Source organism: Oreochromis aureus, linkage group 22, assembly GCF_013358895.1.
Source record: "Oreochromis aureus strain Israel breed Guangdong linkage group 22, ZZ_aureus, whole genome shotgun sequence".
In the NCBI taxonomy this organism is placed as follows: Eukaryota; Metazoa; Chordata; class Actinopteri; order Cichliformes; family Cichlidae; genus Oreochromis; species Oreochromis aureus.
Window position 1 is genome coordinate 36,265,844 of NC_052962.1, and position 124,936 is coordinate 36,390,779.

The 124,936-nt window shown below is 41.5% G+C and overlaps 1 long non-coding RNA gene and 5 gene segments (V, D, J or C); 3 read left to right on the top strand and 3 right to left on the bottom strand.

Annotated features, from left to right (window-relative positions):
• Positions 1 to 9,843: 9,843 nt before the first annotated feature.
• LOC116324369 lies at positions 9,844 to 105,828 on the top strand. The segment is given in 3 exon segments: positions 9,844 to 9,874; positions 30,256 to 30,363; positions 105,367 to 105,828. Coding segments are annotated over 3 exon segments (459 nt in total).
• Positions 32,892 to 33,467, bottom strand: LOC116328643. The segment is given in 2 exon segments: positions 32,892 to 33,304; positions 33,412 to 33,467. Coding segments are annotated over 2 exon segments (375 nt in total).
• On the top strand, positions 59,608 to 60,791 carry LOC116328646. The segment is given in 2 exon segments: positions 59,608 to 59,689; positions 60,359 to 60,791. A coding segment is annotated over 1 exon segment (312 nt).
• On the bottom strand, positions 68,282 to 68,763 carry LOC120435474. The segment is given in 2 exon segments: positions 68,282 to 68,604; positions 68,712 to 68,763. Coding segments are annotated over 2 exon segments (375 nt in total).
• LOC120435483 lies at positions 75,699 to 82,585 on the top strand. The gene is made up of 5 exons (XR_005609762.1): positions 75,699 to 75,955; positions 76,542 to 76,666; positions 78,383 to 78,448; positions 80,117 to 80,204; positions 81,841 to 82,585. It is a non-coding gene; the product is annotated as an uncharacterized LOC120435483 (long non-coding RNA).
• On the bottom strand, positions 99,133 to 99,636 carry LOC120435472. The segment is given in 2 exon segments: positions 99,133 to 99,477; positions 99,585 to 99,636. Coding segments are annotated over 2 exon segments (384 nt in total).
• Positions 105,829 to 124,936: the final 19,108 nt, after the last annotated feature.

Genomic DNA, 124,936 nt, shown 5'->3' on the forward strand with positions numbered 1-124,936 from the left:
CATGCACATTCTTTCTCTCACACTAAGTAGCGGCCTTGGCTCCCGTTTTATCTCCTCCTGATGAGATGGGGCAGAAAACCTCTCCGGTATATTCTGCTCTCTTCTAATCAGCCAAATAAGGTCATAACTCCCTGAAAACAGTATTTCTTATAACTCAGCCGTATAATGCATCATAAAACAATATCATCCATTCACAATAAATCAGCCGCCCAATGTGATACAAATCAGTTTAACAAATGTAATAGTTATCACCTTCATCTAATTCAGGAGAATAATGCAAACTAAACCTACATAATAGTTTCACAATCTCTAATTAGGGGTATAACATGGCATAAAACGATATAATAATCTTACAATTCCCCCTTTGATCTCTTTTTTAAAAAAAGAGATCACCTACACCCGAGAATCCAGGTGTGCGAGGTCCATTTCTTCCTCTTAGTCCTAAGGCCCTCTGTCCCCCTTTAACGAGTGGACCCCATGTATAATGACTTCTATGTTAGCACATATCAGATGCAACACAAACTAAATTTACAACAACAACACAGTTTTTGAGAAATTTTATGTTTGGTGTCAAATTATAAGAATTCAATTCAAATCCATGGTTTTATCACCCCCATCGGGGCTTACCTTTCTCACCTTTCATAATATTTCTCCCTCAAATATTCACAATTTCCCTCCTTTGGTGGCGAAAAGCTGTTGGTGTGGTCAAGTGGGCGCTATAGGAAACAAAAGCTCAGGACAGAACAGTCACCAGTCATGTACTCCATACAGAATTTGCATATATTTTGATTTCATATTGATCCTCTGAGTGTAATGGTACATTTTAATTCGAATTTATCAAAACTAAACACAATAGTTTTCTCTTTCTCTAGCTTGCTCTTGTTCTTATGCAGCACCACATCCTATCACATGCCCCCGCCGGTTATATTCTACATTTTAAAATTCTGACTATTTCATGGGTGAACCTAAATCACATGGACCAGTGTTTGTTATTTCATATCTCCATTCTGAATGTGAAGTTTTCCATTTCCCTGTTATTCATACATATTATTAAAGTTTGGGCTTTTTCTCTATAAAAATTAATTGACTTTTTCAGTGGCCTGCTATGGTTAATAATAACATGTTCAGTCATTAGTAAAATCAAACCTTTTCTTCACTTTAGCATTTGACATTCCCAACCATATAATGTGATACTTTACTCGAAACACAGCTAATAAAACACAATTTTCTTAATGCAAACATCAGTAACTCAAAATTAGCCACCAAAGGGTTAAGTCTGCAGTTCCACACTCTCATGTGAAGCTACATTCTCCCCCTCTGCTCTCTCTTATCCTCCTGCTCCTGCAAAAACAAACCAAAATAAAGTATCCACCCATCTGTTGCAGGCTGGGTGAATTGTTGCTCCACATTTACTAATCCTAAAGTCTGTGTCGTTTTGTCTCAGTATCGAGTCAGTCAAAACTTTTGTCGTCAGTCTATCACAGTCCAGTCACGTGCATACCTTCACACACATTCATACCAGATGTTGCTGATAAGGGAGTCTCACGCGCAACCTATTCGAGCATCCATCACCAGCAAGATGACGTCATCATTTAAAGGAAAACAATTCTTTGTTTTTTGGACTGAATTGACTCGCGCAATCCTTTTAGACTCAGGACTTACCACGTGATCAGCGTCCCACATAAGTGAATTTCTCCCAAGCCCATTATAATCATGGAGAAAAACACCTAGCAACTGTTTCCAGTAAAAATATTTCATAGCGCTTTAAATTTCAATCTGTTAGGCCTGGTTTAAAGAGCTGATTGTTAAATCATGAACTCACAAAATATCAAAATATCACCACCGGTGGATCACACCTCCCCGATTGTCTTATCTCAGTGCACTGTAACAAAAGCAAAAACAAACATAACCAACAAAATACTAATAAAACAACACATACTAGGGCCCATTGCAGACATGTTCAAGCAAAAAACCATCTTTCTCTCTCTTAGAGAAAGAAAACAAGCCAAAGCTCACTGATAAAATCAAGCCAGCGCTAAGCAAAACCCAAAAATCAACCAGAAATTCACAGGAAAGTTTTGCTTCCTGCCGGGACAATATTGTGAAGGAATGAGTACCTCAGGTACCATAGCACCTTTGTTCCTCCTTGAATTAAATCTCAATCACAGAAAATGCGGCGCTCCAAAATAAAACTCACCCCATTAGTTCATCATTTTCACTCTGTCCCACTGCTCCTGCTCAGGCTGTGTCAAGCACAGTAAATAATTCAGTCGAGGCCTTGAGCAGCCGTACACAGACATCACGCACAAACATTGTTTTTATAACCAAACTGTTTTAGACCTTGTCCCTTAACCTCCTAAGACCCGAACTCTTCCACAACATGCATTTTTTTCTCTTTGATATTTGGGCATATTGGGGCCCAATGAATGTAAAAACAAAGAATTACCAGATTTTTTTTTTTTTTTTTTTTTTTTTTTTTACCTTATTTTCGTTTCTAAGGAAAATAAGAGCCACATATGAGGATATTCGTTTAAAATTTTGATGGAACAGTAGCAGTATAATGTCCTCATAAGTGGATATCAGGCCCTTGTAGAGCAAAATTGAGTATTTTGGTCTAAATAACCCAAAATGTGATGTCCACATATGTGGATGCCAGGTCCTAGGAGGTTAAATCTACCTAAATGACCTCTGGGTGACAAAAAAAAAAAAAACACATTTAACCAATAATAAAACACATTTTAAGTAATCATTGGCTTCTTATAACAAATTCTGTATTTGGATGTTTGTGTGCAGCATTTTGCGTATCAGCATAAGCATTTGTTAGCAAAGCATTCTTCATTGCATCAGCGTGTGTGTGTGTGTGCATCACTTCTTCATTGCACAAGTGTGTGCATGTGTACGTGTGTGGATCACTTCTCAGTTAATTGAATCCGCATTTTGATTTGTGTGTGTCATTTCTCACTCAATCAACGAGCGCACATGTGTTCATGTGTGTGTCCCTCTTCATTCTGAATCAGTGTATGTAGATGTATGTGTTTGTGTGTGTGTGTTCATCACTTTCCTGTTCTGGCGTTTTGGGTAAACCACGGCCTGAAGCGTGCCCTGGGGTCCTGCCCTCCTCCTTTTCAGTCCGTTTTCGACCATTGCTGCTGCTGATCAAAGTTCAGTCCGTCCTGGTTCTGGCCCCGATTGGGGCAGTCCTTTTCTCCAGTGTCCATGCTCACTGCAGGTGAAACCTGCATCTTCCTCTGTGTTTTTGTCGATTCTGAGGTGCCTTTTGACCTCAGTTACTCCTCCTGTCTCTGTCGCGCCCTTTTTGCTGCCCGATCATCCGTGTTGGTCCATCACTGCCCTGCACAGTGTTAATGCAGAGTTATCAAAGTCAGCATTATGTTGCTCAGCCTTACTTTTCCTCCGGGCTTATTGGGCGTCTTGTCACAGCTCCATCAGCTGAAGCTGTCTGGAAATTTCCCCCGTGTAGTGAAACGGGCCTTGGGTTTAACGCTCTCTGTCTTCGCTGCATGAGATCCTCTTCCTGCAGCACTGTTGACATTTTCAGATTGTTGTTATGGGTCCAACTGTTGCAGCATTTGGTCAGGGTCACGTCGAAGATGGTAGAGGGGAGAGCAGGAGTCCAGGTCAGCCTCGGCTTTCCGGGCTGGCAAAGCAGCCTGTAATTAAACATAAAGAGAAAAAACAAAAACAAAACAAAACGTATACGAACAGGAAAATGATGCTGTGTTGGCTGTGTGATTCAGAGAGGGGAGAAACACCGGGCCAGGCCCTGTGTCAGCGTTCTCTCCCCCTTTTCTTTGTTTTTTCTTACCATATAATCAACTCATAACACACCAAATTGACAGGACAACACAGGTACATATTAAAATTCTTAAGATCATGTTTAAAAGCCCAAAAAGCAATTTCCTTCCTTCAGTAATCACTTCTATTATTCAATCAGCAGAAAACATCTCACAATTTGACTCTTAACCACTAAATTTGTTGTTTCATCGCTGGTTGGTCATACCAGTCTCTTTCTTTTGAAGTTAAGTTGTTGTCCTGCAACCCAGAGAGTTTATTTGTTAGTAATGGATAAACTTCATCATTAAAACAACAGGTGTATGTTAAGTTTCGCTGCTTTAACCTTGCTGGAAAATCTTCACATGTACATGAGTGTAAGCTGTTTTTTCATTGCGTGTGTGTGCATTTGTAGGCGGTTTATTTTTTACTTCTTTCTCAAACAAGGCATTACCTTAAAAGGAGCCTTTCTCTCACACTTCTCTGCTTGTGTGTGTTTTTGTTTCACCTTTTGTTGTGATGCTCCGGACGCCTTCCCAACCTCCACAAGTCCGTTGGCCCCAATTTTATGTGTTACAGCTTCCCTTAATTTCTCCTCTAATTTTCTCCTCACTGCTGTCCGTTCCACAGCTGCTGATTCTTGCTGAGTGTGGTTCCCATTACTATAATTTTGTTCTGGGCGCTGTGCTTGTGGTGGGCGGTTGGTCCAGGTCCGTAGCCACCTGTATTAACACACTAAAACATACAATTAGTATTTCCTTTCTTACGACGTCCATCCGCTCCATCTGCCTAGATTTCACTCTCTCTCTCGCTGGGTTCACACTTCCCACAGTCAGGCAGTTGCCTTTTATGGGCATGCAGAGTTCCGGTCATAGACACACAGCTACTCACACCCAGCGGCTGCAAAGCAGTCTTCACATTATCTATGCACATACTCAGCCTCCATCATCCGCTCCTCAATATAAATGTATAAAACCAGTAGTCATTATCCCTAGAAACACACACATCCTCAAGAAAATTCATTGTATTTAATCATATGAGAAATATGCCCTCTTATTTTATATTACAAAGACGTCTTTTATTTACAGCTGCAGAGATTATCAGGCCTTTTCCTGCCTACACAATTTCGACAAATTTAAAATTAACGGTCCAACCGATAAACTCCCCGAGTTTTTTGCGACCAATTTTAGCCAGTATCCGCCCCCGACGGTGGCCCGATTGCTAGTGCCCTAACTGAATTTAAAAGCGTTAACCAACCCAAACTTTGCCTGAAGCTCTATTTTTGGCATTTCACAGCCAAGGCTTTCTCGAAGTATTAAGTTAAAGCTTCATGCCCGAAACCGGGTTTCTGTCGACCAAAAAAGCGCAAAGAAAGAGCCTCAGACTCTTAGCTTGTTCCAGGCTGCCCTGTAATCTGCAGTCAAGCCAACTGTGTTATCCCTATTCGCTGATAGGTCGATGGTCCGCGTCCGAACCAAAGAGGGAGCACAACCTCCGGGCTTTGCGCTTCTTAGCAGCCCCGCTGCCGTTCTTAAGCAATTTATAATACTTTGAAGCAACAGTCAACACCTAAAACAAGTGTATGACTGACACAGGTCCGACCTTATGCCCGATGGGGCATCTAACCCACTAAATATTTTTAAACAACAATCAACACCTCAGAACAAGTGTATGACTGACGCAGGTCCGACCTTATGACCGATGGGGCCTCTAACCCACAAAATAACCAATTCCCTAACTTCTACGTGAGACTCTAACTCACTTTCACTGTTTTCCTTTTCCTTATTCACTTTACTCAATACTTGGGACTCTAACCCACTTTAAAACTTCCATTATTCTTATTTCAACTTCAACTTCTCATGAGATTTTCACCAAAATCAAAACAGACATTCACCAGTACTTTCAGTGAGCAGACTTTTAATTTTGTCAATGTCCAATTTGGCACACTTTGGAATAATTCAACAGGTAGTGCCTCACCTTTTAGATGTGCCGGCTTGCCCACTCACTTCAGACCACTGGCTCGCGCCTGTCCGTTCGACCACCTCGGACCGTCCAAGCCTCCAGATTCAATTTCCACCCCAATACCACAGGACGAGCCCCCAAAACTGTCACGAGTTCAAAATATTGGGGATGGATACATGGAGGAAAACCAAAATAACAACACTGGTCCGGCCGGGTCAAGTCAAACGATGATTTTAATGCACACGTGTGGGAGATGGGACACTGCGCGCAGGCAGCACCATGTCTCTCCCCGAAAACCACACAACAATAGTTTTTATGAAAATCAGGGTATTGGAACGCCCCCTCATGCGTAAAGTAGGTACAATACAATCAATGTTGACAACTTTTAACACATTAAAAGAACATCTTCTTCTTCCTGAGGCCAGATCCTTCCCAGTAATCTTCTAACTCTGCTTATCCCCTGGAACAAACAGTCTCTCCTACAAGCATAATCAAACAGCTACAAGGCCTTGCAAACTATTATTTAAATATTTGAACTCTCCCCTACACATGAGTTTAACTACTGCTTGTGTGTGTGCGTGTGTGCCTCGACCTCAGCCTTCACTCTGTCTATAAAGACAGAGGCCAACTCTGCATGTGTGCAGTAACCTAACTGAAACCATACATGTAATATGTTGAATAAATGTTCTAATCAAATGCCACTACTCAAAGCTTAATAAAAAGAATATAAATGAATAAAGGATAATGATGAATAATATGATATATATGTGTTTTGTAAGCATGTTCTTTCTATAGCTCAAGATCCTTAACACAATAGATTGTTCAGTCCTCGCGCTGAACAAAGTTTCCGACCCTCCACTAGTTGACCGAGCCCCCCTCTTTAGCAAGCACAAAAATACAATGCATGTATATACAAAAGAATTATCACTGCACCTGTAATAGAAAATGTTAATATGGAATCCTGACAATACCTGTAATACAAGTTGTAACCTAAGGCCGACAGCCTAAAGAAATTCTCTCATGAAGTAACACTTAATGATGATGATGATACATAAATGAACTAATGAGTAATTATTGCCAATACACACTACTTAAAGGTTGACAAAAGATATATCTAAATAAAGGATCATAAAATAACATGATGTAAGTGTCTTGTAAGCATGTGCGGCCCTCTACGCTCTACGTCACTTCCCTCAATAGATCAGCCAGACATCCCGCTGACTGTAGCTTTTAACCCTTACTGACGTGAGCACAACTCCATAATAAGCACCAAGCGGCAATATGTATAAAGATGATCATGGTTACACCTGCAATGAAAAGATTATATGATTATACCAACACCTGTAAATAGAAGATTAACATGAGGTTATAACAATCACTGTAATACAAACGTTAATGTAATGTCAATAGCTTCAATAAATGCTTTAATGCAATGCTTATTATATGATTCTGACGTAATGATAAAATAACAGTAAAATATCCCTTCTCACTGGTCAGCACAGCAGCGCAGCAGACGGCCGGTGATGCCGTCTGGCCCCGCCGCTTTCCTTGTGTTCACTCTCCTCAATGCCGCTCGGACGTCATGCTCCGCGATGCTGATCACCGGTCTCTCGCTGATGACGTCATTGTCCTCGGTAGTCAGGCGGTAGATAGCATTAGCCGCCTGGCTAACCTCGAAACGGGCGTAGAACTGGTTCAGCTCATTGGTGAATGCAGAGTCGGCGTTGATCGGCGCAGTGTCCCTGGCTTTGTAGTCTGTAATGGTGCATAGTCCGTGCCACATACTCCATGTGTCGCCCTGGTGGAAGCGGGACTCCACACGCTCCCAGTACCGGCGTTTGGCATCTCTCACCGCGCGCCGCACGCCGTATGAGGCCGCTTTGTAGGCGCTCATATCGCCAGTGGCAAGACCCGCGTTGTAGGTGGCGGTCCTGGCGTTCACTGCAGCGCGGATCGATCTGTCCACCCACGGTATCTGGTTTGGGAATGTGGTGACTCTCCCAGTGGGGATAATCTCCTCCGCTAGCATATTGACGAAGCATACTGCTACTTCCGTAAACTCGTTGATGTCGACAGCGCATGCTCTGAACATGTTCCAGTCGACGTTGTTAAGTGCGTCCTGTAGCGTAGCTTCTGATTGGGCAGACCACCGTTTCACCTCCCTCGTGGTTACTTCTTCCCTCCGTATGTTTTTTTTATACTGGGGAATGAGGAAGATGGCGTTGTGGTCAGACTTCCCAAAAGCCGGGTGTGAGACAGCTTTGTAGCCCTGCTTGTATGGCGTGTAGCAGTGATCCAAAATTCGATCCCCCCTCGTTGGACACGAGACATGCTGGTAAAAGTTTGGCATGACTTGTCTGAGGTTCGCTTTATTAAAATCTCCTGCTACAATGAGGGCTGCGCCCGGGTCCCTGTTTTGAAGCGAACTCAGCACATCATGTAATTCGGACAAAGCCATACCTGTGTCCGCTTGGGGTGGGATGTAGACTACCGTGGCGATGACCGAGGTGAACTCACGGGGCAGATAGAAAGGGCGGCACTTAATGCTCAGGAATTCCAGATGTGGCGAGCAGCTGCTGGAAAGAGTAGAAATGCTCCTGGCATCACACCACTTTCTGTTTACCATGAAACACACTCCTCCACCTTTGGTTTTGTTCGACTCTGCCGTTCTGTCCGCGCGAGCACAAAGAATGAATCCGACGGAGTTGCGGCCTGGTCCGCACGGTGGGGGTCAGCCATGTCTCCGTGAAGCACAGAATGTTGCAGTCCCTCATGTCACGTTGGAAGGTGACTCTTGCTCTTAGGTCATCGAGCTTGTTCTCCATGGATTGTACGTTGGCTAGTAGGATACTGGGCAGTGGGGTGATGCGCCTGCTGTCTCAGTCTGTTCCTAATGCCAGCGCGTTTCCCCCGGCGCTTCTTTGTTCTACGCCTCGGATGAGCGGCCCGTCCTTTGTTGTTCTCCGCGCGCACAGTAGAATCTCTGGCAGCCAGGATGGGTCAGGTTTAAAAGTGTCCAAGATTAGATGTGCAACCTTGTCACCGATGTTTACAAGTGATATGCTGTCGTATACTATAAGACTAGAGGATTTTGGAATGTAAACCAGAGCAAAAAATAAGTAAAAAACAAGAAAAGTGGATAGTCGGAGTGGAGCGGTCAGGAAGGCGTCTGGATGTGGCCGCGCCATCTTAGAATTAGTCAGAGGTCCCATCCTGTAGCAACAGTGATGCCTTGAATATGTCCTGCGGGGTAGAGTAACCAGATGCTATCATCTTGGAATCCACCATAACCTCAACAAGAGCAGAGCAATCGTCAGGTGATATGGTAGTGCAGGAAGATGCATCTCATCAAGATGAGGAAAAGTCACTTCTAGGGGAAAAACCAGGTAGTGACAGGAATTAAGTTAGGAACATACCAGACAAATGGCAAAAATTACATAAATTTTATTTCTTTTGATTTATGTGATCCATACAAATGGGTACCTTTCAGAGTGGAAATGTGAACAAGATGCAACCAGAGCAGCCTGGCTCTACAAGTCCAAGTTACTTTCAAAGTATGAGACCAAAAAGGCAGTAGTCCTGCAAATGGACTTGCGGGAAAGTATTATGGATCAACAGAGATCACTTATCTCCCTCTACAAAGCCCCAAAGGTAGAGTAGGCGGGCCCTGTCAGCTGGAAACTGGAAGGTATTGTTTCTGTATTGGGAAAACAATAGAAATCCAGTGACTGACTAATCTGAAACTTCATATGTTTTTTTTCTTCTTCCTTTAGGGGATGTTGCTGTTGGAGAAGGGGTGAAGAGATTCTTCTTCTCAAAGGCAGTTTCTCTAGTACAGTCTGGTTTGCATTTGAATTTTGGTAGGTATGTCATAGTTAGACTGGCCACATGTATAGTGGATTAAATAAGAGAATATTTCATCATGTAAAGAAAATGTGTTTGTTATGTAAATGAGTTAATTGTGTTAAAATTACTGCCTGGATTTCTCATATGCAACATAACCTAGCTGTACTCTTTTCAGGGAACACAGATCGTACAAGACTGTTTGACGGTGAGCCAGAACACTTGACTCCATCCACTTCTCAGACCTTGCTTGAGAGTGACATGTTTTTGGTGGCAGGTAAGAAAGTTATGTACAGAAATAAGAGGAAGAGTAATTTAAAATAATACATGTGCAGCAATAAAGTTAACAGCATTACTTGTGTTACATTATCCTAACTGTAACCATAAAGATGAAAAATAGATTGAATACAGTTACAAAACTGTTTGTTTATACCCCCGTACAATGTTAGGCTAAGTGCATTTACTATGTTTGATCTTAGGAAGAATAATGGGACATTCATTCATTCATGGGGGACCGTGTGTGTCTGGTATAAGTCCTGCAATCGTCCATGTCCTTTTTGGTGGATCACCTGAAACAGCTACAGTTCAGATTGAGGATTGCCCTGATATCCCATCTCGACCTGTAAAGCTGCTGTTGGAGTTGTTTTAAATGCACCTGTGCAAAGTCTTAATGCCTGATACTGAATATGGTCTAACTTTACCAGAGTTGTGTCTGCTGCTGAGTTATATGCTACACATCCATAATCCAATATCTGACCAACCCAGTGTATATGGCCCTCAAAGACGTCCTATCTACTCCCCAACTCCCTCTCAACTAAACACCTCATTATATTCAATACTTTTTTACATTTGTCCACCACTTTCTGAATGTGTGCAGCCCATGTTACCCTTTCATCAAACCGCAATCCAAGAAACTTAAATTTACTCACCCTTTCTAATTCTTGACCGTACCACTTAGCTTGACATCCTTACCAACTCTTTTCCTTGTAAAGAACATTATCTTGGTCTTATCAACTGAAAATTTAAAACCCCACTTATATGACCACTCTTCAACTCTTCCAGTTGTTCCCTGCAGTTTCTTTACAATATGCTCTATATTTTTCCCTCTCTTCCATATTGCTCCATCATCAGCAAAAAGCAAACATCCCACCCCTCCCTCTATATCATTAAACACAACATTTATCATCAAAGAAAATAACAAAGGGCTCACTATGCTCCCTTGAGGTGTACCGTTTTCTACTGAGAGCTTCTCAGAGTAAACCTTCCTGATCCTCATGTGTATTTGTCTTCCATTTAAGAAATCCATTATCCACCTGTACATCCGGCCCCTGATGCCCAATGTACTGATTTTAATTAGTAGGCCTTCTCTCCACATCATATCGTAAGCTTTTTCCATGTCAAAAAACACTGCAACTACACTCTCTTTATTTATTTGTGCTTTCCTGAGTTCATGTTCCAAATACAATACTGGATCCATTGTATTTCTCCCTCTTCTGAACCCACTTTGATGTTTAGATATATAACCTTTACTTTCTACATAGTATATTAACCTCCTGAGACCTGAACTCTTCCACGGCATGTATTTTTAATTTCTCTTTGATATTTGGGCATATTGGGGCAAAATAAGAGCCACATATGAGGATATTCGTTTAAAATTTTGATAGAACAGTAGCAGTATAATGTCCTCGTAAGTGGATGTCAGGCCCATGTAGAGCAAAATGGAGTATTTTGGTCTAAATAACCCAAAATGTGATGTCCACATATGTGGACGCCAGGTCCTAGGAGGTTAATCTTTTATTTATCATTCGTTCCATTACTTTGCAGACATTCGATGTTAAAGCTATAGGCCTATAATTTCCTGGGTTTGTGTCATCCCTCCCTGGTTTACGTATGGGCACCACCACAGCCTCCTCCCAGCTTTGCGGCAGTTTCCCACCCTCCCAAACTCTGTTATACATCTCTAACAAAAGATCTTTAGCTGACTCACTCAGCTGGTTTAACATGATATAGTATACCTGATCTTTTCCTGGTATTGATAATTTAGATTTCCGGAGTACTCCATGTAGTTCTGTCTTTGTAAAAGGAATATTTAATGAATCATCTGTATCCTCTACCAGTTCCAATAAGTCTCTATTCTCTGTAATTGTCATTTCTCTTCCTCGTCGCCCTTCCTCACTAACATTGCCTGAACTGTGGATTTTAACAAAAGTTTTTGTCAGCACATTTGCCTTTTCCTCTTCTTTTACTGCTGTTACCTCTCCATCCCTCAAGATTGGATAACAATACTCACTTTTCATACCATTCATCCTTCTAATCATTGACCAGATGTTCTGTATTTTTGTCTCCCTCCCCACTGAATTACAAAAACCCCTCCAGAAGTCCCTCTTTGCATTTTTAATGGTTCTTTTTACCTGAGCTTGCAATCTTTTATATTCAATGAAATTCTAAAAAAACTGTGATTCTTCTTTAATGTCTTAAAAGCCTTTTTTCGATGTTTAATCACTTTATCACACTCCTTCATCCACCAAGGTACAATCTTCGTTTCCCCTCTACCTTCTTTCCTCTTTATCACCCTGATTGCTGCCTCTAAAACTGCCTTACAAATAGAATAATTTAACTCATCCACCCCCACATTCATATCAATCCTTTGCATTTCTTGATCACTAACTATTCTAAATGTATCCCAATCAGCATCACTAAAACACCACATCTTCACCCCCCTTATTTCCTCTTTCTCTATACTCAACTCAATCTCTGTCATTATAGGATAATGGTCACTGCCTGCAGTTGTCTCTTTCAGTACCTGCCATGAACAATATATTTAAATGTGTTCCTAAAGTTACAACTCTATATTGGATCCCTTGTTTCACAAATGTTGCACATTCTCCTCCATTACCCTCCTTTCTATCTCTGCGGACACTAATATAACCTTTAATAACAAAATCTGAAGTAGGTTTGAGCCAGGTCTCCTGAATACAGATGATATCTGGTTTCTTTTTGCATTTTTTGATGAATCCTTTAAATTTTTGTCCATTTGCAATCAAACTTCTGGTGTTCCACTGTAAAATAATCAGATTATACTCTCCCCTGGTCCTCCTGCTTTCCCCTCCCCTCCATATTTTTTTTATTGATATGTTCCCAAAATATATCTTTAATGCCAAAGAACCTGCTCCTTTCACTTCTTCCTTACTTCACACCCCCCATAACTCACCATGTGCTGCCCCCCACAGCTGCATTTATCTTGTACACTATCCCCACATTCGTCATATCGGTGTTCCCCTCCACACTTGGGGCATGTTACGGGTTCGAAATTGAGGATGAGAGTAAAACAATGATGGTCCAGAAGAGGTGGTTCAAACAATTGATTTTAATGAATGCACGCAGCGTGGAGAGGTGCAAACTGCAAAACAGTTGTACATCTCTGCCCAAAATACACTCTAGATTGCTTTTATAACATCAGGGTATTGTAACGCCCCTTCTTGCGTTTACAAGCACATAATTTGCATGTACAGAACATTCATGTATTTTAAGAATTAAATGCAAACACAGAGGTTCCTCCTTGTGGCATACTCTTCCGAATATAGTGATGACCTAAGGCCTTTGAGGTCACCATGGACTGGACATCCTTCCGTCACCTGTAACTAAGCAAACTCAAATACCACAAAAAGCTGAATACATTCAGGCCTTTGCTCAGCTACTATTTTACTGTAACCATATACTCAGCATATGAGTTATGATACATATATATTTAACTCAATCATTTTAAAGTAGTTATAACTGCACCTGTAATAAACATGTTAATATTTGATTAGGATAACCCCTATAATATCAATTATAACATAATGCCAGCAACTTCAATAAATGCTTGGATGAAATGATAATTAATGCAATGACAAAGATGATGGTTATATAAAATAATCCCTGTAATTCCACAATTCCCCCTTTTGACGTCTCTTCCAGAGACGTCACTACACCATTCCCAGGTCCACTACCTTTGCTCTGACCCTCTCTAGCCGCCCCCTGACTCAGCAAATCCGACAACAACCTCATGTCCTCTAGGTGGTCCAGCAATAAAACACCAGCTCCCACTTGAAAACACTTCATGCTTAAGTGGTCTCTGCTCCTTTTCTGGGTCCCTCTCTAGTGGAAATCTTCTCCTGTAAGGGATAGAAAACAAACAACCTTTCTCTGCTACACCTTACTAACTTACTGTGTTCATCTCAGGTTCCTGTCATTATTCAAAGTTGGTTCACAATATCATATCAGGCCAAATCACAAACCCTACTGCCACGTCTACTTTGTTAAGCTCTTCAGCTAGACTCTGTACCGGTTTGCCAATCTGTGTGTACATGTCTCTACACTTTTAATGTCTAAATGCACATCTGGATGTATGTGCACTTGTATGTCTATCTGCATCTATGAGTCAATGATTTGTCAGATATAAGGCGTTAATGTGAGAAATGTTTCCTGACTATTAACTCCTGATACTCAAGGAACTTTCCTGTTTGCCGAACTTCCTAGGTTTGGCCTTTTACACTTTTACTAAAGAAATTTTAACAAAGCCCAAAAGATTTTTTATTTTACTCCTGTGCTTGACAGGTTAAGCGAAGTTGTTTTTGTTTTGTTTTGAAATTTTTCCCTTCTGTGTGTGTGTGTGTGTACATAAGTAAGAATATGATAATCAACATAAGATCCCTGGTTTGCAAATGATTTTCTGCCCCCGCTGCAGGGCAACATCATTTGTGGTGAGTCTATGTTGGCTAGTTTAATACAGATATATAACAGTTGCTTGATTGCATTGCCCACTCAGAGTTGCACAGTTTTTATGTATGTGGAGAGTGTTTTCACAGTTTAAACATAGGTTACTCACATTTCTAGCCTGATTGTTTCCCAATAAAAGTGAAATCAAACATTACATTTGATTTTACTTATGTATTATCCTGTTCTGGGCTCTATCCATTATATTAACTTTATTTAATTTCAATACTCTTTATGTGTGTGAGCAACGCTTTTAGTCTTATTAAACACAACCCAAGTAAAATGCACACCATCCCCATGTCAGCCTAAATCTCCGCTAAAAAGCACACTTCAAAGTTTTCTATCTGGATTTACGCCTCTTTTGGCCTCAAGCATATACATAACATGCAAGGTTACTGTTAATGCCCGTTAGACAAGTTTCCATTATCTACAACATTTTGTTTCACCCGGCTCACCCTTACACATTTCCTGTTCACTTATTGCATATTTATCTTTAACACCTTTTACCTCAGTAGTTGCTAAGCAGAAACAAAGCAACCTGTGGTCCACCTTTACCCTGTAAAATAAACCCCTATCATGTTTGTGTCTGTAAGCATGTTTTGCATTCATTCATTACACTCCCCGCCATTCCTGCAAGTTAGGAGCTGTAAAGTTGAAAGCTGCATCAAGTCCAGGCCTTTGGCCTGGCCTATATATAAATCATGTGTATTTGTAAGCGTGCATGCAATTCACCTGCTATGTTCTCATCATCCCTCAACATGTATCACCTGGACACTCTCACCAGTGAAGCTTAAAACCTGTTTGGACGGAACATCAACTCTAAACAAGCACAGTTATGCATTGTGTATAAAATTAACTCAACCTCATGGTAACCTACCTAAGTACCTGTCTTAAGAGAGACCTCTGCACAGCTCAGACGCCAATTGCAAGAGCTCTCTAACATTAGAATCATCAACTGTGACTTATATAGTGTTATTTCGGTACTTTACACTTCACACATTTTTGAACGTTGTTTATATGGGGAGTTCCTCTTTTGTGTCTATATTTATTAATATGCCTTGTGCACTAAAGCTTCCTGTTTTTCAGTCTGGCTGAGCACTTGTTTGTGAGTATAAACTGGCCTCTACAAGCCTTCATTAGCAGATACACATTACAAATACTTCATATATACAGAGAAAAACCCAATAATCCACATTTCACTATTTTGTTCTTTGGTTCAGATTTGGATTCTGTATTGTTCTTTATTTATTATTATTTATATTCAGATTGTTTTTGCTAGTCTTGGTTTGTTGTTGTCTGTTTGGGAGCTGACATAGTCTCTATAAATGAACTTCTTTTGGTGGAGTAGCATCAGGAGAGAAGCTCCAGAGAGGCATCTTCCATGTTAAACACTAAAATATAACAAAAGAGATCTTCTCAACGTGTTGTATATTTTTAATATTTCCTTATTATTTTGTCATAAAATAAATCAACCAAATAACTTAAGCTGTGTGACAGCACCTTATGCTTACGCCAGGCTGTGAACTGCCCTAAATCTACTTGCTACACCCCCTTTTCACCTAGTTTAATTTTTTTTTCAATCCTAATTTAAACTATTCCTGACTTCCCTCAATGCACACTGTAAAGTGTAAAAAATACAGTTAGCTTTCTCCTGGTAAAAGGTCCTACATTATTTTCTCTACCTTTGGAAACATCCTCTATCGAGTTAACCCATTTCATTTTTCAAACTTAGGCCTGATTTCTTCGCCCCCTTTAACGGGTAGCGCATATCCGGTCTGAACACTGTGTTTGGGCAATTTACGAATTGTTGCAGGATTTCTATGTTATGTAAAGCTCCTCTCATCCCTTTTATGCTTCCATTATAACCTGTGTCTAACAAGCTTTTGATCTTCTTTGTAATATAAACAACTCGGTGTATTTGTGCTCTGTTCTTCTCCTTTCTCTCGTCTGATCATCTCAATTACTTAAAATGCATCAGTGTAAATTAAGACTTTGTTGATTTCCTAAATATAGAAAAATCAGATATATTTGTGTTTGATCCTCTGATAAACTGGCTGATCCACTCCATACAAAGATGCATATATATTGACAAAGGACATAAACATACAATGGTATTGAGCCACCGCTGAACAGCAAGACTAAGGCTACGTTCACACTGCAGGCGAAAGCGCATCAAATCCAACTTTTTTGACCCTATGCGACCCATATCCGATCATGGTATGACAGTTTGAACGGCACAAATCTGATATTCTGATATCCGAATATTCATACATTCTGATATCTGATATCTGATATCCGACCTAGTTCACTTTCGCATGTGGTACTGAATCCGATACATATCTGATGTTTGAGAAAGCGACTGCTCGCGACTGCTCGCATTAAATCCATCTTTTACGTCATTGACACAAGACAGAAGCCAATTATCAGCGCAGTAGACAAACGAGAAAGCATGGTGGGGGAAACTGGAGACGAAGGGTGCTTTACTGAGCTTCAGGTCCTGGAAGAATAAATGCCCTTTCACGTGCCAACCCAGCATTTTGGCAGGAGGAACGAGGAAGGACGGCGGGAAATTTGACGGAAGACACACCATACGGTTTAAGTGAGTTGGGTTTTTTTTACTTTGGCTACGGATTTGGATCACGAACTTTGGCGGTTGGCATAAACTGGTATGTGACTGGCTGGAATGGCGTCTCAGTTGGATGAGGATGATGATATGGATTTTGGTGAATGGACCCCGGTTGCTGGCGGGGGAAGATCAGCAAGAGGGAGAAGCAGGAGAGAGGAGGCAAGTTTGTTTGGGACACAGACAAGTAAACGGAGCTTGGAGGAGAACAGTTCGGAAGAGGGGTCCAGGGTTGTCTGGAGGAAAACGGTGAGGGAGGAATTCAAAATAATTCTAAAGTTCAGGAAGGAAGGTGAGGATGTGCAGCTAAGCCCGATAGCGTTGTCTAGAGAACTGAAAAGAAGTTTGGAGAAGTTCAGCTGGCTAAAATTCTCAGAGATGGAAACTTACTAATAGTGGTTAAGACAGAAGAACAAAAAAATAAAGTGTTGAATGCTGAAAGCATTTGTAAGAAGACTGTAGGATGCAAAAAGTTCTTAGGAGAAAATAAAGTGACACAGGGAGTGATTACAGGTATCCCTGTAGAAGAGGACCTGGAGAAGCTCAAGCAATGTATTAATGGTGGTGAGGTCAGCAAAGTAAAAAGACTGTTAAAAAAAAAAATAGGGGGGAGAGGGAGAATAGTTTGTCAGTATTATTGGAATTTCAGGAGGCAGTCCTGCCACAGAGAGTTAAAATAGGTTGCATGAGCTTTCCTGTTAGACGATACGTGCCACCGCCCCTCAGGTGCTATAAATGCCAAAGATACGGACACATTGCTGCAGTTTGCAAAGGGAAACAGAGGTGCCTGTGGAATTACAGGGATTATTTTATATAACCATCATCTTTGTCATTGCATTAATTATCATTTCATCCAAGCATTTATTGAAGTTGCTGGCATTATGTTATAATTGATATTATAGGGGTTATCCTAATCAAATATTAACATGTTTATTACAGGTGCAGTTATAACTACTTTAAAATGATTGAGTTAAATATATATGTATCATAACTCATATGCTGAGTATATGGTTACAGTAAAATAGTAGCTGAGCAAAGGCCTGAATGTATTCAGCTTTTTGTGGTATTTCAGTTTGCTTAGTTACAGGTGACGGAAGGATGTCCAGTCCATGGTGACCTCAAAGGCCTTAGGTCATCACTATATTCGGAAGAGTATGCCACAAGGAGGAACCTCTGTGTTTGCATTTAATTCTTAAAATACATGAATGTTCTGTACATGCAAATTATGTGCTTGTAAACGCAAGAAGGGGCGTTACAATACCCTGATGTTATAAAAGCAATCTAGAGTGTATTTTGGGCAGAGATGTACAACTGTTTTGCAGTTTGCACCTCTCCACGCTGCGTGAATTCATTAAAATCAATTGTTTGAACCACCTCTTCTGGACCATCATTGTTTTACTCTCATCCTCAATTTCGAACCCGTAACATTTGGTGCATTGGCCGAGGGTTGAGGGAGAAAAGGTGGAGGTTGAGACTGAGAGGGTCCAAGGTGCTCAAACAGGCAGACACGAGTCAGTGGTCGAAGTGAGTGGACATAAGCCGGCTTATTCAAAGGTAAGGCACTACCTGTTGAATTATTTCCAAACAGTGCTGAATTGGTTCTGACAAAATTGAAAGTCTACTCACTGAAAATTACTGGTAAAGGTCTGTTTTGGTTTTGGTGAAAATCTCATGAGAAGTTGAAGTTGAAGTAATGATAAGAAAAAGAGTAAAAGTGAGTTAGAGTCTCACTAAAGGTACCGGGTTAAAGTCCCAAAGGAATAAGAATAAAGAGAATTTAGAATAATAGGTAATTGGTGAAGTTTGTGACATTAAAGTCTCAATTGAATATAAAGCCGGGCTTGGACACCGATATGGTGGGTTTGTGATTTTCGGGTGTCTTCAAAATAATTAAATTGTATAGAACGGGACTCTGGGAGTCTAACAAGTGCATTGTTCGGAGGTGACGCTCCCAATTTTCTGGGGACGCTCAGGATTTTCCGTTGGACGGGATAGTTCGATTGGCAATCGTGGACAACTGAGGACGGTCCAAAATAGCTACTGACTGGGTCAGTTTACCGTCCGGGACGGTGGTTTGCACTTTTTGGTCAGTAGAAACCGGTTTCGGGCGTCTAATTTTAACTTAAAACTTCGGGAAGCCTGGGATGTGAAATGTCCCCAAAACAGAGCTTTTCGGCAGGGGTTGAGTTGGTTGACGCTTTTAAATTGTGTAGGGTCTTAGATATTTGACCACGGTCCGGGGCGAGACTGGTTAAATTGATCACAAAAACTCAGGGAGTTTGTCCCTTGGAGGTTAATGCAAATTTGTCTAAATTAGGTAGGTTGTGCAATTTAAGGCCTTGTAAATACTATTTAATTTATCAGACGTCTCTATGTTATAATTTCTTTGTTTGTGTATAGGCTTTGCCTGTCACAGGCACTGCAGCCGGCTGGTTATTTTGAGAGTGTGTCTGTGTTTATGTAAATTAGATGCCTGCGACTTATTTAGACTGACATTTCCTGTTTACTAATGAGTAACTAATGACTGACTGCAGAGACTGGGTTAAGGGACGACTTATATTGGTGTTTTAAGGGAAGAATTGCTTTTATTTCTACTTTGTTGGCATTACGGTTGTTAAATACGATGACTACTTTATGATACATGTCTGTCTCATTTTGCATGTGTGCGAGTGGCTTTCAAATGTAGTTTTGTAATGTAACCTGTACACTCCATGGAGGAAACAGACCATGGAGTTTTGGAAGAAGATAGCAGAGATATGACTGGCTTTACGTTTAGTCTTGTGTTGACTCCAATAACGGATGGTCAGACAGGGCTGGTTGAAACAGAGGTGCGTGTTTGCTGTGAAATAGGGGCCACTGACCATGACTCAAAACACAAAGGCTGTGAGATTAAAATTACTGTGAGGAACGGTTTGACTTTTGACTAGGAAATAATATGCTTACTTTTGGGTCTATGAAGATATTTGACCTTCAGTGATGTTATGAGAGGTTTCAGTTTTCTTTTTCTTTTTCTTTTGACTTGCTCTTTCTGATCATGGAAGGCATGTCCAAAATACTCGTATGAAAGCGTATTTTGTGTGATTTTAACTGTGTGAATGCGGTCAGTATTTGATTTGAGTGACTGGGTGATTTGTCTGAGTAAGTGAAAAGGGAAGTCTGAGAGAGAGAAAGGCAGTGCGTGTGAGACGATTTATGGCGTCTGAAAGAGGTTAGAGCATTTAAAAGGTGTGTATGGAATAAAGGAGTGTGAAATATATTTCTTGTGTGATGAAAAGTAGGATGTGCTAAAGTTTGAAAGTGTTTTTAATTCAAGAAAACAAAAACAAAGGAGTTAGATTAGTTTGAGGAACAGGAAATATTGCTCTGTGTATCGGGGCTGCAGCGACAGGAAATAGTGAACAGGAACTGTGCATGCCCATATATGGGAACTGAGTGTGTACAGAAAGAACACAGAGAGAGATTTAACTCTAGGCACATGAAGCAAATGAAGCCTTTAAGAAAAAATGAATATAATACTAATTATATGGTTTAGTGTGTCAATACAGGTGGGCGTCTTTCAACTTTGCAACCTTGAGTTCAGCAGCAGAAAAGTAGATTAAAAGAATTGGGAGAATAAGCCAGTTTTGGCTCGAAATTGTGCGGCTGGATCTCTCACTTTGTCCCTGAAGCGGAGAAGAAGTTCAAAGGACAGTTAATCGCCTGATGAAGACCGATAGAACATGGTGGACTTGAATACAGCAGGCAAACGACAGTGCCACTGATCCATTAACACTGATGACGACTGACGACCAGCAGCAGCATGTAAGAGTAATGTAACATGTACTGTGAAAATACAGGCTGGGCAGTTGAACAGTGGGATAAAGAATTGTGGAAGAGCACTGGACATTGAGTGATATTTTGCCATGCTGGGACTTAATCTGAAAGAAAGACTGTAAAGAAACAGAGAAGAAGACAGCAGCTGAGTTGAGACTGTGTTTGCGGGAGCTTTGAAGCCCGAACAGGACATTGGGCAGAGAAGACCAGTGAGAGATGAAGCTGGACGAGTTTGACTGCGAGAATATAGGATATAATTGGATTGAAAATTGAAACTTGAACTCATGAATTGTTTAGGGATGTCCACCATAGCATAACAAAGAGGTAAACATTAGAAAAGGTAAGAATAATGAAAGAAATAATTGTTATTACCTTAATGAATAGAAAACACACATACAAATTGTTACATGTGAGATTATTTTTGAAATGAATCAGAAGTGAGATAGTTTGAATCTAGAGCTCAGTGAAAAGATGCATAAATTAAATATGAATACATGAAAATGCAATGAATACATAAGGATGCAATGAAGAAGCAGCTTACATTCAATTAACATAAAACGCAAGGAAGAACACGCTTACATACATGGCATAATTGGTAGTTTTGACTAGAAAAAGAGAAATGGGTCGTTTAGACGTCCGTGATAATAATGAAAATGTTTTAGTTTGTTATTTTTAGGGGCGAGCAGACCTGGACCAATTCTCCAGATCCAGGAGTCAGACGAAACTACAGGTTAAGATGAATGGATATGTTAAGGCAAGTTTCTGGTTGAATTGTTTACAGTGTCCAGGAACCTGACAGCAAGCCCTAACTGGTGGTGGAAGACCAGCAGGGCTTTATTTAAGGTGGGAGATCAAAAGTCTGGGTTAGTAATTCGGGGAAGGAGAAAACTGACTGTTTAACTGGAGAATGGGAAAGTGTCTGTGAGACTGTGAAGCCATATATGTAAAATAACACACACAAACATACGCAATGAAGATCGGCTTGCTACTTGTATGAGGGATAGAATGGTGTGAATGTTGAATAAACTGATTAAACTAGTTTAAAAGGGTGACTTAGGAGTGCTTTTGCACTGAGTGATCAAAACAAGTGATTAGTATAGAAAGAAAATGAAAATAATTGAATAGTGGCATGAGGTTTAAAAAAGTATTTCTTTTGCCAAGTTAAATTGTTGAGATATGGCTGAGTATGGAAAAAGTTCGAAAGCTCGTGTGAATGTGGACAGAGGAGCTTGCTGTGTGTGTGATTGAGGCCTTAAAGGAGGGGTAGATTGTTCAGAGGTGCAAATTTGATTAAGAGGTTTATAAATTAGTGTTGACACATTGTTATAAGGTGTTAGGCTGAATCTGAGTATGGTAATGTGCTTAATGGGGGATATTGTTGTGTACGAAACGGTGCAGCTTTTGGCGAGGTTTTCAGTGTGTCGAACGGGTGAAATTTCAGATTGTTGAAGATTTTTGAGGTGGTTGTTTTATTTTTAATAGAGGGAGTTTTGATAAACATGGACATGTCTAAAGGGCCCATAGTTTCTATAACAGTGCACTTAGAAAAAACCTGTCAGGTGATTTTGTTTTGTGTTTTGATGAGCTAATAATCAGCTCTCTTTTTCTCATTTTTGTTCTAAGCAGGCCTGCAAAAGAGTGGATAACAGCGCTGAAAATTCTCGGTGACCTTTTCCAGATTACAATAGGCAGAGGAGAAGGCTAACTCTCTGTCTAAAAGGATTGCCGCGAGCCAATCCAGTCCAAAAGCAGAAAGAACTATTTTCTTAAAAACAAAGTAAAACAAATTAATGAGTTGATGTTGCTGAGAGTGAAGACTGAATATTTGCGAGATAGTCTCCACTGTCAGCAATACCTGATGGTAATGCGTGTGAGTGAATGTGTGTAAATGGATGGTGACTGGACGGACGAGGCAGACCATAGGTTGGACCGACTGGACACTGACAAAAGACTGGACTAAGGTTAGACACATGACTGATAACTTTTCTGTTTTAAGTTTTCTTTTTTATAATACAGGTTGGATCATAAGTGAGGAAAAACTGAGTATGAAATGTGAAGTTCTGGTTAACACACAGGTTTATGTTTATAGGACGTTTCAAGGATGCAGGCTGTGGATGGAGCCAAGAAAGGATTTGACATGATGATTAATTTGATTTCATTCCTTAAACACAGGTTTGAAGTTATGGAGCATTTATACATAATGTGATAGGACTAAACTTTTCTTTTAATTCCCTAACCTGAGTGAAGGATTTTGAGTTTGTAACACATCAGATGTGTCACAAAAAGGGGGGTGTTAATATATGCGATTAGCTACATGAAAGGTGCTGTCACACAGCTTAAGTTATTTGGTTGATTTATTTTATGACAAAATAATAAGGAAATATTAAAAATATACAACACGTTGAGAAGATCTCTTTTGTTATATTTTAGTGTTTAACATGGAAGATGCCTCTCTGGAGCTTCTCTCCTGATGCTACTCCACCAAAAGAAGTTCATTTATAGAGACTATGTCAGCTCCCAAACAGACAACAACAAACCAAGACTAGCAAAAAACAATCTGAATATAAATAATAACAAATAAAGAACAATACAGAATCCAAATCTGAACCAAAGAACAAAATAGTGAAATGTGGATTATTGGGTTTTTCTCTGTATATATGAAGTATTTGTAATGTGTATCTGCTAATGAAGGCTTGTAGAGGCCAGTTTATACTCACAAACAAGTGCTCAGCCAGACTGAAAAACAGGAAGCTTTAGTGCACAAGGCATATTAATAAATATAGACACAAAAAGAGGAACTCCCCATATAAACAACGTTCAAAAATGTGTGAAGTGTAAAGTACCGAAATAACACTATATAAGTCACAGTTGATGATTCTAATGTTAGAGAGCTCTTGCAATTGGCGTCTGAGCTGTGCAGAGGTCTCTCTTAAGACAGGTACTTAGGTAGGTTACCATGAGGTTGAGTTAATTTTATACACAATGCATAACTGTGCTTGTTTAGAGTTGATGTTCCGTCCAAACAGGTTTTAAGCTTCACTGGTGAGAGTGTCCAGGTGATACATGTTGAGGGATGATGAGAACATAGCAGGTGAATTGCATGCACGCTTACAAATACACATGATTTATATATAGGCCAGGCCAAAGGCCTGGACTTGATGCAGCTTTCAACTTTACAGCTCCTAACTTGCAGGAATGGCGGGGAGTGTAATGAATGAATGCAAAACATGATTACAGACACAAACATGACAGGGTAAAGGTGGACCACAGGTTGCTTTGTTTCTGCTTAGCAACTACTGAGGTAAAAGGTGTTAAAGATAAATATGCAATAAGTAAACAGGAAATGTGTAAGGGTGAGCCGGGTGAAACAAAATGTTGTAGATAATGGAAACTTGTCTAACGGGCATTAACAGTAACCTTTGCATGTTATGTATATGCTTGAGGCCAATAGAGGCGTAAATCCAGATAGAAAACTTTGAAGTGTGCTTTTTAGCGGAGATTTAGGCTGACATGGGGATGGTGTGCATTTTACTTGGGTTGTGTTTAATAAGACTAAAAGCGTTGCTCACACACATAAAGAGTATTGAGATTAAATAAAGTTAATATAATGGATAGAGCCCAGAACAGGATAATACATAAGTAAAATCAAATGTAATGTTTGATTTCACTTTTATTGGGAAACAATCAGGCTAGAAATGTGAGTAACCTATGTTTAAACTGTGAAAACACTCTCCACATACATAAAAACTGTGCAACTCTGAGTGGGCAATGCAATCAAGCAACTGTTATATATCTGTATTAAACTAGCCAACATAGACTCACCACAAATGATGTTGCCCTGCAGCGGGGCAGAAAATCATTTGCAAACCAGGGATCTTATGTTGATTATCATATTCTTACTTATGTACACACACACACACAGAAGGGAAAATTTCAAAACAAAACAAAACAACTTCGCTTAACCTGTCAAGCACAGGAGTAAAATAAAAATCTTTTGGGCTTTGTTAAAATTTCTTTAGTAAAAGTGTAAAAGGCCAAACCTAGGAAGTTCGGCAAACAGGAAAGTTCCTTGAGTATCAGGAGTTAATAGTCAGGAAACATTTTCACATTAACGCCTTATATCTGACAAATCATTGACTCATAGATGCAGATAGACATACAAGTGCACATACATCCAGATGTGCATTTAGACATTAAAAGTGTAGAGACATGTACACACAGATTGGCAAACCGGTACAGAGTCTAGCTGAAGAGCTTAACAAAGTAGACGTGGCAGTAGGGTTTGTGATTTGGCCTGATATGATATTGTGAACCAACTTTGAATAATGACAGGAACCTGAGATGAACACAGTAAATTAGTAAGGTGTAGCAGAGAAAGGTTGTTTGTTTTCTATCCCTTACAGGAGAAGATTTCCACTAGAGAGGGACCCAGAAAAGGAGCAGAGACCACTTAAGCATGAAGTGTTTTCAAGTGGGAGCTGGTGTTTTATTGCTGGACCACCTAGAGGACATGAGGTTGTTGTCGGATTTGCTGAGTCAGGGGGCGGCTAGAGAGGGTCAGAGCAAAGGTAGTGGACCTGGGAATGGTGTAGTGACGTCTCTGGAAGAGACGTCAAAAGGGGGAATTGTGGAATTAGCTGCTGTCTTCTTCTCTGTTTCTTTACAGTCTTTCTTTCAGATTAAGTCCCAGCATGGCAAAATATCACTCAATGTCCAGTGCTCTTCCACAATTCTTTATCCCACTGTTCAACTGCCCAGCCTGTATTTTCACAGTACATGTTACATTACTCTTACATGCTGCTGCTGGTCGTCAGTCGTCATCAGTGTTAATGGATCAGTGGCACTGTCGTTTGCCTGCTGTATTCAAGTCCACGATGTTCTGTCGGTCTTCATCAGGCGATTAACTGTCCTTTGAACTTCTTCTCCGCTTCAGGGACAAAGTGAGAGATCCAGCCGCACAATTTCGAGCCAAAAACTGGCTTATTCTCCCAATTCTTTTAATCTACTTTTCTGCTGCTGAACTCAAGGTTGCAAAGTTGAAAGACGCCCACCTGTATTGACACACTAAACCATATAATTAGTATTATATTCATTTTTTCTTAAAGGCTTCATTTGCTTCATGTGCCTAGAGTTAAATCTCTCTCTCTGTGTTCTTTCTGTACACACTCAGTTCCCATATATGGGCATGCACAGTTCCTGTTCACTATTTCCTGTCGCTGCAGCCCCGGTACACAGAGCAATATTTCCTGTTCCTCAAACTAATCTAACTCCTTTGTTTTTGTTTTCTTGAATTAAAAACACTTTCAAACTTTAGCACATCCTACTTTTCATCACACAAGAAATATATTTCACACTCCTTTATTCCATACACACCTTTTAAATGCTCTAACCTCTTTCAGACGCCATAAATCGTCTCACACGCACTGCCTTTCTCTCTCTCAGACTTCCCCTTTTCACTTACTCAGACAAATCACCCAGTCACTCAAATCAAATACTGACCGCATTCACACAGTTAAAATCACACAAAATACGCTTTCATACGAGTATTTTGGACATGCCTTCCATGATCAGAAAGAGCAAGTCAAAAGAAAAAGAAAAGAAAACTGAAACCTCTCATAACATCACTGAAGGTCAAATATCTTCATAGACCCAAAAGTAAGCATATTATTTCCCTAGTCAAAAGTCAAACCGTTCCTCACAGTAATTTTAATCTCACAGCCTTTGTGTTTTGAGTCATGGTCAGTGGCCCCTATTTCACAGCAAACACGCACCTCTGTTTCAACCAGCCCTGTCTGACCATCCGTTATTGGAGTCAACACAAGACTAAACGTAAAGCCAGTCATATCTCTGCTATCTTCTTCCAAAACTCCATGGTCTGTTTCCTCCATGGAGTGTACAGGTTACATTACAAAACTACATTTGAAAGCCACTCGCACACATGCAAAATGAGACAGACATGTATCATAAAGTAGTCATCGTATTTAACAACCGTAATGCCAACAAAGTAGAAATAAAAGCAATTCTTCCCTTAAAACACCAATATAAGTCGTCCTTAACCCAGTCTCTGCAGTCAGTCATTAGTTACTCATTAGTAAACAGGAAATGTCAGTCTAAATAAGTCGCAGGCATCTAATTTACATAAACACAGACACACTCTCAAAATAACCAGCCGGCTGCAGTGCCTGTGACAGGCAAAGCCTATACACAAACAAAGAAATTATAACATAGAGACGTCTGATAAATTAAATAGTATTTACAAGGCCTTAAATTGCACAACCTACCTAATTTAGACAAATTTGCATTAACCCTCCAAGGGACAAACTCCCTGAGTTTTTTGTGATCAATTTAACCAGTCTCGGCCCCGGACCGTGGTCAAATATCTAAGACCCTACACAATTTAAAAGCGTCAACCAACTCAACCCCTGCCGAAAAGCTCTGTTTTGGGGACATTTCACATCCCAGGCTTCCCCGAAGTTTTAAGTTAAAAATTAGACGCCCGAAACCCGGTTTCTACTGACCAAAAAAGTGCAAACCACCGTCCCGGACGGTAAACTGACCCAGTCAGTAGCTATTTTGGACCGTCCTCAGTTGTCCACGATTGCCAATCGAACTATCCCGTCCAACGGAAAATCCTGAGCGTCCCCAGAAAATTGGGAGCGTCACCTCCGAACAATGCACTTGTTAGACTCCCAGAGTCCCGTTCTATACAATTTAATTATTTTGAAGACACCCCGAAAATCACAAACCCACCATATCGGTGTCCAAGCCCGGCTTTATATTCAATTGAGACTTTAATGTCACAAACTTCACCAATTACCTATTATTCTAAATTCTCTTTATTCTTATTCCTTTGGGACTTTAACCCGGTACCTTTAGTGAGACTCTAACTCACTTTTACTCTTTTTCTTATCATTACTTCAACTTCAACTTCTCATGAGATTTTCACCAAAACCAAAACAGACCTTTACCAGTAATTTTCAGTGAGTAGACTTTCAATTTTGTCAGAACCAATTCAGCACTGTTTGGAAATAATTCAACAGGTAGTGCCTTACCTTTGAATAAGCCGCTTATGTCCACTCACTTCGACCACTGACTCGTGTCTGCCTGTTTGAGCACCTTGGACCCTCTCAGTCTCAACCTCCACCTTTTCTCCCTCAACCCTCGGCCAATGCACCAAATGTTACGGGTTCGAAATTGAGGATGAGAGTAAAACAATGATGGTCCAGAAGAGGTGGTTCAAACAATTGATTTTAATGAATTCACGCAGCGTGGAGAGGTGCAAACTGCAAAACAGTTGTACATCTCTGCCCAAAATACACTCTAGATTGCTTTTATAACATCAGGGTATTGTAACGCCCCTTCTTGCGTTTACAAGCACATAATTTGCATGTACAGAACATTCATGTATTTTAAGAATTAAATGCAAACACAGAGGTTCCTCCTTGTGGCATACTCTTCCGAATATAGTGATGACCTAAGGCCTTTGAGGTCACCATGGACTGGACATCCTTCCGTCACCTGTAACTAAGCAAACTGAAATACCACAAAAAGCTGAATACATTCAGGCCTTTGCTCAGCTACTATTTTACTGTAACCATATACTCAGCATATGAGTTATGATACATATATATTTAACTCAATCATTTTAAAGTAGTTATAACTGCACCTGTAATAAACATGTTAATATTTGATTAGGATAACCCCTATAATATCAATTATAACATAATGCCAGCAACTTCAATAAATGCTTGGATGAAATGATAATTAATGCAATGACAAAGATGATGGTTATATAAAATAATCCCTGTAATTCCACAGGCACCTCTGTTTCCCTTTGCAAACTGCAGCAATGTGTCCGTATCTTTGGCATTTATAGCACCTGAGGGGCGGTGGCACGATCGTCTAACAGGAAAGCTCATGCAACCTATTTTAACTCTCTGTGGCAGGACTGCCTCCTGAAATTCAATAATACTGACAAACTATTCTCCTCTCCCCTATTTTTTTTTTAACAGTCTTTTTACTTTGCTGACCTCACCACCATTAATACATTGCTTGAGCTTCTCCAGGTCCTCTTCTACAGGGATACCTGTAATCACTCCCTGTGTCACTTTATTTTCTCCTAAGAACTTTTGCATCCTACAGTCTTCTTACAAATGCTTTCAGCATTCAACACTTTATTTTTTGTTCTTCTGTCTTAACCACTATTAGTAAGTTTCCATCTCTGAGAATTTTAGCCAGCTGAACTTCTCCAAACTTCTTTTCAGTTCTCTAGACAACGCTATCGGGCTTAGCTGCACATCCTCACCTTCCTTCCTGAACTTTAGAAATATTTTGAATTCCTCCTCACCGTTTTCCTCCAGACAACCCTGGACCCCTCTTCCGAACTGTTCTCCTCCAAGCTCCGTTTACTTGTCTGTGTCCCAAACAAACTTGCCTCCTCTCTCCTGCTTCTCCCTCTTGCTGATCTTCCCCCGCCAGCAACCGGGGTCCATTCACCAAAATCCATATCATCATCCTCATCCAACTGAGACGCCATTCCAGCCAGTCACATACCAGTTTATGCCAACCGCCAAAGTTCGTGATCCAAATCCGTAGCCAAAGTAAAAAAAACCCAACTCACTTAAACCGTATGGTGTGTCTTCCGTCAAATTTCCGCCGTCCTTCCTCGTTCCTCCTGCCAAAATGCTGGGTTGGCACGTGAAAGGGCATTTATTCTTCCAGGACCTGAAGCTCAGTAAAGCACCCTTCGTCTCCAGTTTCCCCCACCATGCTTTCTCGTTTGTCTACTGCGCTGATAATTGGCTTCTGTCTTGTGTCAATGACGTAAAAGATGGATTTAATGCGAGCAGTCGCGAGCAGTCGCTTTCTCAAACATCAGATATGTATCGGATTCAGTACCACATGCGAAAGTGAACTAGGTCGGATATCAGATATCAGATATCAGAATGTATGAATATTCGGATATCAGAATATCAGATTTGTGCCGTTCAAACTGTCATACCATGATCGGATATGGGTCGCATAGGGTCAAAAAGTTGGATTTGATGCTTTTCGCCTGCAGTGTGAACGTAGCCTTAGTCTTGCTGTTCAGCGGTGGCTCAATACCATTGTATGTTTATGTCCTTTGTCAATATATATGCATCTTTGTATGGAGTGGATCAGCCAGTTTATCAGAGGATCAAACACAAATATATCTGATTTTTCTATATTTAGGAAATCAACAAAGTCTTAATTTACACTGATGCATTTTAAGTAACATTTAAAATTCTGCAAATTGGATCCACTGTGTTATTCTGAGATTTCAATATCAGGAGAAGTCCCAAGAAATTAAAGTCAAAAGTTTTACATTACACATAAATTATTTAATTATTTAAATGTGATGCACTGTAATATTTTCAGTTTTCATATCAGCTGAAAAAAATGATGCAAACAGTGAATTATTTTGTTGAGTTTGTTTGTTTCAGAGTCAGAGAGCCATGTCTCTCTACAGTCAGAGGTTTTTGTACGGCGGCTCAATGAGTTTGTATCACTGTGGTACACGTTCGGTGGAGGAACCAGACTGGATATTGGAAGTAAGTCACCCTTAAAGCCATTTTTAAAATGTATTTTTCTTTTCTTCCATTTCATTTAATATGAAAGGCTAGGAAACTTTTTGTGTAACTGATAAATTATTTTAGACATTAATTTTGTCCTAAGAAACAAAGTCAGCTTTGGAAATGTATATTCAGAAACTCAATTTCTAATAAAAATCTGGGATGTTTCATAGCATTAATTATTATTTGTGGTTCTGATGATAAAGTTGTATTTTGAGGGCTTGTAGGTTTAGTTCAGTCTAACAGAGTCAGAGAGCCGTGTCTCTCTACAGTCAGAGGTTTTTGTACGGCGACTCAATGAGTTTGTATCACTGTGGTGGACTTTTGGTGGAGGAACCAGACTGAATGTTGGAAGTAAGTTAATTAAACTGTGTTTGCCATTAAATATTTTATGATTTTATTTCAGACCTACTTGTTAAGCTGCTTAGATGAAAGAAAAGTATTTTTTTATTTAAAATAATTTTATTTTTGATGTTTGTCTTGTTTACTGGACTAATTCAGATGAGCTCTGCAAGTTTCTCTTGTTTAATCTACATTTCTGTCATAGTAAAATATATGTAGACAAGAGTAAACTTCATATTATGATTAGTTTGTAAATTTCCACCAACATCAGCTGCTGTTTGGATGAGTTAAAGTTTGCTTTCTGATGTTTTTATCGTGTCAGATGTTTCAGATTTAGTTTGAAATCATGTGAGCTGTTCAATAACATTTCAAATCTATATGAATGAGTAGCTGCTCTGTGCTTGTGTCCACTCATTTCTTCAGTCATCCATGATTTAGACTTCTAATCATTTTAAAGCCAAACTTCTGCTGTAAATGTTTCCACATCTGCTTCTTTTATTTCCAGTGTAGTTTGAACATATTTCAGGTCAAACTGTGTGATGATTCTCTCTGTGCTGATATGCATGAGAGGTTTCTTAAAGGGAAGTGAAACAATGTGTGAGTTAATGACTGGTGGAGCAGAAAAAACACCTGACAGAAACTTCTTAACGGAGAAATTCAAATTGTGGTTCATGTCCTCTAAGCTGATTGGTGTCTCCTAGGTGATACCCGCCCCGCCCTGAAGGTGCTGGGTCCCTCCAGTGCAGAGCTGGAGAATGGGAAGGCCACGCTCATGTGTGTGGCCAACAAGGGCTTCCCCTCAGACTGGAGTCTGTCCTGGAAGACGAGCGACAGCAGTGGCAGCAGCAGCATCAGAGGGGAGGAGAGCAGGACTCCTGGAGTGCTGCAGAATGACGGCCTCTACAGCTGGAGCAGCACCCTGACGCTCACTGCAGACCAGTGGGGGAAGGTGGGCTCTGTGACCTGTGAGGCCACCCAGGGCTCCCAGACTCTGGTCTCAGAGATACTGAGGAGAGACCAGTGTTCCCAGTCCTGATGTCAATCACTGAGTCTTTGATGCTGTTTTTCTTCTGTCTGTGTGTTTCTTCTTCTTTGCAGTTTTAAAAAAAATAAACTCATCAAATAGTCTTTTATTTTTCCCATCTCATAAAGACAAAATCATAGCAACAATCTCCTCTAGTTTCATCTTTTGTGTCTTTTGTAAAGCTGATCTTTCAAACTTTTAAAACAATAAAAATGTAACGAGGAAACATGTTCTTTGACTCTGTGAGTTTAATAAATGCACATTTAAAAAATAAAGATTTTGTTAAATTTATTTAGACAGACCAAAATAAAAATATCAACAAAAGAAACCGAGTGTAATGTGCAGTGAAAATGGCTTAATACATTTTTAAATCCACATATGAAATATTTTTATAAGATGTTGATGTCATGACAACCATAGATTATCTGTGTGCTCTTCATAATTTCTGTTCTCAAAGCTGTTTCATGATCTATATTTTAATGTGACCTGATAATTAACATTAAAGACCACGGTGTTATCTATATGTTTACACAGAGATCATTTGCTGACATTTAAATGAACATTTACTGAAGTTTGATTAATGAACTATTTGGCAGTGAAACTCTGATGAAGCAACAGAGAAGAGTGTAGAAGCTGGTGGTGGCAAAGATGAAGCAGCTGGAGACTTAGTTAGAATGTGTGCACCACCAGAAAAAAGGAAATTATTTTCAGTTAGAGCTCAAAATTTCTTTGTCATTAGTCCAGGTCAGCTTTAAAAGTTGGTTTTGTGAAGAAGTTTACACGTGTCAGTAAAAACGGTTTGAACACAACAACCATTCAGTATCAGGTTTGTATTTATGATCTTCAACAGCATGTAAATTTTATAAAAGTGTAAATAAAAATTAACTAACTTAAATTTCAAAAATCTGAGAAGAATGACATTTTGAGCATTTTATTCTCTCTGAAAATGAAAGCCATCAATTGCTGGGGAAGTTCATGTTTTATGATTCATTTTCAGACTATCATTTTTGATAATGTTCATGAAGAAGTTGTTCTTATTAATTATCACATTTATAATAAGCTTCATGGACCAGGGTCCAAATATTTAAAGTTATGACAATGACAATGACAATTATGTGTGTGTGTGTGTGTCCTCAGTGAACTGTATCAGTCTCTGCAGTATCTTCCAGCTGCAGCAGTCACTTCAGTTTCTGTTCAGTCTGACTGAGGGAGGTTTTTGTACGACTGTTTTTCACTGTGTGAACACATACTGACTGTTAGGATAGTGAAAACTCTGACAGTAATAAACTGCTGCATCTTCAGCCTGGACTCCACTGATGGTCAGAGTGAAGTCAGAGTTTGATCCACTGCCTGTAAAACGAGCTGGAATCCCTGATTGTCGAGTGCTAGCAACATAAATGAGCAGTTTGAGAGTTCCTCCATCTTTCTGTTGGTACCAGGCTAAATAGTTGTTGTTAAAAACATCCTGACTGGTCCTACACTTGATGTTCACAGATCCTCCCACGGCAGAGCTCACTGCTCCAGGCTGAGTCACTGTGATCTGTCCTCTGGACTCTGAGGATACAGAGACAAAAACATAAAGCAGCTTCATGGTTTTGTGGGCTTCATTTCAGAGGGACAGATGTTGATAGAGGAGAGGAGTTTGATTCTCTGGACTTTACCTGTGAAGCAGCAGCAGAGGAGAGTCCAGATGAGGACGCAGATCAAAGTCATGTTTTTGATGAGGAGGATTTCTGTGGCTTCTGTTGTGATGAAGGACAGCTGTCAGTCATCCAGTGTTCAACTCTCAGGACTATAAACTCTCCCAGAGCACTGGAGCATGGTGCTGCTGATGCAAAGTGCCTCTCTATGGAAATGATCTGACTGTTTTGCTGTGAGTCAATTTGCTGCATTGATGTTGAACCAGTTGTCCGCTTAGAGTGAAGGGTCACTGAAAATGTATTAAAGTTGCTCTAAGAAGTCATCACTATCCCCTAATTACATATTTATATCCTCATTTTTTTTGTCTTTCTTCATTGTTTACAAATGCATTAGACAGAGCTCTCTGTCACATCCAACCAGGGAATATGTTTGGGGAAAATTATTTCCGTCTGTCCATGTACCATGACAGTACAGGTGAGTTAAAGTCAAAAGCCGACCATGCGGAAGGCAGCGGTGGTGACACAAATCCAGAGGCCAGCCGCGCAGAAGGCAGCGTCGGCGACACTATTCAGGAGGGCGTCCATGACGGCGATGATGTCCAGCCAGCGGCCTGGAAAGTGGCCAGCAATGTTGAGGCGCTGGACGTGGACCCGATGGCAGGGTGGCGGCCGCAGAACCAGGCGAGGATGAGGCTGCAGGGGACGGTGATGGCCCGACGGGCTCCTCAGACCCTCCAGCCTCTGGCACACACAAAGCAAAACCAGCAGGCACGGGGGCCTCTGGAGCTGCGCAGAGCACTGACCCTGCTCAGGCAGCGACAGCCGGGTGCAGTCGTCAGCTGGATTCTTAGCCTCCAGGGGTCCAGAGTCGGCTGAGGGCTGAAACTCAGCCTCTGGGGAGGCCCTGGAGTGAGTAAGAGTCTCTAGTGTTAATATGTTTGTCTCTCTGCTCTATATGGGAGGTAGAAAAACAGTCCTTCCTCCCCGTAAATGGTGCCAACGGGCCGGGCAAGAAAAAAATCTCTGGCGGGTGAAGCTGATGCAGCTGCTCCAGTACGGCCGTTGTCTGCTGCTGCCGAACAAAGTCCGCTAATTCCTGAGCTTGCACCACCTCCTGGGCTTTATGTAAATCAGCGATTAAATCCATAAATCCTCTGATGTGGCGGAGATAAGGATTTCTTTCGAGAATCACTTCTATTGCGTTTATCCCCACAACCTTCGAACTTGCATTCGAGGCGTGGGTTATCCAGTCAACCAGGCGTAGGACTCGTGCATGGTCGCTCTCTCCAGGTAAGTCCGCTGGATCCATGTTGTGGTCGGTTCTTATTGTCACGGCTGGAGCAGCAGTCGTGTGGTGTAGTGAGAAAACGATCCAAAATGCAGGTACTGGCTGGGGTGCGAGTGAGTGTTTATTTGTAGTGAAGGCAAAGTACAAAACAGGAAATAAGGAACAGGGAGTAACTAAAACCTAGACTGGGAAAACTAACAAACAAACCTGAAAACATAAGGACACGGGGAGACACGCCGGGAAGACATGGAGAAAGGAGAGCAGAGAGAGGCGGGGATACCAAATTACACAGACGAACCGACGATGAGCACAGGTAGATACACACTATAAATACACACGGGAGGGAATAAGGAATGGCCAAAACAGGAGGGAGACACAGCTGAACCTAACTGACATCACGAGACACAGACTTTCAAAGTAAAACAGGAAACTCACAGACTCTTTTACAACACAAACTCAGGGACACAAACAGAGCACAGGGGGGAAGAACACGGGTAGGAATAATAAAACACTGAACACCAGAACCAAACCCTAAGAACTAATACAAAATCAGAAGAAACTAGAAAGTAATAACAATAAACTCAAAACGCTGGGTCACCGAACCAGGTTCATGACACCATTCCTCTTATACCATGGAGACTCTCTCACATCAGCTGTTTTCTCCACATTTATGTCAAACTGAATTTTATTTGTAAACAAGATTACAAGACTACATCCTCATATGATTCATTTTGAAATTTGTACCACATTAGATATTCTTTGAGTTCATTAAATTTGCTTTATTTAATAAAACTGTGTATTTGTAAATATATAAACTCTCTCACATTTTTATTTAGTCAGTTATTGATTCAGATTTATTCTGACCATGATTGAAGTTTTTAGCAGTGAGTAGCTGTAGTACTCTAATTCCTTCAATCTCATGTATGATCCAGACTTTAAATGATCTCACAGAAAAATGTTTCTGTAAGTGTTCCCATATCTGTCATGCTGTATAGTCCTGCCTACATTTAGGGGGAAGAATGAAGAAGTCATCACATAAAATCCTACCAGGACAAAGACAAGGCAACTGTCTCCTGCTTTTTCTCACATGTTTCTTTGTCTGAAGTTTATATATTAACATGTGTGTACAGCAATGTGAGTGTTCTGAATCCACAATGTGTACTTTGAAACTTTTTCTGGTCAAGGGTCCGCCACCTGCTTATTTCATGAAGATGTTCTTGCTTTGAAGGAACGTTCCAGTTTTTGTTTGTTTAGTTTTTTGGGTTTTTTTACAGTGCTGTTACTGCAGTGTTTATAGGTTTGTTTCCCCACAGGTGGTTTTCCTGATGTTTTGGTATGGTAACTACACATGTGTTTCCTATGACCAGGGCCATGGTTGTGACAGCAGAGTGCATGTTGGGATGGTGATTACGGTAATTTTAGCACAATATGTCATTTTTGTTTTAAAGTCTTAACAGGCTACTATGTAACTTTTTCTGGTAGAGGGTCTGCCACATGCTTGTTTCATGAAGATGGTTCTTGCTTTGTGGGAATGTTCCACAGTTTTATAGCATTTTGATTGAATTGTGTGACTGTTGTGCAAGTTGTTAAAAATGTATCCAATTGTTGTCAATTGTTTTATTGACGATGGCTGCAAAATAAATTTCCAAAAAATGATATTTTCCTCACTAGTCTTTTCTCAAGATGTGTTTTTGCATGTTTAGGTGTAGGCATAGCAGTAAGAAGTTTGCAGGTTTATGATTTAAACTTTTACATTAAAACATAAAAATACAGCATAGTAATAGATTTTATGTATAATATACAGAGCAGCTCCATTTAAAATGCACAGTTTCACCGTTGTTTTTGTTATGTGAAGGCTGTGTGCAGGCAGGAAAAGGACCCAAAGTGCAGACTCCAGAGACAAACGTAAACTCAAACAGCTTTAATGCTGAACTCAAAGTAACCAACTTCCAAAATACAAACAATAAACACAGGTAGGCAGACAGAACACACAGCATAGTAAACAGTAGATCGCAACACGGACAAACTGAAACACAGGGCTTAAATACACAGAGGGAGCAATCAGGGAATGGGTAACAGGAGGGAAACACAGCTGGGGCAAATCAGGCCTAACGAGACAAAAGAAGCACAACCAGACGCATTTACATGAGACAAGGACTTTCAAAGTAAAACAGGAAACATAACACAGACTGAACTTACAGACACAGACTCACAGGCAGGCACTACAACAGAGGGAACAGAGACGTGGGACCAGGGCAGACACAGAGACATAAACCATAAGATAGAACTCTAACAAAGAAACCAAAGACTAGAAATGATAAATAATATAATAAACTCAAAACCGCTGGGTCAACGACCCAGGCATCCTAACAGTACCCCCCCCCTAAAGGGCTGGCTCCCAGACAGCCCAACCCGAAACACCAAAACAAAACCAACCCAACCAGGGTGGGCGGCCGGGGATCAGGACGGAGGGACCAAACCAAACTAAACACAAGGAGCTAGAAACCAAAACACAGGGAACAAAAGTCCAAAACAACTGCACTGAGGCCCAGGAACAGTCCAAAAGAAAAGAAAAAAAAAAAACAAACAAACAAAAAAAAAAAAAAAAGGGCCCATGAAAGGCGCAGAGGCCCAGGCAAGAGTCTCGGAAAGGTTCAGGGGGCCGGCCCGGAGGTCGACGGCACAACAGTCCAGTAAACAGTTCAGGAGGCCGGCCGTGCGGGAGGCACCGGCGGCGACGGAGCAGGTCAGGAGGCCGGCCAGGCGGGAGGCACCGGCAGCGACGTAGTTCAGGGGGCCGTCCATGACGGCAATGACGTCCAGTCATCAGCCTGGAAAGTGGCCGGACAGGACGAGCAGGCCGGACAGGACGAGCAGGCCCAGATGGCATGGAGACTTCAGGCGCAGACGAAGCTAGACGGAGTGAGGCCGGACCAGGCGACGCAGAGACAGAAGCAAAGGTTGCTGCAGGCAATGATGAAGAGTCTGAAGCTGGACCAGGCGAAGCTGAAGACACGGAGGCCGGACCAGGCGACGCAGAGGCAGAAGCAAAGGTTGCTGCAGGCAATGATGAAGAGTCTGAAGCCGGACCAGGCGAAGCTGAAGCCGGACCAGACGAGGATGAAGCCGGACCAGACGAGGATGAAGCCGGACCAGACGAAGATGAAGCCGGACCAGACGAGGATGAAGCCGGACCAGACGAGGATGAAGACTCGGAGGCTGGACCAGACGAGGGTGGCGCTGCAGGCGACGGCGTGGGAGCCGCAGATGGTGGCGCTGCAGGCGACGGCGTGGGAGCTGCAGATGGTGGCGCTGCAGGCGACGAAGGCTGGACGGGCTCCTCGGACCCTCCAGCGGAGGCAGGCGGCTGGACGGGCTCCTCGGACCCTCCAGCGGAGACAAACAAAGGCTGGTGCGGTTCCCCAGAACCCCCAGCGGGAACAGAAGGCTGGACGGGCCCCTCAGACCCTCCAGCAGGAACAGGCGGTGGAGTAAATGACTGAGGTGAGAACTGAGCAGGTGACTGAGCTGATAGGTGAGCTAAAGTCTGAGCCATGGAAAGAAGTTTAATATGTATCGATTGTTGTAAAGATGGTAGCAATGGTGGGTTAGGTGGTGGGTTAGCAGTAAGCTGAGCTAGTTCCCCTGAGCCTCCAGAACCTGAAGAAAACCGCTGGACGGGCTCACCTGAGCCTCCAGCGAGGTCAGAAACAGGTGCAGGTACCTGCTGGACACCAGCCACTCCCACCCGAGGAGAAGGTACGGGTGCCGGAGCTAACTGGTTCCCGGTCATCCTCACCCTGGGAGCCGGGACAGGCACCGTCAATGGCTGGGCAGCTGCTGTCCCCACCCGAGGAGCTGGTACGGGTGCAATGACAGGCAGAGCCTCAGCCGGCCTGGACACTGGAGCAGGGACCAGCTGGACCTCAGCCTCCCTCAACTGAAGCACTGAAACAGGTGCAGGGGAATGCTGGGCCCGAGCTGTCCTGGGAGCAGGAACACAACGGGGCGAAGGAGCGGGCTCAGCAAACACAGACTCCTCTACAATGTTTTTTAGCTTCCTACCACCACCACGTCTAACAGTCTTAACAGTCTCAGTCTTAGCAGTGTTCATATGATTGTCCTTTTCCAGCTCAGAGGAACGAAAGCAGTCATAACTCACCACTGAGAGTTGCTCCGCAGAGAAAGAGCGGTGACGGTGTGAGCGCCGCCTCCTCCGGGAAGTGGGGGGTGGCAAACCGGGCTGCGATGAGGAAGCAGAGAGTTTGTGAAGCTCAGAACGTGGCAGACCCAAAAACAGAGCGAAGGACTGCAGCGGAGTGAGTCCAACGTCCGGCGTCACGTAATCCTTCTTCCTCCACCGCTTAACCCTCTTGTCGGACTGGTAATCCAGGGGTGAAGGCGAAGGTGTAGCGACTGGAGAGAATGAGCACGTGCTCAATCTGATCACCCGAGGCATAGGCGCCGGCTCGGCCGTAGCCATGGCGGTTTGGAGGCTGCGGGGCCCTCCCAAAGCCAAACGTGTCCCATAGAAGGGTGACTGGAGCTCCTGGGCAAGCTTAGCCTCCTGCCTCACGCTCTCCTTGAGGAAGGCAGAAACTGCGGGTTGCCGATACCACACGGAATCTGCTGGGTCCATGTTCTGGTTGCGATCTTCTGTTATGTGAAGGCTGTGTGCAGGCAGGAAAAGGACCCAAAGTGCAGACTCCAGAGACAAACGTAAACTCAAACAGCTTTAATGCTGAACTCAAAGTAACCAACTTCCAAAATACAAACAATAAACACAGGTAGGCAGACAGAACACACAGCATAGTAAACAGTAGATCGCAACACGGACAAACTGAAACACAGGGCTTAAATACACAGAGGGAGCAATCAGGGAATGGGTAACAGGAGGGAAACACAGCTGGGGCAAATCAGGCCTAACGAGACAAAAGAAGCACAACCAGACGCATTTACATGAGACAAGGACTTTCAAAGTAAAACAGGAAACATAACACAGACTGAACTTACAGACACAGACTCACAGGCAGGCACTACAACAGAGGGAACAGAGACGTGGGACCAGGGCAGACACAGAGACATAAACCATAAGATAGAACTCTAACAAAGAAACCAAAGACTAGAAATGATAAATAATATAATAAACTCAAAACCGCTGGGTCAACGACCCAGGCATCCTAACAGTTTTACCAGTTCAAATTAGTTTTTTGTTTGATATTTCCCTGTTAATTTTACAATTCATGGATCCACAATAAGCAATTATTACATGTAAAAAATACAGGAAATATTCTATGAATATACAACAATTGTTGTGTGAAATTAACTTCTTTTTTGTAGATTTAACAGTTGTGAGTTTCATTCACTGTAAATCTGTTTACATATTTTGTATGTAAAGCTTTCCACTGCTGCTGTATTTTTTACAGGAAGTCCCTGGTAACCCCAGCTGCCAGCGTTTTCCTCTAAAAACAGCACTTTTTTTTTTTTTTACAGTGTATCCAGGGCGTCTTCTAGTGTAACATTCGCAACCTTCACATCATCTTTGATTCAGTCCATCCAGCGCTTTTTTGGTCTTCCTCATGGCCTGCTTTCACCCAGATCTAATTGCTGGGCTGTCTTTGCGATGGGGTTCTTATTGCTACGGGCAACATGGCTGTACCATCGGAGCCTCGCCTCTCGCATCTTGTCTATGATCGGTGTCACTCCCCATCGTTTCCTGACATCTTCGTTCCTCGCTCGGTCTAGTCGTGTGAGACCCAGAGGCCACCTCAGCATCTTCATCTCCATGGTGTGAAGGGCTTGTTTGTGCTTGGTCGTCGCTGGCCAGCACTCTGACCCGTAGAGTGCCACTGGGCGCACGATCGACTTATAAACTTTTGCCTTAAGATAGATTGGCATTCTCTTGCTGCATAAGACTCCACTGACCTGACGCCACTTCATCCACGCTGCGTTGACACGGAGTCTGGCGTCTGTTAGAGTTTCGCAGTCCGAGGTGACAAGGGACCCGAGGTACTTGAATTGGGCAACTTTAGTCAGCGGCTCACTGTCGATAGTGATGGTACTGTTGGTCTGGGGGCTGCATTCAAGGTACTCAGTCTTCTTGAAGTTCAGGCGCATGCCGTTTTTGGAAAGCCGATCTTTCCACGCTTGTGTTCAGGTTTGCAGGGCTAGGCAGTTTTCTACCTCAAACATATATGTGCAGTTCTCAAATCAGTGATGCTTTTCCCCAATCAAATTAGCCTTTCTCATTGTTTTTATACACACATACACACTGCTGTTGTTTCTACACTAATAAAGGGATTTGTTACTTTGTTGATCCACTTGAATCTCACAACTCTTCGAAACAGTTTTGTCAGACAGAACTCCAAATCTGTCACTTTTGCTCCTTATTGACATAATAGCATCATATCGTTGCTGCAGATTTGCCAGCTGGGCACCTCTTTCAACCACATTCCCAAAATTCTGTCTTGAACAGAGATCTGGTGACTGTGGAGGCCATTGGAGCACCGTGTTTTTGTTTTTTGTTCTTATATTGTACAATGTTAGTCAATCCATGTGAATTATAACCTCAGTTTCCTGTTCTTAGGTCAGAGGCCCTGCAGTGCAGTCTTCTACTGCTGTAGCCCATCTGCTTCAAGGTCACATGTTGTGCTTGCAGAGATGCTCTTCTGCATCTTGTTTGTATCGAGTGGTTGATTGAGTTACTGTTGCCTTCCTATAAACTCAAAACTTTCAGGCCATTCTCCTCTGGCCTTTGACATCAATGAGGTATTTTCACCCAGAAAACTACAGCTCACTGGATATTTTCTCTTTTTCAGACCGTTCCCCATCAACCCTACAAATGGCTGTGTAAAGAAATCCCAGCAGATCAGCCTGTCTGGCATCAACAACCATGACACTTTTAATTATCTTTCTTAATGATGCTTGCGTTAATCCTCAGCAGGCTGTGTTCAACATGTCTACATGTGTAAATGCTATGAGCTGCTGACATGTGATTGGCTGATATTTGGATTAACAAGCAGTTTAACAGGTGTACTTAATAACCTAATAAACACATGCAGTATGACTTTACTGGACTATACAGTAGTTGGTGCTGTGGTCTCAGATTGTATACATTTTCTTTTCCTGACACATATAGTTTAATGAGTATTATTTTTGCTTTTCTCCATTTCACCAGTTTTGTAAAGTAAAAAAAAATAAATAAAAAAATATCAGATTTGATTTTTGTTTCTGAAAACAGTTTTAAACTTTTCATTAGCTGTCACAGTCCGGGTGAGCTGCTGGTAAATTTCCACTAAGTCCATGTTCTCCTGTGTCTGCCCCTGGGCAGAGCCGTCATCTCCTCACATGGAGCCAATCTGGAGCAATCTACTCAGGATATTTAAGACCAGCGTTGCCGTCTCTTCACTGCTAGTTTGTCAATTTACCCACGGTGGTAACAGGCTACCATGCTTCATGCTCCTTGCCCAAGTTTTTGCACTTACCTCGTTTTTCATGTGCTACAGCTCTCTGGTCACGCCACTGCTCCACTCTTCAGCTAAGATCGCCACTCCGACACTCGGCCATACTCACTGCAGTTTCATGCTCTGTCTCCTGGGAAGGATTTCAATATCACACCTGCTGCCCTCTTGCCACTGCTTCACACAGGATCCCTTGGAGCTCAGGTCAGCCCATCTTAACTCTATTCAGCTCACCTGGACCTTCACCTACTCCCCTCAAAGTACCACCAACTCCACCTGCAACATAAGCCATACTCCTCTTTAAAATTCATCCACACCTGGAGAAGTCTGTGAACCCACTAACCCCCTTTTCCTCTCTTCCTCTTGATCACCACGCCACCTTAGGCCACCACGCTATGTTTTCTTGTCAGGAATCCCACGCCAAGTATAACTCTGTGTTTTTGTGCCAAATAAAGATTTGTGTAAAGCAAACTCAACCGTCTCCACATGTGGTCCAGCACTTGAGTCCAGTTTCATACAGGCCTTTGGCCCCTTGTAAGTCTTTTCAAAGTCAGTAAGATTTTGAAAAGGTTTTTGAAAAACAAAACAAAAAAAACCCCAAAACGATTTGATGTCTTAAAACGATGGTGAAAGTGTTTTATGAAGTGTCTTTTTCATAGATGAGTGTGTGTTGTGAAAAATGCCTTACATATTTTGAGAACTGCATTAAGAGTGGTGAGAATGAGGTTCATGATGTAAGACTTTCACCAAAGCAACTGAGAAAAGCAGTGATGGGAAAATATTTACTGAAGTTCATTTAACTATTCATGAATAAGTGAAGTCTTTTGAAAAAGTGTGTGTGTGTGTGTGTGTGTGAAACATGTCAAAAGCAACACATGGTGATAAAACCCTAATTGAATCGTAATATTTGCCAGTTAGAAGCCTTCAACCAACAGCACAGAGCACAGTCTTCTCTACCTGGAAGGAATTTTCAAAAATTCCTAAAATACCATTATTTGCAGACAGAATTCCAAAATAGAAGTAAAAACTCGTGTTTTTTAAAATACCCCTGTATGTGTAGGCAGGGTCTTAACAATAAACATAGTCCTTTGGAAATTAAAAAAAAATTCTGAAAAAAATACTGGTACACTTTCCAGAACTTAATATTTTTGTGAAATTCAAAACATAACAACATGAATCAGAAGTGTTTTTGAATTTTGTCATGGATCGCTGTGTGCAGGCAGGAGACGAGGACCCAAACACAGGACTAAAAGAGGCAAACGTGAAGTCAAAACAGCTTTAATGCTGAACTCTAAAATAACAAAACTAAAGATACAAAAATAAACTTTCGCACGCAGGCAGACAGAACACACAGTGTAAGATGAGGCTGAACCAAAGTTAACGATGCAACCAAAGGGGAAAGGCAAACACAGGGCTTCAATACACAGTGGAGTAATCAGGGAATAGGAGACAGGAAGGAAGCACGGCTGGAAGAAGTTAGAGCGAACGAGACAAGAGAAGCAAAACTAGACACACTGACAAAAGACACAGACCTTCAAAGTAAAACAGGAAATATACACTGACAGAACTCAGGGACACGATACTCACCGAGAACAGAAACCAAAACCAAAGAACTAGAACATCTTAACCCGAAAACATAATCAGAATAAACTAGAACATACGATCATAATAATAATAAACACAAAACGCTGGGTCAAAAGACCCAGGACCATGACAAATTTAGGCTGAGAATTAATTTCAGTGTTTAGAGTTGTGAAAAAAAGTCTCAGGTTTAAAGACAACATGTGGAAAACTGTAAAATGTACATTCTGAAGTCATATTCTTTGAATATTGTTGTAATGGGTTTTGTTTGTTTTAATTACACTATTATAATATTATTAAATGATACAAACAGTGAATGATTTTGTTGAGTTTGTTTGTTTCAGAGTCAGAGAGCCGTGTCTCTCTACAGTCAGAGGTTTTTTGTACGGCGGCTCAATGAGTTTGTATCACTGTGGTGGACTTTTGGTGGAGGAACCAGACTGGATGTTAACTGTAAGTACATTTGACTCATTTATGAAGCTAAAACCTGTATCATTAAGGTTAATTTCATTTCCTTCTACATAAATACTTCATGTTTCTCATGAATATAAAATTTAATATCAAGGTAAATTGTGAATTTAGACTAAAATTGTCTTGTGCATTTATTTTTACTGGAAATTAAACTTTTAAAAGTTTTTTTTTTTTTCTTGAAGAAAAGTAGAAAAAGTTTATATATTTTACATTTCCATAAAAGTTTTGTCTTCAACCTTTTGCTCCAAATAATGTGACATCCCTTTAAAATTAATAGTTCTAAACGATTTAACATTATTAATCACACATTAACAGTGAGCTGTCTGAGTTTTGCTGAGTTTATGAATTTTAAAATGTGAGTAAGTACAGTTATCTTTATTGTTCCAAAATAGAGCAAATCAAGTCTATGCTTTTTTTCTTTTTTACATACTAAATTGTTTATGACAAAATTCTCACATTTTAATTTTTGTTTGTTTTCTAATTATAAAACTAATAAATTATTCAAACATAACACACACGAGAACATCAGAAGTCAAAGAAACGCTTTAATATTTTTATCTTTGGTACTGAAACTCGTCTGTTGCCATGGTTACCAAGCTCAGAGAGGGAAGTGAAACAACTGGAGAGCAGTTCCACCCAAACTCCCAGTTTCTCTAACATCTATTCTCTCTCTCTCTCTCTCTGCAGTGGGTCGAGTCCCCCCCTCCCTGACCGTGCTGGCGCCCTCTAGTGAGGAGCTGCAGCAGGGGAAGGCTACAGTCATGTGTGTGGCCAACAAGGGCTTCCCCTCAGACTGGAGGCTGTCCTGGAAGGTGGATGGAAGAAGCAGCAGTGGAGAGGAGAGCAGGAGCCCCGGGGCGCTGCAGAATGACGGCCACTACAGCTGGAGCAGCACCCTGAGGCTCCCTGCAGACCAGTGGGAGAAGGTGGGCTCTGTGACCTGTGAGGCCACTCAGGGCTCCCACACTCCACTCTCACAGACTCTGATGACAGACCAGTGTTCCCAGTCCTGAGCTGACTCACTGGGACTCTGATACTGGCTTTAGTCTGCAGCTTCTCTCAGTCTGCTCCCTCTGTGTCTGTATTGCTTTGATAGTTTTCATGTTTTCATGCTTGTGGCACTGTTGATGGTTTTAATACTTCAAATAAAAACTGAGGTCTTCAAATAGTGGTTTTCATGTGTTTCCATTCAGCTGCTCTTCTGTCTGATAATCATCCTTCAGGTTCAGTAGTGATGCTTCCATACACTGAAAATCTCTCCTTCAGTAACTTTTACTGAGAGAATCACATGTGCTGTATCACATCAGAAACTTAAAAAACAATAATAAAATCACCACCAGCTGCTTTCTGCTATTAATAGTTTCCAAGTTGTTTGTAGCTGCATTATTTTCCATCATATGGGACTTTGTGGTGATATTTGCTGTTGGGTGTAGCAGAGGCAGCAAAATATGGTGACAGATTATTGTAACCTGCATGTGACCCATGATGAGACCCGTCCTGGTTTTCTCCAAAGTCATTAGATCAAAGTCAGAATTGATAAAATAACCCAAAGACAAAATTAAACTTTCTTTATCAACATAGGAGACACCAAAAATGTCTCTTTCAGAACATCAGTGCAGTTTAAAAAGTGTAAATGTCAGAATAATTTATGTCACAAAGGTCAAGTTAGGTTAATGTTAAAGACTTGATGAACTAAATTTTAAAATAAATCTTCAGATCAAATCATGTGAAATATTTCTGTGACCAAGAATGTAGCTGTAGCTGAGCAATCTACATACATACATATATCAGTACTGCAGTTTACTAAAATATTCTCATTTAATAACTACTTCCCAGTTTGAATATTTACAGGAGAGTTTCTTCTTCACAGATCTGACTCACAGTATCAATTGTTTTGTGTATATCACATGTTCTTCTGTATTAGCTCGTCAGGATGGACATAAGTCTGATGTTTTGAGTCAAACCCACATTAACATTAGTGTTAAACATTAGTTATGTTAGACTGTGTGTGTGTGTGTGTGTGTGTGTGTGTGTGTGTGTGTGTGTGTCCTCAGTGAACTGTATCAGTCTCTGCAGTATCTTCCAGCTGCAGCAGTCACTTCAGTTTCTGTTCAGTCTGACTGAGGGAGGTTTTTGTACGACTGTTTTTCACTGTGTGAACACAGGCTGACTGTTAGGATAGTGAAACTCTGACAGTAATAAACTGCTGCATCTTCAGCCTGGACTCCACTGATGGTCAGAGTGAAGTCAGAGTTTGATCCACTGCCTGTAAAACGAGCTGGAATCCCTGATACTCGAGTGCTAGCATAGTAAATGAGACGTTTAGGGACTCCTCCATCTTTCTGTTGGTACCAGGCTAGATAGTGATAGCTGCTATAGTAAACATTCTGACTGGTCCTACACTTGATGGTGACTGTGTCTCCCACAGCAGAGCTCACTGCTCCAGGCTGAGTCACTGTGATCTGTCCTCTGGACTCTGAGGATACAGAGACAAAAACATAAAGCAGCTTCATGGTTTTGTGGGCTTCATTTCAGAGGGACAGATGTTGATAGAGGAGAGGAGTTTGATTCTCTGGACTTTACCTGTGAAGCAGCAGCAGAGGAGAGTCCAGATGAGGACGCAGATCAAAGTCATGTTTTTGATGAGGAGGATTTCTGTGGCTTCTGTTGTGATGAAGGACAGCTGTCAGTCATCCAGTGTTCAACTCTCAGGACTATAAACTCTCCCAGAGCACTGGAGCATGGTGCTGCTGATGCAAAGTGCCTCTCTATGGAAATCATCTGACTGACTCACACAGAGACTTAGGTCAGTCTGATGATTTCTATCAGTGGTTCAATCCCTTTTCTTATAATATTGATGAAAAGTTTTCAATTAGACACATTTGTGTTGAAATTGTTCCTTTATGAATGTTTGTTATTTAAACCCACCTAAGTTTATAACAATTCTACAACATTACGGTTACCACACCATTTTAAACTATTTTCAACTAATTGGATAAAATCAATATTGTATCATTATTAAATGAGATAATTTAATTCATGACCATTAGATCATTGAGGTTCAAGCAATTACTTTTAAATTCATGGTTCACTGTGTTCCTTCGTTTTGAGTGAACACAAGTTTGACATTTTAGCTTGTTATCCATTTCAGAGTCAGAGAGCCGATCAATGAGTTTGTATCACTGTGGTGGACTTTTGGTGGAGGAACAGGCTGGAAGTTAACTGTTTGTAGATTTGAGTGACTCGAAGAACTAAATTTTGTACTTGATTTATTTATTTTAAAATCCTGATGCTGCTGCTACATTTTATTGCACTTTAATGATATATTCTGAGTCTTGGTTGTGTTACATTCTCTTCAGACAGAGTAATATCTTCTTCACATCTTCTCTTGGCTCCCTGAAAATGTTGCAGTACAAAAAAAATTTAAAATTTAAATTTCAGAGATAATATATTTTACATTTTTTTCACCCTTTGTCAAAGGTTTATGTTTGCATTACAGAAGCAAAAGCATTTAATCAGCATGTCTAAGTTTAAGTAAATTAGTGAGTTTTCATATATTTTTTAATGTCTACAAGAACGTAAATTTCCACCGAGGCAGCTCACCCTCCTGGCAGTATTTACTTTTGTGTTTTGTCTTTGTTTATTTTTTACTTTTTAAATATACTTCAAGAAGTTTGGAGTGCTGTGAAAATCAGATAAGTGTAGCATGACAGATTTTTACACCAACATTATATTATTCCTTTACATTGGAGTAGATTGTCAGGGACCTGCGAGAGTCTCGCCATGTTTGGTCGTGACACTGCCCCCGGCCGGGGTTCTCTGCAGTTTCCCTGACAGCCACACCTTTTCACAATTGGAGGCAATCTGCCAGTCGGTACTTAAGGCCAGTGTTGTCACCAGTTTCTCTGCTAATCTCCAGTAGTACGGGCCTCTCCAGTTACTTATCATTATTCTGGGGCAGGGGTGTCCAACTCCAGATCTTAAGGGCTGGTGTCCTGCAGGATTTAGATGCGTTTCTTGGTCCAACACCACTGATTTAAATGGCTAAATTACCTCCTCGACATCATGAAGTTCTCCAGAGGCCTGGTAATGAACTAATCATTTGAATCAGGTGTGTTGACCCAGGGTGAGATCTCAAACCTGCAGGATGCTCAAGTATCAATAAAAAGAAAACTGATATATACATCTGAAGATGTTCATGAGAAAACAGCTGTCTTTAGAGAGGTATGAAATGAGATAAGATGAGGAAGACGAAACAAAATCACAAGGCTAAAATGGAGGCACAGTATAGATCTTAGAGCTGCCTGGCAGGGAATTCAAATAATGGCTTCCATCAGTCAGTAAACTAATGAAGCTAAGAAACCTATTTGTGTAAATGATAGATAAAACTGTGAACAGTTTGGTTCATCTTTAGTTATATGGTTCTATCTAGCATATTCTATCTTGATAAGCTATGTCTTATCACAGGTCAATTTTTCAAAAATATTAACAATGATTTAAGGAAGGAAAGGGCTACATGTCAACATACAACTCTTTATTTCTATTAATGTCTTACTTCATGCCTACCTGATTGACATGTCTAGGAATTATGAGTGATTGACACACTGTAGTGGTAAAAGTTGCTACCAATCAAATTATGATATGGAAAAGTTAAAACAAAACACAACTGACTGTTTTATATTATATCTAATATGTGTTATGTAATTATCCATATAATTACAAAATGTTTTATGTAAGATTTAGTTTTGTAATTTAAATCTGACATCACAAAAGTATTTTGGAATTTGAATAATGTATTTTGTAACTGCAGTACACATAATACTAATTTGAACAATTTTGTCCAGGTTCCTGTGCCAGATCACCCCCCCCCAGGTAGCAACGGCCATCTGGGACTGTCTAGTGGATGACTTCAATGCTGTGCCTTCACCTGCAGACTGGCGTTCCATCACAGAGGGATTCCAGGACCCTCTCTGCTGTGGAGCTCTGGATGGGAAGCAAGTCCTGACAAAGGCACCCCATATATCACATAGGAGACACACACATTGATATACACTAAATATTTATTTCATTTCTTTTTTTGTGATGCCCAAATTTATGCACCTGCTTGATTTTGTTTAAACAATTATTGCACACTTTTTGTAAATCCAGTAAACTTCTTTTCACTTCTCAAATATCACTGTGTGTGTCTCCTACATGATATATTTAACTGACATTTTTTTATTGTAACATCCAACAATTTATACAGGAAAATAATGGCTATTATCAAGGTTGCCCAAATTTTTGCATCCCACTGTATTAGTATATTCTGTCATTAGTATAATATGAAATAAATTCTACATGTGTCAAGTCGTGTGCCAACATTTGCTGTGTAGTAGAACTGAGACATTAGTCATTATAAAAAATTATTTGAAATAATATTAAAATTCTCAAACAGAAAAACATTAAACATAAATATATAAAATATAAGTATTTACAGAGAGACCGGAATAAAAAGGACCCAGCTGCTCTCCAGAGCAGGAACAAGGCTGAGGAGGAAATGCTCCATTGGAGACTGGTGTGGCCTCTTCAGGGACACCAGTATGGCCAGCTCCACCGCCGATGGACCGTCCTGGGACCCGTCCCTCATCTGCCTCGGAGCTGTCCTCCTCTGTGGGCCTGTAAAACAGCACAAAACACCAAGAAATGAGAAGGCTGCTACTAGATTTTAATTTCAACATTGAAAAAAACAAAACAAACACAACAGGATATAATCAGATTGGTTGTAGATATTTAGTAAAGTAATCCCACCGAGTAAAAAGCTATCAGTGCTTGCTGTACATACCTGTGGGTGCAGCAGCAGGAGCTCAGGGACTGGGGAGCAAGGAGAAGCAACAGGGGATGCTCTGCTGCAGAATCAGTTGGTTCTATCGAGACAATATTAAATGTTAACAGGTTGAATACAATAATCATAGTAAAGTATATACAGTGGTCCCTCATTTATTGCAGCAGGGGTTCTCAGAATAACTAGCCCCTCGCCACACACTTTATACACTGTTTTCCCCACACACATGAACATTAGTCACAGTTCTCACAAGTTGATTCTCAAAGTGCAAACCTTTGTCGATTGCAAAACGTAAAAGTATTGTGGCGTTTTGGGGGAGCAGCTAGTTCTTTCCCATCATGCCTTGGGACATGTGCTGCTGTTTAGATGTTCTTGTTTTATTGTTTATGGTTATGTTGCTTTTAACTGTTATCTTGAATGTTGTGTTTACGCTGTGGTGCAGAGTCACTGACAGTTGTTGTTTTGTAGAGAGAGTGCCATACCATGAGTGACTTCTGTTGTGCTGTTGTTGACCCTTGAGGCACATTGTAGCATTGGCACGTCTTTTAATAAAGAGCTCCCCCTGCCAGCTAGGGGTTGAATAACAACCTTGATCTCTCTGTGAGCTTCTTCGTTGAGATTTCTCTGCATGCCACAGTATTGTTAAGCTGTGAAAGAAAAGTCAGGAAAAAAGCAGGGTAGCAATAGATAAACAGCAGGATCACTGTGTTCTGTTTATTAATAAACAATAAAATATATTCCTATATGAAAACATGCATAAAAGCATAACGTCATTTCTACATCACTGAGAAAATAGCGGTGGCTTGCTAGCTTTTGTGCGGCTTTCCCGGGTCAGTCAAAAATTTCAAAAGAGAAATGAATGAACTTACCAGGTTGCCCGATCTCTTCACATATCTTCCTCCATCTCGGTCCTTTATATTGCTGTCTCGGTACAGAAAGCAGCTGGTGTTGTACAGCTCCGGGTGGTTTGCTACGGCGTTAATTAGCCTTTCCTCCATATTGAATGAAGTATGAAGGACTTTGGCTGGATCTGCCCCTTTGACCTAGGTCAGAGCCTCGTCAACAGGCTCCTGATTGGTTGTCGCGGCGTGAATTGACGCTGGAGTTCAGATTTTTCCAACTCGAGCGGTAGACGCGAAACATGTGTATGCACAAAATGCAACACAACTAGTCTACATTGACTTTCCATGTAAACCTGACACTCTGGCTGCCTCTATCACGTTCGGTGTGAACACACCGTAAGACTTGTACATTATTATACTTTGGTGTCATTACGAGAAATGTGATGAAAGAAGAAACGGACTGAACACACAGCAAGATGAGAGTAATAATAAACGCAAAACTCTGGGTCAACGACCCAGGCATCTTAACACAGTATGGCCATCATTGTTTGCTTGGAAAGTCTAAAGTTCCATGGCTTTGACGGAGACGGAGCAGCCGTAGCCATAGCTTACTTGTGAATTCTGTATTGTAAAATGCAGGTTTCTTTATTTTTGTTTTATCAAAAATGTATTAGAAGTACAAAAATTAAAAAGTACAAGAATGCAATAAAAAAATAAAACCAACCAAGCTTAATTAACAGTTTGAAATACAGAACATAATGAAAATATATAAATATCTATTAATCCCCATATCCATGTATCAAAAAGTGTAAAAATAAATGACATTCTTTCCTCAGTTTCTATTAATAAGACTTAAATTTACATGAAATTATTCAACATTATATACATTATTCAGAAGGAGACAAAGAATTCAAAAACGACACAGAGAATGTCTTGATGCACGCTCAATCATCCAGGTAAGTAAACCCCCAAAGTTTGATTCTGTTCATCTGGAAGTAGCATTTTCAGTGGGAGAAACATTTTGGGTTTTTTGCCTTGACAACATACATTCATCTTCATTTCAAATAAGTAGTTATTTTTCACACAGAGGAGCAATACCATTCTCCAGCCTCTGGTTTCCAAAACTGCTCTGTATTCATCTGGGGGCACTGTGTGTGTAACCACTTTAAACAGCTATCATGCTGGAACAAAGCAATTATATAAAATGAAGTATTAACAGTAATGTTTCTGGGATATAATAGACAATATATGCGTACAGGTGTGCAAGTAAACATTGTGCCACCCCTGACCAATCCTCACAAGCAGAAACGGCTGCAGTGACCCCAGAACTACATGAAGACTGATTTTCAAACAGTCTTGTTCACTGATGAGTGCAGTGCAACCCTGGATGGTCCAGATGGATGCAGTGGTGGATGGTTGGTGCACGGCCACCATATCCCAACAAGGCTGCATCGTCAGCAAGGAGGTGGTGGAATCATGTTTTGAGCCGGAATCACAGGGAGAGAGCTCGTCGGCCCCTTTAGGGTCCCTGAAGTTGTGAAAATGACCCCTGCAAAGTATGTGGAGTTTCTGACTGACCACTTTCTTCCATGGTAGAAAGAGAAGAACTGTGCCTTGCGCAACAAAACCATCTTCATGCAAGACAATGCACCATCTCATGCTACAAGGAATACCTTTGCATCATTGGCTGCTATCGGCGTAAAAGGAGAGGAACTCATGGTGTGGTCCCCATTCTTCCCTGACTTCAATCCTATTGGGAACCTTTGGAGCATCCTCAAGCAAAAGACTATTAGGGTGGTAGGCATTTCACATCCAAACAGCAGCTCTGGGAGGCTATTCTGACATCTGGCAAACATTCAAGTAGAAACTTTCCAAAACCTTACAAGTTCCATGGATGCAAGAATTGTAAAACTGCTATCAAATAAGGGGTCCTGTGTTAATATGTAACTTGACCTGTTAAGATGTTTTTGATTGAAATTGCTTTTGATTTCAGTGAAATTGATCTACTACTGCTGCAAATTCAACAAATGATCATTTTCAATGTTCTACAACCGATAAAATCTTTTGAAACTCTGTGTGCGTAATAATTTGGAACTGCATTTTAAGTTTTTTTATTTTTGAAAAACACTGTTTTCATTGGGAATTTTGTTCAGTAACATTTGAATTATACTCTATTGGTCGATGACTCGAAAATTATGCTAACTGTCATTTGAATCGACTATTTAGGAAAAACAGAGAAAAATATCATTTTCATAATAATTTGGAACGCGGTGTATGTGTATATAACAGCAAATATTGAATATTATTGTGCAGCACGTAAGATCGACAGCACACAGTGCTTTGAGGTAGCAGCCAAAAAGGGTGTAGTTTGTCTGTAAGCACCCGTGTGAACACCTGTAAGCATGAGCGCACTTGCATTCAAAAGGTTCCTTCATGTAATGATCTGCTAGAGGGTGTGGGGAGCCATAGCCCCATCCTCCGGGGCATGAAGCAGGTATGGAGGAGATTAGAGTTCAAACATCCAGAGACACCCAGAGCGCAAGGGTCCAAGGAAGACCAACGGAGGGGCAACCGTGCCTGAAAGAGCTGAGGAGAGCCCCAGATGAGGGGTTGCTCAGCAGCCGCGGAGCAGAAGCCAGAGAGGGTTGCAGTGACGTGCCCGTGAGCTCCGCCAACAGCCAGCTGTGCCAGAGTGGACTGAGCCCCAGGTCCAGAAGCCAAGAGCACCTCACCCCCCGAAGGGGCCTGACCGAGCCACAGGCGGCAGGCCCTGACAAGCAGCCACCAGGAGTGAGCCGGTGCATACCTGAGCACCCAGCATGTACTCAGCACATACCCAACGTATGTGCTGAGCACCCAGCATGTACTCAGCACATACCCAACGTGAAGACAGACCTAAGTAGGCACTGTACACACAATCACACTTCCCAAATGTACTCTATATCCCTGGTCAGGATATCCTTGCCCCTAGAGGGGGAAACTGCACCCAGACCCAGGAGGTGTCACCCTTTTCCCTGGAGCTCTCGACTCCGCAGTAGCAGGGAGGCCCCACATTCCAGACCATAATCGGCCAACTCCTCCCCCCAGTCCCAGACCATCATTACATCATGTTGTAATGATGGTCATGTCATCCATGTAGGCTCTAATGGGAGGAAGACGAAGATCACTCTTGAGTCTCTCACCTCCCACTACCCACCGAGTGCCCGCATAACCAACTCAACTGCCATGCTAAATGCCAGAGGGGAAATCGTGCAGCCTGCCATAACTCCAGTTCCAAGGCGCTGTCAGGTGGTAATGTTCTCAGCTGTTACACATAAAAGTAAATCTTGAAAGTAGGTCTTGACCAGTCCTGTGATGTGGTTTAGTACAGCGGTCCTCAACCTCTTTTGCGCCACGGACCGGTTTATGCCTGAAAATACTTTCATGGACCGGCCTTTAAGGTGTCGCAGATAAATACAACGAAATAAAACTAGTACCGGTACCGAAAAAAAGAAGATTTATTCATAACACACGTGAAAAGACCCAGGAAAACCGAGTTAACGATAAAAACGATAACAAAATAACGCTGAAAACCGATAAAACCCCTGAAAACCATACATTTCACACCTGAACCTCAACTCTCGCGGCCCGGTACCAAACGACTCACGGACCGTTACCGGTCCGAGGCCCGGGGGTTGGGGACCTCTGGTTTAGTACAATGAAATTGTTGAAGGCCATCCACAAGATCTCATGTGGAACTAACCCAAAAGCGTTGGCAAGGTCTAAAAAGACCACATGAAGGTCTCTTCGTTCTTTCATGGCAGTTTGAATCTGGTGCCAGATGACACTGTCATGCTCCAGACATCCCGAGAAGCCCGGATGTCGGCCTTCTGCATTGATGTGTCAACATAGTCGTTTCTTTGCATAAAAAGTGTATAGTCTTTGGGCCAACACACTGAAGAAGACCTTTCCCTCTATGTTAAGCAGGCTAATCTGGCGAAACTGGCTGATGGATGAGTTCTTCTCCTTAGGGATCAGAATACCTCCTGCTCTTCGCCAAGCCCTTGGAATCACTCCTTTCTGCCATGCTACCTTCATCAGCTTCCACGGGTATTTGAGGACTCTAGGGGTATTTTTATAGAGCCTATATGACATGCCATTGGCTCCTGGGGCCAATGCTGCTCTTGCCTGCTTCACGACCTTCTCCACCTCATTTCATGTGGGTGGCCTTATGTACCTTTGGTGTTCATGTGTCTGAATAGGCGGCATATCACTTGGAATAGTAACTGGCTCCGATCCTCAGAGTAAGTTCCCTCAGATGATCTTCCATGTCTTTTAGGGACATCCTGAGGTACCCACTTTTCTCTTCAAAAAAATGGCCCTTAACAAAGTTGTATGGGTTGCTGTAGAAAAGGGTCCTTGTCCATTCTTTCTTTTTCCGTTGTTGTCTGAGGTGCTTTGCGCAACTTTTTCGCAACTTAGTACGCTGTTGCTTTATTTCCTCCTGCAGGGCAGTAAGTCCCTCCCTTTCTGTCTCATAGGCCCTCCTTCACTGTTTCTTCAGTTGTCTTCTCTCTTTCACTAACCTGTCAATTTCCCGCTGTCTCCTGGATTTCAACTGGTTTAAAGGGCCTTTCTGTTGCCTCTGAATCTTGTTCTTTACATCAAACCTCTCGCCTCCAAAGCCGTAGATGATGGTTCCCAGGTACTTCGACTTCCTTTCAAGAGGACCCTTTTGTTGATCTAGTATAAGAACCAGTTCCGAGTCCATGGTTTACCACTCTCTCTTCTCACTGGATCTGGGCCACAGAATCTGAGCTTTCCTACAACATAAGCCAGAGGCTACAGACTAGAGCTGGGCGATAGAACGATAATGATATGTATTGCGAAATAACTTTTTCTCGATAGAAAAATTAAACTATTGCGATAGACCTCATCTCTCTTGTCCTCTTAAAAAAAAAAGAAGAACAGCCAATCCAAATTAAGTAGCGCAGAGCCGAACCAATCACAGCCGCAGCATCACGTCACGTGACTTGTTACGTACAGCACAAGTTCCAAGCCGCACATGTGTATTTGTTTGGGAAGCAGCCAGCCACCGTGCCACCCGGGTAATGGAGGAAATGAGTTTGCCGACTAGTGAAAAATCAACCGAGAGCATGACCGAAGGTTACCGAAGAGAAAACAGATGATGGTTCCAATGCCGGAGAGATTGTCGAACGGAAGGGCCATAAAAGTTCCGCAGTGTGAAGGTATTTCGGCTATTTCAAGTCTGACAAAAAACAGAGTAGCGCGCACTGTAAATTGTGCTGAAAGCAAGTCTGGAAATACAATAAACCGGTGCATGCTCAATCTCTGACTGAAAGCGCTTATTCGTCATTCGGCTTTTGTCAGACTAAAGTAACTGTTAAAACTGTTTGAAAAGCTAAGCTATACAACAAGGAGCGATTGAGAATTTCCTTTTAGTTCTCAGTTTATTTGATATTGACAAAAGTTAGTCAATTTTGTCTGTACTTCTGTAAAACAAACTAAGATTTACCATAGGCCCTAGTGATGCGCGAATCATGAACGAATCGTTCAATACTCGAGAATCACTTTACTGACTCGTGAATCATGATTCACAAGCGCAACTGACTCACTGACTCATCCCTGTTGCTGTTAGCAAACTAATTTCACTAGTAGAAATATATCTAGCTTATAATTCAAATTGTGAAGAAAAACACAACATCCAGTATCTTAACAAAAACATTTCTGCTCTGAACTGGAAGAAAAAACCCTGAGTAGAAGCTCACATCAAGACAATAGCTCCTCGGTTCACAGTAGCAACGCTCTGCTAACATGCTAACAGCACATTTGAGCTACTCACCCCTCCATTCCTGCGCTGAATCGTAGGGGAAGCAAATCACTCATGACTCACTAACCCCTCCCTCCTGTGCTGAATCGTAGCGTAAGCAAATCACACCAGGACTCACTAACCCCTCCCTCCTGTGCTGAATCATAGAGCGCGCGAATCACTCATGACTCGCTCACCCCTCCCTCCTGTGCTGAATCATAGAGGGAGCGAATCACTCATGACTCGCTAACCCCTCCCTCCTGTGCTGAATCATAGAGCGAACGAATCACTCACTCACTCACTCACCCCCTCCCTCCTGGCTCGCAGCTACTTCTTCTTCTTCTTCATTGGCAACCAATGTTAAGGCGCACTACCGCCCCCTGGTTCACAGCTCAGTGGACATTTAGATGAGAAAATATATATTTGACACATGTAAGGAAAATACTAATAAAATAAAAATAAACAAAAGAAATGTTCCCTTTAGAAATTCTTTTGCTCTTTTTTGCTATATAAAATAGTTGTTTTCTTTTAGAATCACTCATCTTAGCAGTAGGATTTACATTAAAAGAGAAACAAATTAAGTTTGAGTGAAAATGTACATTTTTTGCACTCCCTGGTCAACTGACTCAGTGACTCAAATGACTCAAAAAACCCGATTCACTTTGGTGAGTGACTCATTAAAACTCGATTCAGTAAAAAGAATCAAATTTACCGTCATTAATAGGCCCACCGGCGGGCCCATTTTACAGGTAAATTTGAAGGGCTGGTCAATAAAGGGCTAAGTGGAATTGACAATTTAGTAGTCTGTTTTGTTTGTTCTATTTTGAAACTTAAACACTTTAGCGGCTGCCTTTTGTGTAGTTTGCAATATTTGCCTTTATTTATCTGAAACTGAAGTCTCATGTTCCTTAAGTACATCTACCCTGTTGAACTTATTATGGGAAATAAATATTTAAATCAAAATAAGCTGCTGATTATTTTACATTTTACTTGTGAGCAACGGCACATTTAAATCTTACAAATATAGTTATTTGGCTTATATCGCGATATATATCGTTATCGCCTGAAATGAAAAAACATATAGTGATATGAAAAAATCTTATATCACCCAGCTCTACTACAGACCCACACACTAATGTAAATCCCTGTCCTAATAACGAGATACATTTGATCTTTCTCTTAATATTAAGATAACAGAACTTGTTCAACAGTTCAGTCTTGAACTGAGTGATCTCTTCCAGGATGACAGGAAGCATGTGGTCGCCAATTTTGAAGCCACTCTGATAACCTTATCCCACCAATGATGTGGAGATCCAGCTTTTTTAGATCCAATTAAAATCAATGCATTCAAAAAGATGCTCTGGAAAAAAGAAGAATTCTTGGAACAGAGTTTAATACAGAGAATCATATGAACAGCAAGAAAATACATATAGACATTTAGCAAGAGAATTGCATAGCAGAAAGCAAGTAAAGCAAAACCCCGGGGTGAAGAGCCTTTAAGCACAAACCGCTCAAACACAAAAAATGACAGAAAAAATGACAAAAATGACAAAAAAAAGCAGCAGTAACAACCCGGGGCATCTTGATCCTCCTCTTTATATAGGGTCAGTGACCCCTCCTTCTGATGTTGGGTATTTTTCCATTCCTTGCTTTTTCCCTGTTCCATATTAAAAATTTAACTAATAAGTATTTTCTCAACTCTACAAATGTCAACATTAACCCCAATAATCGATGTAATATGTTTGTCAATACTTTTCCCCAATCAGTTGTCAATTTTGCACTTTGTTCTTCTTAAATCTCCGACACTTGTGTTACCTTCTGGCACTGCTCCATAACTCTCCACGGCTGTTCCCGACATCAGTCATTTTAATTAGGTTCTTTTTGACAGACTCCCAGGCCGGCAAATTTTGTTTAGTTTTATGGGCTAGAGATGGGTGCTTCACGACCTCAGGGCAGCGGAGAAGCTCCCAGGTGCAGTTCAGCAGGGCCAAGTTTATTTAACCCTTTGTTTGGACTAGTTATCATTGGCCATAACACAATCAAAGGTTACTTATTGATCCTAATCACTACTTTTCAGACATTTTTGATCACATATGCTCATTCAATAAGTAGCACCAACTTCATTAATATACTTGTGAATAATATTTGATCTAAAGATATGGATTTTGTGATTTTAAACATGCAGGTTAAATGCTTATCACAGTGATTCCATTATATAAACACTCCAGTGCAGATATATATATAGAGAGAGAGTATGCGAGTATATATGACTATATAGTGTATATGTGAGTATATGTCCAGTGTACACAGATATATATGTAATAAAAATCCACAACAAGCACTAGAGATCAATGGGTGCTTAAATGAGAATAAAAATGATGTGATTCTCGTGCTATGTTTTCTACAGTCACCTGAGCTCGACACAGTTGAACATCTCTGGGAGATTTTGGAGCGATGTGTTAGACAGAGGTCTCTACATGTTTTTGGAGAATGGCCTTCATCCCTCCAGCAGAGTTCACAGTCTTAGTCTTGCTGTTCAGTGTTGGCTCAATACCATTGTATGTTTGTGTCCTTTGTCAGTATATATGCATCTTTGTATGGAGTGGATCAGCCAGTTTATCAGAGGATCAAACACAAATATATCTGATTTTTCTATATTTCTGAATATAGTCTCTAAAAATGTAGGAAATCAACAGTCTTCATTTACACTTAAATTTAATTAAGATTTCAATTTCCTTAAATTGGATCCACTGTGTTATTCTGAGATTTTGATATCAGAAAAAGTCCAAAGACATCAAAGTCAAAAGTTTTACATTCCACATAAATAATTTATTATTTAAATGTGATATTTTCAGTTTTCACATCAGCTGAAAAAATGATACAAACAGTGAATTATTTTGTTGAGTTTGTTTGTTTCAGAGTCAGAGAGCCGTGTCTCTCTACAGTCAGAGGTTTTTGTACGGCGCCTCAATGAGTTTGTATCACTGTGGTACACGTTCGGTGGAGGAACCAGACTGGATGTTGGAAGTAAGTTAATTAAACTGTGTTTATTATTAAATGTTTTACTATTTATTATTCAATGCTTTATCAAAGTATTTTTTTTATTCAAAGTAATTTAGTTTTTGATGTTTGTCCTTTTTACTGGACTAATTCAGATGAACTCTGCAAGTTTCTCTTGTTTAATCTACATTTCTGTCATAGTAAAATATATGTAGACAAGAGTAAACTTCATCTTATGATTAGTTTGTAGATTTCCACCACATCAGCTGCTGTTTGGATGAGTTAAAGTTTGCTTTCTGATGTTTTTATCGTGTCAGATGTTTCAGATTTAGTTTGAAATCATGTGAGCTGTTCAATAACATTTCAAATCTATATGAATGAGTAGCTGCTCTGTGCTTGTGTCCACTCATTTCTTCAGTCATCCATGATTTAGACTTCTAATCATTTTAAAGCCAAACTTCTGCTGTAAATGTTTCCACATCTGCTTCTTTTATTTCCAGTGTAGTTTGAACATATTTCAGGTCAAACTGTGTGATGATTCTCTCTGTGCTGATATGCATGAGAGGTTTCTTAAAGGGAAGTGAAACAATGTGTGAGTTAATGACTGGTGGAGCAGAAAAAACACCTGACAGAAACTTCTTAATGGAGAAATTCAAATTGTGGTTCGTGTCCTCTAATCTGATTGGTGTTTCCTAGGTGATACCCGCCCCGCCCTGAAGATGCTGGGTCCCTCCAGTGCAGAGCTGGAGAATGGGAAGGCCACGCTCATGTGTGTGGCCAACAAGGGCTTCCCCTCAGACTGGAGTCTGTCCTGGAAGACGAGCGACAGCAGTGGCAGCAGCAGCATCAGAGGGGAGGAGAGCAGGACTCCTGGAGTGCTGCAGAATGACGGCCTCTACAGCTGGAGCAGCACCCTGACGCTCACTGCAGACCAGTGGGGGAAGGTGGGCTCTGTGACCTGTGAGGCCACCCAGGGCTCCCAGACTCTGGTCTCAGAGATACTGAGGAGAGACCAGTGTTCACATTTCTGAGCTGACTAACTGAGTCTTTGATACTGCTCTGTCTGTTTTCTGTGTCTCTGTTTCCCATATGGAAAAGATATATATAAATCTTATAACGTTTGTATCTGTCTTGTGTGAAACTTGTATGAAAAGCATACAAGAGTGAAAACAGATATAAGATTCCTTGAAAATTATATAAATGAAACTTGTATGTTTTGGATACTTACTAAAACAATATATGAAAGTGGCCACTTTCATGAGTAAATCATATAAGTCTTATATGATTCACTATATAAGATAGGCCAAATCTTATGCAAGTCTTTTATAAGGTTTTTCTATTTCTTCTCCATATGAATTTCCTCAGAATTCATATTCATGTTTTCCTGCTTGTGATGTCGTTGATGGTTTTAATACTTCAAATAAAAAAATATTTCTTCAGTTAACCGTGTTCAAGGGTTTTAACTTAGCTGCTGTTCTGATAATCATCCTTAAGCTTCAGTAGGGATGCTTCCACAGATCAACGCGTCTATTTCTAAACACATTTCTACACAACTGGAAAAAGTTATTCATCAGTTAAAGACTTGCACCTCTTTACTTGATCCCATCCCCATCAAACTGTTCAAATCTGCATTTCACTGTTTTATAAATCATGTAGTAAATATTATCACCATCTCTGTGCAGACTGACATTTTCCCTGTTTCTCTCAAATATGCTTCTCAAGGACTCAAGAACAACGACTTAGATCCATTGATAATTAATAATTACAGACTTATTTCTAATCTGTCATTGCTCTGAAAAATTTTTGATAAAAACCTTTACAACCAACATATTGAATAAAAAACTTTCAGCTGACAGTCTTTATGATAACTACCAATCAGGTTTTAGGACCAATCACAGCACAGAAACAGCTGTTGTTAAAATCATGAGTCAGGATGATTTCTCCTGATGAACCTGAAAACTTCAAAAAGTTGACGAGAGTCTCCGAGACAGATCCAGCTTGAAGATCATTTCTGTGACAAATATGTCGCTGCATATGATTTGGATGTTATGTGTATGTAGTTATGGACACATGTGATTTAATCATGAAAGCACCTCATGACTTCTGGTTTTGACTCTGAGTCGATTTTTTTAGCCTCAGATTTATGTTTAGATTACTTAAAATAAAATGTATTTTTATTTTGAGCTGTATGATATTTAATGATTTTATTTTCATATCTGTTAACGTAAAGGTCTTCTTTTAATGATAACTGTTAAAATTTTACAAATCATAGATGATATTATGGCGGCTCTAGTATGAAATGGAGGTCAAAGGTCACAGTGAGTTTTCTCAACAACTATTTGACTTTGGAACATGTTGACTGATTTTTACTTAATTTTTAGGGAGTGTGTGTGTGTGTGTGTGTGTCCTCAGTGAACTGTATCAGTCTCTGCAGTATCTTCCAGCTGCAGCAGTCACTTCAGTTTCTGTTCAGTCTGACTGAGGGAGGTTTTTGTACGACTGTTTTTCACTGTGTGAACACAGGCTGACTGTTGATATTATGAAGACTCTGACAGTAATAAACTGCTGCATCTTCAGCCTGGACTCCACTGATGGTCAGAGTGAAGTCAGAGTTTGATCCACTGCCTGTAAAACGATCTGGAATCCCTGATTCTAGAGTGTCAGCAGCATAAATGAGCAGTTTAGGAACTCCTCCATCTTTCTGTTGGTACCAGTGTAAATAGCTGGAGCCAAAAACATCCTGACTGGTCCTACACTTGATGTTCACAGATCCTCCCACAGCAGAGCTCACTGCTCCAGGCTGAGTCACTGTGATCTGTCCTCTGGACTCTGAGGATACAGAGACAAAAACATAAAGCAGCTTCATGGTTTTGTGGGCTTCATTTCAGAGGGACAGATGTTGATAGAGGAGAGGAGTTTGATTCTCTGGACTTTACCTGTGAAGCAGCAGCAGAGGAGAGTCCAGATGAGGACGCAGATCAAAGTCATGTTTTTGATGAGGAGGATTTCTGTGGCTTCTGTTGTGATGAAGGACAGCTGTCAGTCATCCAGTGTTCAACTCTCAGGACTATAAACTCTCCCAGAGCACTGGAGCATGGTGCTGCTGATGCAAAGTGGCTCTATGGAAATGCTGTGACCAAGTTTAAAGGCACAATGTGAAAAAGTAAAGGTCTGGACTTCACTATTTGTTTTTACCACATTTTGAACCCTCCTAGATCCTGATGGGTTGTGAAGAACTACTAATTAATCATATTTACAATAAGTTCATTTAACAGTTGCTCTTTGCCAAGATGTAGAGATTTTAGGAATTCACGTTTTTACTGAATTCCTTCGTTCATGTTTGTAGCATTAAATATTTATGGTGGTGTACATTGGTGGGTCACACTTACATTTACACAGTTACATTGATTCAAGTAACTTTTTGGAGTAAATTCTACTTGCTGGTGAAGATCATGTGACATAACTGAAAGCTTCACAGTGGGAATACAATCGACTTTGTGGAGAAACTGTTTTCTAAACCACTTGTTCCACTGTGTTGGTATTTGGAAAAAATGTAATACCACATATTATTTGTATAAATGCAGTTATACTCACTGTATGTATAGTACTATTAAGTGAGACAGGCTGTTTGACTTATTGGAAACACATTTTTAAATTAAGCAAAACATTTCATTGGTTTTGTTTGTGATGTTTTTGATCATTAAGGTTCCTGATGACACTGTCAGTCTTAATTCTATTTTAACTGAACAGGTTACACTGCAACAGACTGACACCTGACCAGGCTGTACCTGCCTCATGGACCTGAATTGGATAAGCAGAAAAGAATGGATGGAATAGGATTGATGAACAGATGAAGCAACTGTTGTTGAATTGAGTTTGTATTTCATTCCAGGTTTAAAGGATATCACAGCAATGAAACTGCACATTTAAATGTATTAAATGTCCATCACAGTCTCAGGGGATTTTCCCATTTTAATGCTTTCAGACCTCAGTGCTGACTTTGATACAGTAGATGATGGTATCCTGGTATCCTTCTCTCTTACTTGGTGCATATTAATGGCATTAGGAACCATACAGGGAACCACACTGCAATATGTGGTTAACAGACTTGGATGAAAACATGCTGAGAAACTAGTATAACAGATACAACATGATTTCCTCCAATACCATCCACCTCAAACATATATTACAGTTTTATCTCAGTCGCTTTGGTGCAGTTCTCAAATCAGTGATGCTTTTCCCCAATCAAATGAGCCTTTCTCATTGTTTTTACACACACATACACACTGCTGTTGTTTCTACACTAATAAAGGGATTTGTTGCTTTGTTGATCCACTTGAATCTCACGAGTCTTTGAAACTGTTTTGTCAGACAGAACTCCAGATCTGTCACTTTGCTCAATAGTCAGAGATTTCGCCCCTTATTGACATAATAGCATCATATCGTTGCTGCAGATTTGCCAGCTGGGCACCCCTTTCAACCACATCCCAAAAATGCTGTCTTGAACAGAGATCTGGTGACTGTGGAGGCCATTGGAGTGCCGTGTTTTTGTTTTTTGTTCTTACAATTTTGGTCACTCCATGTGAATTATAACCTCAGTTTCCTGTTCTTAGGTGACAGGCCCTGCAGTGCAGTCTTCTACTGCTGTAGCCCATCTGCTTCAAGGTCACATGTTGTGCTTGCAGAGATGCTCTTCTGCATCCTATTTGTATCAAGTGGTTGATTGAGTTACTGTTGTTACTGAGTTACTGTTGCCTTCCTATAAACTCAAAACTTTCAGGCCATTCTCCTCTGGCCTTTGACATCAATGAGGTATTTTCACCCAGAAAACTACAGCTCACTGGATATTTTCTCTTTTTCAGACCATTCCCCATCAACCCTACAAATGGCTGTGTAAAAAAATCCCAGCAGATCAGCCTGCCTGGCATCAACAACCATGACACTTTTAATTATCTTTCTTAATGATGCTTGAATTAATCTTCAGCAGGCTGTGTTCAACATGTCTACATGTGTAAATGCTATGAGCTGCTGACATGTGATTGGCTGATATTTGGATTAACAAGCAGTTTAACAGGTGTACTTAATAACCTAATAAACACATGCAGTATGACTTTACTGGACTATACAGTAGTTGGTGCTGTGGTCTCAGATTGTATACATTTTCTTTTCCTGACACATATAGTTTAATGAGTATTATTTTGCTTTTCTCCATTTCACCAGTTTTGTAAGGTTAAAAAAAAACAAAAAACCATCAGATTTGATTTTTGTTTCTGAAAACAGTTTTAAACTTTTCATTAGCTGTCACAGTCCGGGTGAGCTGCTGGTAAATTTCCACTAAGTCCATGTTCTCCTGTGTCTGCCCCTGGGCAGAGCTGTCATCTCCTCACATGGAGCCAATCTGGAGCAATCTACTCAGGATATTTAAGACCAGCGTTGCTGTTTCTTCACTGCTAGTTTGTTAACTTACCCACGGTGGTAACAGGCTACCATGCTTCATGCTCCTTGCCCAAGTCTATGAACTTTCCTCATTTTTCTTGTGCTACAGCTCTCTGGTCACGCCACTGCTCCACTCTTCAGCTAAGATGGACATACTCACTGCAGTTTCATGCTCCGTCTCCTGGGAAGGATTTCAATATCACACCTGCTGCCCTCTTGCCACTGCTTCGCACAGGATCCCTTGGAGCTCAGGTCAGCCCATCTTAACTCTATTCAGCTCACCTGGACCTTCACCTACTCCCCTCAAAGTACCACCAACTCCACCTGCAACATAAGCCATACTCCTCTTTAAAATTCAACCACACCTGGAGAAGTCTGTGAACCCACTAACCCCCTTTTCCTCTCTTCCTCTTGATCACCACGCCACCTTAGGCCACCACGCCACGTTTTCTTGTCAGGAATCCCACGCCAAGTATAACTCAGTGTTTTTGTGCCAAATAAAGATTTGTGTAAAGCAAACTCAACCGTCTCCACATGTGGTCCAGCACTTGAGTCCAGTTTCATACAGGCCTTTGGCCCCTTGTGACATTAGGCCTAAATTTTTTGCAGTACTCTTTCCAAAGTCAGTAAGGTTTTGATGTCTTAAAATGATGGTGAAAGTGTTTTAATAAGTGTCTTTTGCATAGATAAGTCTGTGTTGTGAAAAATGCCTTACATATTTTGAGAACTGCATTAAGAGTGGTGAGAATGACGTTCCTGATGTAAGACTTTCACCAAAGCAACTGAGAAAAGCTGTGATGGGCAAATATTTACTCAAGTTCATTTAACTATTCATGAATAAATGTAAGAGAAGTCTTTTGAAAAAGTGTGTGTGTGTGTGTGTGTGTGTGTGTGTGTGTGTGTGTGTGTGTGTGTGTGTGTAAAACATGTCAAAAGCAACACATGGTGATAAAAGCCTAATTGAATCTTAATGTTTGCCAGTTAGAAGCCTTCAACCAACAGCACAGAGCACAGTCTTCTATGTGTAGGCAGGGTCTTAACAATGAACATATTCCTTCCGAAATTAAAAAACAAAATTCTGAAAAAAAAAAACACTGGTACACTTTCCAGAACTTAATATTTTTGTGAAATTCAAAACATAACTACATGAATCAGAAGAGTTTTTAAATTTTGTCATGGATCGCTGTGTGCAGGCAGGAGACGAGGACCCAAACGCAGGACTCAAAGAGGCAAATGTGAAGTCAAAACAGCTTTAATGCTGAACTCTTTGAGCCACAATCGCCCCCGATCGTGGCTCAAAGAGTTGGCAGTTCGTCTTGTAATTGGAAGGTTGCCGGTTCGAGCCCCGGCTCGGACAGTCTCGGTCGTTGTGTCCTTGGGCAAGACACTTCACCTGCCGCCTACTGATGTTGGCCAGAGGGACCGATGGCGCGATATGGCAGCCTCGCTTCTGTCAGTCTGCCCCAGGGCAGCTGTGGCTACAACTGTAGCTTGCCTCCACCAGTGTGTGAATGTGAGAGTGAATGAATAGTGGAATTGTAAAGCGCTTTGAGGGCCCTGAAAAGCGCTATATAAATGCAATCCATTATTATTATCATTAAAATAACAAAACTGAAGATGCAAAAATAAATTTTCGCACACAGGCAGATAGAACACACAGCGTAAGATGAGGGTGAACCAACATTAACAATGCGAAAAAAGCTGAAAGGCAAACACAGGGCTTCAATACACAGTGGAGTAATCAGGGAATAGGAGACAGGAGGGAAGCACAGCTGGAAGACATTAGAGCGAACGAGACAAGGGAAGCAAAACTAGACACACTGACCAAAGACACAGACCTTCAAAGTAAAACAGGAAATATACACTGACAGAACTCAGGGACACGATACTCACCGAGAACAGAAACCAAAACCAAAGAACTAGAACATCTTAACCCGAAAACACAATCAGAATAAACTAGAACATATGATCATAATAATAATAAACACAAAATGCTGGGTCAAAAGACCCAGGACCATGACAAACTTAGGCTGTTTCAGAAAAAAAGTGTCAGGTTTAAAGAGATGTATCTTTTCACATGTGGAAAGCTGTAAAATCTACATTTTGAAATCATATTCTTTAAATATTGTTGTAATGGGCTTTATTTGTTTTAATTACACTATTATAATATTATTAAATGATACAAACAGTGAATTATTTTGTTGAGTTTGTTTGTTTCAGAGTCAGAGAGCCGTGTCTCTCTACAGTCAGAGGTTTTTGTACGGCGGCTCAATGAGTTTGTATCACTGTGGTGGACTTTTGGTGGAGGAACCAGACTGGATGTTGGAAGTAAGTTCATTTAACTGTGTTTATTGGAAAATCTAGTAAAAGTTTATATGTAAAATTAATTCTTAGACTGCTTAGATAAAAGAAAATGTTTGGTTTTTTTTGTTTTACAAGTTTTGTATTCATGGTTCTCCTGTTATATCATGGTGGGTTATTAGAGCAGACTTTTTTTCTTGTCTAGTAAAGTATCCTGGGAGGAATGGTGTATTTATCACATACATGTCAATAATAAATGGACGCCTCCATCTGCTGAGGAAGCTCATCTGTTGTCACTGAAAGCTCCTCAACAGGTACTGGCTGCATGTCATGGTGAGATTGTTTCATCTGAAAGTCTAAAGTGCAGGATGAACTTTGAATCTCAGAGTAAGGGCTGTATATATGTGACAAATATGTCACTGCATATGATTTGGATGTTTTGTATACGTAGTTATGATCATATATGACTTATCATGAAAGCACCTCATGACTTCTGTTTTTGACACTGAGTCGATTTTTTTTAACCTCAAATTTATGTTTAGATTATTTAAAATAAAATGTATTTTTTATGTCGAGTTGTATGATATTTAATGATTTCATTTTTATATCTGTTAACATAAAGGTCTTATTTTACTGATAACTGTTAATATTTAAAAAAAATCATAAATGATATTATGGCGGCTCTAGTATGAAACTGAGGTCAAAGGTCACAATGAGTGACTTTGAAATAGTAAGCTATTTTTAGATTGGAAGCAAACGTGTCTGTGTGTGTGTCTGTGTGTCCTCAGTGAACTGTATCAGTCTCTGCAGTATCTTCCAGCTGCAGCAGTCACTTCAGTTTCTGTTCAGTCTGACTGAGGGAGGTTTTTGTACGATTGTTTTTCACTGTGTGAACACATACTGACTGTTAGGATTATGTTCACTCTGACAGTAATAAACTGCTGCATCTTCAGCCTGGACTCCACTGATGGTCAGAGTGAAGTCAGAGTTTGATCCACTGCCTGTAAAACGAGCTGGAATCCCTGATTGTCGAGTGCTAGCAAAGTAAATGAGCAGTTTAGGAACTCCTCCATCTTTCTGTTGGTACCAGGCTAAACGGTCGTTGTTATAAACATTCTGACTGGTCCTACACTTGATGCTCACAGATCCTCCCACAGCAGAGCTCACTGCTCCAGGCTGAGTCACTGTGATCTGTCCTCTGGACTCTGAGGATACAGAGACAAAAACATAAAGCAGCTTCATGGTTTTGTGGGCTTCATTTCAGAGGGACAGATGTTGATAGAGGAGAGGAGTTTGATTCTCTGGACTTTACCTGTGAAGCAGCAGCAGAGGAGAGTCCAGATGAGGACGCAGATCAAAGTCATGTTTTTGATGAGGAGGATTTCTGTGGCTTCTGTTGTGATGAAGGACAGCTGTCAGTCATCCAGTGTTCAACTCTCAGGACTATAAACTCTCCCAGAGCACTGGAGCATGGTGCTGCTGATGCAAAGTGCCTCTCTATGGAAATGATCACACTGACAGAAACAGGCAAGATAGAATAGAATTGAATGCCTTTTTTGTCAGAAACACATTATATTAGATTAATATTTCAAACATGACAAAATGCTAATCTTACAGCAGCAAAATGATTGCATCTCTACAGTTTAAACATTTCTTATGCTTTCCGCCTGCACAGAGTGGATAGTCAAAAAAACTGAATCATCACAAATACATTATTTTAGATTTTTTACTTTAATTTTTTTAGTCTCACTTTATTCTTATTGTCACGGTTTGCGAGGCAAGCCACATGGTGTTATGAATGAAGGACCAAGATGCAGGCACAGGCTGTGATGCGAGTGAGCTTTTATTCCAACAGGTGAAAACACAAACAAAAGCACGGATGGCAAGGACAGAACTAAGAAAACCTAAACTGGGAAAAATCTAACAAACAAGACTCAAAACCATACTCGCAGGATAACACGGAGGGAGAAACACAGGGCATGATGCACAGAGAACCGCAGACGGACCGACGATGAGTACTGGAGAACACACACTAATATACACAAAGGGAAACGAGGAAACTGCACAGAGGAGGGAGACACAGCTGAACCTAATAAGCAAGACGAGACAGGGAGGACGCAAAACTGAACACACTGACATAAGACACAGACCTTCACAATAAAACAAGAAACTCAACACATGTGCAAAGACAGAGACTAAGAGACACGAGCTTTACACAGAGACCTGACTAATCTGGAACAGAGGGAGCACGGGAACCAAACTAGGAACTAGTTATCATAGCAAAAGACATAACCAGAAAGTATAAGATAATAATAATTAACACAAAACACTGGGTCACATGACCCAGGACCATGACACTTACAGCACTAGAATTATATAAGGGAAGAATTCTGGATCAGCACCATGATGAAAACTTGTGGCCGTAGTGTATATACAGGCCCTTCTCAAAAAATTAGCATATTGTGATAAATCTCCAAAAGTTGAATCTGTTCATCTGGACGTAGCGTTTTGTGGGAGAAACGTTTCGTCACTCATCCAAGTGACTTCTTCAGTCTCAGCTGACTGCAGGTTTCCCCAAACCTTATAAACAGTACATTTGCATAATGACTGAAACCAGCCCACTGAAGGAACAATGGGCTGTGAGGTCAGTTCCTTAATCATAATTATGCAAATTCCCATGACCATTGATCAACAACCACTGACCAAAACCCACTGATCAAAGAACACTGATCAATGGCCATGAGTACCATTCACAGAGTGTTGGGGAATGGCTGCAATCACAGCATTGTAAGATGGCGAAAGATGTACCCTTAGGCCCCCTCCTCCATTCAGAGATGGTCTTTCCCTCTTCATGTAAATGGCCTCCTTGACTCCGCGCTCAAACCAGCGTTCCTCCCTGTCCAGGATGTGTACATCCTCATCATTGAAAGAGTGTCCACTGGCCTGTAGGTGTAAATAGACTGCAGAGTCCTGGCCTGATGAGGTTGCTCTTCTGTGTTGTGCCATCCGCTTCGCTAGAGGTTGTTTGGTTTCCCCGATGTATAAATCCTGGCACTTAACAGCATACACTATGTTACTCTGTTTGTGTCGGGGGACCCGATCCTTGGGGTAGACCAGTTTTTGGCGCAGCGTGTTTTGGGGTTTAAAAGCCACAGAGACCCGGTGTTTAGAAAAATGCGTCTCAACTGTTCGATACTCCTGACACATATGGGATCACTACAGGTTTTCGCTTGGGCAGCGGTTGTCCTTCTCTCCTGGATCGGCTGGAGCTTTCTTTAGGTGCCTTCCAGCTTTGACAAAAGTCCAGCTGGGATAACCACATTACTCAGGGCCTTCTTGATGTGCTGTTCTTCTGCCTCCCTGGCCGCTGTGTCAGTGGGGATGGTGTTCGCTCTGTGTTGTAGCGTCCTGATGACACCCAGTTTGTGCTCCAGTGGATGATGAGAGTCAAACCTTAGATACTGATCCGTATGTGTAGGTTTACGGTACACGTCAGGCTTTAGATGTCCCCCATTACTGATGGAAATCTCTCAGTCTAAGAAGGCTAACCTGCCACTTTTCATATCCTCCCTGGTGAATTTGATGTGTCGGTCCACCAAGTTAATGTGATCCGTGAAATGTAGTACGTCCTGAGATTTGATTTTCACCCAGGTGTCATCCACATATCTGAACCAATGGCTTGGTGGTGTTCCAGGGTAGGATAGCAAAGCCCTCTTTTCCACTTCTTCCATGTACAAATTGGCCACGATGGGTGAAACTGGGGAGCCCATGGCACACCCATGTTTCTGCCTATAGAACTGACCCTTGTATGTGAAGTAGGTGGAATGAAGACACAGTTCCAAAAGCAAACACACTTGGTCGATGCTGAGAGTGGTCCTGTTACTGAGGTTGGTGATCCTGTAATCTCTTACGGACTACCTCCAACGCTTCCGTGACTGGGATGCAAGTGAGAGAGATGTAACGTCGTGACGAGACCATGGTTTCATCTGCCTCCATAATGACATCTCTCACCTTCTCAACAAAATCCAGGGTGTTCTGGATGTGGTGTTCAGAGCTGCCCACCAGCGGGTTGAGGATCGAGGCCAGAAACTTGGAGATGTTATAGGTGACAGAGTTGATCATGCAGACAATCGGTCTTAAAGGTGCACCCTGCTTATGTATTTTCGGTAAACCATACAGACTTGGTGTAGACTGCCCTGGGTACAGCCTGTGGTATGAGGTCCGGTCAATAGCCTTGTCTTGTTCTAACTGCTTCAGACAGTCTATCACCCTCTTCCTGTAACCACTTCCTGGGTCTCGTTTCAGGGGCTCATAAGTATTTTCATCACTGAGTAGTGACAAAATCTTCTCATGATAGTCTTTCTGGTTAAGCAATACTGTGCACCTACCCTTGTCTGCCGGAAGGATGATAATGTTGTTGTCATCACTAAGTGATGTGAGTGCCTTCCTCTCCTCCATGGTGATGTTGGATGCTGGGGGTTTAGCATTGCTGAGACAGGCCGAAACTTTCGTCCGTAGTTGCTCTGCTTCCACTTCTGCAATATTGTTGTTACGAATTGCTGTTTCTGTGGCTGTGATCAGCTCCACTAGCGGGATTTGTCTCGGTGTGACGGCAAAATTCAACCCTTTAGCAAGGATGTTTTTTCTCTGTTTGGGTGAGCTGTCTGTCAGACAAATTCTTCACCCACTTGTCCACATCCTCCGTGTCGCATCCTTGTCTCTTCTGGCCACTGAGGACACTCTCCGTATTTTGCGGTGGTTTCCGACGTACATTGGTCAGTGGTTGATCAATGGTCATGGGAATTTGCATAATTATGATTAAGGAACTGACCTCCCAGCCCATTGTTCCTTCAGTGGGCTGGTTTCAGTCATTATGCAAATGTACTGTTTATAAGGTTTGGGGAAACCTGCAGTCAGCTGAGACTGAAGAAGTCACTTGGATGAGTGACGAAACGTTTCTCCCACAAAACGCTACGTCCAGATGAACAGATTCAACTTTTGGAGATTTACTTTCCTGGATGATTGAGAATGCATCAAGATATTGTGATAAAGTTCATTATTGTCTGTAATGTACTGATAAACATTAGACTTTCATATATTTTAGATTCATTACACACAACTGAAGTAGTTCAAGCCTCTTATTGTTTTAATATTGATGATTTTGGCATACAGCTCATGACAATCCAAAATTCCTATCTCAAAAAATTAGCATATTTCATCCGACCAATAAAAGAAAAGTGTTTTTAATACAAAAAAAGTCAACCTTCAAATAATTATGTTCAGTTATGCACTCAATACTTGGTCGGGAATCCTTTTGCAGAAATGACTGCTTCAATGCAGCGTGGCATGGAGGCACTCAGCCTGTGGCACTGCTGAGCTGTTATGGAGGCCCAGGATGCTTCGATAGCGGCCTTAAGCTCATCCAGAGTTTTGGGTCTTGCGTCTCTCAACTTTCTCTTCACAATATCCCACAGATTCTCTATGGGGTTCAGGTCAGGAGAGTTGGCAGGCCAATTGAGCACAATTGAAGTCTGTGGTCCCCACATGCTTCAAAAGATCCACCATCATCCCTGTGCCCTGTGCCCAAAAACAGCAAACCCTCATCCCTGAACGATTACCGGCCAGTTGCACTGACCTCGGTAGTAATGAAGGTGTTTGAGAGGCTGCTGAAGAACATCATCTCCTCCTCCATCCCAGACACCACAGATCCGCTCCAGTTCGCCTACCGACCCAACAGATCCACTGAGGACGCCATCGCCCACGTCCTGCACACCACCCTCAGCCACGTGGACAAGAAACAGGGTAACTATGTGAGAATGCTGTTTGTTGATTACAGTTCAGCGTTTAACACAATAGTGCCCAGCAGACTGTTCACAAAGCTGAGGGATGTGGGACTCAACAGCCGTCTGTGTGCATGGGTGTTGGACTTCCTCACTGGCAGAACTCAGGTGGTGAGGGTGGGTAGATGCGTCTCTAACAGCATCACCATCAACACAGGAGCACCACAGGGATGTGTTCTCTCGCCACTGCTCTACTCCCTCTACACTTCAGACTGTGTGGCCACTCATGGCTCCAACACCATTGTGAAGTATGCTGACGACACAGTGGTGTTGGGCGCCATCTCCAACAACGATGAGGCGGCCTACATGGACGAAGTGAAGAATCTGGCATCATGGTGCCAGGACAACCACCTCCAGCTGAACGTCGGCAAGACCAAGGAGCTGGTGGTGGACTTCAGAAGGAGTCAGCACAGAGACTACAAGCCCATTATCATCAACGGAGCTCCAGTGGAGAGGGTGCAGTCCTTCAAGTATCTTGGTGTCCACATCTCCTCAGACCTGACATGGTCTGCCCACATTCAGGTCCAGACCAAAAAGGCTAGGCAGCGCCTGTACCACCTACGACAACTGAGGAAGTTCAGGGTCTCTCCAAAGATCCTCAGGATTTTCTATACAGGCGCTGTGGAGAGCATCCTCACACAGAACATCACATAGTGGTTTGGGAACAGCTGTGTGAAGGACCAAAAAGCTCTCCAGAGAGTGATCCGTACAGCAGAACGCTGCTGGAGGATTGCTCTCCCCCCACTTCAGGACACCTACACCAGGAGATGCCGGACTAGAGCAGCGCAGATACTGAAGGACCCGTCCCATCCTGGCAACAAACTGTTCCAACTTCTGCAATCTGGTAGAAGGTTCCGCATCATCCTGGCAAGGTCAGAGAGACTCAAGAGGAGCTTCTATCCCCAAGCCATCCGGGCCCTAAACACACACACACCCGCCCTCTCACATCATCCATAAGTGACTGAGACAGGACTCTCTTCGAGACACTCTAAACCCAGGCACAATGTACATTTCAAATTCCTTTAATTTTAAATATGTTTATATTGTCTATTCTGTAAAATAGTCAAATTGTCTATTCTTATTTAATTCACTTGGTGTACAGAATTCACCTGCTTGCTGCTACTACTGCACATTCACCTAATGTATATACTATATATATAATGTTCTTCCTCTACCCCCCCCCCCTTTGCACATGTCGAGGAGCGTGTCAGGTTACATTTCACTGTGTGTTATACTTGTATAACTATGCATGTGACAAATAAAGAACCTTGAATTGATTACCGTTTGAGGTGCAGTGAATCCACATGACTTCAGGAATGAAAGCTGATCCGGAGTGATATGGTAAAGGGATCGACCTCTACCTCTGTTCAAAACCACTGGTGCCTGGTATCGAAAACAGCCTGAAAATATATCAGCATTTTTATTCGTAGACAAACTCGGACTGTATTAGCAATCAATACATTACTGTGATCCTACAAAGCCAAAATTTTAAATTATTACTTTCTTCATGTTTATCTTGAAATCAGATCAACAATTTCATGTTAGTCAATTATTTCTGAAAATTGTGACTGAGCACTTTTAGAAACACTCTGTCATCACTGTAAGTATAGAGACAGCGAACATTTACGGAATACATGTAAAATAAATGTCAGATTCTAACAGGTTATAGTTCTGTTAATTGAGTTTTTGAATCTACACTTCAGACATATTCCTATCTTTAAATAAAGTAGCTGAACAACGTCAACCAATATTTTCATATTTCAAATACATACCTAAGTTAAAAATTTGAATCTCCACATCTTCTACTCCGCATATCTCAGAAATCAGTTTTAATAATGTCATAATTCCATAAGCAAATATTTTCCAATCTACGTGATTCATATTTTTTTTATTTTAAATGTTGTTATTAGTTTTTATTTTCTCCAGGTTTTTAACACAACGAACATGGTCTACACTGACATTGTTTGGTTCACTTGAAGAAAAGTACATTTTTTTGTGTTGTAATGTGGGATCTTGATGACCATGCTGTCTTTTAACTTTGTTCTTTATTTTCAGCACATACTGTTCTTTATTCATTTGTTTATTCTCTGAGGCTGTTCTCATACCATTCTGTGTTCTCTGTGCCAAGTCTACATTTGTGTCCTGTGTTTAATTGCTTACTGCTTTATTTTGTTGTCCTCTTGTGCGCACTTGCTTTAGTTTTGCTTCCATTGGTCATACTCGTTTGGTTTGATTTGAACCCCGACTTATGAATACCCCATTTAACGAAAAATTCAAGTTATGAAGGCACTTAACTGCAATATTTCTGCCCGTGTTACGGCAAAATACCCACGTAATGAAATCCGCTGGCTCTGATTGGCTGAGCACAGAATGCCCACAATGCCTTCTGAATCATGTGACAACCCCCTTGGCTTTCGTACTTGCGCTTCGCTGTTCCACTTGAACGTTAGCAATTAGCCTATAGCCTATCGTTCACTCAAAAGGCGCGATGGGTGCTTCGACTTACGAAAGACACTCGGGAACAAATTAATTTCGTAAGTCGGGGTTCCACTGTATTTAAGCCCTCAGTTTTCCTCAGCTCTTTACTCTGTTGTGCTGTGTCAAGCTGTACCCTTTGTTTGTCTGCCTTGTTGTTCCCGGTGGATTGTTTGTGGATTTTTGAATTATTTTTTTAATTATCTCTCAACACTGTGGATTTGCCGCGCCCATATTAAAGGTCAGTTTTTAGTTCATAAAGTTTGTCTTTTAGTCTGCAGTTTTGGGTTTACTTCCTGATTAACTGTCTCATTCGGCTCTTTGTATACTCTTACTAAATCCAGGTATTATAGATACAATAATGCAGGGTTTTTTTTTTTTTTTTTTTTTTTTTTTTTTAAAGGCACATGCATGTTCATCAGGATGGACATCAAAAGATGCTCATTCTGAACATTTGTCATGATCTAATTCAGATGAGTTTATTGAAATTAAATTAACTCGGTGTTGCACTCCGACTTCATGGTTAGACAGTTTGTTAATCTTGCTTAATGGAAAAATGCTCGGGGGATAATTACTCGGCTGTAGAGTTAAATGAGTAAGCTTTCTACCATTACACATAATGTATTATATGCAGCAATTACGCACAACCATACTGGAAAAGCAATGTGCTATTAGGTGGCTCTAATTGCAGTGCAGTACCTTGTAGCCTAATCCGGCTAATGTAACAAGTGTTATCAGGGTTCGTACGGGTGCTTGAAATCCTTGAAAATGCTTGAATTTTAATGTTGTCTTTTCCCGGCCTGGGCTGCCTTGCATCTGTTTCAAAGTGTGACCCCGCCCCTCCCTCGGCCAGTCGGGGATGAGTGCGCTAACATACCTGTATGTCGCTGTTTTAATGAGTGTTGATGGAAAACGACAATGGCGGAGTTTGCACTCTCCAGTCACATGATAGGTGAGTCCTAGTAAATAATTTTCCAGTACGTGTACGTTACACATGCAATTTTATTAAAATTATGATTATTATTTTGCTAGCTATCAAACTCGCTGGAGAAATGATTGAAATGCACTGAGTGTGATGCAGTATGGCAGCGCTATTACGGAATATGCTGTGAACTTAGCTAACATTACTTAGCAGTAATATGAGTTACTTTGCTCAAGTGAAATGTGTCTTTTCACATGGTCTTATTGAGGTGATGCGAATTGAAACATGCATTTTTGGGGGGGGGGGGTGCTGCTGCTGGAAAAGCTTAAAAAGGGACCTTGAATGTGCTTAAAAAGTGCTTGAATTTGACCCTGAAACAGGCGTACGAACCCTGTGTTATAAAAACCTACTTTAAAAAATATAAAGTAAGTGGCCAAACGGAGTACTATATCAAAGATCTTATTAACATGTCTCACCATAGCATGTTTGCAACATTCTTTATAGACCAGGATTAGCATGACTTTTTGAATTTTTCTTTTTTTGCATATTACAAAGCTAACATGCAAAATGCGCTTAAAAGGACAAAGTAATGTTTCATCGCTTTGACTTTGAGATTAACTAGGGTACTTACAATTAATGTTATATTTTAGGTAGCAGTCTATAAATGTGTTTTTTGTTGGTGCAGAGATGCGGGCATAATTTCACCCCCCTTACATCCATTCACCTGGATGTAGTTTGTCACACATAGCTTGATTGAGACAACACAAATATGAGGTTGGCTGTGATTGGTTTTCACAAATTCTGATCACAGGTCGTGGTAAGGGGTGGATAAAAAATCATCAGTCTTGCTGATCCAATCATGAACAAGTTACCTTCTCCCGCCATAGATTGAATTTTTGGGATGCTATATATATGCCCAGCCTTTTGGCTGACTTTTTTTTTTAGACAATCCTGTCTGAACAGAGCGCTACATTCAGACGGAGAGTCACTGATATACGATACAGAATGAATGCTCAATTTAACCGGCTACTGAATCAAGATGACTGTGAAGAGGGGTGATTACTGTATTGGCTAGCTTTTAGCCTTTTTTTGGGGGGGGGGTGCTTGCAAAATGAGAAATAACTTGTACATTTTAACAGAAAGAATAAATGGCTTGTTTACATTTTTTTTTTTTTTTTTTTTTTATTTCAATCCACAGCATTTAACAACTGTAAATTTATTCTGTAGTCATAAATGTCTGCTCAAGGTTGATGACTTCAAATGACAGTGATTTTAATTCCTCTTATGTGCTTTTATGCATAAAGGTTTTAGTTTATAAGTGTAGCATATCTCACATATGTACAGGGAACATTTAATTTGCCAGACAATCTAAAAATACATGCAGTAAATACCGATTTGTTGAACATTCATGTGTTTTATCCTGAGTGTGTGGGGTGGGGTTTTTTTTGGTGTGTGTGGGCGGGCGGTGTTTGTGTCCAATTTGTTGATGACATTAATGATATCATGGTCTTATGATAGCTTTGAAGTTTTTTGCCAACAGCACGGGGGTGGACCAGTGCGCAGGCCAAGAGGTGGGAGAACCAGACATTGCCAGATAACTTTTAAGGTGTCATGCCACCAGTTGAGCCATTCAGGGCTCAACTGGTGGACAAGTTGAAATGGCATTGTAGGTGTTTGACAGCTGCCTTTGGACTGTAGCACTATAAGTGCATTACACTCTCATCATCAGTATTTACCATATTGCAGTGTGCTGCATGACACAGAGACGCCTGACCATGGCAGGCACGATGTACAGGAGCCAGAGGTTATCAGGTAAATGGCACTTTGTTTATGATGATGTGGAATTTTTATCTGAAACTATTTCACTAATGTTTTTATTTTTTTGAAAAACAACTGTTGTACAAACTAACTCTATCAGTATTATACGTCGGATCTTTTTGTGTAGTCTAGATCAATAAGTATCTGCATTGGGGTGCTCTTCCTGCTATGAAATATGACTGTTATTCCTATGCAGTGGTCTGCATGAAACCCATAAAGCTCATTATAGTAGGCATGGTCTCCAGGAATCAGAGGTTAACAGGCATGGTGGTTGTTAAATAACATGTGTTAGGGTTCAGAAATTGAGGAGGAAGACCAAAATAATGACCACTGATCCTGCCGGGTGCAATTAGGCGACATTTTAATGAATACACGCGTGGAGTCCAACACTGTGCAGATTCAGTGTTGAACTGTCTTACAATTGTCAGAACAAAGGCTTTATAGGGGTAAGATAGTACAGCCCCCTCCTCTCAGACACAATACAGCATACGTCAATCTAAACCACAAATGTTCAGCTAACTTTTGACACAGTTTAAAAAGAACATTGTCTTCGGCTCGAACCCAGGTGCTTCCCCCAGCTTCGGTGTCGCTTATCTCTGGGACATCTGGTGTACTTCCTGGAACAGACTAACACGTACGCACCCAAACTTTGCAAACTTAAGCAAAACACATCTTAACTTCCACCTGCCAAATGAGTCTACAGATGTGTGTGTGTGTGTGTGTGTGTGTGTGTGTGTGTGCTGTGTACTGCGTACGTGTCATGACCTCTCCTGCACCCAGGCTCACCTCACACCTCTAGTCGTCTTCAGACACAAGGCCTGCGCACGTACACAGCTGAAACTATGTGTGTGTGTATGTCTGTACATGTGTGATCCTCACGCTGCACCTTAATTGACCTCAGCTTAAGCAACCAGGATAAGGCCATCCTGTGTGTGCCGATCTTAACTTATATGTAAAATATATAAAACAAATGTTTCAATCTAACACAACTACTTAAAGCTTAATCAAAGCTTAATCAAAGATATTAATGCATAATAAAACAGCCTGCTCAGAACACCTTACAATCTGACTCTGCTTTCAGTTTCACTTCTGCATAAGCATGGCGTTTCCTGTCTCCTTTTGCACAGAGTATATCTCCTGTCCCTGCAGTCTGCACAGAAACATTTAAGATTATAGGAGCATTGAAAAGCATTTGGAATTATAGATTCAACTCAACAGTTTAAAGTGGTTCTTACTGGACCTGCAATAAAAGCTTAATTGGGTGCCAATATGTTTAAACATCTGAATGCACTATCCCTACTTGGAGATTATGTGATTAATGCCATGGTACTATGAACAATAGCAGTGAAATAATTTCTCTAATCCCAATACATGCTAAAACTTAAGTGTGAAAGGTAACTTATTAACCATACAGCATAGGTAAATATAGACACTCAATAAGTAAAATAATTACAATGGGGTGAGACCAAAGTTTAAAATTGTAAAGGTTACACATGTATTGAACTGATAAAGTTATGTACTCTGAATCTACCCCAATTGTTTAATTACCTCATTCGGTTTCTGTTTAGCTTTTTCACATTTGTTACATGGCATTTCTTGTTTTTCTTTAGGTCTGACAATTGGTGATATTGGTATTTTTAATTGCTGAATTTTGAATTGCAGGCTGTGGTATCCCTGACATCTACACTGCGACACTACCTGATGTTAAGAGGATAAGGAGCGAGATTTTATCTCATTTTGTGTTTCACAGGTGAGAATTTGTTAGACAAATACAAAGTAGTTTGTTGGCCAGTGCTCGTCTTCCCATTGTGTGCCCCCTAATAGTTAACATTTGAACAAATCAGCAATCTGCTGAATTGATAACTGTATTGCAGTTAAGGTGGTGGTTAAATTGACAGAACGAACCTTTTTGTTTTATTTGAAATTTTTGCAATGTGGTATGAAATGAGAGTACAATCTGTGGTCAACAGGGTTGCCAGCTTGATCGAGCAGTTTGTTGCCGGCATGGACTCGTGTGGTCTGGCAAATGATCAAAAGATCCTGGAAGCAGTTCCTTCTTGTATTTACAAATGCAGGAAATAAACTTACAAAGAACAGCTTCCAGAATCTCTTCACCATTGCATGGAGTCCAGCTGGAAGTAACAGACGTGAAGAAGAGGAAACCACCATCTTTCAGTGGGAATGGTGACTTATGGCCATTCAAGGAGAGTACATAGAATACAAAACTTCTCTTGTTTCTGTGTGAATTACTTCAGGCATCTCATGTTAAATACAGTGTGCAGAAATCAACATACAGACAAGTAAATTTAAGCAACACTTGGATGCAATTAAACCTTAGAACTTTGCAAAATCCACACCTTAGCGCATAAGGCAAAGGTTTTAATATTGACCTTTTTAGATAATTATTTTTAGGTATTGGAAAGGAAAACCAAGGAAACCTTCTACAGCACCTGTTTTTGCAAAATTATTTGTTTTATCTTCTGTCGTCTCTAGAGGACATCAGGTGTTGCTTTTTGAGAATGATAGGATGTAATGTCACCAGTGTGTGAATGTGTGTGTGAATGGGTGAATGACTGGATATGTAAAGCGCTTTGGGGTCCTTAGGGACTAGAAAGCGCTATATAAATACAGGCCATTTACCATTTACCATAATGTCATTTGATTTTCATTGTGATTTCTGGTAAAACTTTTAAAAATTTTATTACATGACAAAAAAACAGGAAGAAAACTTATCTTAACACTAAAATATTGTGAAATATTTATATATATTTATATTACATAAATATACATATTTATATTTATGTAAGATATTGTTGTAAAATTTATTATTCAAATGTATTTGCACATCTGAGATTGAGGAAGTGTTTTTGCACTGTTTAAAACAGGTCTCACCTGTCAAAGTGTGTTATTCTGTCTCCCTCTGAGACCTAAAGGTCATTTGTTAATTAGATGGACCGCAACTTTGAAGAACCTGAGGTATTCCGTTGGCTATAACGAAACCCCCGGTATATTTGTGTCCTAGGGTAATCGAGTCGTGCGATGACAACACCCACACAAATGTGGCATCACTAGAAAGCCAAGAATTACTCTTGCAAGGATAGAATGGATTTAAAAAATAAAAAAAACAAAGATAAAGGGTCCTTGACATACAGGTCTCCGACTCGGAGGACAAAAATTAATGTCCTGTGTCTTAGGAGGGCAGGATTGTTTTGCTTTTTCATTATACGATGCTTCGCAATATTGGTTTTGCCTAACAACCTGTTTTTGACTCCTAAATTGTCATTAACGCAACCGCTCTACATAACAGTCAGTGTAACTGATTATAAATCTTTGATTCATGAACCTACACATTACGTTTTATTTACTATTTGTATGTATTTTAACAGAGCAAGAGGTGGACCACACGTTTGAAGAGCTGCTGGTCTTTATAACTGGGGCTGACTTACTTCCACCACTGGGGTCCTGCAACATAGACTTTTATGATCAGGAGTCGGGGATGTGGCGCATCCCATACGCATCGATGTGCAGCTTATCCCTGTATCTTCCGAGACGTTTTGCATATGAGGATCAATTTAAAGATCTTATGAACACTGCATTAAAAGGATCCCTGGGATGTGGAAAGCTGTAGCTGCATTTACATGAACTGATGCTGGAAAGCTGTGGTTAAAACCTGTGGCCTTTTGGGATGAAGTTGTGTTATTGTAAGTGTTCTTAAATGGGATTGCTCCTGGGCTTCTTCAAAATTGTACATTTTAAAAGTGTTTAGTATAAAAGTTTTTTGTTTTTACAAATGTGACGGTTCATTGTATGTAGTTGTATTTATAGTCCAGTTAAGACAGGTGGGGTATGCATGCAACAAGCCATGCACCAAACAGTGATGTTCAGAAAATGTTTCAAGTATTGGAAGGAAAATAACAATTCATCTAGAAATGTTCTTTTGAAAGGTTGTTGTGCATTCATGTTTAAGTATTCGGTTATAATATACTGCATAGTTTCTTGTTGCTGCGTTGTATTTGTTTTGTTGTTTTTTTTATTTATTTATTTATTTTTGTTTTAAATGTGCAATAGCTGCCTAACAAACTTTGAACTGAAATACGCTGACTTTTGTAAAATAAAAGTATTGTAATGTCAGTTCTCATGGTGTCTTGTCTCTTTACAAATTAAAGTTGAGGCTCACCTGTTACTGTCAAATACTGGTATTGAGATCCATTGACGAGGGCTGTTCAGTACACAAGTATGTGCTTAAGTCGAGGTAAATGGTTCAATAAATTTACCTTCATCTGTTCTCAAACTGAGAGCTCAAGATTCCATCTCAACTCAATTTGTTCAACTGCTTTCAGGAACAAAGCAGTTTTAACTCCTAAGTTTAAAGTCAGAGTTGGTTAACTCTGAGATAGGCAGCTGACCTTTGACTATAACCTGTTTAAATATTAATAACTCAATTTGAGGAATGTGAACATGTGTCAGTGCTATTGTTTCCCCCAGGAGGGGAACAAAAGAGAACACATACTAATATACACAGAGGGTAACGAGGGAATACACCACAGAAGGCAGCTGAACCTAATCAGACATGACGAGACAGAGAGGAAGCAAAACAGAATACACTCAAACAGAACACAGAATCAAAATAAAACAGGAAACCAGAGAATAACTCTGAGAAAAGGGTTGACGGAACATAAGGAACAGAGGGACGAAGAGATGCAACCGGAAAACAGAAAATAAATGAAACGAATCATATTATTAATCAAAAAGCATAAATAGGAAGTCAACAGGTCTTTGGACCATGACAGTGTTGAACAGCAAAAAAGAGAAAATCTAAAAACCTGAGAAGGAAATTTGATCATTTGACTGATTTGGACTTAAAGTTTCTATTTGAAGTATTTGCTAAATTGTGCAGATAATTATGACTCACTGACTTTTGGTGAGTTCATTTAGTGTTAGATTTTTTTCTTCTTAAAGAAATATGGTTTTTGATAATGATCGATATTTAGAAATTGAGATTTATTTGAGCTGGTATGAAGCAGAAGTCAAAGGTCATAAATGATTTGTTCTGATAATATTTTTTATCAACTCGGTTTAAAAAAAGTAGATATATTTCCAACTTTTTTTTCCTTTAGCAACAATAACATTTTCACTCTATCACTCTGTGTGTGTGTGTGTGTGTGTGTGTGTGTGTGTGTGTGTGAGCTGCAGCAATCACTTCAGTTTCTCTTCAGTCTGACTGAGGGAGGTTTTTGTACGACTGTTTTTCACTGTGTGAACACCCACTGACTGTTTAGATAGTGCTGACTCTGACAGTAATAAACTGCTGCATCTTCAGCCTGGACTCCACTGATGGTCAGAGTGAAGTCAGAGTTTGATCCACTGCCTGTAAAACGAGCTGGAATCCCTGAATCTCGAGTGCTAGTGTAGTAAATGAGCAGTTTAGGAACTCCTCCATCTTTCTGTTGGTACCAGTGTAAAAGGTTAGAGCTATAAACATCCTGACTGGTCCTACACTTGATGCTGACAGATCTTCCCACAGCAGACCTCACTGCTCCAGGCTGAGTCACTGTGTATTGTCCTCTGGACTCTGAGGATACAGAGACAAAAACATAAAGCAGCTTCATGGTTTTGTGGGCTTCATTTCAGAGGGACAGATGTTGATAGAGGAGAGGAGTTTGATTCTCTGGACTTTACCTGTGAAGCAGCAGCAGAGGAGAGTCCAGATGAGGACGCAGATCAAAGTCATGTTTTTGATGAGGAGGATTTCTGTGGCTTCTGTTGTGATGAAGGACAGCTGTCAGTCATCCAGTGTTCAACTCTCAGGACTATAAACTCTCCCAGAGCACTGGAGCATGGTGCTGCTGATGCAAAGTGGCTCTCTATGGAAATCATCTGACCAAGTTTAAAGGCACAATGTGAAAAAGTAAAGGTCTGGACTTCACTATTTGTTTTTATAACATTCTGTACCCCACGCAGATCCTGATGGGTTTGAAGAACTACTAATTGATTATATTTACAATAAGTTCATTTAACAGTTGCTCTTTGCCAAGATGTAGAGAAGTAAGAAATTCATATTTTTTCTGAATTCCTTCGTTCATGTTTGTAGCATTAAATATTTCATGGAAAGCATTTAGTCTGTGACTTTATGGTGGTGTACAGTGGTGGGTCACACTTACATTTGTACAGTTACATTTATTCAAGTAACTTTTTGGAGTAAATTCTACTTGCTGGTGAAGATCATGTGACATAACTGAAAGCTTCACAGTGGGAATACAATCGACTTTGTGGAGAAAGTGTTTTCTAAACCACTTGTTCCACTGTGCTGGTATTTGGAAAGAATGTAATACCACATATTATTTGTATAAATGCAGTTATACTCACTGTATGTATAGTACTATTAAGTGATTCATGCTGTTTGACTTACTGGAAACACATTTTTTAAATAAGCATAACATTTTATTGGTTTTGTTTGCGACATTTTGATCATTAAGGTTTCTGATGACAATGTCAATTTTAAAATGTTGCTATAGGAGACCATTAAGATGGCTGTGATCCAAAATTAAATATGGTTCAAACAACATGATACAACTTGATTTCCTCCAATACCATCCACCTCAAACATGTATTACAGTTTCTCTCAGTCAGTGTGCTGCAGTTCTCAAATCAGTGATGCTTTTCCCCAATCAAATTAGCCTTTCTCATTGTTTTTATACACACATACACACTGCTGTTGTTTCTACACTAATAAAGGGATTTGTTACTTTCTTGATCCACTTGAATCTCACAACTCTGAAACAGTTTTGTCAGACAGAACTCCAGATCTGTCACTTTGCTGAATACTGTCCAACACTGCATTAGTGTTTCCACTCAAATTACTTCAAAGCAGTGAAATTGCTCTTCAATTATACTCAAATATGGACAAATGTTTTCAGAAGAAACATATAGAAATGCCTAATCTCAGTCTTGTGTCAGCCAGTTCGGACTTTACAGCGGGTTTCGACTCCTTGGACGCTCTGCTGCCTGGGATCCTTTGTTTACTCGCGCGACATCGAGGGAAAACAAAGAGGGGGAAACGCGCCGGAGTTTTGTGCCGAACGCGACAGAGAAACAGCAAGCCACCTCTCCCCAGCATCCTGCTCGCGGATCTCCAGTCTCTGGACAACAAACTTGACGAGCTGCATGCATGGATTAAACACCAACAAGACATCAGGAACTGCTGCGTTCTGGCCTTCACAGAGACATGGCTGGAGCCCAGCGTCCCCGACTGCGCCATCACGCCGGATGGATTCACTGTTTACCGGGGAGACCGAACAAAGGACTCAGGCAAGAAAAGGGGAGGAGGGGTGTGCTTTATGGTTAACTCCTTGTGGGCTAGAGATGTGTGTATCTTAAAAACTTACTGCTCTCAGAGCCTCAAGCTGCTGACCATTAAAGTCAGGCCTTTTTACCTCCCGAGGGAGTTCAGCTCAGTTCTCCTCTCAGCTGTTTACATTCCACCACACGCTGATAAAGCTACTGCTATGGACGAACTGTATGACATCATTACTGGACTTGAGAACAAAAATCCAGAAGCTGCCTTTATTGTGCTGGGACACTTCAACAGAGCCAACATGAAGAAGGTTCTCCCCAAATACTATCAGCACATTTCCTTCCCCACAAGAGGTGATCAAACATTGGACCACTGTTACACTCCATTCAAAGAGCGCTACAAACCCCTCCCCCGCCCAGCTTTTGGTAAGGCAGACCTTTGTTCCATACTGCTGCTGCCTGCATACAGACAAAGACTAAAACAGGAAAAACCAGCTTCCAGGGTTATTTACAAATGGGACAGTGAGGCTGAGGAGGTCCTGCAGGACTGCTTTGAGACAACTGACTGGCAGATATTTGTGGATGCAGCTGATGGCAACATCAATGAACTCACAGACTCTGTCATAGGATATATTGGAAAGTGCATGGATGATATTCATCACAAAAACCGCATATATCCAAATCAGAAACCCTGGGTAAATAAAGACGTTCGTGCCAAGCTAAAAGTGCGGACCTCTGCCTTTAACTCCGGGGATGCTGATGCTTATAAAGCAGCCAGGTATGACCTCCGAAAGTCCATAAAAAAGGGCAGAAAGGACTACAGGGACAAAATGGAGTCCAGCTACCACAGCTTTGACACCAGGCGACTGTGGAATGGACTGCGCTGCATCACTGACTACAAGAAGGTCAACACAGTCAGTGTTCAGCCCACTGCATCTCTTGCAGACGAGCTTAACAACTTCTATGCTCGTTTTGATGCAGACAACAGAGAGCAGATCCCCTACCCTCAGGAGGACAGTGAGGCTGCAACTTTAACTCTAAAAACAGAAGCTGTGAGATGGACCTTTAAAAAGGTCAATCCTCACAAAGCTCCAGGACCGGACGGCATCCCAGGCCGGCTACTCAGAGTGTGTGCAGACGAGCTGGCAGAGGTGTTCACCAACATCTTCAACCTCTCCCTGAGGCAGTCAATGGTCCCCGCGTCCCTCAAAGCATCCACCATCATTCCTGTTCCCTGCTCCTCCCTCCCTGACACACTGGACCCTCTTCAGTTTGCCTATCGGACAAACAGAGCCACAGAGGATGCCATCGCCCTGGCAACGCACACCACCCTTACTCACCTGGAGAAAGGGAATACATATGCAAGGATGCTCTTCATCGACTACAACTCGGCATTTAACACCATCATCCCCTCGAAACCTGCCCAGAAGCTCGTCGACCTTGGGCTGGGAACACCGATCTGCAGATGGATTCTAAACTTCCTCACAAACAGGCCCCAGGTGGTCAGAGTTGGTAAGCACACCTCCTCATCACTCATCCTAAACACAGGTATGCCACAGGGTTGTGTGCTTAGCCCCCTCCTATATTCCCTGTTCACACACGACTGTGTTGCTAAACAAGAGTCCAACATCATCATCAAGTTTGCGGATGACACAACCATCATAGGCCTCATCACAGGCAATGATGAGACGGCCTATAGAGAGGAGGTGATGGCACTGTACAAGGGGTGCCTGACTCTCAACATCAGCAAAACTAGAGAGATGATAGTGGACTACCGGAAACGACCAGTCAGAGAACACCAGCCCATCCACATCAACGGTGTCAAGGTCGAAAGGGTCAGCAGCTTCAAGTTCCTTGGAGTCAACATCACTGAGGACTTCTCCTGGACCCTCCACACAGACACTGCTATCAGGAAAGCTCGCCAGCGGCTTTACTTCCTGAGGAGGCTGAGGAAGTTTAGCAAGAACGCCAACATCACCTCAAATTTTTACAGGTGTGCAATTGAGAGCTTGCTGACGAGCTGCATCACAGTTTGGTACAGAAGCTGCTCTGCCAGCAGCCGTAAATCACTACAGAGGGTGGTGAAGGCAGCAGAGCACATCACTGGCACGAGGCTTCCTGCCATTCAGGACATTTATCTCCAGCGATGCCTCCGTAAAGCACACAGCATCATCAAGGACCACAGCCACCCAGCACATCAGCTGTTCTCCTTGTTACCATCTGGCAGACGTTACAGGAGTCTGTCTGCTCGGACTACAAGACTTAAAAACAGTTTTTACCACCAAGCCATACGACACCTCAACCACAACACTTAAACACACACAACACAGCACTCAGAAGCTACCCTGCAGCTTCACAAGTACTCTGTTTAATCTGCACTGGTCACTTCACTTTATTGTTATTGATATTTATATTTAAAAGTGCAATACTGTAATTTTCTGCTGCTCATTCCTGTGCAATATCCCATCTGCCCTCCCGTCATATTTCTTTTCAAGATTTTCTTATTTAATCACTAGTGTACATATATTTATATTTATAGATACATATATATTTAGTCATCTTTTCTCTTTTACCATGTCTCTCTAATATTTTGCTCCTTACTATTTTTCTATTTTTTTATTTTATTTTATTTTATTGTATTTTCTCCTACTGTATCATGTTGCTGAGTGACTGCTGCTCGTCAAACACATTTCATTGCAATGTTGACCCTGTGCTAACTTGTATATGACAAATAAAACTGAAACTGAAACTGTGTCACACGTCCATGCCATGGTACTGCTACTGTAATTACACAAAAACATATACTATATGCACTCACAGACCACTTTATTAGGTACACCTCGCTAGTTCCAGGCTGGACCCCCTTTTGCCTTCTGAGCTGCCTGAATGCTTTGTAGCATAGATTCAACAAGTCAGAAATTTTGCCCCTTATTGACATAATAGCAACATATTGTTGCTGCAGATTTGACAGCTGGACACCTCTTTCAACCACATCCCAAAAGTGCTGTCTTGAACTGAGATCTGGTGACTGTGGAGGCCATTGGAGTGCCGTGTTTTTGTTTTTTGTTCTTACAATTTTGGTCACTCCATGTGAATTATAACCTCAGTTTCCTGTTCTTCGGTGACAGGCCCTGCAGTGCAGTCTTCTACTGCTGTAGCCCATCTGCTTCAAGGTCACATGTTGTGCTTGCAGAGATGCTCGTCGGCATCTTGTTTGTATCGAATGGTTGATTGAGTTACTGGTGCCTTCCTATAAATTCAAAACTTTCAGACCATTCTCCTCTGGCCTTTGACATCAACATTTTTCAGACCATTCCCCGTCAACCCTACAAATGGCTGTGTAAAGAAATCCCAGCAGATCAGCCTGTCTGGCATCAACAACCATGACACTTTTAATTATCTTTCTTAATGATGCTTGAATTAATCTTCAGCAGGCTGTGTTCAACATGTCTACATGTGTAAATGCTATGAGCTGCTGACATGTGATTGGCTGATATTTGGATTAACAAGCAGTTTAACAGGTGTACTTAATAACCTAATAAACACATGCAGTATGACTTTACTGGACTATACAGTAGTTGGTGCTGTGGTCTCAGATTGTATACATTTTCTTTTCCTGACACATATAGTTTAATGAGTATTATTTTGCTTTTCTCAAATTCACCAGTTTTGAAGAGTTAAAAAAACAAAAACAAAAACACCCCATCAGATTTGATTTTTGTTTCTGAAAACAGTTTTAAATTTTTCATTAGCTGTCACAGTCCGGGTGAGCTGCTGGTAAATTTCCACTAAGTCCATGTTCTCCTGTGTCTGCCCCTGGGCAGAGCTGTCATCTCCTCACATGGAGCCAATCTGGAGCAATCTACTCATGATATTTAAGACCAGCGTTGCCGTCTCTTCCCTGCTAGTTTGTTAACTTACCCACGGTGGTAACAGGCTACCATGCTTCATGCTCCTTGCTCAAGTCTATGAACTTACCTCATTTTTCTTGTGCTACAGCTCTCTGGTCATGCCACTGCTCCACTCTTCAGCTAAGATGGACATACTCACTGCAGTTTCATGCTCCGTCTCCTGGGAAGGATTTCAATATCACACCTGCTGCCCTCTTGCCACTGCTTCGCACAGGATCCCTTGGAGCTCAGGTCAGCCCATCTTAACTCTATTCAGCTCACCTGGACCTTCACCTACTCCCCTCAAAGTACCACCAACTCCACCTGCAACATAAGCCATGCTCCTCTTTAAAATTCAACCACACCTGGAGAAGTCTGTGAACCCACTAACCCCCTTTTCCTCTCTTCCTCTTGATCACCACGCCACTTTTTCTTGTCAGGAATCCCACGTCAAGTATAACTCTGTGTTTTTGTGCCAAATAAAGATTTGTGTAAAGCAAACTCAACCGTCTGTTGGACAACATCTCCCACCCCATACATGAGACTGTGACAGCACTGAGCAGCTCCTTCAGTGTGAGACTGTGGCACCCACGGTGTGGGACGGAGAGATTTCGCAGGTCTTTCCTCCCCACTGCTGTCAGACTCCACAATAAAGACTTTAACTGATCAAACACACACATCTACACATGTGCAATAACACTAATGTGCAATAATCTTTTCTGGCATCGTTGTATTTTTACTGAGTTGTATATAGCATTTGTATTCTATTTTTATCTTATTGTATATTTTATTCTATTTTACTCTACTGTGTTTATAGTATTTTATTTTATTCTGTAACAGTTGTGTACTGTATTTATTCTTATTTTATTTTATTCTAATTTTTGCTTCATAACTTTTGCACTGTCCACTTCCTGCTGTGACAAAACAAATTTCCCACGTGTGGGACTAATAAAGGTTATCTTATCTTATCTTATGTGGTCCAGCACTTGAGTCCAGTTTCATACAGGCCTTTGGCCCCTTGTGACATTAGGCCTAGATTTTTTGCAGTACTCTTTCCAAAGTCAGTAAGGTTTTGATGTCTTAAAACGATGGTGAAAGTGTTTTATGAAGTGTCTTTTGCACAGATGAGTGTATGTCGTGAAAAATGCCTTACATATTTTTAGAGCTGCATTAAGAGTGGTGAGAATGACATTCCTGATGTAAGACTTTCACCAAAGCAACTGAGGAAAGCAGTGATGGGGAACCATTTACTGAAGTTCATTTAACTCTTTTGAAAAAAGTGTGTGTGTGTGTGTGTGTGTAGTCCTGCTTATATATTATTAATATATAATTTTTAATCCTGTGCTGTCTGGCAGCTTTTGCAACCTGAATTATGATCTGAATGCACTTTTCCAAGACAAGCTCTATAAATTCTCTATAGGCTCCTCTTGTTTTGTTTTTTCTGCGTTTAATGTTATTTCCATGACCATTTTTAAGCTGACAGACAGGATTAAAAACTGGAGGAGGGAAGAAAACAGGTGAAAATATAATAAAAGGATTGAACACAAAGAAAAGCACGATGTATCACCTACTGCTGCACCTATATGAAGAAACAAAGGGAACAAAAACATACAGCAACTGGAACACAAAGATATGAAAATGCATAGATACATGAATCAACATCTTCTTGTAGTGTGTGTGTGTGTGTGTGTGTGTGTGTGTGTGTGTGTGTGTGTCTTACAAAATGTAGACAATACTTAGGGTGGGAAGGTGCATTAATGTCCTCTGGGAGTCAGAGGTAGACAGAGAAAGGTTTAGGCGATTCAGGCCAGTCGGACCCCGAGCAGGAGAAGGAGGAAGGCCCCAGATGGGGCGCACAGAGCCAAAGGGTGAGAGTCTCAGAGAACCAGAGGCAACAGGCATCAGTCAGATGCCCTGGCCTGAGCTGAGAATAGAGGCATCTCACAGAACCCGCAACAGGGAGGGAAAACCATCTGCTGTGACCAACTGGGGTGAAACAGGAAAGAGAAGAAAGAAGGAGAGCATAGAGAGACAAGTACAAAACATAAACTATGGAGAAAGGAGACAAAATTAAATGATACCCCAACAGATCAGTTCACTCTCAGCCTGCAGGCTTACTCGTGATTTTTAGATTGTGGAATGTGGAATGAGAGGCAGAGTCTTCAGCTCAGAGAAGATCAGCTTCCAATTTGAAGTCATGAATCAGAATCACCCACATAAAACGTGTTTATTCATACTTAATACATTATATTGAATTCACTGTATACTCTGATTACATTGTATAAAGAGTGAAATGAATGCGGATTACTGCTTGTATTAGTTGTGTTGTTATGAGTGGTTATGATTGTGTTTAAGGTAAATCTGGAGAAAATCCATCAGTCTCTGCAGCAGTCAGCTCAGTTTTTATTCAGTCTGAGGTAAAATAAAAATAAAATGTGTAAACACATCTGTGCTGGGATAACTGAACTCTAAACTTATTTGTTTTCTATCATGTAGGAACGTCTGTGAGCAGTAATGTGGATTTTCTGTAGCTCTTCATTTCATTCATGTTGGTTTAAACTTTAAGTAAGTAAATAAAATTTATTTATTAAGCGCTTTTCACAGACAGGCAGTCACAAAGCGCTGTACACAAATATTAAAATAAACAATAAAATCAATAGACATTATACACAATGTAAAAGATCAAATTTAAATAGTGTAACGAATATAAAATATGTAGATCAACAAAAGGCTTGTTTGAACAGAAAAGTTTTTAACTGGTTTTTAAAAGAATCCACAGAGTCAAGCAAACGTAATTGTAGTGGTAGACTGTTCCACAGCCTTGGTGCAACAGACTGAAAGGCTCTGTCCCCTTTTGTCTTCAGTCGTGTACGGGGAACAACCAACAAACTCTGAGTCTGTGAGCGGAGACAACGAGCAGCAGTGTATTTTATAAGAAGCTTGGATAAATAATCTGGGGCCTGGCCATTTAGTGCTCTGTATGTTAAAACAAGAATTTTAAAGCGAATTCTAAACTCTATTGGAAGCCAATGTAAAGAATATAAGATGGGAGTAATGTGGGCACGCTTGGTAGAACGAGTTAGTAGTCTGGCAGCTGCGTTTTGTGTTGCCTGGAGGTGAGAGAGAGATGATTTATCCAAGCTAGTAAACAGGGAATTACAGTAATCTAGATTAGATTAGATTAGATTAGATTAGATTAGATTAGATAAAACGTTATTAATCCCTCGGGTGGGTTCCTCTGGGAAATTCAGTTTCCAATAGCACAGCACCGACAGAAGTTACAGAATGTGAGCAGAATACTATATATACACATATATAAATACAGAGACATATATAAATAAAATATACAAAAGGGATAAATAGAATAAATAGGAATAAGAAAACAAGGGAATTACACATTTCAAGTATTGAAGTCTATTGCACCGTTGGCTATTAACAAAAAGTATTGCACAGTGAAGTGAAGAGGCACTACAGCTTAGTTGTTCCCCCCTCCTTTGTCCTCCTGTTTCCCCTTCCTCTCCCCTCCAGAGAGGAGTTGAACAGTCTGATGGCGTGTGGGACAAAGGAGTTTTTAAGTCTGTTGGTTCTTGTCTTTGGGAGAAGCAACCTGTCACTGAACAGACTCCTCTGGTTGTTTATGGCCGTGTGCAGAGGATGCCCAGCATTGTCCATAATGTCCAGCAGTTTTTTTAGTGTCCTTTTCTCTGCCACTGTCACCAGAGTGTCCAGCTTCATGCCGACCACAGAGCCAGCCTTCCTGATCAGTTTCTCCAGCCTGGATGAGTCCTTCTTTGCTGTGCTGCTCCCCCAGCACACCACAGCATAGAAAAGTACTCCAGCAACCACCGACTGGTAAAACATCCTCAGGAGCTTCCTGCAGATGTTAAAAGACCTCAGCCTCCTGAGGAAGTACAGTCGGCTTTGGGCTTTTTTATACAGGTGCTCTGTGTTGCATGGCCAGTCCAGTTTGTTGTCCACCCCAGCCCGAGGTACTTGTACTTGTTGACCACCTCCACCTCCTCCCCCTCTATCTGAACCAGCAGTGGACCTGCTCTGGACCTCCCGAAGTCCACAACCAGTTCCTTGGTCTTTGAGGTGTTGAGTTGCAGGTGGTTTGTGTGACTCCATGTGACAAAGTTCCTCACCAGACTTCTGTACTCCTCTTCCTGATCATCCCAGATACACCCCATGATGGCTGTGTCGTCTGCAAACTTCTGAATATGGCATAATTCAGAGTTGTAGCAGAAGTCAGAGGTGTACAGGGGGAAGAGAAGAGGGGACAGCACAGTTCCCTGTGGTGCTCCTGTGCTGCTGACCACAGTGTCAGACATGATGTCCTTCAGCCTGACGTACTGTGGTCTGTCAGTGAGGTAGTCGGAGATCCAAGCGACCAGGCAGGGGTCCACCTGCATCCTGTTCAGTTTTTCCTGGAGCATACAGGGCCGGATGGTATTAAAGGCACTGGAAAAGTCAAGAAACAGGATCCTGACCGTGCCTTTTCCCTTGTCCAGGTGTGAGTGGGCTCTATGTAGGAGGTACAGGATGGCATCCTCCACTCCGACATCCGCCTTGTATGCGAACTGTAAACTGTAAATCTAAACGCGATGACACAAATGCAGGAATTAGTTTTTCCAGTTCAGCTGAAGAGACCATATGTCGCAGTTTAGAGATGTTTCTTAAATTATAGAAACAGGAAGGAGACAAAGATTTTACATGAGAGTCAAGGCCCAGAGAAGAGTCAAATATTACTCCAAGATTTCGAATATTTGACTTGACAGAAGGACAGAAAGAAGCAAGAACCTGACTAATTTTAGAAGGTAGCTCAGGAGGAGCTATGATCATGGTCTCGGTCTTGTTAGTATTTAGAACGAGGTAGTTGCTTGAAAGCCAGTCAGAAACCTGGGTTAAGCCCTGGACTAGGGTGGACAGCCTATCCAGCTGATGAGGCTTAAAGGACATATGCAGCTGAATGTCATCAGCATAAAAATGATAGGACAGGTCACTAAAAGATTGAATGATACCAGCTAAAGGAAGCATATAAAAATAAAATAATAATGGACCTAAAACTGAACCCTGTGGAACCCCATAGGTCAGGGCAGCAATGTCAGAGGTGAACCTGTCAGTCCTAACAGACTGGTCCTATCTGATAAATAGGAAGAAAACCAGTCTAGGGCAGAGCCAGATATACCAGCCAAAACCTTCAGCCTGTTGAGTAGGATTTTGCGGTCGATGGTGTCAAAGGCTGCGCTAAGATCTAGCAAATGATCACAGAACAATTCCCTGCATCAGATGCCACTAATAGATCATTATAGACCCTTAAGAGAGCGGTCTCCGTAGAGTGCTGCTTTTGAAAGCCAGACTGAAAAGGGTCAAGAATGTGTAATTTACATAATAGAGACCTGAACTGATTTTCAACATTTTTTTCAAGTAATTTACTTAAAAATGGCAATCTTGAAATAGGTCGGTACTTACTAGTGGAGCTAGGATCAAGATTCTGTTTTTTTAACAGAGGGGTTACTTCTGCATGTTTAAAATAGGACGGAACACAGCCTTGCCTCAGTGAACTATTAATGATGGATAGTAATGTGGGACCAATGCTGGCGATAGACCCAGACAGGACAGAGAGAGGTAATATATCTACAGACCATGATGAGGATTTCATTTGACCTAAAACTATAATTAAGTCATTAAGTGTGATTGGAGAAAAGGAGGTAAATGACACAAGACAGCAAGGGGTATCTTCATAAGGGGAGGCACTTGAGGAGATTTTGGATCTCAGGTCCATCACCTTATTTACAAAGTAATTGAGAAAAGTATTACAATCTTCATCAGAAAATAACTGAGCGTACTGGGTTGGAGGAGAAACAATATTATTGATGGTATCAAATAAAATTCTTGAATTATTTTTATGACGATTTATAAGATTATTGAAGTAAGAGGATCTGGCCCCTTTCACTGACTCATTATACAGGTCCTTCTCAAAAAATTAGCATATTGTGATAAAGTTCATTATTTCCTGTAATGTACTGATAAACATTAGACTTTCATATATTTTAGATTCATTACACACAACTGAAGTAGTTCAAGCCTTTCATTGTTTTAATATTGATGATTTTGGCATACATAACTCATGAAAACCCAAAATTCCTGTCTCAAAAAATTAGCATATCATGAAAAGGTTCTCTAAACGAGCTATTAACCTAACCATCTGAATCAACGTATTAACTCTAAACACCTGCAAAAGATTCTTGAGGCTTTTAAAAACTCCCAGCCTGGTTCATTACTCAAAACCGCTATCATGGGTAAGACTGCCGACCTGACTGCTGTCCAGAAGGCCATCATTGACACCTTCAAGCAAGAGGGTAAGACACAGAAAGAAATTTCTGAATGAATAGGCTGTTCCCAGAGTGCTGTATCAACGCACCTCAGTGGGAAGTCTGTGGGAAGGAAAAAGTGTGGCAGAAAACACTGCACAACGAGAAGAGGTGACCGGACCCTGAGGAAGATTGTGGAGAAGGACCGATTCCAGACCCTGGGGGACCTGCGGAAGAAGTGGACTGAGTCTGGAGTAGAAACATCCAGAGCCACCGTGTACAGGCGTGTGCAGGAAGTGGGCTACAGGTGCCACATTCCCCAGGTCAAGCCACTTTTGAACCAGAAACAGCGGCAGAAGCGCCTGACCTGGGCTACAGAGAAGCAGCACTGGACTGTTGCTCAGTGGTCCAAAGTACTTTTTTCGGATGAAAGCAACTTTTGCATGTCATTCGGAAATCAAGGTGCCAGAGTCTGGAGGAAGACTGTGGAGAGGGAAATGCCAAAATGCCTGAAGTCCAGTGTCAAGTACCCACAGTCAGTGATGGTCTGGGGTGCCATGTCAGCTGCCGGTGTTGGTCCACTGTGTTTTATCAAGGGCAGGGTCAATGCAGCTAGCTATCAGGAGATTTTGGAGCACTTCATGCTTCCATCTGCTGAAAAGCTTTATGGAGATGAAGATTTCATTTTTCAGCACGACCTGGCACCTGCTCACAGAGCCAAAGCCACTGGTAAATGGTTTACTGACCATGGTATTACTGTGCTCAATTGGCCTGCCAACTCTCCTGACCTGAACCCCATAGACAATCTGTGGGATATTGTGAAGAGAAAGTTGAGAGACGCAAGACCCAACACTCTGGATGAGCTTAAGGCCACTATCGAAGCATCCTGGGCCTCCATAACACCTCAGCAGTGCCACAGGCTGATTGCCTCCATGCCACGCCGCACTGAAGCAGTCATTTCTGCAAAAGGATTCCCGACCAAGTATTGAGTGCATAACTGAACATAATTATTTGAAGGTTGACTTTTTTTGTATTAAAAACACTTTTCTTTTATTGGTCGGATGAAATATGCTAATTTTTTGAGACAGGAATTTTGGGTTTTCATGAGTTATGTATGCCAAAATCATCAATATTAAAACAATGTAAGGCTTGAACTACTTCAGTTGTGTGTAATGAATCTAAAATATATGAAAGTCTAATGTTTATCAGTACATTACAGGAAATACTGAACTTTATCACAATATGCTAATTTTTTGAGAAGGACCTGTATAGGTAAAGTAGTTCTTTAAAGTGCTCACGATGGACAATCAGACCAGTGGACTTCCACAGACACTCTGCTTTTCGACAGGAGCATCGAAGACCACTAGTCTGATTATTTAACCATGGTGTGCAGGAACTAACAGAACAATAACTGGTTTTGAAAGGAGCAACCTGATTTAGAATAGCAAGACAGTGTTCATTAAAAGAATTAGTTAAAAGCTCAACCTCGTTAGAAGAAGTTTTAAAAGTAAAAAGAGAGGAAAACTCAGAAATTATAGAGTCGTCAAAAAAGCGCCTCCACCTAATAAAACCTTGAGGATGGGACTCTGAATGAACAGATACAGTAAAAGAGACTGACTTATGGTCGCTAAAAACAACTTCATTTAAATTCAAGTGGTCAAGGGAAACACCACAGGTGAAGACCAAGTCCAGAGTATGCCCAGCTGAGTGAGTAGGCCCTGCTACATGCTGAACAAAGTTGAAAGAGTCCATAATGCTCAGGAACTCCTTAGTGGTACTGTTTGTTGAGTCATCCACATGAATGCTGAAATCTCCAACAATGATGACCTTGCCCATTTTAATAGTGGAAGTTAAAAATTCTTGTAGGTCTGACAGAAAAGATGTAGCAGACCCAGGTGGATGAGAAATTAAAATGCCGTATATGGGCTGTTCTCGTCCAATTTTTATCATAAGCGTCTCAAAAGAGTTGTAGCAGCTTGAAGAAATCATCTGGCATAAAAATGTCTTTTTAAAAATTACAGCTGTTCCACCTCCTCGTCCAGATATCCGAGGTGCACAGACAAATGAACAGTCAGCAGGACACAGCTCTAAAAGATGTGAGACTTCATTCTCACGTTGCCACGTCTCACGATAAACATGAAGTCAAGCTTCTCAGAGCAGAACAAGTCATTTAAAATATAAGACTTATTGGCGATTGAGCGGGCATTAATTAACATCCATTTAAGGCTGCGACTCACCAGCACAGGGGTAGAGTTTCCAAGGACAGAGTCTGCGCTATGCGGTAAGCTGCGCAGCAAAACAGGGTTCCTGCCGCGATGAGGCTTGGCTTTCCATGCTTTCAGATGACAGCCTGGGTGGTAAACATAGTGGGTTGTGGGGATTAATTCAGTTCCGACAAGTCTCAGGTGAATCTTACCGGTAGCAACCCCGGAATAAAGCCCCCGAAGGTCCATCTCTTTCCAAAGACGACGGAGCAGGACATGAAGGCCGGCTCGCTTCCCCCGCTTTCTCCGATGAGGCCTCTGAAGCAAAAATGAGCTAACCAGCAAGAGTGGAGGTAAACCGGGTGCTGCATCGCGCTCTAACGGCAGTAGGAAAACAGCCTCGTTTCGTTGACTCTGAAAGCTATCCATTGCAGATTTGATCACTAGCAACACATGACGATCATAAATCCGGAGGGAGGTGACACCGTAAAAAAAAACAAAACACTTGCATAGCATATAAAATAAACAAACACACGGACGAAGGCAGCGGCACAGCCAAACACAGGCGCCATCTTGACCCTTGACCTAAGACTTCAAAGTAATCAAAACATTTCACTTTGAAGGACAAATCATGTTGAAGAACTGAACATAATTTATTGGAGCACAGAGTTTAAGTAAAAAAACATTTCACAATTATGCTCCAATAAAGCAATGTAGCAAAGTGGAGTCTAAACAATGATGGGAAATAGGAAACAAATGCAGGATTCATATGTTTGCATCTACTGATGTTTTCTGTGTGTTCGGAGTATTTAGTGGTTTCTTAATTTGCAGTAATACACTTAATGTATCTCTCTCTCTCTCTCTCTGTGTGTGTGTGTGTGTGTGTGTGTCCTCAGTGAACTGTATCAGTCTCTGCAGTATCTTCCAGCTGCAGCAGTCACTTCAGTTTCTGTTCAGTCTGACTGAGGGAGGTTTTTGTACGACTGTTTTTCACTGTGTGAACACATTCTGACTGTTGATGTAGTGATAACTCTGACAGTAATAAACTGCTGCATCTTCAGCCTGGACTCCACTGATGGTCAGAGAAAAGTCAGAGTTTGATCCGCTGCCTGTAAAACGAGCTGGAATCCCTGACAGTCGCTCATTAGTACGCTTGATAAGCAGTTTAGGAACTCCTCCATCTTTCTGTTGGTACCAGTGTAAATAGTGATATGGGCTGCTATAATAAACATTCTGACTGGTCCTACACTTGATGCTCACAGATCCTCCCACAGCAGAGCTCACTGCTCCAGGCTGAGTCACTGTGATCTGTCCTCTGGACTCTGAGGATACAGAGACAAAAACATAAAGCAGCTTCATGGTTTTGTGGGCTTCATTTCAGAGGGACAGATGTTGATAGAGGAGAGGAGTTTGATTCTCTGGACTTTACCTGTGAAGCAGCAGCAGAGGAGAGTCCAGATGAGGATGCAGATCAAAGTCATGTTTTTGATGAGGAGGATTTCTGTGGCTTCTGTTGTGATGAAGGACAGCTGTCAGTCATCCAGTGTTCAACTCTCAGGACTATAAACTCTCCCAGAGCACTGGAGCATGGTGCTGCTGATGCAAAGTGCCTCTCTATGGAAATGATCTGACTGACACACACATTGAATAACTTTGTGTGTTTGTTTGTTTTATAATGTTGTTTTTCTTTGTATTTCCTGTTTATGATTGTGTGCATGAGAAACACAAATCAGCAGTTAATGTCAAATTGCTGATCACTGAGCTTTCTGATGCTGATCAGTCTTCATCTGTATGCTAGTTTATATTATATTAGGTGGAGGTAATTGTACCTCAGCTTTGTTCACCATAATCTTAATGTCCAATGATCTTCTCATTTTCTTTAACAACTCTCGATCTTGATATTTTTGGTCAGATAAAGATGTGGGGAACATAATAGCATATAGAGTTGTCTCTCTTATTATTGTTTTCTTTTATTATTTTCATACGGTAAACCTTCGTTCTATGAATAGATTCTGATTCCATCAGTCAGCTCTCTGACAGCACTTCCATTCAGCACATCTCTAGATCCTTCCTCAGGTTCATTTGTACAGCAGGATGCTCTTCCTTACTGCAGCGAAATCATGAAGGACAGCTGTCTTCAACATAACATCATATTTTCCTCTCAGTGATTTCTGATTAAATAAATCATTCATGGCATCTTCATAAAGAACACAAGTTTTATTTCCACCAGTCAAAAAAGTGAAACAGATTAAGCAGAAAAAAACATTTTAGACACATTTTTAACAAAGATGACTTTAATTGTGTGTCTTTTAGACCTTCTTGGATGAGAGGTGAAACATCTTCAAGAAACTTAAAGAAGTTCAGTTTGTTTCTTTCTAAGCTCCTTACACGACCATGATCTGGATGACTGAGGAGCTGCACAGACTGTTTGTCTGAGTTTCTCCATCATAGCAGAACATCATTGTGGTGAACCTGGCTGCATGCTGAAGCAAAGTTTCCACAGAGTCTCACCCTGAGCAAGGAGCCCCAGGGTGGCCAGCAGTAGAGTCAGTGGCTCTTCACTTTTTCTAAGTGACGATATTTTAAAACACAGCAGAAGATTTATTTTGAATTCATGTTTGTGAAACTCCATCTGCTGAAGAAAATCATAAGTTTTGACTGAAGTCTTCACACCTCCACAATGTTTTGTCAACTTCTGTTTACAAGGTCAAACTGAAACAATTATTGTTGTTGCATTTGTTCAATGATTTTCTTTACTGTTCAGAGAGTGTGTGATCACTTATGCTGTAGTAGTTTACAATAATAACAATATCCCTATAATAACATAATAATTATGTGAATATCTAAGGTTTAATATAGGGCCAAATGTGTGTCATCTTTTTATTACCATAGCATTGGGTTTTCTTCAATCATGACAGTTTTTAGAATAGAATAGAATAGAATAGAATAGAATTCCACTTTATTGCCTTTGCACATGTCACAGGTACAGGGCAACGAAATGCAGTTTGCATCCATCCAGAAGTGCTTTAGCCATGATATAGATATATTACAATATATATTAGCAATAATATAGATATGTAAGTATATTACAGAAATGGGTCTATTATGGTATGTTATAATGTACACGGTATGAAGTATGTTATGAATATTCTATAACTATAAGTATGTACAGGCTGTAGTGAGTACAAGCTATGTACAGGATATGAACAGGATATAAATATGAAAAAAAAACTATACAGAAATCTGAGATATACAGTTATACAGAAATGTGAACTATGCAGGTTATAAACAGTTGTAGGATTAAAAATTATCGTATGTACAGAATGATTATTTACACAGAGCTATACAGTAGTGCAGTTAAGATAAGTGAGATATGTGGATAATTTCTACAGAGGCTATATAAAGTGCTAGTGGTTGTGAGTGGTGGTTAAGTCCATGTTATTATTGTGTGTTTGAGGGTACAGTTGTCCATTGTGTGTGTGTGTAGGTGGTTGTGGGTGTGTGTATGTTCAGTCCATGAGTTTAATGTGGGTCAGATGTCAGGAGGCAGAGTTCAGGAGTCTGACAGCTGTAGGAAAGAAGCTGTTCCGGTACCTGGTGGTCTTAGTCCGGAGGCTCCTGTAGCGCATCCCAGAGGGCAGGAGGGTGAAGAGTCCATGTGATGGGTGACTGGGGTCTTTGATGATTTTCCCAGCCCTTTTCAGACACCGCTTCTTGTAGATGTCCTTTATGGCAGGAAGTGGTGCTCCGGCGATGCGCTGGGCAGTTTTCACAACCCTCTGCAACGCCTTCCGGTCCGAGGCAGAGCAGTTCCCGTACCAGACTGTTATACAGTTGGTCAGGATGCTCTCGATGGTGCAGTGATAGAAGTTCACCAGGATGTCTGAGGACAGGTGGTTCTTCCTCAGAGTCCTCAAGAAGAAGAGGCGTTGGTGAGCCTTCTTGACCAGCTTGGAGCAGTTGGTCGTCCAGATGAGATCCTCGGAGATGTGGACTCCCAGGAACTTGAAGCTGCTCACACGCTCCACAGCCGTCCCCTTAATGTGGATGGGTGGATGTGGGTCAGCATTCCTCCTGTAGTCCACGATGAGCTCTTTGGTCTTCTCGGTGTTAAGCAGCAGGTTGTTTGTGTCGCACCACTCAGCCAGATGATCCACCTCCTCCCTGTAGGCGGTCTCATCGTTGTCACTGATGAGGCCAATCACCGTGGTGTCATCTGCAAACTTAATGATGGTGTTGGAACCATCGGCAGGCCTGCAGTCGTGGGTGAAGAGGGAGTAGAGGAAAGGGCTCATCACACAGCCTTGTGGTACACCGGTGTTCATTGTGATTGTAGATGAGCAGCGGTTATCCAGCCGGACATGTTGGGGGCGGTTGGTCAGGAAGTCCAGTAACCATTTGCAGATGAGGGAACTGATGCCCAGGTCTTTCAGTTTCCTGATGAGTTGTGAGGGGTGGATTGTATTGAATGCTGAACTGAAGTCTATAAACAGCATTCTGGCGTAGGTGTTGTTGTTGTCCAGATGTGAGAGGAGTGCAGTGCGATGGAGACTGCATCCTCTGTGCTCCTGTTCTGGCGGTATGCGCGAATTAGTGGGGTCCAGGGTGGGGGAGACAGGATTTGAAGTGTGCTAGGACCAGCTGCTCTAAGCACTTAGTGATGATGGGGTGAGTGCTACTGGGTGGTAGTCATTGAGGCTAGATGGGTTGGAGTTTTTGGGTATCGGGATGATGGAGGTGGATTTGAAGCAGGCCGGTGCCACAGCGTGGGCCAAGGACAGATTGAATATGTCTGTGAGCACTCCTGCAAGCTCCTCAGAACACGCTCTGAGAACACGCCTGGGATGCCATCAGGACCTGCAGCCTTGTGGACATTGATCCTGCTCAGCACCGCTCCTACATCGGTGGGGGAAAGAGTCAGAGGTTGGTGGTCTGGCGTCATGTCTGTTTTGGTTGTGGTTGTGGGGTTCCCTCGCTCAAAACGAGCATAAAAGTTGTTGAGCTCGTTGAGGAAGGAGACATCAGAGGATGTGGGGGAGGGTTTGGTGGTCCTGTAGTCTGTAATGGTCTGGAGTCCTTGCCACATGCGTTGGGGGTTGGAGTTGGAGAAGTGTTCTTCTACCTTCTTTTTGTAATGGTGTTTGGCTTTTTTGATGCCCTTCTTTAGATTAGCCCTGGCTGTACTGTAGGCGTGTGCATCTCCTGACCTAAAGGCAGTGTTGCGGGCCTTCAGGAGGAGACGAACATCCCGGTTCATCCAAGGCTTCTGGTTGGGGTACATGGTGATCCGTTTCTGGGTGGTGACACTGTCTGTGGTTTTGGAGATGCAATCCAGTACAGGTTTTGGAGATGTAATCCAGTACAGATGAGGCGTACTGGTCCAGGTCTGTGTGGGTGAACATATTCCAGTCTGTGTTTTTAAATCTATCCTGGAGCACTGCGTCTGTCCCCTCTGGCCACACTTTAATTGTCCTCACAGCAGGTTTCACACGTTGGATGAGTGGTGAATACCTAGGTGTGAGGAACAGGGAGAGATGGTCCGATTGTCCAATGTGGGGGAGGGGTGTTGCTTTGTAGGCTCCAGCCAGGTTGGAATACACATGGTCTAAAGTCCTGTCTTCTCTGGTGTGGCAGGAGACATGTTGGTGGAATCTGGGGAGGACTGTCTTTAAGTTGGTGTGGTTGAAGTCGCCAGAAACAATAAAAGCAGCCTTGGGGTGTTTATTCTGGTGTTTGTTAATGGCTGCAGAAAGTTCTTTCATGGCCAACCTAGCATTAGCGTCAGGGGGGATATATACTGCAGTGAGTATGATTGAAGTGAGTTCTCTGGGGAGATAATAAGGTCTGCATTTGACCATTAAAAACTCTGCATTAGGTGAGCAGTGACTCTCAGTAGTAGTGGAGTTCATGCACCAAGCATTGTTAATATAAATGCACAAACCTCCACCTCTGGTCTTGCCGGAGTCATCTGCTAGCCTGTCGGCTCGGTGTGTGTGGCGTCCTGCTAACTCGATAGCATTGTCCGGGCAGCTGTTGTTCAACCATGTTTCGGTGAAAAACATGGTTGAAACATTCGCAGTAATATTTTAGATTAGGTTTGGGTAAATGTTCATCATGCAGATATGTTGATTTTTATTATTTAGTCCAGCTGAGAGACTGTATAACAAATACAAAGATGTCTGTTATTGTCTGTTTCAGTGCAAAGATGAAGTCAGACACACAGAAACTGTGACACACTGGGCTGTTTGACTTGTTGGCCAATCAGACAGGATGGTCAGTGTCAGGGTCGTTACTAAAAAGAGTACAACATAAGCCTGAGGCTACAGTCCCACACACTGACGTGAATCCCTGTCCTAATAAAGACGTACATATGATCTTTCTTTTAATATTAAGATAACACGATTTGTTCCCAGTGATCACTAATGTCATTAAACAGTTCAGTCTTGAGCTGAGTGATCTCTTCCAGGATGACAGGAAGCACTAGAGACCAATGAATGTTTGAATGAGAATAAAAATGATGTGATTGTCATGCTGTTTTCTACAGTCACCTGAGCTCGACACAGTTGAACATCTCTGGGAGATTTTGGAGCGATGTGTTAGACAGAGGTCTCTACATGTTTTTGGAGAATGGCCTTCATCCCTCCAGCAGAGTTCACAGTCTTAGTCTTGATGTTCAGTGCTGGCTCAATACCACTGTATGTTTGTGTCCTTTGTCAATATATATGCATCTTTGTATGGAGTGGATCAGCCAGTTTATCAGAGGATCAAACACAAATATATCTGATTTTTCTATATTTATGAATATAGTCTCTAAAAATGTAGGGAATGAACAAAGTCTTCATTTACACTGATGCATTTTAATTAACATTCAAATTTCCTTAAATTAATGAGTAGCTACTCAAGCTCTGTGCTTGTGTCCACTCATTTCTTCAGTCATCCATGATTTAGACTTCTAATCATTTTAAAGCCAAACTTCTGCTGTAAATGTTTCCACATCTGCTTCTTTTATTTCCAGTGTAGTTTGAACATATTTCAGGTCAAACTGTGTGATGATTCTCTCTGTGCTGATATGCATGAGAGGTTTCTTAAAGGGAAGTGAAACAATGTGTGAGTGAATGACTGGTGGAGCAGAAAAAACACCTGACAGAAACTTCTTAACGGAGGAATTCAAATTGTGGTTCCTGTCCTCTAAGCTGATTGGTGTTTCCTAGGTGATACCCGCCCCGCCCTGAAGGTGCTGGGTCCCTCCAACAAGGAGCTGGAGAATGGGAAGGCCACGCTCATGTGTGTGGCCAACAAGGGCTTCCCCTCAGACTGGAGTCTGTCCTGGAAGACGAGCGACAGCAGTGGCAGCAGCAGCATCAGAGGGGAGGAGAGCAGGACTCCTGGAATGCTGCAGAATGACGGCCTCTACAGCTGGAGCAGCACCCTGACGCTCACTGCAGACCAGTGGGGGAAGGTGGGCTCTGTGACCTGTGAGGCCACCCAGGGCTCCCAGACTCTGGTCTCAGAGATACTGAGGAGAGACCAGTGTTCCCAGTCCTGATGTCAATCACTGAGTCTTTCATGCTGTTTTTCTTCTGTCTCTTTGTTTCTTTTTGATTGCAGATTTCAAAAATAAACACATCAAATAGTCATATCTTCATCTCATAATGACAACAATCATAGCAACAATCTCCCTTATTTTTAACATTTTGTGTCTGTTGTAAAGCTGATGTTTCAAACTTTTAAAACAATAAAAATGTAACAAGGAAACATGTTCTTTGACTCTGAGTTTAATAAATGCACTTTAAAAAATAAAAATGTTGTAAAATTTGGTTAGATGGACCAAAAAAAATGTCAGCAGACGCATCGAGTGTAATGTGCAGTTTAAATGGCTTAATATATTTTTAAATCCACATATTAAATATTTTCTATAAGATTTTGAGGTCAAACAATAGATTATCTGTGTGCTCTTCATAATTTCTAGTCTCAAAGCTGTTTCATGATCTATATTTTTTAATCTGACCTAAAACCTAATAAGGAAAATTAAAGAGCAGGGCATCATCTGTATGTTTAAACAGAGATCATTTAAATGACATTTAAATGAAGATTTGCTGAAGTTTGATTAATGAACCATTTGGCAGTGAAACTCTGATGAAGCAACAAAGCAGAGAAGAGTCTAGAAGCTGGTGGTGGCAGAGATGAAGCAGGTGGAGACTTAGTTGAGGATCTCTAATTGAACTTTCTCAACAAATTACAACCATACAGAATGAATGTGCACACCAGAAAAAAGGAAATTATTTTCAGTTAGAGCTCAAAAAATGTCTTTGTTATTAGTCCGGGTCATCTTTAAAAGTAGGTTTTGTGAAGAAGTTCACATATGTGTGTAAAAACAAACCATTCAGTATTTGATCCTCAGGTTTGTATTTCATGACCTTCAACAGCACATAAAGTCTATAGAGTTGTAAATGAAAATTAACTAACTTAAATCTCCAAAATCTGAGAAGAAGGACATTTTGAGCATTTTATTGTTTCTGAAAATGAAAGCCATCAATTGCTGGGGAAGTTCATGTTTTATGATTTATTTTCAGACTATCATTTTTGATAACGTTCATGGAGAAGTTGCTCTTATTAATTATCGCATTTATAATCGGCTTCATGGACCTGGTCCATAATATTTAAAATCATGATAATGAAATTTTTTTTTGTGTGTGTGTGTGTGTGTGTGTGTGTGTGTGTGTGTGTGTGTGTGTGTCCTCACTAAACTCTATTAGTCTTTGCAGTAGCTTCCAGCTGCAGCAGTCAGTTCAGTTTGTGTTTTTGCTACAACAGACTATATAAACACTCATCAAACGTCCATCTGTTAAAGGTTAGATAGGGTACATACAGACATATGTACAGTTAAGGCCATAAATATTTGGACAGAGACAACATTCAGCGTTAATTCAGTGGGTTGAACATAAAGATTACATTAAAATTTGAGGCACTAAAGCATTTTTTAACACAATCACATAGTTTTAGGTGCTCAAAAGTAACTGGAAAAGTTAAATAGCAGAAAATTTCCTGGGGTTGTGGGGCCCTTAGATCTCGGGTCTCTGGGCCCGGAGGCTTGGTCAGAAACAGGGGCGGATCTAGAGAAATTTTCTTAGGGTGGCATGAGGGTGGCAAAGAAATCAAATGGGGTGGCAAAATCAAAGCCTTTTTTTCCCCCAAACACATATGCAGGTGGTTACATTTTTCATATAAATATAGTCTAAAACTTAATTATTGTCTGTAGCCCACATAATTACACACTTTAGTTACATAAAACATGTGAGTTTTGATTTTATGTACTCTATAGCCTGTATGATAAATAAATATGTAGCCCAATAAGTATTAAATCCAGAAAGCTACACAACACGGGGGTGGTTTACAAACACAGGTCTAACTTAAGTTTCACACTGTTAGAAAACAATCACATTGTTACAGCTTAAATTACACAAAATGTCAGAAATCTGCACTGTCATGAACAAAAATTTAAACCTAATTTTTCATGATTTGTTGGATTAACCCACTGAGGTCTGAAATACAACCGGCCATTTTTGACTCCTTTTGAGTTTACGTTTGTATTTCACCCTCAGATTGTTTCATTTTATTTTTTCCCCTTGCCTTGTTTGGTATCATTCTTTTAAGCTCAGCTGAATTTAGTTGTTTTTTCACTGACATACTGCATTAGTGTTACTGATCTGAAATCACACAAAGAACCTAAAATCCTAGTAGTATTTTTTACTCTAAAAAAATCCACAGACATGTTGGGTAAATGTGTATAACTTGAAATGCAAATATAAATTGTACATTTTGTAAACATATACAACTATTTATCTAAAAATGCAGCCAATACACCTGCAGCTTTTTTCATTTTCTACAACCATTTAAAAATATTACTAAAACTAAAATGACAGAACAATCAGGTTTCGCAATAAGATGCCCCACAAATGATGTGTGCCAGTAAAAAAAAAGTTTGTCCACCAAAAGACAGAACAGCACAGGGATAAACCTGCAGGCCTGACAACAGCAGGTGTATCACTCTGCTGGTTTTCTACTTAGTGACAGTGTTTACGTTGCAAATGTGCCTTAGTGACATTCACAAGTGCCCTCACTGACACACAAAACAAAACAACTACACAACAGAACAACTACACAAGACAACACAACACACTAAGTATACACTCCACACTAAACGTCACAAATCTCCCACATCTAAAAGCTCGCTCGCTCTCTCTCTCTCTCACTCGCTCGCCCTGTCTCGCTGCCATTACCGTCACTCCCAAAACTTTTCCCTCTTCGTAAACAACCAAATCCTACGTGTTGACTTTTTTTTAAATTGGTGGACATGGTGCATTTTTCCACCGACAGGAAAGAGGTGGCTTTTTCCCTTTCTTTACTGTTTTCGCGCTGTCCTTAGAAAACGCTTAAAACACACACAAACAAAAACGTGAGGACAGTATTTAGAAAAAAGCGTGGCTTATATATATTATCATAACTCTGGATTTACTGGCCTGTAATTAAAATTTAAAAACTTTGAAGTCCGAACTTTCAATGTGGGCTGAAATAGAGACTCAGCGTGGCTGCAGCTTGTTGCTATGTCAGCTTACATCAGTCATGTGATTTGGAGGTGCAGCGTGTCCGTGGACCACGGAGGGTTAATAAACACTCACCTTCCTTCCATTTCCAGAGTGTAACATCCACCCACCTGTGTAAAATCCGAAATTCCCATGGTGTTGTTCAAAATGTGCTCTGGCACAATCATAAACATGGCTTGCTACTGAAAACAAGAAAAAAGCCGGTCCTGCTATGGGCTGAACCATTTGTTAATGGTGGAGGGGGGGAACACTATGCAATATATTCAGTTTTAGCATTTATATTCACTGTTGACTGTAACTACGCTCAAACTGTTAATGCTATCTTATTTTAATAAACAACACTGTCATATGCAAAACTGGGGTGGCACTTGGGGTGGCAAGGGATCATTTTAGGGTGGCAGTTGCCACCCCATGCCACCCTTCTAGATCCGCCCCTGGTCAGAAACCCACAAACAGACTGAGTGCTATGACTGCTATGGCTGAATGCACATACCAGGACAAAACCAATTCTTCATCAGCCAAGCAGCATATGGTGCATTGCCTCCACCATCTCATGTGAAGTGTGGCCTAAAATATCAAAAACAAAAACAAAAAAACACCCCAAATCCTCCCTTAAACACAAACTATGGCCTTACAACATTAACTTCTCAAGTTCTTGCGAAATAAATCACCCAAGTCCAGTTTCACTTTCATATAGCACGTATAATGTAAACAGAATTGGTCCTAGCACTGAACCCTGTGGAACACCATAATTGACCTTAGTGTGTGAAGAGGACTCTCCATTTACATGTACAAATTGGAGTCTATTAGATAGATATGATACAAACCACTGCAGTACAGTACCTGTAATACCTACAGCATGTTCTAATCGCTCTAATAGGATATTATGGTCAACAGTATCGAACGCAGCACTGAGGTCTAGCAGGACAAGCACAGAGATGAGTCCACTGTCAGAGGCCATAAGAAGATCATTTGTAACCTTCACTAAAGCTGTTTCTGTGCTGTGATGAGCTCTGAAACCTGACTGAAACTCTTCAAATAAGCCATTCCTCTGCAGATGATCAGTTAGCTGTTTGACAACTACTCTTTCAAGGATTTTTGATATGAAAGGAAGATTGGAGATTGGCCTATAATTAGCTAAGACAGCTGGGTCTAGAGATGCTTTTTAAGTAAAGGTTTAACTACTGCCATTTGAAGGCCTGTGGTACATAGCTGATTATTAGAGATAGGTTGATCATATTTAAGATCGAAGAATTAATTAATGGCAGGACTTCTTTGAGCAGTTTTGTAGGAATGGGGTCTAAAAGACACGTTGATGGTTTGGAGGAAGTAATTATTGAAGTTAACTCAGAAAGATCAATTGGAGAAAAAGAGTCTAACTTAACATCAATGGTACTGAAAGTAGCTGTAGATAATATTAAATCTGTGGGATGATTATTGGTAATTTTTTCTCTAATGATAAGAATTTTATTTGTGAAGAAGTTCATGAAGTCATTACTAGTTAACGTTAAAGGGATGGTTGGCTCAACAGAGCTCTGACTTTTTGTCAGCCTGGCTACAGTGCTGAAGAGAAACCTGGGGTTGTTCTTATTTTCTTCAATCAGTGACGAATAGTAAGATGTTCTGGCTTTGCGGAGGGCTTTCTTATAAAGCAGCAAACTATTTCTCCAGGCTAAATGATGATCTTCTAAATTTGTGACAGGCCATTTCCTCTCCAGCTTACGAATTATCTGCTTTAGGCTACGTGTTTGAGAATTATACCACGGAGTCAGGTACTTCTGATTTGAGACCTTAGTTTTCACAGGAGCTACAGTATCCAGAGTCGTACGTAGTGAGGAGGTAAAATTATTAACAAGATAATCGACCTCTGTTGGAGTAGCGTTCAGATAGCTGCTCTGCTCTATGTTGGTACAGGGCATTGAAGATAATAACAGTGGGTGGATTATATTCTTAAACTTAGTTACAGCACTTTCAGAAAGACATCTACTGTGATAAAGTCTACTCTCCACTGCTGTGTAATCAATTATTGTAAATGTAAATGTTATCAGGAAATGATCAGACAGGAGAGGGTTTTCAGGAAACACTGTTAAATGTTCAGTTTCTATGCCATATGTTAAAACAAGATCTAGAGTGTGATTAAAGTGGTGGGTGGGTTCTTTTACATTTTGAGAGAAGCCAATTGAGTCTAATAACAGATTAAATGCCATGTTGAGGCTGTCATTTTTAGCATTTACATGGATGTTAAAATCACCCACAATAATTATTTTATCTGAGCTGAGCACTAAATCAGATAAAAAGTCTGAGAAATCAGAGAGAAACTCTGTGTAAGGCCCAGGTGGACGATAGATGGTAACAAGTAAGACTGCTTTCTGAGTTTTACAGCTGGGGTGGACGAGGCTAAGCATCAGGCTTTCAAATGAATTTAAAGTCTGTCTGGGTCTTTGGTTGATTAATAGGCTGGTGTGAAAAATTGCTGCCACACCGCCCCCTCGGCCTGTGCTTCGAGGTTTCTGGTAGTTAGAATGACTCGGGGGTGTTGATTCATTTAAACTAACATAATCATCCTGCTGCAACCAGGTTTCTGTAAGGCAGAGTAAATCGATTTGTTGATCAATTATTAACTCATGTACTAACAGAGACTTGGAGGAGAGAGCCTAATATTTAATAATCCACATTTCACTGTTTTACTCTTTGGTTCAGATGTGGATACTGTATTGTTCTTTCTTTTTGATTTTTTATGTTTAAGTTGTTTGTTGCTGGTTTTTAGTTTGTTTTTTGTCTGTTTGGGAGCTGACATAGTCTCTATGGAGATGGGTTTTGGGGGGGTAGCAGGAGGAGAGAAGCTGCAGAGAGGCGTGTAAGACTGCAACTCTGCTTCCTGGTCCCAACTCTGGATAGTCATATTTTGCGGGGTTTAATAAATTTGTCCACATCGCTTTCACTTGCACAAAAACTTCTTAGACGGAAAACCACCATCCTCGGCACAGTCAACAAGATTCGCCGGGAAATTCCTCAATCCGCTAGACACACAGATCGCAATGAATTCACCACTCAGGTATGTTGCAGGTCTTTTGTGGTTCTATGTTTATGTATTTCATTGTGTGTAAAAGTGCTATGGAAATAACAATTTATCTTATTTCTTAGGTGTTTTCAACCTCTGCTGCCACGCTGACGGCGTATGCGGCCAAACGGAAGAAGACAGTCTATATTCTTAGCAGCATGCACAGCGTGGTTCAGACTGATAACACCACCAAAAGGAAGCCAAACACTGTCACCCTTTACAACACCACAAAGTGTGGTGTGGATGTGATGGACCAGATGGTGCGGGAGTACACTGTCCGCAGAGGAACACGGCGCTGGCCAGTTGCCGTGTTCTATAACATGATTGACATGGCAGCACTGAATGCACATGTGCTGTATCAAGCATGCACTGGGATGCAGGAAAGACGGGTGGACTTCCTGGTGGAGCTTGCAAGAGAGTTGGCTAACTCTCATATAGCTGGGAAGAAGGCAAGAAAAGAACAGTTGCTTCGGACACAACCCTCCACACCTAGCCCTGGAAAAAGAGCCACGTGTCAGGTCAAACACAAATGCAAGAACAACCATGCCACTGTGCGATGTGTTCACTGCTACAGATACACATGTGGTAAATGCAGACTACAGATACCATGGCAGTGCCAGGATTGTGAGTGATTGCTGAAAATGTTGAAATGTACTCACTCACTTTTTATTATTATTTGTAAATATGTGTACAAATGGTTGTTTTTTTTGTTTGTTTTTTTGTACTGTTTTTTATCATTAAATCTTTTGGAGATTTATTTTCCTGGATGATTGAGAATGCATGAAGATGAACACAAAACGAAGTTCACAGCTTTTAGCAGCGCCCCCCCCCCCACACACACACAAACAAACAAAGAGGCAGTTGGCAGTTAGAAATCAGCAATCATTCACACACCCCCACTCCCCTCCAGAATTCTCAGGTAATGACCTAATTTACATACGAGTTGATGCTAAAAGACTAGCCAATTTAGCTTCCACTTGGCTGACAGAGGGTTAGAAAAGTCTGGGACTTCTAGTGTTAAGTCTGACGTCACTAGCCGTGTCCGGGCTCAAACTCCGCTGCAGGTCGATAAATCAAACGATCACTGTGGCATCACTGAGAGTTGAAAAACTGTCTAAAGTCTTTCATCTGTAATGAAATGATCAGCGTTCTTCTTTACCAGCTGTAAGAATTGAGTTTATCATCCAGGCATCCATGAAAACGGAATTTATGACATTTAACAGAGTTAGAAATTAGCAGGAAGTTAGCCCGCTAGCTTCCATCTAAATACAATATATCATGTCCTGACTGAGGGATTTTGGAAACAAATTCAAACGTACAGCTCTGCTGTCACTTCCAACATAAATGAAGACAGAAAACTAAACAGCAGTGACGTTTGTAGGGTTACTGAAGTTTGGCTAGCTGGTATATAACGATGTGCTACGTGATCGCTAGCAACACAACTATGTTAGCATAATATAAACACGCTAACTTTTTTCCACTCGATAAAAGTTAACGTGAGGATTCTCGGTGGTCAGGAACAAATGTAATCTCATGGCAGGATGCTGTAAAAGGACCAAACTTCAGCCAGGAGAACAACTGAGATAATTCATCCACAATACGAGGTTAGTCATCCCTATACTGCTGCATGGGCTGTGCTGTAGTTACATCCTAAGGTTTTAAAAACGGAGCTTAAATAAATGATTAGCAGTAATAAAAGCTGAGGGAGGTCAACAGTGATCACTGACTGTTTTTAGGAGCTTTTTGAGATTAAATAGAAGAAAGTACAAAACATTTGTAGCGAGTAAAAGCCACCGAGTGTTCGCTAAGGGCCTCTATACTATTTGTGCAAACTTTCAGGCCCAAAGCTCTTACAGGAACGAGCCCAGAATAAACGGGACAAGAGGGTCAATATCAGTCAAATATGTCAAAATTTATTATTTTAAAAGAAAACACAAGGGGTTTGTAAAAGGCCTAAAACATCAAAATAGAGAAAAAGTCACTAACGACTGCAGTATAGTTTTATTGGTGCAACCTGCCAGCAATGCAGCTATCACCTGAGGGCTTGCTCTACCCCGGTGGTCCCAGATGCTCGTTACTTTAAAAGAAAGAAATCCACCCCAAATAAATACTGAGCCCAACAGAACACTTATCGCATGCACTAAGTGTTTTAGTCCAGGCAATAATCGGTGGCACTAAAATCACTCTTAATAAAACTTGTTCACAGCAAATCCACACGGAGCACCTCTAAAAGACCTAATTCCCCTAAGGTAAGAGCCCAGCTCAGGGATTGCACGTTGCCCGACTAATATTGCACCAGCCCAGTAGAAATAAAAACAAACCCAGCATAAGAAACAAACAGTTTTAAAAGGTGACCCTACTAAAACCAAAAACGCAACAAAAAGAGGAGGAGGAAAAAACAGTGACAAATTCACATGTGCAGCCTGTCCTGCAGGAGGCAATACAATATAAATTAGATTATAGTGCATAAATATACTTTTTTTAATGTCAAATATATTAAGTTAACATACCTCCAGCAGACAACTGTGTTTGCTGCACACCTGGCTTATCTTGGCTTGTCTTCTAAAAATCACTACTAAAAACATAAAATACAATAAACATCAAATACATTTCAACAAATGTAAAAAAAGAACTAAAAGAAAAACAGCCTGTACCTCGAACCTCTGCTGTAGAGGTTTAAAACAACTGTTTGTGTAGCAGACAATTAAAACTTCTCAGGCTCTTCACCTACTCACAACCATTGTTCAAAAAGCTCGTCAGTGGGAATGAAGAGCACCTGCTGCTACTTCCTCTTTTATATCCTCCATTGGGTCCCCTGGGTCCTAAAGCCTTCCCCATTACAATTGCCCCCGTTTTGAAAGGTCACCGTCCCGGTGACCACTTACTGCCAGGGCCTAAATACATTTTGGGGCAAAACATTATGGACGAAAGAGCTCTGTGAATCACTAGTGAGAACAGCAACAGTCTGATTTACTGACCGTGGGAGATTAAAGGGGTTAGAATGCTTTCCTGCTGTACTTCTTTTAGGCCGCCCCTGAACTGTTCCTGAGTCTTGCTCTAAAACATTCTCCTATTATCAATCCCACTTTCCTCTGCCTGTTCTGGAACTATGGACACAGGGTTCAAGTTGCTCGAGTCTATGCTCCTAGTTTCACTAGCAGGCTCTGGAACAGATACCGAAGGGAGCTGATCTTGGGGTTGGTGTGGAACAAGGGCGAGTACAACTCCATCAGCCTCACTGTCATCATCTGGTGTATCTGATGTTGACTGCCGGGGTGACTCAACTACCAGCCCTGGGTCAGAGGGAGGATATTCGTCTGGAGCAGGTGCTACAATACCAGAGGGTATTACTCTCAACTCTGCCCGATTTAAGTTCTTGTCTGGACCTGAACGATCTCTAGGGCGTATTTTGTAAACCCTGCCATCTTTGTCCATACTCTGCACAACAACATACACCATAGGATCCCAGGCATCGTGGATCTTATGGCGGCCTAAAGGATGACTTTTCCGATAAACCAGAGTACCTGGGGAGAGAAGGGAAGTAACTGTTGGCTGAAAATGTTTATTTCTCCTCTCTGCAGCTTGTTGGAGTTGTTCTTTCGCATGCACATAAACTGAACTTAGACGTTGTTTATGCTCCTCTACCCACTCCTGCGCAGATCTAGACATAGGTTCCGACTGGGAGGCCCCCAGTAAGAAGTCAATGGGCAACTGGGGCTTCTGACCAAACATAAGCTCATAAGGTGAAAAGCCGGTGGACTGATGTTCTGTGGTATTATAAGCATACAATACCTGTGGCAAGCATTGGGGCCACTTTCTTTTCTTATCAGGAGGGAGCGTGCGCAACAGATCATGGAGTGTTCTGTTAAATCTCTCACATTGTCCATTGCCCTCAGGATGATATGGTGTGGTCCTGCTTTTGTCTATGCCATACAGGTGGCACAGACGTTTCAGCAAGTCTCCCTCAAAGCTCTTTCCCTGATCACTATGGATACGCTTAGGGACCCCATAGATATAAAACCATTTTTCAGTTAATACCCGTGCCACTGTACTTGCCCGTTGATCTACTGTAGGGTATGCTTGAGAGAACTTTGAAAATACGTCGGTGACCACAAGTACATTCTCACGCCCATCACTAGACTTGTCCAAAACACTGAAATCAATGGCGATGATTTCCAGGGGTTTAGAAGCCACCAGTCCCCCCCTGAATGTACGAACTTTTGGTTTCACAGCCTTTGCCAAGACACAACGATCGCACTCCTGACAATATTTCTCAATGTCACGTGCCATAAAGGGCCAAAAACACCTTTCTCTCACCAGGCTGGTAGTGCGTCCAATGCCTTGATGCCCATGGTCATCATGTAAACTTCTCAGGACCTCTGTTTGCAAGCACTGGGGTAGCAACAGTTGAAACAAAACTTGGCCATCACCAGGTGTCTGAACTTGACGATACAAGACACCTTCCTTCAACTTGATTCTGGGCCACTGTTGCACCAACTTTCTCACTCCCTTACTTACGTTACCCATTTCCTGCTTGGTAGGCAGCCTCCCTCTTTCCCAATACTGTGAAAAAGGGCCAATCACCGGGTCAGCAGCTTGAAGGGATATTAGATCAGCTTTAGGTCGGGATGGAAAGGCAGCTATGGCTCTACACGTAGCGGCAACAGCATTTCCCAGTTGTCCTACATCTGTCTGATCTTGCACTTCCTGTGGAACCTTCAACCCTGGAAGCAGGCCAGATGGACTCTGTGGATGCAGTTGCCGTGACAAAGCATCAGCGTTGCGATTGCTGGGACCTGGCCTATATTTGATCTCAAAATTGAACACAGCTAGTTCTGAGGCCCACCGCTGCTCTACGGCTCCCAATTTAGCAGTCTGCAAGTAGCTAAGGGGATTGTTATCTGTGAACACAACAAACTTATTCCCCAACAAATATTCACGGAATTTTTGAGTGACAGCCCATTTTAGTGCCAAGAATTCCAACTTCCTAGAACTATAATTAGACATATTCCTTTCACTAGGTCGCAGGCCCCGGCTAGCAAAAGCAACTGGCCGTCTCTTTCCTTCTTGCTCCTGAGATAAAACTGCCCCTAAACCTGCCTGGCTAGCATCTATCTCAAGGACAAAAGGTTTAGCAAAATCTGCATATGCCAATACTGGGGCACTAACCAGCAGCCTTTTTAGTGTTTGGAATGCATTCTCACATTCCTCACTCCAAAGATGACACATTGCCCCACTGGCACCACTTCTACGTTTTTTCTTGGTACCTCCCAACTCGCCCACCAGCCGGTGGAGCGGGGCAGCATACTTGGCAAAACCTTTAACAAAACGCCGATAGTATGAGGCAAATCCCAAAAATGACTGTAGCTCTGTACAAGTAGTTGGTCGTGCCCACTCAGCCACTGCACTAATCTTAGAAGGGTCAGTCGCCACCCCAGAAGCAGATATTACATGCCCGAGGTATTGAACCTCCGGCTGGAAAAAGTGACACTTCTCCAGCTTCAACTTTAGATTGTGCTCTTTGAGGCGTGTTAAGACCAGGTCAAGACGCTCCAGATGCTGCTCAAAGGAGGATGAAAATACAACAATATCATCCAGGTACAATAAAAGGGACTGGAAACTTTGATCCCCAAAAATCCGCTCCATTAGCCTTTGAAAGGTGCTAGGGGCATTACAGAGCCCAAATGGCATTCGATTGAATTCGAAAAAGACCAAAAGGGGTACAGAAAGCAGTCTTAGCTTTGTCCTTCTCAGCCACTGGTACTTGATTATACCCACTTGCAAGGTCCAATGTAGAGAACCACTGTGCTCCCGTCAGGGCATCTAATGACTCCTCAATACGGGGTAATGGGTAAGCATCTTTCCGTGTCTTGGCATTAAGCAAACGGTAATCGACGCACAGCCTAATCTCTCCATTTTTCTTGAAAACCACAACAATCGGAGACGAATAAGGGCTACTGCTTGGACGCACTACCCCCCGATCCAACAAATCTTTAATATGGGCTTTCACTTGTTCATACTGAGAGGGTGGAAGTCGGCGATACCTCTGTCGCACTGGGGCATCATCCATTAAAGGGATCTCATGTTCCACCAATGTGGTACATCCTAAATCTCCCTCCCCATGGCTGAAAACTGAGCAATGCTTCTGCAAAAGTGACACTCCCTGTTGTGACTGTTCATTGGTTAAGTTAGGCCATGAGAGCTTGGAAAAATCAAGGGGCAGATGCGCCTGTACAGTCACTTCGTGCATCATTATCTGCATCGTGGGATCATCAGACTCTTCAATGATGACAGAGTCCGAAGATGATGGCGGGTCAACCACATGCAATTCACCTAATTGTGTACAGGGCGGTAACCAAACATCCTCAATTCCCACATTAACCACCGGAATCTCAACAACACCCTGCTCAACAGAAAGGAGGGCCGGGGAAACCAAGATGCCCCCTGGGAGGGGATTACCTGTTGCTATGGGCTCCAGGAGCACTGATGGAAAGTTAATGTTAGCAGCAGAGGGGCATCTAGTACGTATCCATTTCAATGAACCAGCAGGGACACAAACGGCTCGACCGTGGACTTTTGCTTTACCTAAATACCCGGATGTATTCAAAGCCTCAATGCGCTGACACTTGTGAAGTGTCTCTTTCCACGTCTTACTGGCATTTTCAAGGGCAGGAGATTCAAACAGACGAGGGCCAAACTGCTCAAAGAGTAGGTGGTAACAACGGCTAATGATATTCATCCCCAAGAGGCCAGGCACACTCTGTGGCTGCTGGACGCTCCCATCTGGAGGGTCCTCCACCACTAACACACCCATTTTTGTCAGGGTGCCGCCAAAAACAGTCACATCAAGCTCCATGTAGCCTGTATAGGGGATTCTCAACCCATTAGCTGCCCTAAGGCGTAACCATTGACATTTCTTTAAATGCCCCACCCCCTGTGACCTGAAGTGCTTCTCAAAGAAACTCTCTCGAATAGTGGTGACCATGGACCCAGTGTCCAAAAGGCAGGGAACCATAACACCCCCCATTTCTATTTCCACCACTGGACAATTCCCAATTAATCGAGAGGGATCTTCCATAACAACTTCAGCTGAGCCTGTAAACCCTGTTCCTGATGCCTGGCTCTCTGCACCAGAGGGACCTAGTTTCCCGATGGCTGAGACTCAGGGCCTTGTTCCATAACCTGACTTTGTACATGTGCATCAGCATGAGACCCACCACTATTCTTTATAGCTGGATGTTTTACCCTACAGAACCTGGCAATATGACCAGCCCTACCACACCGATGGCAAATTGGCTTTCCATCTGCCTGGAAACGAAAAGGCCTAGTCGTGGGAGGGGTCGGGGCTAGTCCAGTCTGAGAGGGCTGTGAAAAATGGACAGACATTTGCTTCATGAGCGTATCCAACTGAACCTGTTGTTTACGAAGGCATTCTTTTATCTGTAGAATGTCATCATTAGGCCTAGCGGTGACTGCATGCATCTCTGCATTAACTCCCTCTACTACCTGACAGTTCGTATCACAAGAATAGGCTCGGGACCTAGTTTTCCCTCCCTGCCTACCTACATCGGCCCACTTAAGGGCAACACTGCGTAGGGCAAGAAAGGACATGTCTGGTGTTTGAAGGACCCGCTGTTTCAACTCTCTGCGCAGCATATCATCATGGACATGTTCAGTAAACTGGTCCCTTAGCAATATATCAGAATTTGGAATACCACCTGGTGTCTTACAGATTACAGTGTCCATTAAAGATTTAAGGGCATGAGAGTAATCTCGCAGAGATTCCCCTTCTCGCTGGGTGCGCTGGAAGAACTGTAGCTGAGCAGCTACATACGACTGAGTACAGCTATAGTTCTCAACTAAAATGTCAAAAATCTTGTCAGGAGAGTCTCTACTGGTACTCGAATGAAAACAGACCTCAGATTTAGCACTGCCATCAAGATGGTCCATCACAAACATCACTTGTGCTGCTCTTGACATAGGGACGAATCTCCAGGCATCTACGTGCTTCTTCAACCCACTGGTCAACAGTTAACAAGTCCACTGACAATTTACCAGTAAACCTTGGGCATTTACGCTCCCGAGGTGCATAAACGTAACAGACATTTGTAGCTTCATTTATTGGGTTCATATTTGATGGCACAGTAGATGGACCCGGCACTGGATCTGGCACTGGACCAGTCACAGGAGAACGTTCCTGTAATTGGTCTCTCAACTGTTCATTTGCTGCTTTTAGCTGCTGCAGCTGCTCCAAGAGGGCCTGTACGTCGTCCATAGGGTCGTTGAAGGAGGTTTATTATCCCCGCAGACAGCCCAACCGTTGGCTTTCCCTCCGTAGAAGATGTCACTGTTTTCCTCCTCTCCTCTAACACTCTTACTAAAATAAACAGGGCCACCCGAAAATAAAAAACAAAACACTGTAACTGATATGACCTGGATCCTGTCGACAACGCCAAATAATGTAGCGAGTAAAAGCCACCGAGTGTTCGCTAAGGGCCTCTATACTATTTGTGCAAACTTTCAGGCCCAAAGCTCTTACAGGAACGAGCCCAGAATAAACGGGACAAGAGGGTCAATATCAGTCAAATATGTCAAAATTTATTATTTTAAAAGAAAACACAAGGGGTTTGTAAAAGGCCTAAAACATCAAAATAGAGAAAAAGTCACTAACGACTGCAGTATAGTTTTATTGGTGCAACCTGCCAGCAATGCAGCTATCACCTGAGGGCTTGCTCTACCCCGGTGGTCCCAGATGCTCGTTACTTTAAAAGAAAGAAATCCACCCCAAATAAATACGAGCCCAACAGAACACTTATCGCATGCACTAAGTGTTTTAGTCCAGGCAATAATCGGTGGCACTAAAATCACTCTTAATACAACTTGTTCACAGCAAATCCACACGGAGCACCTCTAAAAGACCTAATTCCCTAAGGTAAGAGCCCAGCTCAGGGATTGCACGTTGCCCGACTAATATTGCACCAGCCCAGTAGAAATAAAAACAAACCCAGCATAAGAAACAAACAGTTTTAAAAGGTGACCCTACTAAAACCAAAAACGCAACAAAAAGAGGAGGAGGAAAAAACAGTGACAAATTCACATGTGCAGCCTGTCCTGCAGGAGGCAATACAATATAAATTAGATTATAGTGCATAAATATACTTTTTTTTAATGTCAAATATATTAAGTTAACATACCTCCAGCAGACAACTGTGTTTGCTGCACACCTGGCTTATCTTGGCTTGTCTTCTAAAAATCACTACTAAAAACATAAAATACAATAAACATCAAATACATTTCAACAAATGTAAAAAAAGAACTAAAAGAAAAACAGCCTGTACCTCGAACCTCTGCTGTAGAGGTTTAAAACAACTGTTTGTGTAGCAGACAATTAAAACTTCTCAGGCTCTTCACCTACTCACAACCATTGTTCAAAGCCGCTCGTCAGTGGGAATGAAGAGCACCTTCTTCTTCTCTTCTTCTTTGTTTTTAACGGCGGTTGGCAACCAACGTAAAAGGAGCATTACCGCCTCCTACTGTTCCGGAGTATGGATCAGACAGTGAGCTTACAATCTGTATCAAAAACAAAAACAAAAAAAAAAAAAAAAAAAAAAAAAAAAAACCCTCACACTCTTTTCATACACACCTATAGCCTTCAAAAAACCCCACCAAGTCCCTCACCTGTGCCCTACTACCCTCCAACACACTCTTCAGATTAAATTCCCGATTCCCCGCTCCCTCAATCTATTCTGCAGAACTTTCTCTCCACATCATAACCCTTGCACCGCAGTATTACATGCTCTACCGTCTCCTCCTCCTCCTGGCACACCCCACAAAGCCCCGTCTCATGTTCTCCTATCATCTGTAGTGTTTTATTTAACGCACAATGTCCCAGTCTAAGCCTGGTAATGACCACCTCTTCTCTCCTATCACCCCCATACAACCTACACCCTGCCACCTCCTTCTTAAAATGATACAAGTGCCTGCCCTTACTCCCTGAATCCCACCGCTCCTGCCACTCCCGAACAACCTGCCTCCAAACAATACCCTTTGCTTCAGATCCGCTACTTTTAATTTCCATCTCAGTCCTATGTTTAGTCAATGCTCCTTTTGCCAACCTATCCACCTTTTCATTTCCACTGATTCCTACATGAGCTGGCACCCAAAGAAAGTGAATATTGCCACCACAACACCTTATTCTGCTTATAGTCTCCAGAATAGTAAACAGCATACCCTGCCTTGTCTTGAACAAAATGATTGTAGACTTGAAAGAACAGCTGCTGAGTCAGAGCATACTACTACCTGCCTGAGTTTTGAACACTCTATCCATTTCAATGCTACCAAAATTGCTACCATTTCAACTGTGTACACTGAAAGGCCATCCGAAGTGCGTCTGTTTATTTCAATATTTTTGGATGGAACTGCTATTCCAAACCCTGTAATCCCAGTATCTGGACTTTTAGCACCATCCGTGAACACATGAATATACCCAGGGTATTCAGTCGAGCTGTGAAAATGAAATGCTGACACAAGATCGACTTTTTCCTTTCAATTTCCTCTTCAGATCCAGCAAGTACCAGTCCACAGGAGGGGTCTCCAATAACCATGGAGGAACCACAGGAACACAACTGCAGGACATATTTTAAGTTCATACACATGACACTCCTTAGCCCACTGATTCCCCACCTTTCCAAAATGATCCTTCTGACTTTTTCCATACTCCCAGCACTCCAAAAGTACCTCCTTTGTAGGATGTGCATCACCATGACCACCAAGATGAACCCAGTAATTCACTGATACTTGCTTCCTCCTAAGATCCAGGGCATTTCTCCCATCTCCACCTGTAGGGCACTGACTGGAGACGTTTTAAAAGCTCCACAGCACACTCTAAGGGCTTCCGATTGCAAAACATCCAAACGTCCCCCAACACAGAACGAGCTGCTGAACCATATGCCACACACCCATAATCGAAGACAGATCTAATCAATGCCTGGTAAAGTCTTTTCAAAGCAGAAGAGCTTGCTCCCCAACCCCTCCCAGCTACACACCTCATAACATTAACAACTTTTTACATTTGGTTTCAATCCGGTCAATATGCTCCCTCCATGTCAGTCTTGAATCAAACACAACACCTAAGTACTTAAAAGAGCTCACTTTCCCAATTCCCTCGTCATACAGTTTCAATGTCAAAGTCTCACTCACTTGTCTTTTGGTAAAGAACATCATTTTGTTTTCTCCACCGAAAACCTGAATCCCAGTCAAATCCCCACTCAACCACCATATTTACAGCCTCCTGAACCTTGCCCACTAGGTGCTCAATATTTCTTCCTTTTTCCATAACACACCATCATCAGCGAACAAAGACCTCCCAATACCCTCAGGAACATCAGAAAAACATCATTGATCATTATAACAAAAGCAGGGGACTAATCGCACTGCCCTGTGGCGTCCCATTCACAACCGTGCACTGACTAGAAATTGTAGACCCAATTCGCACTTGGATCTTCCTACCAGATAAAAAGTCTTGGATCCAATTAAATGTCCTGCCACCAACACCCAACTTATGCAACTTGATTAAAAGCCCATCCCTCCACAACATATCATATGCCTTTTCGATGTCAAAAACACTGCCAAAACAGATTCTTTATTGGCCTGCGCTTTCCTAACAACATTCTCAAGTCTAACAATAGCATCAGTCGTGTTCCGAGCTGTCCTGAAACCACTTTGGTAATTGGCTAAAGCCCCTTTTCTTTCCAGTTCAAAGGACAGTCTTGCCATTATCATACGTTCCATTAACTTGCACACATTTGATGTAAGAGCGATTGGTCTGTAGCTATCTGGTTTAGATGGATCCTTCCCGGGTTTTCTTATTGGCACAATAACAGCCTCCTTCCAAGTACTTGGGAGCTCACCCTTAATCCAAACTGTGTTAACCAAACACAGCAGTTTATTAAGCGCTTTCGTACCAAGGTGCTTCAACAAATGAAGAGCACCTGCTGCTACTTCCTCTTTTATATCCTCCATTGGGTCCCCTGGGTCCTAAAGCCTTCCCCATTACACATTAAACACAAAAGCCATATTAAACGCAGACTACTATAGGCCCGGAAGCAGGATTCGTCACGTCATCACTTAAAGACCGGATAACGAATTACAGTAGTCCAGAGTCAGTCAGATGATTTCCATAGAGAGGCACTTTGCATCAGCAGCACCATGCTCCAGTGCTCTGGGAGAGTTTATAGTCCTGAGAGTTGAACACTGGATGACTGACAGCTGTCCTTCATCACAACAGAAGCCACAGAAATCCTCCTCATCAAAAACATGACTTTGCTGGAAATTTCTTTTATTTTATGAATTTGTCACATGTTTTAGTAATATCACTTTTGGGTCACTTCAAGGTTCACATGTGGGGAAGCATTCAGCTTTTACTCTATTGCACAAAGTCAGGCATCGTGAGAAAGTTGGTGACACCCAGAGGGGGAGAATTCAACAGGTGGTGAAGTCTTTTGTTAATCAGGTCTTTGAGGATGTGGTGAAGAGGGAAGGAGCAGTCTCTATGTGACACTGAAAGAGGAGATAAAGTTGTAAACTCTCTCCCTCTCTTGGAGGGGTCAAGGGTGTGAACAACAACTGTGGAAATGCCTTCTGTTTGACTGTATTTAAAGAGGGCTGCTATTCATCTTTAGAGACACGTATCAGTGCCCCACTGAATGTCCTCTCTCCCTCAACTGCTTGGGAATTAAAAAGGTGTTGGCTCATCATGTCTGCAGACTTTGTTGATTATATTTCCATGACATTATTCTGCAGTGACAAAGTGAGATATGTCACAACAAAGGAGCGAAAACTGAAAAAATGTTTGTTTACATTGTTGAGTTAACACCGAATATAAAAGCTTCAGTGCTCTTTGGGACGGATTCTCCAGTTTTTGTTATTTAAAAGTATTATAATTACGATTTTGATTATGTCCCCACATTCGGTGTCAATGATGGTGATGATACTGGAGGATAAACGTGAGCTCTAACACATCTGTTCAAATTTACACAGCTTTCACATCACTTCATTGTAGGGGTCGAGTTTTTCTTTATTTATTACCTGTCTATGAATTCTACAGTGTTCAGTTGA